Source organism: Rhinopithecus roxellana, chromosome 3, assembly GCF_007565055.1.
Source record: "Rhinopithecus roxellana isolate Shanxi Qingling chromosome 3, ASM756505v1, whole genome shotgun sequence".
Classification (NCBI taxonomy): domain Eukaryota; kingdom Metazoa; phylum Chordata; class Mammalia; order Primates; family Cercopithecidae; genus Rhinopithecus; species Rhinopithecus roxellana.
In genome coordinates, this window is record NC_044551.1 from 173,119,714 (window position 1) to 173,228,769 (window position 109,056).

At 42.9% G+C, this 109,056-nt stretch overlaps 2 protein-coding genes and 1 non-coding gene across 4 annotated transcripts; 2 read left to right on the forward strand and 1 right to left on the reverse strand.

The window, feature by feature from the left end:
- The first annotated feature begins 14,161 nt into the window (after positions 1 to 14,161).
- Positions 14,162 to 89,642, forward strand: UBTD2 (ubiquitin domain containing 2). 2 transcript variants are annotated; one of them, XM_010373318.2, is made up of 3 exons: positions 14,162 to 14,645; positions 65,222 to 65,458; positions 87,080 to 89,642. In XM_010373318.2, the coding sequence occupies exons 1-3, from the start codon at positions 14,576 to 14,578 to the stop codon at positions 87,475 to 87,477; spliced, it is 705 nt and encodes a 234-aa protein (XP_010371620.1). In that variant the 5' UTR covers positions 14,162 to 14,575; the 3' UTR covers positions 87,478 to 89,642. The 2 variants fall into 2 exon arrangements, with proteins under 2 accessions (XP_010371620.1, XP_030783720.1); XM_030927860.1 differs by lacking the exon at positions 14,162 to 14,645 and adding an exon at positions 61,992 to 62,086.
- LOC115896685 lies at positions 43,981 to 44,125 on the forward strand. The gene has a single exon (XR_004056589.1). It is a non-coding gene; the product is annotated as a small nucleolar RNA SNORA57 (small nucleolar RNA).
- Positions 89,643 to 95,923: 6,281 nt separating the features above from the next.
- On the reverse strand, positions 95,924 to 105,402 carry EFCAB9 (EF-hand calcium binding domain 9). Its single transcript, XM_010373317.2, is given in 5 exon segments — positions 95,924 to 95,962; positions 95,964 to 96,074; positions 98,553 to 98,729; positions 99,711 to 99,859; positions 105,267 to 105,402. Coding segments are annotated over 5 exon segments (612 nt in total).
- Between the last annotated feature and the right edge of the window lie 3,654 nt (positions 105,403 to 109,056).

A 109,056-nucleotide genomic window follows, 5' to 3' on the forward strand; every position in this document is an offset into this window, starting at 1 on the left:
ATTAAATACCAAAGAAATGCTGTGGCAGATTTTCATGCCATGTCAGCCAGTACTGAAATGGTTAAGATAAGCAATTTGAATGAACTCCATAAGATTGATCCAAGTCAAATTACCTATAACCTATTTAATAGACAGTGCTATGCACTTGAATTGAAGAAATAAGATTGGTGTTTAAGAGGATGTAAATCCAGTGTGAAGCGTGGATCCATGAAAAGCCTGGATGGCTGCCTGGTACTTGTCCTTAAAGCTTCCATCATTAGGCCAGGAATGGTGGCTCACGCCTGTAATCCCTGCATTTTGGGAGGCTGAGGCAGGCAGATTGCTGGAGTCCAGGAGCTCAAGATCAGCCTGGACAACATGGCAAAACCCATCTCTACAAAAAATACAAAAAAAAAAAAAAAATTCTCAAGCCTGTAATCCCAGCACTTTGGGAGGCCGAGACGGGCGGATCACGAGGTCAGGAGATCGAGACCATCCTGGCTAACACGGTGAAACCCCGTCTCTACTAAAAATACAAAAAAAAAAAACTAGCCGGGCGAAGTGGCGGGCGCCTGTAGTCCCAGCTACTCGGGAGGCTGAGGCAGGAGAATGGCGTAAACTCGGAAGGCGGAGCTTGCAGTGAGCTGAGATCTGGCCACTGCACTCCAGTCCGGGCGACAGAGCGAGACTCCGCCTCAAAAAAAAAAAAAAAAAAAAAAATTATCTGGATCTGGTGGTACATGCCTGTAGTCCCAGCTACTTGGGGCTGAAGTGGAAGGATCACTTGAACCCAGGAGGTTGAAGCTGCAGTGAACTGAGATCATGCCACTGTACTCCAGCCTGAGTGACAGAGTGAGACTCTATCTCAAAACACGTTTCCACGTTTCCTTTTTTTTTTTTTTTTTTTTTTTTTGAGACAGCGTTTCACTCTTGTTGCCCCGGCTGGAGTGCAATGGTGCAATCTCCGCTCACTACAACCTCCGCCTCCTGGGTTCAAGAGATTCTCCTGCCTCAGCTTCCTGAGTAGCTGGGATTACAGGTGCCTGCCACCAGGCCCGGCTAATTTTTGTATTTTTAGTAGAAACAGGGTTTCACCACGTCGGTCAGGCTGGTCTCGAACTCCTGACCTCAGGTGATCCGCCTGCCTCAGCCTCCCAAAGGAGGGATTACAGGCATGAGCCACTGCACCCAGTCAAAAGTTTCCATTATTAAGTTATGCATGCCGGCCGGGCGCGGTGGCTCAAGCCTGTAATCCCAGCACTTTGGGAGGCCAAGCCGGGTGGATCACGAGGTCAGGAGATCGAGACCATCCTGGCTAACACGGTGAAACCCCGTCTCTACTAAAAAAATACAAAAAACTAGCCGGGCGAGGTGGCAGGCGCCTATAGTCCCAGCTACTCGGGAGGCTGAGGCAGGAGAATGGCGTGAACCTGGGAGGCGGAGCTTGCAGTGAGCTGAGATCCGGCCACTGCACTCCAGCCTGGGCGACAGAGCGAGACTCCGTCTCAAAAAAAAAAAAAAAAAAAAAAAAGACCATCCTGGCTAACATGGTGAAACCCCGTCTCTACTAAAAATACAAAATACTAGCCAGGCGTGGTGGCGGGCGCCTGTAGTCCCAGCTACTCGGAGGCTGAGGCGGGAGAATGGCGTGAACCCGGGAGGCGGAGCTTGCAGTGAGCCGAGATCGCGCCACTGCACTCCAGCCTGGGCGACACAGCGAGACTCTGTCTCAAAAAAAAAAAAAAAAAAGGACTTTCATGACCCACCAGCAGATGACAACTAGACCTCTCAGAGTCCAAAACTCAGCCACTGACTCTTTTGGAAATGACACCAGAGAAAGACTGTCCTTGAACTCTATTGGAAGTTCTTCTCTGCTGCAAAACTTCAGTGCTCTGAGACTTGGATCCACATCCCTCAGCTCAAAGGAGCCCCTCAAGGCTCCTGGAGCTGTATACCTGTGGGAGACTTTAAGGTAAAGTTGATGAGGGAACTTTGCCCTCCAGAAGCAGAAGGATTCTAGATGTGGACTCTTTCCCAAGATCATTGGTCAAGACTTCTTTGCATCATGCAAGCCTTAACCTCCCCTGACCCCCTCTTTCCTGCTGCCCTAATCCTTTCCTTTTCTCTCCAGGAAAATCCATGGGACCATAATTTGTGGATGGCTTTAGCTAAGGTTTGTGCTCCAGCAAAAAAACAGAGCAATTGTTGGGTATATGAAGACAAGCTAGTTTCCATTAAGGAACAGTTCCAATGGGGTTCTTGGGGGCTCACTCTTGATAATAGGGGAGTATTGTTAGTATGGAATTTGAAACTAATTCATAACTTGGGGAAAAATCTTGGACTTTTTGGCCACCACACCTGACTGACTTTTGGCCAGTCAGACCTCCCAGGGGTTCAGATGGGTAGAAGTCGCCCTCTGAAATGTAGATGACAACATACATGTTCAACAAAAGCACTTAATGGGGCTGGGTGCAGTGGCTCATACCTGTAATCCTAACACTTTGGGAAGCCGAGGTGGGTGAATCACTTGAGGTCAGGAGTTCAAGCCTAACCTGGACAATATGGTGAAACGCCATCTCTACTAAAAATACAAAACTTAGCCAAGCATGATGGCACGTGCCTGTAATCCCAGCTGCTGGGGAGGCTGAGGCAGAAGAATTTCTTGAACCCAGGAGTCTGAGGTTACAGTGAGCCAAGATCACGTTGCTGCACTCCAGCCTGGGTGAAAGAGTGAGATTCTGTCTCAAAAAAAAAAAAAAAAAAAAAAAAAAAAAAAAAAAAAAAAAGCCCTTAATGAAACATCAACAGCTTTAGTTCTTCTTTTTGCTCAGGGCTTCTGCATGTTACTAAACAAAACTGAATATTGTACCTATCTTTCCCCTGATTTTGCTACTACAGAAAGCTTAATTTAAAAGGTGTTTGATGGTAGCTAGGCATGATGGCACACACCTGTAGTCTCAACTATTCAGTAGGTTGAGGCAGAAGGATAGCTTTGAGCCCAGGAGTTCAAGTCTAGCATAGGCAACACAGCAGGACCCCATCTCTAAAAATAAATTTGCTGGGTTTTTTGTTTTGTATTGTTTTTTGAGACAGAGTCTTGCTCTGTCGCCCAGGCTAGAGTGCAGTGGCTCTATCTCAACTCACTGCGACTTCTGCCTCCCAGGTTTAAGCGATTCTCCTGCCTCAGCCTCCCGGGGATTACAGACAAGTGCCACCATGCCCAGCTAATTTTTGTATTTTTAGTAGAGATGGGATTCACCAGGTTGGCCAGGCTGGTCTCAAACTCCCGACCTCAGGTGATCTGCCTGCCTTGGCCTTCCAAAGTGCTGGGATTATAGGTTTGAGCCACCTTGCCCAGCTGATATTGCCACCAAATACATTAAGGAAATGTCTCAAGAAAAAGGAAACGTGTATTTACAGGAGCAAATAACAGTTGGCTTGCAGACATCCTAAATGGTGGATGGCAAGCTTGACTTTTCCAAGGTTTTCCAATCTTTATGTTCTTCTAGTGGGTCTTCAGGTTACTATGACTCGTGTTAATAGGCTAACAACAAAACTGGATACCTCTTTACATGAGACCACTCTACAGTGAATTATGGTCTTCAGTTGCCATTGTGCCCCAATAAGGAGTATGACCAAATGAGCTCAGATGCCTATACTGTATGAACTTTGACTTGTTTGATTTGGATGTTTGGTTCATAGGGGCTCCTATTGAAGAGTACTCTTCTGTCTTTTGGGATTATCCTCCTGACAGTCATCATAATAATCCCCCTAGTACACTATATCCTCTTGGGTTTTTGGTTGTTTGTTTGTTTTTGAGACAGAGTTTTGCTCTTGTTACCCAGGCTGGAGTGCAATGGCACGATCTCAGCTCACTGCAACCACCGCCTCCTGGGTTCAAGCGATTCTCCTGCCTTAGCCTCCCGAGTAGCTGGGACTACAGGCATGCACCACCACACCTGGCTAAATTTTGTATTTTTAGTAGAGACAGGGTTTCACCATGTTGGTCAGGCTGGTCTCAAACTGCTGACCTCAGGTGATCCACCCACCTCAGCCTCCCAAAGTGCTGAAATTACAGGCGTGAGCCACCACGCCCATCTTAAATGTCATCTTAAATGTCTGTATGAAGCCATCCATTGAGTGTCAATCTCTCAAAAATTGAGAGGCTGACCAAAATGGAGGAATTGTTAAATTAAATTTGGCTTGAGAATGCCTCTGTACTTGAGTCCTTATGGAACAAATTGTAACCTTAGTACATAAACTAACTACAAGCCTTAGGAGGATACTTTTGTAACAGTAGTGAGTCTCAGCCGGTCACACCAGCCAAGTGTCAGTCAATCACAGTTGGGCAACTGATCAGACCATATTCAAAAAAAGCAAATGCTGAGCTGTAATCACCTGAGGTGTTCATAAATGCTGCCCGCCCGCGTTGCAGGCTACAAATCTTTCAACCTGTTCTGGTTTTGAGGGTTACCTGATTCATGAATCATTCTTTGCTTAAATAAATTCTGCTTTAATATAATTTGTCTAAAAATTTTAACAGGGCTATGAGTTTTCTTTCGATATATGAGTTTTTCTTGGGATATGTGTTTACATATATCCCATAGGTTTGGATTTGTAACAGTTCTTTAATTTCTGTAATTCCCTATATCCAAGAGTTGTGAAGCATAGGTTTTATTTTATTTATTTATTTATTTATTTATTTATTTATTTATTTATGTATTTATTTTTGAGACAAAGTCTCGCTCTGTCGCCCGGGCTGGAGTGCAGTGGCCGGATCTCAGCTCACTTCAAGCTCCGCCTCCCGGGTTTACGCCATTCTCCTGCCTCAGCCTCCGGAGTAGCTGGGACTACAGGCGCCTGCCACCTCGCCCAGCTAGTTTTTTTTTTTTTTTTTTTTTTTTTTTGTATTTTTGGTAGAGACGGGGTTTCACCGTGTTAGCCAGGATGGTCTCGATCTCCTGACCTCGTGATCCGCCCGTCTCGGCCTCCCAAAGTGCTGGGATTACAGGCTTGAGCCACCGTGCCCGGCCGTGAAGCATAGGTTTTAAAGTTTTCAGGTAGAACATTATGCCAGTTATCAAATTGTTGAATTTCAGATACAAACTCAATCTTCATTGCCTTCTCTGTGAAAATGAATATGGGCCCTTTAAACATTGTTTCTTTGCCAGCTGGCACAATATTTAGCTTTGACAGTAGAGGGCACTGGAGAGACACTGCAGGAGGCTCACTCATTCAGTAGGTTTCCATGGCCTGGGTGGCTTCTCCAGTGCCAGGTTCCTGCGCCATGTGCAGCCTTTCTAAGTGGCTAGCTTTTGCGGCACAAACAAGCTTCTCTAGCGTAGCTCCTTCACCATGTTGCTCCAGCACCAGGCTCCTGTGGTGGTGGGCAGCTTCTTCAAGGCCCAGATCCTGCAATATGCAGAAGCCTACACCACCTAGCAACCAGCAATTTCTCCAGGTACTTCATAGTACCCGGTAGTTTCACAGCAGAATGGCTCTAAGTGGGGTACCTCCTATAATAAACAGTCTTTCAGCATTACAGGGCATATCACCAGCAGGTCCTAGAGAGGGGATTTCCAGCAACTTCCACTGGTGTGGTACAGGAGGAACTTCTCTGCCATTCACCAAACCAAGGCCATATCCCCTCCGGCAATGGGGCGCTGGCTCTCAGCCCTAGAGGGGCCTCTTCCTTAAGTGCACTGTCTCAGCCCTAGGTTTGCTGCTGCTTCTTATCTGCATTCCTCCGTTCTTTAGAATTCCTTTTACTCTTCCATAAAATCAAAATAATACCTGATATGAAAAGTGGACAAAGATCTTTAAGGAAAAAAAGAACTGAGGCAGGAGAATTGCCTGAAACCGGGAGGCGGAGGTTGCAGTAAGCTGAGATCGTGCCACTGCACTCCAGCCTGGGTGACAGAGTGAGACTCTCTGTCTTACAAAAACAAAAAAACAAACAAACAAAAAAAACAAATTAGCCAGGCGCGGTGGCACATGCCTGTAATCCTAGCTACTTGGGAGGCTGAGACAGGAGAATCGCTTGAACCTGGGAGGTGGTTCAAGCAACAAGAGCGAAACTACGTTTAAAAGAAAAAAAAAAAGAACTATAGACAAATATTCATAAACAGAGATGCAATAATTTAGAACAAAATGTTATAAGGGCTAAATGATAAGAACTTATGAACATACAGAAGGAAACAAAAGAAGGAAACAGGCCAGGCGCGGTGGCTCAGCCTGTAATCCCAACACTTTGGGAGGCCAAGGTGGGCGGATCACCTGAGGTCAGGAGTTTGAGACCAGCCTGGCCAACATGTAGAAACTCCATCTCTACTAAAAATACAAAAATTAGCTGGGCATGATAGTGGGCACCTGTAATCCCAACTACTCAGGAGGCTGAGGCAGGAGAATCACTTGCACTTGGAAGGTGGAGGTTGCAGTGAGCTGAGACCATGCCACTGCACTCCAGGGGTGACAGAGCGAGACGCTGTCTCAAAAAAAGGAAGGAAACAAAAGAAGGAAACAACAGACACGGGTCTACTGGAGAAGGGAGAGGAGCAGAAAAGATAACTAGTGGGTCCTGGGCTTAATACCTGGGTGATGTAATAATATGTATAACAAACCCCTATGACACGTTTACCTATGTAACAAACCTTCACATGTACCCCCAAACCTAAAATAACAATTTTTGAAAATTGCTAAATATGCTACAAAAATCATTTTAATATAGAAATAAAAGAGCTGTTAATTACTCTGAAAAAAAGTTAGCAAATGGAATCCAACAGTATATAAAGAGCACAATACAACCTTGAATTTCCAACTTCAAAACTTATTGTAAAACTACAGTAATAAGACAGTGTAGTAGTACTCGCATAATCATGACATAAAAGATCAGTGAGATAAAACTGACAGAAATAAACACTAATATTTATGGTCAATTGATTTTTGACAAAGGTATCAAGACAATTCAATGGGGAAAGAATGGCCGGAGGCGGTGGCTCACACCTGTAATCCCAGCACTTTAGGAGGCCAAGGCAGGCGGATCACCTGGGATCAGGAGTTCGAGACCAGCCTGGCCAACATGGTGAAACCCTGTCTCTACTAAAAATACAAAATTAGCCGGGCATGGTGGCACATGCCTGTAATCCCAGCTACTTGGGAGGCTGAGGCAGAAGAATCACTCCAACCTGGGATGCAGAGGTTGCAGTGAGCCAAGATCGTGCCATTGCACTCCAGCCTGGGCAACAAGAGTGAAACTCCGTCTCAAAAAAAAAAAAAAGGTGGTGGGTGGGGGCGTATAGAATAATCTTTTCAACAAATGATGCTGGGACACTGGAAATCCACATGAAAAAGAATGACATTGGATCCCTACTTTAAACCATTTATAAATATTAAGTCAGGCTAGGTGCAGTAGCTCACACCTGTAATCCCAGAACTTTGCGAGGCCAAGGTGGGAGGATTGCTTGAGGCCGGAAGACCAGCTTAAGCAACATAGCAAAACCCCATCTTTGTTTCAAATAAATTTACAAAAAATAAAAATAAATAAGTTATTTCATGTTATATGTATTTTACCACAATAAAAATATTAATTCAAAATGAATCAAAGACCTAAATGTAAGTGCTAAAAGTATAAAACTCTTAGAGTGTAAATCTCCATGGTCTTAGACAGTGGTTTCTTTTTGTTTGTTTTTTCTTTTTCTTTTTTGGACATGGTATATTGGTTTGTCACCCAGGCTGGAGTGCAATGGCATGATCATGGCTCACTGAAGCTTCGACCTTCCATTCTCAAGTGATCCTCCCATCTCAGTCACCCAAGTAGCTGGGACAACAGGCACACAGCACCACGCCTAGCTAATTTTTTAAACTTTTTGTAGAGACGGGGGTCTCATTATGTTGTCTAGGCTGGTCTTGAACTCTGGGATTCAAGTCATTTTGCCTCCCAAAGTGCTGGGATTACAGACACGGGCCACGGCACCCAGCCAACAATGGTTTCTTAGATATTAGCCCCAAAGCACAAGCAACCAAAGAAAAAAATAGGTTAAATGGACTTCATTAAAATCAGCTGGTGCAGTGCTGCATGCCTGTGGTCCCAGTTCCTCAGGAGGCTGAGGTGGAAGTATGGCTTGGGTCCAGGAGTCAGAGTCTAGTCTGGGTAACATAGTGAGACCTCCATCTCTAAAAGAAAAAAAAGGAAACTACCTTTTGTGCTTCAAAAGACACTATCAAGAGGGTTAAGCAAGGAGCATTGGTTCATGCTTGTAATCCCAACATTTTGGGAGGCTGAGGCGGGAGGATCACTTGAGGCCAGATTTTAAGACCAGCCTGGGTAACATAGTGAGACCTTGTCTCTACAAAAAATAAACAAAATTAGCCAGGCATGGTGTCATGCAGTTGTAGTCTCAGCTACTAGAAAGGCTGAGGTGAGAAGATCACTTGATCCTGGAAAGTCAAGGCTGCAGCGAGCTGAGATCGTGACACTGCACTCCAGCCTGGGCAACAGAGCAAGATCCTGTCTCCAAAATTTAAAAAAAAAAAAAAAGAAAAAAGAAAAAGTTAAGCCAGGTGTGGTAGCTCACACCTGTAACCCCAGCACTTTGGGAGGCTGAGGCAGGAGGATCCCTTGATCTCAGGAGTTCAAGATGGGCAACATAACAATACCCTATCTCTACAAAAAACATTTTTTGTTTTTTGAAATGGACTTTCGCTCTTGTTGCCCAGGCTGGAGTACAATGGCGAGATCTTGGCTCACTGCAATCTCTGTCTTCCAAGTTCAAGCAATTCTCCTGCCTCAGTCTCCCAAGTAGCTGGGATTATAGGCATGTGCTACCACGTCCAGCTAATTTTGGATTTTTAGTAGAGATGGGGTTTCTTCATGTTGGTCAGGCTGGTCTCAAACTCCTGACCTCAGGCAATCCGCCCACGTCGGCCTCCCAAAGTGCTGGGATTACAGGTGTGAGTCACTGCGCCTGGCCCAAAAAGAAATTTTTTAAGTTAGCCAGGCATGGTGGTGTGCACCTGTAGACCCAGCTACTCGGTAGGCTGAAGTGGGAGGATTGCTTGAGCCAGGAGTGCAAGGCTGCAGTGAGCTATGATTGCATGACTGCACTTTAGCTTGGGCAACAGAGTGAGACTTCGTCTCAAAAAAAAAAAAAAAAAAAAAAAAAATTAGCAGGGCGTGGTGGCAGGTGCCTGGAGTCCCAGCTACTTGGGAGGCTGAGGTAGGAGAATCACTTGAACTCAGGAGACGGAGGTTGCAGTCAGCCAAAATCACGTCACTGCACTCCACCCTGGGTGACAGAGCAAGACTCCATCACACACACACACACACACACACACACACACACACACACACACACACACGTAAAAGACCTACAATAGGCTGGGCGTGGTGGTTCACACCTGTAATCCCAGCACTTTGGGAGGCTGAGGCGGCCAGATCACTTGAGGTCAGGAGTTCGAGACCAGCCTTGCCAACATGGTAAAACTCCATGTCTACTAAAAATACAAAAATTAGCCAGTCGTGGTGGTGTGCATCTGCAATCCCAGCTACTCGGGAGGCTGAGGCGGGAGGATCACTTGAACCTGGGAGGCAGAGGTTGCAGTGAGCCAAGATCACGTCACTGCACTCCAGCCCGGCCTACAGAGTGAGACTTCATCTCAAAAAAAAAAAAAAAAAAAAAAAAGCAAGTAGCTTGAATAGACATTTTTCCAAAATAGATACACAAGTGGCCTATAAGTACATAAAAAGATGCTCAACATTATTAGCCATTAGGAAAATCAAGTCAAAACCACTTTGGAAATAATTTGCCAATTCTTCAGAAAATTAAACAGGGTTACCATATGACCAAGCAATTCCATTCCTAGGTATAAATCCAAGACAATTAAAAACATATGGCTACACAAAAGCTTGTACAGGAACGTTCACAGCAGCTTTATTCCAACACCCAAAAAGTGGAAACAACCCAAATAACCACCAACTGCTGAAAGGATACACAAAATGTGGTGCATCCACACAACGGAATATTGTCCATTGCGAGGAATGAAGTTAGTCTCAGCTACTGGGTGTTGTGTGTATGTGGCGGGGCGGGAGGGGGTTGAGGTGGGAGGATTGCTTGAGCCTGGAAGGTTGAGTAACATGGGGAAACCCCGTCTCTATCAAAAATACAAAAAATTAGCTGGGCATGGTGGCGCACACCTGTAGTCCCAGCTACTCGGGAAGCTAAGGTAGGAGAATCAGTTGAACCTCGAGGTTGCAGTGAACTGAGATTGCACCACTGCACTCTAGCCTGGGTGACAGAGGGAGACTCTGTCTCAAAAAAAAAAAAAAAAAAGAAAAAAAGAAAAAAAAGAGAAAGGTTTGTGGTCGCTAGGGCTGGGGTGAGACAGGGGATGGAATGAAATGGGGAGTGACTGCTAATAGATACAGGGTTTCTTTTTAGGGTGACAAAAATGTTTTAAAATTCATTGACTATTGATATTTAGTAACTATACTAAAAACCATTGACTTGTACAATGTAAATTGGTGAAGGGGTGAGGGTGGATGGGGAAAAGGGAGATGTTGATTCCAGAGTACAAAGTTTCAGTTAGGTGGAATAGGCATTAGTGACCTACTGCTCAGAATGGTGACTGTAATAATGTACTGTACTTCCGAACTGTTAACAGAGTAGATCCTAAATGTTTTCACCACAAAAAAGATAAGCATGTGGGCCAGGCGTGGTGGCTCACGCCTATAATCCCAGCACTTTAGGAAGCCAAGGTTGGTGGATCATGAGGTCAGGAATTTGAGACTAGCCTGGCCAACATGGCAAAACCCCATCTCTACTAAAAATACAAAAATTAGCTGGGCGTGGTGGCGAGCGCCTGTGATCACAGTTACTTGGGAGGCTGAGGCAGGAGAATCGCTTGAACCCGGGAGGCGGAGGCTGCAGTGAGCTGAGATCGTGCCACTGCACTCCAGCCTGGGCGACAAGAACAAGACTATGTCTCAAAAAGAAAAAAAAAAGACAAATACGTGAGGTGATGGATTTGTTAATTAGCCTAATTTAGTCATTCCACATTGTAAACATGTATCTAAACATCATACTGTACCTCATAATACAGTTGTCAATTAAAACTAAATTGGTGAACTACATGGCATATGAATATCTTAATAAAGGTATTATAAAACAGTAGAAAAGCACATGCACACACACACAAAGAAGGAATTGTTTTGATAGAAAGTGCTATGCAGTAAATTGTTTTTTGTTTTGTTTGTTTGTTTTGTTTTTTTGAGACAGTCTCGCTCTATGGCCCAGGCTAGAGTGCAGTGGTGCTATCTCGGCTCACTGCAACCTCTGCCTCCCAGGTTCAAGTGATTCTCCTGCCTCAGCCTCCCGATTAGCTGGGACTACAGGCACATGCCACCACGCCCAGCTAATTTTTGAATTTTTAGTAGAGACGGTGTTTCACCATATTGGTCAACCTGGTCTCGAACTCCTGACCACAAGTGGTCTGCCCGCCTCAGCCTCCCAAAGTGTTGAGATTACAGGCCTAAGCCACCATGCCCGCCTGCAGTAAGTTTAGACAGATGATGCTAGACATGACATAAAAGAGTTGATGAAGAGCCCCACACAGTTTGGAGCATTCTTTTCAGCCCAATTTTACAGGCGAGGAAACTGAACTCCACATAAACTTTTTTTTTTTTTTTTTTCAGATGGAGTCTCACTTTATCGCCCAGGCTGGAGTGCAGTGGCAAGATCTTGGCTCACTGCAACTTCCGTCCTCCGGGTTCAAGTGATTCTTCTGCCTCAAACTCCCGAGTAGCTGGGACTACATGTGTGAGCCACCACGCCTGGCTAATTTTGGTATTTTTAATACAGATGGGATTTCACCATATTGGCCAGGCTAGTCTCCAACTCCTGACCTCTTGATCCACCCACCTCAGCCTCCCAAAGTGCTGGGATTACAGGCGTGAGCCACCATGCCTGGCCAAACTTTCTTTTTTCTTTTTTTGAGACCGGGTCTTGCTCTGTTGCCCACACTGGAGTGCAGTGGCGCGATCATAGCTCACTGCAGCCTCCACCTCTCTGAGTTCAGGTGATCTTCCCACCTCAGCCCCCTGAGTAGCTGGGACTACAGGCGCTCACCACTACGCCCCGCTAATGTTTTTGTAGAGACAGGGTCTCCCTGTGTTAAATTTTTTGTAGAGACAGGGTCTCCCTAACACCCAGGCTGGTCTGAAACTGCTGGGCTCAAGTGAGCTTCCCACCTCAGCCTCCCAAGATGCTGGGATCACAGGCGTGAGCCACCATGCCTGCCAGAAACTTCAGACCATATAGCTAGCACACGATGGAAGCCAGATTCCAATCCAGGAAGTTAATAGCCAAGCTGGGGCCCTGACTGCTACACTACACTGCCTCCTGGGAACATGCGTCTCTAAGATAAAGACAGGGTGGAGAACATCTATTGCTGAGAATCTCTCCCAGAGATTGCTCTCTCTTCCTAGTGCCAACTCCCCAGTGCTCATCGGAGAGTCCTCATCATTTGGGTGCCTACCATCTGTTTAATAGACATCATAGAAGTCTTGGTTTCTGCAATTTCTAGAGTGAAATTCAGGACAAAGCAATCTCCTTGCAAATATTCAGCATGCAGCTTCTCTTCAGGGAAGTGATGAAGTGATGTGTCTGCCAACGTGTATACTCAGTTGAAAATGATCAGATAGAAGGCTTTGTGACACAGCCCCTGATGTCAGAGCAACCTCTGAAAACTCATAAAAACATCGATTGCATAAACTCTTTTCGGAATGTTCAGGACCACAACTGAGGACGATACTAATTCTTCAGGGAGAGTTTAATGTAGCAGATTTCTACATCTCACGACATTTTTTGTGTTTTAACCTAAGTGTAGGTTTTGCTTGTTTGTCTAATGTCTGATTATCAAATGAATACGGAGATCTAAATCTTTGTATAATATCTGGGTCTAGTTCTGTGAGCTAGATTCCCAGATGTGGAATAATCCCGAGTCAAAGGATATGAACATTTTCAAGGCTCTTGATCTGCATTGCCAAATTGCTTTGCAAAAAAGATTGAACCAATTTACACTCCCACCAGCAGTGTATGAAGAATATATTTAAATGCAAATCCCAAGCTGCAGAACATCTCTTTCTTAGGTATTTCAACTTAAAAATTTTTTTTTTCGTGCTAAGCAAAAGCTGACCCAGGATGTTAAAAAAAGAAAGTCTGACATAAAAATGGAGCAGATAGTTAAAACAGCTTCTTAGGCAGAAATGAGCTTTAGAAAGGCCCAAGCAGGATGATAAAAATTTTAAGGCATCATAGCACGAAGCACAATTCTAAAGGGACCATTAACAGTTTGGCTGAGATTGGAAAAGTAACCGCCAATAATGCTGGGCGTGGTCAATGCCCCAAATTCTAGATTAGAAAACGCAGGGTGTTTCACTCATTTACACTTCACTTTCGCCTAAGGACGATTTAAGATACCCAAAGGCAGGATCTTGATAAGTAGTATTGTTTGAATCAGTAATCCCCTGAAAATGAAAGAAACCCACGCCCCCTGAACTAAGGTCAGCGTTTATCTCTTCTTTCCAGGCGTTCCATCAGGACGCCTCGCCTCTAATCTCAGTTCGGTTTGCCACAACTACTGCCTCCACCCCTAATAATGGGGTCCCATGATTTTAGGGAAGACACGGGTAGGCAGACAAGAGGAAGCCCAGATTCGGGGTACCAACCCACAGAGCGCCATACAAATCCAAAAAGTGCTGGGACCTCAACGTTCGGCCAGGACACCCTTCCCCGAGCCCCCGTTATTTGGGAAACCGCCCCGTCCCCGCCTGCGAGTCTTCCACGACTACTTCTCGGTTCCCCCGTGCTACCCGCTTCTACCAGCAAGAAGAAGCCGACGGCCGAGGAGCCAGGAACTCGATTTCGCCCCTTCCCACTCCTCTTTTGTCACTTTTGTTCGGCTTTTCCTGCTTTCCCTCCCTTCTCTCCTTTCTTCTTCCCGTCCTCCCTCTCTCCTCCTCCCCTCGCCGCCAGTCCTCCCCAACCGAGCCCCCTGAGTCCCCTCCCCCGCCTCACCCTCGCCCCTCTCCTCTCGCAGCCCCGCCCTCAGCCAATCAGAGCGCGGCCTCCGGTGGCCCCGCCCTTCCCCGGCGATTCCGGGCGGGCCGGGCCGAGCCCAGGCCGTGGGTGCGGAGGGCGGCGCCGCGGGGCGGGGGCCGATGGGTCCTGGCGGACGGGAGGCGCCGGCGCGGGGCTCGCCTGGACACGGGTGTGCGGGGCTGTGAGGGGGCGAGGCGGGCGCTGCGGCCCGCCCGGGATGGGCCAGCCCTGGCCTGGCGGGGCTGAGCCGAAGGCGAGGGCTGCGCGCGGGCCAGGCCTGCGGAGCGGGCGGCCCGGGGGCTGAGGTAGAAGTGGGCGCGGAGGAAGGGGCCGAGCCAAGGCGGTGGGTGGAGCGGCGAGGGGGGCGGAGGCTGGGCCGCGGCGGGCAAGCGGAGCGGCGCGCCTGTCCGGAGCTCGGCGGTGGCGCCGGAGGAGGCTGCGGCGGCGGCGGCGGCCCGGACGAGCGTCCGGAGGTGGCGGACGAGGCGCCGGGGGCCCCCATGGGCGGGTGTGTGGGCGCCCAGCACGACTCCTCGGGCAGCCTCAACGAGAACTCGGAGGGCACCGGAGGTAGGTGAGCGCCAGGGGGCAGCCTCGGCCCCCCATTGTTCCCGGCCAGGCCCGGCCACCTGTCCCGACCCCCGCGGGCCGCGCCGGGCCCCCGCGCCCCTTTGTCATCCCCTCTTCCACGTCATTCCCCGCGCTCCGCTTCCGGCTGCCCTGCCGGCCGCGGGGATCGCCACTTCCCGCCCCAGCTGCGAAGAAAAGTCCTCTGAGCGCCGGGGACGTAGCCCTCGGCCTCGCCGACCGGTCCGCTCAGCTCGGGGAAGTCGGACCCGAAGCTGCCCTTCTGGCCACCTCACTGTCTCTCCAGCCCGTTTAATTATTGAGGAACAGGATGGCGGCGCCGGGGTTGCGGAAAAGCGAATTGATGGCGGGGGGAGGGAGCTTGATGCGTTCCCTCCGACGGGCCCCGCCACATCTTTCCGCACCCTTCCTTGTTCAGTGGAGTTGGCTGGTCTCAGCTTTCCTGAGTTTCAGATGACAGCTGCCCCGGTTGGTTCCAAATTGGCCATTTAAACCCGCGAGTTTCAGGAGCTCGACTAGGGGAGACTCCAGGGGCCGCAGGCATTGTATTAAGGAGGGGAGGGGAAACGGTCTTCCCGGGTAAAACGTGGCTTCTTGCTAGAGCTTGGGGGTGTTAGGCCGGTGTGCTGTCGGGGTGGGCTAATCAAATTCCCATCTGTCTTACGTAGAAGGAAAATTATGTAGGATAAAAGTACAAATGCATTTGGACTCTGACTTACCCCAGTAAGATCAGTACTTTAAAAGTTTTCTAACACGGGAACGCACATCTACTTTATAGTAAAAGCGTGCTGAGGGTAGGTATTTTAATTCAATCAGTAGTAGTTATAGTATGGCAGTATAATAAAATTAGTTCTACTTTTATTTGACCTTTGGTTACGTCCATTCTGTAAATTATTTTAGTTTATAAACAGCCTTGGGGCAAAGATGATAGCGTTGGTTTGATTTTTGACCTAATGTTAGCTGCCTTAAAATGTGCATGTTTGTAAATTTTTAAATTGTTTGGGTATGGGAGGGTTTACAACTTTTTCTTAACATACTGACATTTAGACCAGTTGCTTGCCATGTCACTTAAGCTCTCTTCACAAACCATGTACACCTAAGTTTTTTGACTGATGGATTTCCTGGCTTCCACGATGGTTAGCCATGCCACTTTATTAAAATCTATGGGTATCCTGTATGACTAAATCCTGGGTAAATAACTTGAGAACTCAGTGACAGTTGTCTTGAAAAAGTCCATGAAAATGCTACTTTATAGTGTATTTTATGTCGTAGCATTATTACTGGCACATTGAGATCCTCAGTGACAATAAAGCAGGAAGATAAAAAGGGCAAGATTTAAAACAGCCTTGGGTTAAGGTCAGATTGGGGGTCAAAATGAATCTTCCTCTAATTGTGGTGATCATTAATGGTTCTGAAATATATTAGTATTTGTTATAGCTAGTGTTTGGTTTTAATTACTTTTTTTCACACTCATTTTAATATTGTCATAAGCATTTTGCTCTTCTCCGTAATGCATGTGGATTAATTTATTTAAGCCTTTTGGTAGTGTGACTTATGACCAGACAGGCATTATTAATATGGGCTTTAAAAAGCGTGAAATCTTAGCTTTGGGTAATTTATTACCAGTGGTATCCAGTTAGATAGCTATAGTATCAGGTTCTTTGAGGACTGAGTTCTCTGGACCATAAGCTGTGCTATACATAAAGTTTAGAAAAAGGAACATCAGCCACCAAACATCTTTATATTCTTTTGGAGAGAGGGCATGGGCCCTGATGTAACTGGGGTCGGGGAAGAGGCTCTTGGGCTAAAGGATTATTTCTGGAATTTGATTATGGACGCTTTTATTCTCCATTATCGTCGTGATAATTAAGAGTTAATTGTGGTTTAATGAAATTAACTCAGGTGTGTTGCAGGTTAACATATAAAAAAAAATTGCTTATTAAGTAGATTGTTGGGAAGGGAAAGACTTTTTCCTGAGGGTGTTGGCACAGATCCCTAGCTTTTCAAACATACTGTCGTAGTGAGTTAGGTTTGGGGGGGGGGTTGTGGGGAGCTTGGTTTGGTTTCTCCAGACAGGTTCTTGCTTTGTCGCCCAAGCTGGAGTGCAGTGGCACAAGCACAGCTCACTGCAGCCTTGACCTCCCTGGTACAAGTGATCCTTGTACTTCAGCCCCCTGAGTAACTGGGACCATGAGGTGCATTCCACCACAGCCGGCTCATTTTCTTAAAATTTTTAGTAGAGGTGGGTTTTTTCGTGCTTTTAATCTGAATGTATTTGGTTATGAAAATTGTTGTATCAACATGGAGTCTTCACATGCTTCTTATAACGGGTTTAAACTTTTCATGACAGATTTAATTACATTCACCAACCAGGTGGGGTGGCTCATGCCTGTAATCCCAGCACTTTGGGATGCTGAGGCGGGAGGATTGCTTGAGCCCAGGAGTTGGAGACCAGCCCAGGCAGCATAGTGAGACTCTGTCTTTAAAAAAATAAACAAAATAATTACATTCACAGGGTTGTGCAAACATCACCATTTTGGAATAGCCTGACCCTTTCTAAATATCAGCCAGCCTTAGTAAGAAAAAGATTTTTTAAAAAGTCTTTTGACCATTTGAAATACTATACTTTCCTTTTTCCCTCTGAATCCATCTCTTATATATGCAAGTAAGTATGTATATATCAATAAAAGCTTCCTCATTAGATGTATTACTTCTTTGAAGGAATTTGGGAGATTTTTATAAGAGACTGTAGAATATGGAAGTGGCTTAATTCACATTCTAGGCTTTGCATTATCTGTTGTTTTGGAATTAATTGTTGTATTTTCCTCTGGCATATACCTTGCCTAGAATTTAGTTCTTGAGCTCCAGCTACTTAGCCTTTTTTTAAATAAAAAAAAAAATTATTTTTATATTTTGTTGTTGAGATAGGGTCTTGCTCTGTCACCCAGGTTGAAGTACTGTGGCATGATTATAGATTACTGCAGCCTTGAACACTTGGGCACAGGCAGTCCTCTGGTCTCAGCCACTTGAGTAGTTAGGCTGCCTTTTTTTTTTTTTTTCCAGATGCAGTCTTGCTGTGTTGCCCAGGCTAGAGTGCAGTGGCACGGTCTCCGCTCACTGCAGCCTCTGCCTCCCAGGTTCAAGAGATTCTCCTACCTCAGCCTCAGGAGTAGCTGGGATTACAGGTGCCCACCACCACATCCAGCTACTTTTTTTGTATTTTTAGTAGAGACGGGGTTTCACCATGTTGGCCTGGCTGGTCTTGAACTCCTGATCTTTAATTAATCTGCCTGCCTATGCTTTCCAAAGTGTTGGGATTACAGGTGTGAGCCCCTGTGCCCAGCCTGCTTTTCTTTTTTTTTAATGCCTACTTTTAATCAAGGCAGGTATGTCATAGAAGTTATGTAAGATTATTTAACAGTTCTAAGCTTCCATGCTCCTAGAATTTCCCATTGGTTTGACTTTTTTTTTTTTTTTTTGAGATGTAGTTTCACTCTTGTTGCCCAGACCGGAGTGCAGTGGCGTGATCTTGGCTCACTGCAACCTCCACCTCCCTGGTTCAAGCAGTTCTGCCTCAGCCTCCCAAATAGCTGGCATTACAGGCGTGCACCACCATGCCTGGCTAGTTTCATATTTTTAGTGGAGACAGGGTTTCACCTTGTTGGTCGGGCTGGTCTTGAACTCCTGACCTCAAGTGATCCACCCTCCTCGGCCTCCCAAAGTGCTGGGATCACAGGCATGAGCCACCTTGCCCAGCCTGTTTTGACATTTTTAGACATTCTGTTTGGTTCTCCGTCTTACTATAATGACATTGTGATGCTGGAGTCCGCACTTAGGACCTCTAGACAAGCCTTTAGCCATGGCATTTGCTAAGGAATTAAATCCTTTATGATTTTTTAAAATAAATATGTGGGCAGAAAATCCAATAAACTTGTATTAATTGAAGACAGCTAACAAGCTTTTCTTTTTTTTTTTTTTTTTTTTTTTTTTGAGACGGAGTCTTGCTCTGTCGCCCGGGCTGGAGTGCAGTGGCCGGATCTCAGCTCACTGCAAGCTCCGCCTCCCGGGTTTACGCCATTCTCCTGCCTCAGCCTCCGGAGTAGCTGGGACTACAGGCGCCCGCCACCTCGCCCGGCTAGTTTTTTGCATTTAGTAGAGACGGGGTTTCACCGTGTTAGCCAGGATGGTCTCGATCTCCTGACCTCGTGATCCGCCCGTCTCGGCCTCCCAAAGTGCTGGGATTACAGGCTTGAGCCACCGCGCCCGGCCGCTTTTCTTTCTTTTACCTCTTGAATGAAAGTATAGTAATGTACAAAGTAACTTCTCACCTTCTGAGTGTGTCATTTATTTTGTACGTTTAGTGCTGTCCTAAGAGAACTGACCGTGGTGGTCACAAGTTTTCAGGTTTACAGAGAATAACTGAATGCTGGACATTCATTCCTTTAGTCTGTATTCCAGAATGTCTTGAGAACATCACGGAGTTCTTTCAGATACCTTATAGCAACCTTACAGACACCTACTCAATGAGCAACAATGGTTTTTGAATAGCATCTACCATTTATCCAGTATTTATTATGTGACAGGTCCTAACAACCCTATGAGGTGAATAGTATCTCTGTTTCACAGATAAAGATTGAAGCCTAGAGCTATTATTCGGTTAGAGCAAAAATGATTTTGTTCCTTGCCATTACTTTTAATGGCAAAAACCGCAATTACTTTTGCGCCAACCTTTAATAACTTGCTCATCATCACATAGCTTATAACTGGCAGTCAGAGCTTAAACCCAGAGCTGCTATAAAGAATGCTAGTTTTCTGTTTTTCTCTAGTTTACTTTTTTAAAATTGTGGCAAAATTGGCCAGGCCCAGTAGCTCACGCCTGTAATCCCACCACATTGGGAAGCCAATGCAGGCAGATCACTTGAGGTCAGGAGTTCAAGACCAGCCTGGCCAACATGGAGAAACCCCATCTCTACTGAAAATACAAAAATTAGCCAGGCGTGGTGGCAAGTGCCTGTAATCCCAGCTACTCAGGAGGCTAAGGCAGGAGAATTGCTTGAACATGGGAGGCAGAGGTTGCAGTGAGCCAGGATCATGCCATTGCACTCCAGCCTGGGTAACAGAGCGAGACTCCATCTCAAAATAAATAAAAATAAAATTGTGGCAAAACATATAACAGAATTACCATCTCAACCATTTTTGAATGTATAATTCAGTGACATTGATTATATTCACAAAGTTATATGGTGTAGAATCATATAATATTTGCTTTTGTTTGTGGTTTAATTACCATAATGTCTCCCGCGTTCATCCTGTGGTAGCATCTATCCTTTTTTTGGCTAAATAATATTCCATTGTATGTATATACCGCCTTTTTTTTTTCCCCCTCCGTAAGGCAGAGGCCCGCTCTGGCACCCAGGCTGGAATGCAATGGTGCAATTCCATTGCAGCTCACTGCAACCTCCACCTCCCAGGTTCAAGCGATTCTCCTGTCTCAGCCTTCCGAGTAGCTGGGATTACAGGCACGCACCACCACGCCTGGCTAATTGTTTTTTTTGTGTTTTTAGTAGAGACAGGGTTTCACCATGTTGCCCAGGCTGGTCTCGAACTCCTGCCCATGTATATACCACTTTTTTTTTTTTTTATCCATTCATCTGTTGATGGACATTTGGGCTGCTTCCGCATTTTGGTGTGAATGATGCAGCTCTGAACTTTGGTGTACAAGTATCTGTTTTCAGTCTCTGTTTCCGGTTCTTTCAGCTGTATAGGAGTGGAATTGATGGATCATATGGTAATTCTGTGTTTACCTTTTTGAGAAACTACTAGATTATTTTCTACCACTTATTCTTACCAGCAGTGTATGATGGTTCCAGTTTCTCTGTATTTTCACCATCACTTGTTATATTCCATTTTTTAAATTACAGCAATTCTGAAGTAGTATCTCGTAGTTTGGTTTGCATTTTCCTGATGAGTAGTGGTGTTGAGCGCCTCTTTTCATGTCCATTTATACATCATCCCTGGAAAAATATTTATTTATGCTCTTTGCTCATTTTTTGAGTTGTTTTGCTTTTTTTTTTTTTTTTTTGGAGTTGTAAGAGTTTTATGTATCTTGGATATTGAACCCTTATCAAGTATATGATTTGCAGATATTTTCCCCCATTCTGTGAGTTGTCTTTTCATTCTCTTGATGGTGTCTTTTCATGTACAAAGGTTTGTTGTTGTTGTTTTTTAATAGAGTCTCACTCTTATTACCTATGGTGGAGTGCAGTGGTGTAATCATGGCCTACTGCAGCCTTAACCTCCTGGGCTTAGCCAATCTTCCTGGTTCAGCCTCCTGAGTAACTGGGACCACAGGTGTGCACTACCACAGCTAGCTAATTTTAAAATTTTTTGTAGAGACAGGGTCTTCCTGTGTTGTTGAGGCTGGTCTCAAACTCCCAGACTTAAGTGATCCTCCCTCCTTGACCTCCCAAAATGCTGGGATTACAGGCGTGAGCCACCGTGCATCACCTGAAGTTTGTAATTTTAATGATGTCCGATTTATCTATTTTTTCTTCTGTTGCTTGTGCTTCTAGTTTCAGTTTTAAATATAAAGTAACCTTTCACTGATGTATATAGAATAGAGCTATAGCCAATAATTTGCAAATCTCACAGCTAACATTTGCTTTCTCGACAAGAAGTAGAAAACTTTTATTTCCTCTGTCTGATCTGATGGATCTGATGAAAGGTTATTAGCGGTGAAATGGTTCATAAAAGTCGACAATTCAGTTAACAGGGTAGCTAAAAAAGAAAAAAAGTTGACAAAAGTAATTCATGAATGTACTTTGTCTTTTTGTTCCCATTTTTGTTTGTTTGTTTGTTTGTTTGTTTTGAGACAGAATCTGCTCTGTCACCCAGGCTGGAGTACAGTGGCATTATCTTGGCTTACTGCAGTCTCCGCCTCCCAGGTTGAAGCGATTCTCCTGCCTCAGCCTCCCAAGTAGCTGGGATTACAAGTGCGCACTACCACGCCTGGCTAATTTTTGTATGTTTAGTAGAGACAGGGTTTCACTATGTTGGCTAGACTGATCTTGAACTCCTGACCTCAAGTGATCCCCCACCTCAGCCTCCCAAAGTGCTGGAATTACAGATGTGAGCCACTGTGTCCGGCCATTTGTTTCCTTTTTTTGTCTTCTCCCTTTCCTCCCTCCCTTCTCTCCCCCTTTCTCTTTCTTCCCTCTTTCCCTCCCTCCCTTTCTTTGTCTCTGCACCCAATAATGAACCTTAAAAATGAAAGCATCTGTCCTAAGAGAACATAATGCAACTGGCCCACATGTACGGGGTCAGAAGTCTTGGGGGACTGATCTTCGCCCCAGTTGATTATCTAGCTCAGTTTGTAAACTGATAGTACATGAGTCACATCCAGTCAACAAACATGCTTTATTTGGCCTGTATAATGTTTTTAAAAACATACCAGATAGAAGAATGATTATGAAGTAAAGCTTGGAAGTGGTTGTAAATAATACATGCGTGGGGTAATGGTTGATAAAGTGGCTGCTTTGGCTTGAGCAGTGTGTGTGAGAGAAAATGATGGAGAAACTGGGCAGGTATTGAGTAGGATGTTACTGTGGACTCCTGAAGAGAAGAGCTTATCATCTGATGAAAGGGGTGTACTGACTGCTAAATGTCATTCACTAAATATTAGTTGAACCACTGTTATGTACTGGTTACTGGGATTACAACAGAGGGAAAAAATCTCTGCCCTCAAAGGAATTTACAATTTAGTACTTTGCTGCTTAAAAAGTTTTGTCTCTGGATCAGCAATATTGGCATCACCTTGGCAGCATGTTAGACGTTCAGAGCCTCAAACTCCACCTTAGACCTACAGAATCTGCATTTTCACAAGATTCTCAAGTGATTTCCTATGTACATTAATGTTTGAGAAGCACTGGTATAGGATTGCCTAAAGTGGGAAGAGACTAGGGCGAGGAACCCATCAGGGAAAAAAATAGCATGAGTTGGTGATTTATTGGATGTAGGGATACAGAAGAGAAAAAGAGAAGTAAAATAATACGATGTTTGTGAACCTGAGTGACCAGGAATATTGAGGTAGCTTGGCAGATTTTGGGGAATAAGAAAGATAGCTGGGAGAAGCCCTGGTTTAGCATTTAGTATATGTTAAGGTATAGGTGACAGAAGAATATTTAATTGGAGTCACCATTTAGTGTGGCACGGAAATTTAGATAGGGAACTCCTAGATGCTTAGTGCTATGATTGTGGATTTTGGGATCAGCTGGGGTGAGTTGACTGAAGGTGTAAAAGTGAATGACTGCCAATAAGTAAGTGAAAGAGGAGAAGAATACTAAGAATTGAGTCATAAGAGTTTCATAAAGGGTGAAGCAATAAGAAAATCACCTCTAATCAGGCCTGACACATAGTAAGTAGGTATTTAGTATACTGAATTTTGTTGAATTGGGAAGTAGGGAAGCAGGTCTCTGCTTGTAAAACTAATCTGGTTGCATTTAGAACAGATCATTCTTGTAATTTCAGAAAATAATTTGGTTCAGTAACTTGGTTCTAGCCGTGGTGTGATATAGTTTGACTGTGTTCCCACCCAAATCTCATCCTGAATTGTAGTTTTCATAATCTCCACGTGTCATAGGAGAGACCCGGTGGGAGGTAATTGAATCATGGGGGTGGTTACCTCCATGCTGTTCTTGAGATAGTGAGTGAGTTCTCACAAGATCTGGTTTTTTAAGGGGCTTTTCCCCGTTTCGCTGGGCACTTCTTCCTCCTGCCATGTGAACAAGGACGTGTTTGCTGCCCCTTCTACTGTGATTGTAAGTTTCCTGAGGCCTCCCCAGCCCTGCGGAACTGTGAGTCAATTAAACCTCTTTCCTTTATAAATTACCCATTCTCAGGCAGTTCTTTATAGTAGCATGAGAACGGACTAATACATGATGTTTGCAAAAATTCTAACTGTAGTTTGTTACTCATATCCTAAAACAAGGTAGATTTCTTGGGTATGCAATTCCAGAATATACCAGTAGCCCTTTTGAGGTTGGTGTGGTTCAGGACAAACACATTCTCTGTAAGACTTTCTTCACCAAGAATGTCGTGTGTACTTCTTTCTTATGCATTTTCAGTGTCCATTATATTCTACACATCATCAAACTGGTTTATTGAATTTTCTTATGCTTCTGTTCTTTGAGTTGTGCCAATAGTAAAGAGTAAAACAGCCAGGTGCGGTGGCTGACACCTGTAATCCCAGCACTTTGGGAGGCTGAGGTTGGCAGATCATGAGGTCAGGAGATCAAGACCATCCTGGCCAACATAGTGAAACCTTGTCTCTACTAAAAATACAAAAATTAGCTAGGCGTGGTTGCACATGCCTATAGTCCTACCTACTCAGGAGGCTGAGGCAGGATAATCACTTGAACCTGGGAGGTGGAGGTTGCAGTTAGCTGAGATTGCGCCACTGTACTCCAAACCTGGCGACACAGTGAGACTCCATCTCAAAAAAAAAAAAGGTAAAGCAAAATTGAGCTTGAGGAGGACTGAAGATTTAGTCTCCTTTTACCCCTAGTGTGACAGTGGAAGTAAAAATCCTTCGTATTTTCTGGGTCGGTGAACTCCGGGGCTTTATGAGAGAGGTGCCTAAAATTTCATACCACTTTGGCAAGAGACTTTTAGAGTATTTACTTGATAGGAAGCAGAAGGCAGCAAATTTTACTAGGATAAGTGGAGTTGTGGGGAGGGGACCAAAAGGAAAATGGGCAGCAAGAAGACACAGGTTGAAAATACAGTGGTACTCTGGGTAAACAGGTCTGTCAGGTATGGGAACTTAATATATAGGTCAAGGAAGCTACAGTTGGAAAATATTGGACATGGGGAGAGCTGAATGCTCTTTGGGAAAAGTTTTAGCACTAGTGTTTACATTAAAAACTGACATGGGCCATTGTAGCTGCTCCCTGATCGTCTACCTTCCATTGGGCTAGTCCCACTCCATATTCAATTTTCTATCAATAAAGGATTGGAATTTATGTTGGAAGTTTTTTTTGTTTTGTTTTGTTTTTGAGAGGGAGTCTGTTGCCCAGGCTGGAGTGCAGTGGCAGGATCTTGGCTCACTGCAACCTCTGCCTCCCAGGTTCAAGCGATTCTCCTGCCTCAGCCTCTGAAATAGCTGGGATTACAGGCGCCCGCCACCATACCTGGCTAATTTTTGTATTTTTGGTAGAGATGGGGTTTTACCATGTTGGCCAGGCTGGTCTCGAATTCCTAACCTCAGGTGATCCGCCCGCCTCGGCCTCCCAAAGTGCTGGGATTACAGGCGTGAGCCACCGTGCCCAGCCAGAAGGCATTTTTAAAGAAGAATCTTGCAGTGGACATTATGTGAAGATTTTTTTCATCTCTAATTTAAATTTATTTAGGAATCAGTTATTAGTGCTGCATTTTATGGACAGAAACTTTAATCCATTAGACATGATAGCAATTTTTATTCTTCTGACTTTTGATAGCCCTAGTCTATAATGCCTCTTCTTTGGATAGATTTTAATAGATAGGTTTTATTTTTAAATCTGCCTGATTTTCTTACTGTATATGCAAAGCTGTGGCAGTACCTTGTTAGTACTAATTTACCCAGGTGAGTCCTCTAATGGGAATGATTATTGAGTATTAAATCACTAGAAACAAAATTTTGCCTTTACATTGATGCATTTATCTCTTGTGGCTTTTGACCAAAACACATTCTTACCTTGTTGCAGGAAAACATCAGGTTTATTTAGTTTAAGCAACATGATCAAATTAACTGGACATGATCAATTTGCCTATTTAATGATTCTCATTTTTTCCTTACTGCAGACCACCTGAGTGATTATCTTCATTTGGGGGGCCACTGCACCTGATTCTCCTCATGCCCCTCCTCATCCCTCGCATCTTTCCGCTTCTGCTTATCTGGCAGAACTAGGCTGCCAGCAAGCTTTTTCTTGAGTCACTGGTAGTTCAAGGACCATAGGATGAGACTTTACTAATTCATATGTACTTAAAGATGCATGTGTGTTGGCCAGGAATAATCAGCATGTATTTGTCTTGCATCAGCTACTTTGACATGCCATCAGCAAGAATCGAGTTTGGTTTTTAATATATCCGTATATTGAGCTGAGCGGTTAAATACTGCTGAGTGTACATTGGGTGTTGTGATGCCATATTTTTGCATGTTTGCAGTGAAACTTAGAAGTTTCCATTATTGCTCTGTTTTCTGAAGTGGAATTTCTGTTGAAGTTAGACATCTAAGAAAAATGAAATATTTACATGTGAAAATCATTCTAAATGAATTTTATTTGAGAGTGAGGTCATAATTATATTTACATTTGCTCAAAACTTGACTAAGTAATTAATTAGTGACTATTGGGCTTTTCTGATTGAGTTCTTACCCTCACAGTAAAACCTTTAATTTTTTTTTGCATTTATTGTAGTGGGCTTTTAGGTATAAGCAAGGTCAGACTATTTCTTTGCATTGGTTCGTAGTTTCCATGCTTGTGGGCTGTGTGACAATATCAAAGGAGTGGAGTAACAAATAGTTCAGTTCATTTAGTTATGAATATGCCTTCAACTTAGGGCAACCACTTTATTTCTTAAGTGAGTTAAGATGCTTCTTCCTGAAACTTTAAAAAATAGTCTCCATTATTCCAACTCCCAGCACTTGACCCTAGCTGTAATTAGAGATATAAATAAGGCCTACTGTGTGATATTAAGTACCTTATGGCCTACTGGTGGAATCATATATTTAGGTAGAACTTAGGTAAAGTTTAAAAAGTCTCTACAGCAATCAATATATTATATAAGTTCAAGGAGGAGTGGGGAGCAGGGTCAGAAACCGTCACTGAAACAGTAATACAAGAAGTTGGTCTTTTTTTTGTTTTTTGAAATGGAGTCTAGCTCTGTCGCCCAGGCTGGAGTGCAGTGACGCAATCTCAGCTCATTGCAAGCTCCGCCTCCCAGGGTTATGCCAGTCTCCTGCCTCAGCCTCCCGAGTAGCTGGGACTACAGGTGCCCACCACCACGCCTGGCTAATTTTTGTATTTTTAGTAGAGACAGGGTTTCACTGTGTTAGCCAGGATGGTCTTGATCTTCTGACCTTGTGATCCACCTGCCTCGGCCTCCCAAAGTGCTGGGATTACAGGTGTGAGCTACCTCGCCCAGCCCAAGAAGTTGGTCTTAAAAGAGGATTAGATGAAGAAAAGGCAGAGAAGGGCATCATTCTGTATGTAGAGGAAATTACTTGTACAGAGATAGCATTAAAAAAAAGTAGCATTTAGGCGGATTGCTAAGAAGCTTGTAGAGGAGATAGGTGAAGTGTGAAGTTATTAAGATATGTTATTAGATTTGGGAAGGCAGGATTGCCATAATCAGACCAAGTTGTGAGACTATATTATAGGTGATATTAGTTAAGTGGTTTAAAATTTTTGTTTTTTGTGCTTTTAACAGACAATTCCCATGTAATGCTGCATTTTGCAAGGTTATTTTATATAAAATTCTAATGTACTAGGTTATTATAGTCTAACAGATTTTTATTCTGTTACAATTTTAATGCTACAGGTTGGACACCCCTAATCCAAAATTAGAGGATTTCAGGTTTTCAGATTAGGGATACTCACTTACTATGTGTGCTGCAAGTATTCAAATCTGAAAAACTCTAAAATTCTAGGCTGGGCGCGGTGGCTCACGCCTGTAATCCCAGCACTTTGGGAGGCCGAAGTGGGCGGATCACGAGGTCAGGAGATCGAGACCATCCTGGTGAACATGGTGAAACCCCGTCTTTTACTAAAATACAAAAAAATTAGCCTGGCGTGGTGGTGGGCGCCTGTAGTCCCAGCTACTTGGGAGGTTGAGGCAAGGGAATCTCTTGAACCTGGGAGTCAGAGGTTGAAGAGTCGAGGTCACGTCATTGCACTCCAGCCTGGGCAACAAGAGCAAAACTCCATCTCAAAAAAAAAAAAAATCTAAAATACTCAGAACTTTTGAATAAGAGCTACTCAATCTGGGTTATCACAGATTAAGCATAAGAAATGTATTTAAATTAAAAATTAGGGCAGGTGGTGGCTGTGCCTGTAGTCCCAGCTACTTGTGAGGCTGAGGTGGGAGGATCTGTTTGAGCCCATGAGTTCAAGGCTGCAATGAGCCGTGATTGTGCCATTGCACTCCAGCCTGGGTGACAGAGCAAGACTCGGAGTCTTTTTTTTTTTTTTTTTTCAATTGAGACAGTCTTGCTCTGTCGCCCAGGCTGGAGTGCAATGACGCAATCTTGGCTCACTGCAACTTTCGCCTCCTGGGTTCAAGTGATTCTCCTGCCTCAGCCTCCTGAGTAGCTGGGATTACAGGCATGCACCACCACGCCCAGCTAATTTTTTGTATTTTTAGTAGAGACGGGGTTTCACCATGTTGGCCAGGCTGGTCTGGAACTCCTGACCTCGTGATCTGCCTGCCTTGGCCTCCCAAAGTGCTGGGATTACAGGGGTGAGCCACCGTGCCTGGCCTACCCTGACTCTTAAAAAAAAAAAATGTGTTTAACTTTTTTTTTTACATGCACTTGTATGTTTGTTACAGAATTAGTCTGTGTCTCTTAAGTCCCAATTTTCTGCCATATGGAAAGAGTTTGGTCTAAGATTCTTCAGAGCACTTGGGTTTTAATCTTGTTATGAAAAGAGGCCTCCATTAGCTGTGTTCGACTCAATTTCTTTCATTGTTGAAAGGAGTGGATGGATTAGACCATCTTTTTTTTTTTTTTTTTGAGGCGGAGTCTAGCTCTGTGGCCCAGACTGGAGTGCAGTGGCCAGATCTCAGCTCACTGCAAGCTCCGCCTCCCGGGTTTACGCCATTCTCCTGTCTCAGCCTCCGGAGTAGCTGGGACTACAGGTGCCCGCCACCTCGCCCGGCTAGTTTTTTTGTATTTTTAGTAGAGACGGGGTTTCACCGTGTTAGCCAGGATGGTCTCGATCTCCTGACCTCGTGATCCGCCCGTCTCGGCCTCCCAAAGTGCTGGGATTACAGGCTTGAGCCACCGCGCCCGGCTAGACCATCTTTACCAGGGTTACATCTAATTCTTTTTTACAAACTTTTAATTTTTTTTTTTTTTTTTTTTTTTACTCTTTTGAGACAGGGCCTCACTCTGTTGCCCAGACTGGAGCGCAGTGGTGCGATCTCGGCTCACTGCAACCTTAGCCTCCTGAGGAGCTAGGATTACAGGCGCACGCCACTACCACCCGGCTAATTTTTGTATTTTTCGTAGAAATGGGGTTTTACCATGTCAGCCAGGCTGGTCTCCAACTCCTAATCTCAAGTCATCTACCCGCCTTGGCCTCCCAAAGTGCTGGGATTACAGGCATGAGCCACCCCACCCCGCCCAAACTTTTTAAATGACAATTTTCAAACATACTGAAAAGTTGGAAGACTCTAGTACAGAAACACTTGAACGCCTGTCACCTATATTAAACAAATGATATTTTGTCATATTTATATATCTTTTTTGATATATATTCCTTTGTATATCTCTTTTTTTTGCACTTAACTGTTTGAAAGTATAGACATTATGACACTTCAACATGAGTCTCTTAAAAATAAAGCTGTTCTCCTACGTAACTACAGTACCATTATCACTGCTAAGAAGGATTAACTATTATATTTTCATGTCCTCTGAGATCGAGTCCATAGTCCAAATCCCTTAATTGTCCTCAAAATGTCTTTTATGGCCGGGTGCGGTGGCTCACGCCTGTAATCCCAGCACTTTGGGAGGCCGAGGCGGGCGGATCACAAGGTCAGGAGATCGAGACCATCCTGGCTAACACAGTGAAACCCCGTCTCTACTAAAAATACAAAAAATTAGCTGGGCGTGTTGGTGGATGCCTGTAGTCCCAGTTACTCGGGAGGCTGAGACAGGAGAATGGCATGAACCCGGGAGGCGGAGCTTGCAGTGAGCCGAGATCGCGTCACTGCACTCTAGCCTGGGAGACAGAGCAAGACTCCATCTCAAAAAAAAAAAAAAAAAAAAAATTCTTTTATAACTGGGATTTTTCCCCCAATCAGATCTTATCAGCATTTAGACATTGCATTTGTCACTTCAGTCTTTTAAAATCCAGAACTACTCCTCCTCTTCGTCCCTATGACATTTTCTTTTTTTAAGATGGGGTCTCACTGTGTTGCCCAGGCTGGAGTGCAGTGGCATGATCTCAGCTCACTGCAACCTCTGCCTCCCGGGTTCAAGCAATTCTTCTGCCTCATCCTCCCAAGTAGCTGGGGAATACAGGCGCACCACCATGCCCAGCTAATTTTTGTATTTTTTGGTGGAGACGGGATTTTACCATGTTGGTCAGGCTGGTCTTAAACTCCTGACCTCAAGTGATCTGCCGTGCCCGACTGACATTGATTTTTTGAAGAGTCTTGTAGAATGTACCACAATCTGGATTTGTTGAATGTGGCCTTGTATCATTTGATGTGTGCTCTAGCCTCTGTTTTCCCTGGAAATTAGGTAGATTTAATTCTACAGAGGATGGTTTAACTATTTTCCAGGCTGCAGTAGATCCACCCTCTTCCCACTTCTCTTTTTCTGTGTTCCAACTAGGATAATCTTTCATTATTGACCAACTCAGCCTTTTTCTCATTTTTCTACCCATAAATAATCGTGCCATTTTCTGAACTTCCGTAATACTATTCTTATAGTACTTATCCTCCCCACTCTATTAAAAAAAAAAAAAAATTCTATCATGGCTGTTTTTATACATTACTTATCTTCACACAATGTAAGCTGCATTGGACCTGGGGCAGAGTACTGGTTCTCTCATAATGCTTTAGGCTCAATTATCATTTGTAAGGAACACATCTTTGACTTTTTTTTTTTTTTTTTTTTTTTTTTTTTTTTTTTTGAGACGGAGTCTCACTCTGTTGCCCAGGCTGGAGTGCAGTGGCCGAATCTCAGCTCACTGCAAGCTCCGCCTCCTGGGTTTACGCCATTCTCCTGCCTCAGCCTCCTGAGTAGCTGGGACTACAGGCGCCTGCCACCTCGCCCGGCTAGTTTTTTTTTTTTGTATTTTTTAGTAGAGACGGGGTTTCACCGGGTTAGCCAGGATGGTCTCGATCTCCTGACCTCGTGATCTGCCTGCCTCGGCCTCCCAAAGTGCTGGGATTACAGGCTTGAGCCACCGTGCCCAGCCCATCTTTGACTTTTTAATGGCATTGGAAAGAAAATAATATGCCCTTAATAGAAGGCTTTCTTAGTTCTAGAACAGGAGCTTTGTTAAATCAGACCATATAGTACAATGAAAAGATCTGGGAGTCAGAAGAACCCTTGAATGCTAGTTCCACTCATCTTCCATTTCTTTATGACCTTAAACAAGTCAATTGACTTCCCAGCTTTCGTTTTTAAGTATGGTAGATGAAATCAGTAGATTCAGACGTTAGCATGGAATCTTTTTTTAAAATCTGACATTGAACACTAACATATCAGCCTCACTATTTGATTTCTTTATATTTTATTTTGATGGTATGGAATCAGTAAAGTCCTGGTACACAAAAAAATTTTTAAACCTGATTTAGAGTGTCATAAAGTTCTGTAGGAGATTTTAAGTTTGAATCACCAGCATCATCAGCTGTACTCAGAAGTTAAACACATCATGTCAAGCAGTGTTATGACTTAAGTTATATTTTCTCTTGAGTATTGTTTATTTACTTTATGTTGATGAGAGCATATACTTAGCAGATGCATCTGAGCTTGCTGTGACATTTAGTGGAACCTAGACATCCATGTACTGTGTTAATGGGCTCACTTGTACAGTTTTACACGACTGGATGTATACATGTCTTTCTTAACAAAAGACACCGTGCAGACCTGTGGTTTTCCCAGTCAGTAACACATTTGCAGGAAGTTTCCTAAATTTCATAATGCGTAAAGATGACAAGAGAAACTTCATTCCAGTGCCTTTACAATCATTTTGACCCGGTGGCATAAGCTAACGTGTCTCATGATGGTCTTCATATTAGAAACTTAACATTTGTGGAACTTTTTATTGTAGTTCTTAAAAATAGCAAAAATGTGTTTTACAGAGTAATCTCAGTTATGTTTATGGATCTCTGAAGCAAGTGTTTCTTTTGTTCTCTTGGGTTCTTTGGAACCAGTTTTTAAAGTCATATGGTAAGATCCTAGGGAAAATCTTTTTTTTAAAGAGAGGGTCTCACTCTGTTACCTAGTGGAGTACAGTGGTGTGATCAAAGTTCACTGCAGTCTCAAACTCCTGGGCGGTCAAGCAATCCTCCTGCCTCAGTCAGCCTCTAGGGTAGCTAGGATTATAGGCGCATACCACTGCACCTGGCTTTTTTCTAAAATTTCTAAATTTTTTTGTATAGATGGTATCTTGCTTTGTTGCCCAGGCTGATCTTGAGGTCCTAACTTCAAGTGATCTGCCCTGCCTGGGCCTCCCAAAGTGTTAGGATCACAGGCATGAGCTACTGCAGCCAGACAGCTTTTGGCTACTTGATGTACTGTAAGTGAAGTTGTTTGTTTATGATGTGAACCTTACCTCTTAGCCCATTTGAAGCTGGAAATGCAACTTAGCACTATTAGGCCTATTCTCCCTATCCCTCACCTGACATTACTTTTCTCCTTTCTCTCGTGGGCATAAAATATTACATCTCTTTGCCTCCATTTGGAGCAGACTTGTATTATGTTTAGCCATAGGAAATTCAGACAGGAAGTACTTCATGGAAAAGGGGCCAGTGGATGAGATGTATTTGATGGTTTGGCTGTGGCTTGTGAAGTAGGAACCAGAATAGATGGCATGCTAAGAAGGACCTGGTAGGTAATGTCTGGTGTCTGCTCTGCTGTTGTTTTAAAAATCTGACTGTTGCTTATGAAGAATGGATTAGATTCAGATGAAACAAGTGGGATGCCGATACAGTCTTTACATCTGGTGACTCACGCATAGCTTCTTCCCATTTTAGGGCTTTCATGCTGTTCCCTTTACTTGGAATCTAAATGTGTGGTGCTGGCTGGGCATGGTGGCTCACGCCTGTAATCCCAGCACTTTGGGAGGCTGAGGCGGGTGGATGACCTGAGGTCAGGAGTTCAAGACCAGCCTGGCTAACACGGTGAAACCCCATCTCTACTAAAAATAGAAAAATTAGTCGGGCATGGTGGTGCATGCCTGTGATCCCAGCTACTCAGGAGGCTGAGGCAGGAGAATCACTTGAACCCAGGAGACAGAGGTTGCAGAGCCGAGATCATGCCACTGCACTCCAGTCTGGGTGACAGAGCAAGACTCTATCTCAAAAAAAAAAAAAAAAAAGTAGTGTTTTTTGTTATAGTTCTTAAAACTAGCATGCCCCTCCCATTTGCTTTAAAAAATTGCTTTTAGAAATTATTTGTTTACTTGTATGCTTTCCCATCTTCTCCCAGAATATTGTAAGCACTGTGAGGGCAAGGATTTTGTCTAATTTGTTCTTTAATATATCCCTGGTATAGTGCCTTTAATATATCTGGTATAGTGCCTAGTACATCTGCAATAAATAGTAGTTGCTTGAGTAAATAAGTGAAATAATGAATAGACAGTTGTGGCTCTTTTATCATTTGGAGAATGAAAAGTTTACTACTTGGCTTTAATTATTTCATTTGGGTTTTGGGTGAAATTATTTTATTACTGACTGGTTCCTTAGTTGTACAGAAGCCTATTATCTTTAGAGACACTCTTCACAGTAATTAACTCAGATTCTTATTTGCCTGGTGAAAGGAGGCAGTGATCTAATTTGCTTGTTAACAGCTTCCTACTTATTTTGTGTTTGTGTGTTTTATTCTGTCATCCTTAGCAAACCTAGTGGTGACCTGACTTGCTTTGGAGGTGAACAGAGGGTTAATTGCATGTATAGCCTATTCAGCCCAGTGGAATTAGGTTGCCCTTGGGCTGATCTGTACTTATGTTGAATGAAGCAGAAATTCAGGCTTCATGTGCAGCCTATACTGAGTACTGTATAAATAGGAAATAATGACAACGACTTTTAAGAATTCTCTGAATTTTTTTTTTTTTTTTTTTTTTTTTGAGATGGGATCCCCCTCTATCTTCCAGGCTGGAGTGCAGTGGCACAACCACAACTGACTGCAACCTTGACCTCCTGGGCTCAAGTCATCTTCTCACCTTAGCCTTCTGAGTGGCTGGGACTATAGGCACATGCCACTATGCCTGGTTAATTTTTTTATTTTTTGTAGAAATGGGGGTCTCACCATGCCCAGGTTGGTTTCAAACTCCTGGGCTCAGGTGATCCTCTTGTCTTAGTCTCCCAAAGTGCTGGGATTACAGGCATGAGCCACCATGTGTGCCCAGCCCCTTGGGTTATTTTTTTAAATTTTTAATTTTTTTTCTTTTTTGAGACAGAGTCTTGCTCTGTCTCCCAGGCTGGAGTTCTGTGGCGCTCTCTTGGCTCACTGCAACCTCTGCTTCCTGGGTTCAAGTGATTCTCCTGCCTCGGCCTCCCAAGTAGCTGGGATTACAGGCGTGTGCCACCACACCTGGCTATTTTTTCATATTTTTAGTAGAGACGGGGTTTCACCATTAGCCAGGCTGGTCTTGAACTCCTGACCTCAAGTGATCCACCTGCCTCAGCCTCCCAAAGTGCTGGGATTACAGGTGTGAGCCACCGCGCCTGGCTGGGTTGCTTTATTTTAAGCAGATATTTTAGAGGATGTTGGAGGAGGAGGAGGAGAAGATTCTGAGGACGAGTTATTGCTGGTACTGATTTTTAGAATACTTGTCGAGGCTGCAGTGAGCTGTAATTGAGCCACTGCATTTCAGCCTAGGTGATGGTAAGACCCTGTTTCAAAAAAAAAACAAAAGTAAATAAAATACTAAAGACTAATTTCATTTCAGGGGTCAGACTTACTCATCCTTGGCTGGGTGCGGTGGCTCAAGCCTGTAATCCCAGCACTTCGGGAGGCTGAGGCAGGCGGGTCACGAGGTCAGGAGATCGAGACCATCCTGGCTAACATGGTGAAACCCCGTCTCTACTAAAAAATACAAAAAAACTAGCCGGGCGAGGTGGCGGGCGCCTGTAGTCCCAGCTTCTTGGGAGGCTGAGGCAGGAGAATGGCATAAACCCAGGAGGCGGAGCTTGCAGTGAGCTGAGACCCGGCCACTGCAGTCCAGCCTGGGCGACAGAGCGAGACTCTGTCTCAAAAAAAAAAAAATTATTCATCCTTTATCTTTTTATTTGAAACCACATTTCACCATATAAAAATTAGAGCCCAGGTGTGTTGTTGTACACCTGTAGTCTCAGCTACTCTGGAGGCTGAGGCGGGAGGAGTGCTTGAGTCCAACCTGGCAAGGTTCCATCTCAAAAAAATTACACACACACACGTGTGTGCATTGTATCTGGGGGAGAATTTCTCAAGTTTTTATAACTTTAGCGTACAATTTAAACTTTATAACATGTTTATGCCTTTATAATACATGCTTTGTATTATGAGATGTTTAGTAATACAGATATATTTCACAACTTTCGTCCTATTTTTACTTAAAAAAGTCTCCGTTCCCAACTCTTGTTATTTTCACAACAAATGTACCCTGAATACACCTAGAGACATACTTGAACTTGTATGTGAGTATCTCAACAGTGATTTAATAAGCAATGGGTACATAATAAAATACCAGTTGAGGCCAGGTACTGTGGCTCACACCTGTAATCCTAGCACTTTGAGAGGCCAAGGTAAGCAGATTGCTTGAGCTCAGGAGTTCAAGACCAGCCTGGGCAAGATGGCGAAACCCTGCCTGTACAAAAAAACTGGGTGTGGTGGTGTGCACCTGTAGTCTCAGCTACTTGGGGGGCTGAGGTGGGAGGATCGCTCGAGCCTGGAGGTCGTGGTTGCAGTGAGCCACCAAGATCGTACTACTGCATTCCACCCTAGGCAACAGAGACCCTGTCTCAAAAAGAAAAAAAACCAGTTGAATTCATACGAGTGTATCTTATTGAAGTTATTAATAGCTTTTCATTTGTTTAAGTTTCACAAGTACAATTAATAGACATGAAAAGAACTGTGATTGTTAACGACACTTTTTTTTGAAATGGAGTCTCGCCCTGTCACATGGGTTGGAGTGCAGTGGCGTGATCTTGGCCTACTGCAACCGCTGCCTCCTGGGTTCAAGCGATTTTCCTACCTCAGCCTCCCAAGTAGCTGGGACTACAGGTGCATGCCACCACGCCCAGCTAATCTTTTTTGTATTTTTAGTAGAGATGGGGTTTCGCCTTGTTGGTCAGGCTGGTCTAGAACGCCTGACCTCAAATGATCCGTCCACCTCAACCTCCCAAAGTGCCAGGATTATAGACATGAGCCACCATGCCTGGCTGTTAATGATAGATTTTATTGTACATTTTTATTTTTGAAGAATCTTCATATACATTTTCTTGATTTTTCTTTTCTTTTTTGAGATGGATCTCTCTCTGTCACCCAAGCTGGAATGCAGTCGCACAATCTTGGCTTGCTGCAACCTCTGCCTCCTGGGTTTAAGTGATTCTTCTCTCTCAGCTGCCCAAGTAGGTGGGATTACAGGCGTGTGCCACCATGACCAGCTAATTTTTTGCCTTTTTAGTAGAGATGGGGTTTCACCATGTTGGCCAGGCTGGTTTCGAACTCCTCACCTCACATGATCCACCTGCCTCAGCCTCCCAAAGTGCTGGGATTATAGGTGTGAGCTACCACTCCCGGCCACATTTTTTTGATTCTTAAAAAGACCCACTGACTTTGATGAAGACTGATATTAATATTGACATCTTATAGTGGAGGAAACTGAAGCACAGGGCCTCAGTTCTGATTTTGATCTGAAAGAGAAAAAAGAGTAGCCAAAACTGTAAGCTTTGTCTCTGTTGTCTGGTTCAGTATTCTCTCCACAGATAGTGGGGGTTTTTGGTTGGCTTTTCTTTCCTTGCAGTAGAAGTGTATGTGAGGCCGGGTGTGGTGGTTCATGCTTGTAATTCCAGCACTCTGGGAGGCAGAAACAGGCGGATCACTGGAGGCCAGGAGTTTGAGACCAGACTGGCCAACATGGCGAAACCCATCTCTGTTAAAAATACAAAAATTAGCTGGATGTGGAGGCACATGCCTGTAATCCCAGCTACTAAGGAGGCTAAGGCATGAGAATCACTTGAATCTGGAAGGCGGAGCTTGCAGTGAGCTGAGATTGTGCCATTGCACTCCAGCCTGGGCAACAGAGTGAGACTCTGTCTCAAAAAAAAAAAAAAAAAAAGTGTGTGTGAGTGTTTTCCTTCATGACAGTAAACACAGTTATCTAACTGGATCAAGTAGAAAAAAGGCATAATCCTTGTGCCCCTTTACTTGGTTGTATTCTTTCTCGTTATCTTTGCCTTTTATCCCAGGCTGAATGTTTTCAGCTTAAAACTCCATTCAAACTTGACTTGAATTTAGCAGTTGAACTGTGTGGGGAAAGAAGTTTCCTTGAGCTCCTTGAGGTACAAGAAAGGAAGGCATTGTTTAATCTGTAGAAAGATTAATAAAAATTTTCTAGGCCTGTGCTCTTCAATCACTTAGTGGAGTATTGGAAAATCTATCTCAGTTATAAAGTGGTGCTTGTTCCAAGGGGTAAGTTGAAGGAGATTACATGAAAGTGTTCTCTCTGCACTTAGAATATCAGCATATGGTCATTTGGGGTCACCTTCTGGTTTTATAGTTGATAAAGGCAGCAGAGACGTTCTTGCTTCCTAAAGTATCTTACTTAGAAGTGGATGAGGGGGAACCTACAGTGGTCCTGTAATACAGAGTTTCGTTATCATAGCTTGTGCTTTTTCTGATAGTCACCCATTTTTGTATTGGGCAGTTACCTGGATAATCATTTAAACTTGATGGTGATTCAAGAGCTTTTAAGGCTTTGATCATTGTTGTATTGCTAAACATTAACACATAGGGCCTGTTGAACAGACCCTGGCTTTCACTGCTCTGGGTTTGTGATGGCTGCATCATGTCACAGAGATGCTCTTCCTAAATGAATCAGACTAGTTCATATTCTCTTTAAATTCTCATAATTTTGAAGTTGAAAGTTGAGATGTGCCACAACATATAACAAGTGGGACACAGTGAAAAGGAACTTTAGAAACAATGAAATGATACCCAGTACTTCTGGAATGAACATTGAGTGAGACACTTAATCTGTAACAAGAGCTCTGAGAATGGGAAGAATTGCTTATCTGTTATTGAGTGAAATGACATGTAATAGTCTTGGAAGCAAGGAGACCATCTTTCTGCATTATATCAGTTGTAGGGTAGGAGTAGGTTATTGTGGGTGTTTGTATTTTTGTTTTTTGTATTTTAATATTAAATTTGCTGACTAGAACTTATGATATACCCTGCATAAGACAAGCACGCCGGGCGTGGTGGCTCAAGCCTGTAATCCCAGCACTTTGGGAGGCCAAGACGGGCGGATCACGAGGTCAGGAGATCGAGACCATCCTGGCTAACACTGTGAAACCCCGTCTCTACTAAAAAATACAAAAAAAAAAAACTAGCCGGGCGAGGTGGCGGGCGCCTGTAGTCCCAGCTACTTGGGAGGCTGAGGCAGGAGAATGGCGTGAACCCGGGAGGCGGAGCTTGCAGTGAGCTGAGATCCGGCCACTGCACCCCAGCCCGGGTGACAGAGTAAGACTCCGTCTCAAAAAAAAAATAATAATAACCTTTTTTCTATAACAAGCAATCCTTAAGCATTTTAAGAAGGGAATAATGAGTAGGAACAGAACTTATGCTTCAGTGGTAAAGACAGGTTTTTCAGTGGGGACAAGGATGAATACTAAAAGTCTTATCCGTAGGAAGTTTCACAATTGCTGGAAGAGGGAGGAAAGAAGTTTTCAGATAAAACATTAAGAGAGAATAAAGAAAATTAAGATGTATTAATAGAATAAAATTCAGTTTCCACCAAGAAATAGTTCTGATTTAATAATAAGTAGGAAGTATAAAATGCATTGGCAGGTTATTGTTGCAGCAGAATCTCAGGGAAATATTATAAAATTTTAATGAATAATGATGATTAATGATCATTATTCGTCTTTGCATTTACTCTTTTTTTTTTTTTGTGAGGGGACGGGAGCGGGAGGCGGGGCAGACAGAGCCTTATAGTCATTTTTAAAGCTCTCAACAGGGCCGGGCACGATGGCTCACTCCTGTAATCCCAGCACTTTGGGAGGCTGAGGCGAGCAGATCATGAGATCAGGAGTTCAAGACCAGCCTGGCCAAAATAGTGAAACCCTGTCTCTACTGAAAATACAAAAATTCGCCAGGTGTGGTGGTGGGCACCTGTAGTCCCAGCTACTGAGGAGGCTGAGGCAGGAGAGTCACTTGAACCCAGGAGGCAGAGGTTGCAGTGAGCCGAGATGGCACCACTGCACTCCAGCCTGGGTGACATAACGGCCACTTTTAGAAACTTTTTGTGAAAAAAAATCAGAAATATCAAAAAGTATATTTACCAGCCTGGACAACATAGCAAAACCACATCTCTACTAAAAAAAAAAAAAAAAAAAAAAAAATTTGCTGGGCATGGTGGCATGCACCTGTAGTCCCAGCTACTTGGATAGGACTATCACTTGAGACTGCAGTGAGCCCTGATGGTGCCACTGAATTCCAGCCTAGGCAACAGAAGTCCCCCTGTCTCCAAAAAAAATAAAAAATAAAAAAGGTGTAAAAAGTGTAAGAAAAAATAAACCACATTTATCCTTCCTCCTAACGTAAACATTTTTGTGTGTACCCTTTCAGACTCAAGGTGTGTGTGTGTGTTGGGGGTGGATATTGGGCGTACATGTTCAGAGAAATGTAAAGTGCTTATTGAGGTTATCACAGCTATGACTAGAGTGGCTTTTACCGGTGTTCTGGTTTGGGAATGTAACAGGAACGTCATTGTTAGCTTTTCATTATAGGATGGATTCTCAGTATTTTTTTGACCTTGCTATCCTTTTCTTTTTTTTCCTCTTTTGAGACAGAGTTTCGCTTTTATTGCCCAGGCTGGAGTGCAGTGGTGCAATCTTGGCTCACTGTAACCTTCGCCTCCTGTGTTTGAGCGATTCTCCTGCCTTAGCCTCCCAAGTAGCTGGGATTACAGGCACCCGCCACCAGCCCGGCTAATTTTTGTATTTTCAGTAGAGATGGGATTCACCATGTTGGCCAGGCTGGTGTCAAACTCCTGACATCAGGTAATCCGTCCGCCTCGGCCTCCCAAAGTGGTGTGATTGCAGGCATGAGCCACTGCACCCAGCTCCTTGCTATCTATCTAAAGAATTCAACCCTGACCCTCCTACCCTGGATCCCAGCCTCTACTTACCCCTCCATCCCCGGGAGACTTGCAGAGTGAGCAGCGAGGCTTGCAGGGTGAGCAGCGCTGGCATCACGTGACTGCCTGGAGTTGGTGAAAGGAGCCAGAGGGGAGCCGCGGGTAGCCAGGCCCAAGCCGGAGCGCAGGGAGAGCGCCCGCTGCACACCTGCCCGTCCTTGTCCCCTACCGCTGCCACCAAAGCCACCTGGACTGGAGCCGTGACATTACTGCGCTTGGGGGGCTCCAGGCAGCCCGGATCTGGGCCTTTATTTCTTGTCGGCGGCGTCCCTGGCTGCACCTCTCAAAGCCAAACACCAGGGCACCCTAGAAGGTTTAAAAGAATGCTCATGTTTGACCCAGTTCCTCTTAAGAGGCCCATGGACCCTGTCCAGTGTCTTACTCATCTAATTACATGGAATTCATAAAGCCCAAAAGTATGGGGTCATCTACTCCACACAATTGCCTGATAAGTTCTTTCAGACCCTCGAAGGCCTGTCGCACGGAATACAGATGGAATCAGTGGACCTCACTGTGAGCAAGTGGGGTTCACTTCTTTTGGCTGGGAATTCGCACTCCTCTCTGAAGTTCCCATCCTCACACCAGGGAGCGTCGCCTGGGTTGAGCATGCCTTCTTCCAGCCCACCGATGATTCCCATCCTCACACCAGGGAGCGTCGCCTGGGTTGAGCATGCCTTCTTCCAGCCCACCGATGAAAAAATACTCACCCCCTTCTCCAGACTGGCAACCCTTCGACATGCCACTGTCCATGCTGCGGGTGATGGCAGCTACCCTCTCGTGGCACAGAATATGGAGCCCAGGATCCTGCTGGTCATCCAGCCCGTGGTGGTGCAGCCCATCCCCTTTATGTACACGAGTCACCTCCAGCAGCCTTTCGTGGCCTCATGATCTCCTTGAGGAGGAGTAGGAAGAGGTCTTTTTTTTTTTTTGAGACGGAGTCTTGCTCTGTTGCCCAGGCTGGAGTGCAGTGGCCGGATCTCAGCCCACTGCAAGCTCCGCCTCCCGGGTTCACGCCATTCTCCTGCCTCAGCCTCCCAAGTAGCTGGGACTACAGGCGCCCGCCACCTCGTGCGGCTAGTTTTTTATGTTTTTTAGTAGAGGCAGGGTTTCACTGTGTTAGCCATGAAGGTCTCGATCTCCTGACCTCGTGATCCGCCCGTCTCGGCCTCCCAAAGTGCTAGGATTACAGGCTTGAGCCACCGTGCCCAGCCGAAAGAGGTCTTCTATGGAGGAGACGGAAAATTCCAGTAGTAGCCTACCTGTAATTGAATCATAAGAAAATCCTGTATCACAGAAAAAAAATTAAAATAGAACCTGGGATCGAACCACAGAGAACAGATTATCCTGAAGAAATGTCAACCCCCCTTAATGAACTCAGTGTCCCCCTGTAAGCATTGTCGCAAGAAAATCACCCTTTGGTCATCGTGCAACCTGGGAAGAGACCTGTACCTGTGGAATCCCTGGATACGCAAAGGAAGTGGAGGATACGCAGATGTGATTACAATGGATGCAATAAAATGTACACTGAAAGCTCCCACTTGAAAGCACACAGAAGACCACACACAGAAAAACTCTACAAATGTACATGGGAAGGATGCACATGGACGTTTGCTCCATCTGATGAACTAAAAAGATATTTAGGAAAACATATTGGAATCAAACCTTTACAGTGTCCAGACTGTAACCTCAGCTTTTCCTGATCCAACCATCTTGCCTTCCATAGGAAATGCCACATGGAGGCAGTGGCTCACGCCTGTAATCCCAACACTTTGGAAGGCCGAGGCTGGCGGATCAGAGGTCAGGAGTTTGATACCAGCCTGACCAACATGGTGAAACCCTGTCTCTACTAAAAATACAAAAATTAACTGGGTGTGGTGGTGCTCGCCGGTAATCCCAGCTACTTGGGAGGCTGAGGCAGGAGAATCTCTTGAACCCGGGAGGCGGAGGTTGCAGTGAGCCAAGATTGCGCCACTGCACTCCAGCCTGGGCGACAGAGTGGGACTCCGTCTCAAAAGAAGAAGAAAAAGAAGGAAACGCCACATGCTAGTTTGAATGCCTCTCTGTCCTGCCTCCCATTATCTAAAACATTTTAATTTGATTCAGCTGGTCTGAATCTCTGACTTTATAACATCCAAAACTTCCATATGGTCAGTAAATGTTCTCTAATCCTCCCTCTCCTTACCATGGGTCGCCCTAAAGAATGTGAATGCTTCCCCCCGCCAGGGCTGCTGAGCGAACCCTTCTTATAGATACATCTGATGTAATAAGAACAAGGGAACATGTAAACTAACATAACCAATTGTCAGTTCTCCATGTGTTCCTCAAAAGAATGTCAGAGTAAATTTATTAGAAATAATAATAAAAAAAGTTAAGAATTCATATGGTTGGGGCTATGTGCAGTGTCTCACGCCTGTAATCCCAGCACTTTGGGAGGCTGAGACAGGCGGATCATGAGGTCAAGAGATCGTGGCCAAAAAGGTGAAACCTCATCTCTACTAAAAATACAAAAATTAGCCGGGCGTGGTGGTGCGTACCTGTAATCCCAGCTACTTGGGAGGCTGAGGCAGGAGAATTGCTTGAACTCGGGAGGTGGAGGTTGCAGTGAGCGGGGATAACACCACCGCACTCCAGCCTGGCAACAGAGTGAGACTCCATCTCAAAAAAAAGAAAAAGAAGAAGGCTGGGCACGGTGGCTCACGCTTGTAATCCCAGCATTTTGGGATTTACAAATGGGAATCCACCTTTGGGAGGCCAAGGTGGGCGGATCACGAGGTCAGGAGATCGAGACCAGGATCCTGGCTAACACAGTGAAACCCCTTCTCTACTAAAAATACAAAAAATTAGCTGGGCGTGGACACGGGCATCTGTAGTCCCAGCTACTCGGGAGGCTGAGGCAGGAGAATGGTGTGAACCCGGGAGGCAGAGCTTCCAGTGAGCTGAGATTGCGCCACTGCACTCCAGCCTGGGTGACAGAACGAGACTCTGTCTCAAAAAAAAAAAAAAAAATGGAATTCATAGGGTTGATACTGACAATATCAATTTTGTCAATTGATTTGAGAGATTTATATCTCAGGACTTAATTTGAGGAAATACAGTATTAGAGCAAAAGGAATACCCAGCTAGTAATGGGCAAGTTTCTCAAAGCTTTTATGAGCATAGTTTGCAAGAATATAGTACTTCTTATTCTTTCTGAACATTGCACTTAAGTAAGCTAAAAATAAAGCTTAGAATTTTGTAGTGATGGTAGTCATAGATAAAATTTAAAAATAGTAAATGGCCAGGCACAGTGGCTCACACCTGTAATCCCAGCACTTTGGGATCCTGAGGTAGGAGGGTCACTTGAGCCGAGGAGTTTGAGGCTGCACTGAGCTCTGGTGGTGCCACTGCACTCCAGCCTGGGTGATAGAATGAGACCTTATCTTGAAAAACAAAACAGAAGAGGATTAAGTGACATCTGAGATATTTCTGTCTTAACCCATGAATCTAACCCCAAGAGAATAGTTTCTAGTAGTTTTTCTCTGTTTGCGTCAAAATATTTTTCTTTATAACTGGATAGAATTTAACATTTTTAGTCTCAGTTCTGCTTTATTGATTTCATAGCAAAATCTTGCACAAGCTAACATACCAATATGTCTTATGGTCCTGTTGAACCTACTTTTTGATTCTTGTCCATTCTTTAAAGCAAGAGGGCTTTGACTGCAAAAACCCATTGAAGGAGAAGGACTTGACAAATGAGTGCAACTTAAAGTATGTTTATACACATTTTTGCCAGACTTTTAACATTAGAATTTTTCAAGCAAAGGAAACTTCAGGTTGAAGAGGGAGACCACCTTGAAGAAAGAGTCCTTTGTACTCCTAGTGTATTTCTTAGGAAACAGCCCTTCCCTTGGCTGTGGTCTCAGGACAGGCAGCAATATGCTTCTGATAATTGATGTATGCTGCCTAGGAATTATTTTGTTGTTTGAACAACTAAAGGTCAATGCCACCCTCCCTTTCTTGGCAGGGACCAGGTATGTACGTTCCCTATCATGTCTGGAGGCAGAGGGAAAGCGCTCCAGTTCCCTGGACATCATGTCTTTGGTGCTGGTGGCTTCCTGTCTGCCATTTCTAACCTCAGGCACCAGGACGCAGAGGGGGGGGAAAAAAAGGACCAACTTGCTGTGCCATCCTAAGCATGGGTTCACATCTTTGAAATCTTATGGAGTCTTAAGACCTCTCAGATGGGTTGATAATGCGGTTTCACTCTGGGAGGGTAGGTGAAAAATCCAGATTCGTATTAAACATTTTTTCAAGTAACTCCTAAAGCCAGGAGGCAGAATAGTCCTACTGGTTAAGAACGTGAACTTTGGAGTCAGTGTTGGTTTGAATCCCTGTTACACTGTTTAGTTCTGTGATCTTTGAGAGTTACTTCTTCTAATTCAGTGTACATTTGTGTGTTGTTTTCTTTGTGACAGGCACCGTTCTCATTGTTTGAGAAATATTACCTCATTAAGTCTTTGTAACAGTCCTATGAAACATTATTGTCATCTCCCTCATCTTCCTCTCCATCCCACCTTTACCCCAGGTAATTGACCTCTTTATTTCCAAAGTCAAATATACCCTATACTTCAGAGACCATCTGTATTCTGAATTTTACTCTATTTACTTTCACCAGTCAGTTTTATACTTTGAGATGTTTTGTGTTTCTCATTAACATCCTTTCTTTCAGCTTAAAGAATTACCTTTAGCATTTCTTGTAAGACAGGTCTGGTAATGAAGAACTCACTCAGCTTTTGTATGGGAAACCCTTTTATCTTTCCTTCATTCTGAAGAACAGCTTTGCTTGATATGGTATTCTTGGTTGCCATTTTTTTTTTCCATTCGGCACTTTGAACCTATCATCCCACTGTCTCTGGGCGTGAAGGTTTCTGCTGATATATCTGCTGCTAGCCATATTGGAAGTCCCTTATATGTTGTTTGCTTCTTTTCTCTTGCTGCTTTCAGGATCTTCTCTTTGTCTCTGATTTTTTTTTTTTTTTTTTTTTTTTTTTTTTTTTGACAGTTTGATGATAATGTGTTGGGGCAGTGTTTGGATTGAATATGATTGGACACTGTAGATTTTTCTCTGTGGAACTGTTTGATTATATTTCTGGCAGGAACCCTTCTTACCTCTAAATACTTTAGTGGCTATTTTCTTTTTTCTTTTTTTTTTTTTTTGAGACAGAGTCTCGCGCTGTCGCCCAGGCTGGAATGCAGTGGCCGGATCTCAGCTCACTGCAAGCTCCGCCTCCCGGGTTTACGCCATTCTCCTGCCTCAGCCTCCGGGTAGCTGGGACTACAGGCGCCCGCCACCGCGCCCGGCTAGTTTTTTGTATTTTTTTTTAGTAGAGACGGGGTTTCACCGTGTTAGCCAGGATGGTCTCGATCTCCTGACCTCGTGATCCGCCCGTCTCGGCCTCCCAAAGTGCTGGGATTACAGGCTTGAGCCACCGCGCCCGGCCTTTAGTGGCTACTTTATCTGTTCCTTCCTTCCTTCCTTCCTTCCTTTTTTCTTTCTTTCTCTCTCTCTTTCTTTCTCTCTTTATTTCTTTCTTTTCTTTTTTTTTGAGACAGAGTCTCGCTCTGTCGTCCAGGCTGGAATGCAGTGGTACGATCACAGCTCACTGCAGCCTCGACCTCCCTGAGCTCAGGTGATCCTCCCACCTCAGCCTCCTGAGTAGCTGGTACTACAGGTGCATGCCACCGTGCCTGGCTAATTTTTTATTTTTTGTAGAGACAGAGTTTTACCATGTTGCCCAGGCTGGAAGGACGTTATCTTTCATAAGCACAATATAATTATCAAAATCAGGAAGGTGGGTATTGACATAATACTAATATCTACCTATACAGGCCTTATTCACAATTCACTATTGTCTCCATTAATAGTCAGAGTTATCCAGGATCATGCATTGTTTAGTTATGTCCCCTTAGTTTGCTTTGCTCTGGAACAGTTCCTGAGACTTTTTTGTCTTCTCATGATGTTGGCATTTTGAGGACAGGCCAATTATTTTATACACGTCTATAAATTTGAATGTTTAGATTCCTCATTATTACACAGGAATATTACAGAAGTAAATTGTGTCCTTAGTGCAGCATATCAGGAGTCACAAAATGTCTGTTTTCCCATTGTTGTGGATGTTAACTTTGATCACATAGGGCGACTGCCAAGTTTCTTCACTGTAAAGTTAACTGTTTTTCCTAATGCAAATGATAAGCATTTTATGGGAAAATTTGAGTTTATGTAATTTTTTTTTTTTTTTTTTTTGAGATGGAGTTTCACTCTTATTGCCCAGGCTGGAGTGCAGTGGCGCGATCTCAGCTCACTGCTACCTCCGCCTACCAGGTTCAAGCAATTCTTCTGCCTCAGCCTCCCAAGTAGCTGGCATTACAGGTGCCCACCACCACGCCCAGCTAATGTTTGTATTTTTGGTAGAGACGAGGTTTCACCACATTGGCCAGGCTGGTCTCAAACTTCTGAGGTGATCCACCGACCTCGGTCTCCCAAAGTGCTGGGATTACAGGTGAGAGCCACTGTGCCTGGCCTTGTTATGTATTTTGAGGCTCAAATTGTGCTATGTTAGTTAGAGGGACCCCCTCCAAGCTGACCCCTGTAATATTTTGACATGCCTTCATTATTTGAACACTTACTTGCTTTCTGCCATAACAAATATCCCAAACTCATCTAATATTTTACTTGTCCATGACCTGAACTCAGCCAGGGATCTTTGGTTTCTTTTAATGGAGAAGAATATTTTAAATCCATGATCTAGACTCTAAGTGATGTGCTCGGTACTACTGAAGTGTCATTGCCTCTAGGTTCTCTCAGTTGTAAGAGCTAGGACACGCGCACACACACACATGTATAACACATATCTACATATGTTTATATATTAAGAACAGTGGATTTCGGCGTGGTGGCTTATGCCTTTAATCCCAGCACTTTGGGAAGCCAAGATCACTTGGGGTTGAATCACTTGGAGTTTGAGACCAGCCTGGCCAACATGGTGAAACCCTGTCTCTACTAAAAATACAAAAATTATGACTGGACGTCATGCCTCACGCCTGTAATCCCAGCACTTTGGGAGGCCGAGGTGGGCAGATCACTTGAGGTGAGAGTTCAAGACCAGCCTGGCCAACATGGTGAAACCTCGTCTCTACTAAAAATATTAAAATTAGCTGGGTGTGGTGGTGCATGTCTGTAATCCCAGCTACTTGGGAGGCTGAGGCAGGAGAATCATTTGAACCCAGGAGGTGGAGGTTGTAGTGAGCCAAGATCGTGCCACTGCACTGCAGCTTGGACAACAGAGCAAGACTCTGTCTCAAAAAAAAGAGAAAACACAGTGGATTTCATACTAATATATCTAATTACAGCTTTACATGCTTCTTTCTAACATTCTTTTGTCGTTTTTATAACTCTTCCCTAGTAAAAACCTGGCTCCTGATTTCCACAGCATATTTACTTAGATGTTCAACCCAAGAATACACACAGTTTTGGAACTGCTAATTCGTATCATTGTGAAAAACAAAACTGTATCAAGTTCAATCCTTGTTTATAGTTCTTTTTTTCCTTGGACTGGGAGTAAAATAACTTGAAAATTTGAGTTAGGTCCATGCCCTTTCAGTGTAGTTACAGTATTCACTTGAAATACAGTTAGGTTCATTTATTTCTATTTGTATTCCATTTTAGTTTCTCCCTCTTGGTAAATTTGTTTTTTATTTGTGTGAAATGTTAATAAACTTCTGTTTATTCCTGGGACTTAGGATGCCTCATCAACCTTTACCTACTCAGGATATATCTGTATAAATATATAGTGATTATACATAATTAGTTTTAGATGTAGCATTTGTTATACAGTCTCATTACTTTATAGTTATACTGTCATGCACAATGACAAACTATGCTCTAAGATTTTGAATGTCTCAGAACTCCTGCTTTGAGGTGAGGCTAGTTATTTGCATTGTAGATAGTGCGTTTCTATATTGATGTATATTTTTTTTATGTATTTAATTGATGTTTTTGTATATTATGTAGTTCTAACATGTCTAAAATGTTTTGAGTTCTCAAAGAATAGTAACTTTTTTTTTCTTTCTTTCTTTCTTTTTTAAGACGGAGTTTCACTGTTGTTGCCCAGGCTGGAGTGCAGTGGCGTGATCTCAGCTCACTGCAACCTCTGCCTCCCAAGTTCAAGTGATTTTCCTGCCTCAGCCTCCTGAGTAGCTAGGATTACAGGCACATGCCCCCACGCCTAGCTAATTTTTATATTTTAGTAGAGACGGGGGTTTCACCATGTTGTCCAGGCTGGTTTTGAACTCCTGACTTCAGGTGATCCACCCACCTCGGCCTCCCAAAGTGCTGGGATTACAGGCATGAGCCACTGCGCCCGGCCAACATTTTTTTTTTTCTTTGCTTAATTGTGCAGTGAAGCATACATTTTGGCCCGGGCTGGTGGCTCAACGCCTGTAATCTCAGCATTTTGGGAAGCCAAGATGGGCAGATGGCTTGCGGTCAAAACCAGCCTGGGCAACATGGCAAAACCCCATCTCTCCAAAAAGTAGGAAAACTACTAGCTGGGCTTGGTGGTACATACCTGTAATCCCAGCTAAAGAATATACACTTTGGCCGGGCGCGGTGGCTCAAGCCTGTAATCCCAGCACTTTGGGAGGCCGAGGCGGGCGGATCACGAGGTCAGGAGATCGAGACCATCCTGGCTAACACGGTGAAACCCCGTCTCTACTAAAAAAATACAAAAAACTAGCCAGGCGCGGTGGCGGGCGCCTGTAGTCCCAGCTACTCGGGAGGCTGAGGCAGGAGAATGGCGTAAACCCAGCAGGCGGAGCTTGCAGTGAGCTGAGATCTGGCCACTGCACTCCAGCCTAGGCGACAGAGCGAGACTCCGTCTCAAAAAAAAAAAAAAAAAGAATATACACTTTAATTATGAAATTACTGCTTATAGGCCAGGCACTTCTGTTATGGATTTCTACCTTTATTCCATGTAATCATAGAAGATAACTTTGTATGATTTCAGTCTTTTAAAGTTTATTGAGACTTGTTTTGTGGTCTAACATATAGTCTATCCTAGAGAATTTCTATATTTTTTAAGAAGAATGTGTATTCTGCTCCTTTTGGGTAGAATGTTCTTTATGTCAGTTAAGTCTAGTTGGTTTATAGTGTTCAAATCTCCTGTTTCCTTATCGCTATTCTGTCTAGATGTTTCATACATTATTGAAAGTAGGATATTGAGGTTTCCAAGTATTGTTTGTAGAACTGTATCTCCCTTCAATCCTGTGCTTGCTTCAAATATTCTGGGGTTTTGTTGTGTATATTTGTTATGCCTTTCTGATGAATTGATTCTTTAATTATAAAACATCTCTTTTTATCTTTAGTAAAAATGTTTGTCTTAAAGTCTATTTTATTGTTTATAAATATAGCCACTGTAGTCCTCTTGTTTTTGGTGGTGGTGGTTGTTTTTTATTTGAGAAAGTGTTGCTCAAGTTGGATGCAGTGGTGTGATCATAGTTTTACTTTGACCTCCCGAGCTCAAGAGATCTTCCCACCTCGGCCTCCCAGAGTGCTGGGATTACAGGTGTGAGCCAGTGTACCCGTCATATTTCTTCTGTAATTCTTCCAGTTTTTGCTTGATGTCTGTTATTAGGTACATACTTAATATCGCCATGTCTTCTTGGTGAATTGACTTTTGCTGTTATCATTTATTTCTGGAGCTGTTCCTAGGTTCAGAAGATTACTTTGTCTGGTGCAGTATAGCCACTTCAACTTTCTTTTGATTAGTATTTGCATGATGCTATTTATCATCCTGTAATGCTAGTCATCATCCTTTTACTTCTACCTTCTCTATGTTAACATACTTACAGGGATTTCTTGTGGATAGCATGTAGTTGAATCTTTAAAAATGCAATCTCGGGCTGGATGCGGTGGCTCATGCCTGTAATCCCAGCACTTTGGGAGGCCGAGGCACGCGGATCATGGGGTCAGAAGTTTGAGACCAGCCTGACCAACATGGTGAAACCCCGTCTCTACTAAAAATACAAAAATTAGTAGGGTATGGTGGCACAATCCCAGCTACTCGGAAGGCTGAGACAGGAAAATGGCTTGAACCTGGAAGGCAGACGTTGCAGTGAGCCAAGATCGAGCCATTGCACTCCAGCCTGGGCGACAGAGCAAGACTGTCTCAAAAAAAAGCAATCTCGGCTGGGCGTGGTGGCTCACACCTGTAATCCCAGCACTTTAGGAGGCCCAGGAGGGCAGATCACTTAAGGACAGGAGTTCGAGACCAGCCTGGCCAACATGGGGAAACCCTGACTCTACTAAAAATACAAAAATTAGCCAGGCATGGTAGCATGCGCCTGTAGTCCCAGCTTTTGGGAGGCTGAGGCAGGAGAACTGCTTGAACCTGGGAGGCGGAGGCTGCAGTGAGCCAAGATTGCACCACTGCACTGCAGCCTGGGCAACGGAGTGAACTCCATCTCAAAAAAAAAACGGGAATCTCACAATGTGTTTCTTTTTAAAATTGGTTTGTTTAGACCATATAGTGACTGATATGATTGGATTTAGGTCTGACGTTGTGTTATGTGTTTTCTGTTTGTTCCCTCCAGTTTTTGTTCCTTTGCTTTCTGTTTTCTGCCTTCATTTTGGATTGTTTAAATGTTTCTATTTTTTATTTTATTTATTGAGAAATAGAAAATAGATTTTCTATTTTTCATTTATAAAATTTATATTTAGCTCTTGATTAGCGTTTCAGTTTCTCTGCTAAAAACGTTCATTTGTTTCAAGAGAGTTCCCTTTCCTCTCCCACCCCACCATGGAACATGGTTATAATAACTGCTTTGAAGTCTTTGATAATTTCAACATCTGGATCATCTCAGATTTTCCATTTGCTGATTGTCTTTTCCTTTGAAAATTGGTCACATATTTCTGGCTCTTTGTGTGTTGAGTAATTTTGGATTACATCCTGGACATTTTGAATATTATGTGAGAATCTGTTTCCTTATAAAAATCTGGAGAACTTTGATTTTGTTTTGTTTTAGCAGGCAATCAACCCTGCTAGGTTCAGCCGGCATGTTCTGCCTCTGCTTTTGTTGCTAGTGGTTCTGATGTCAGTTCACTTTTCAAAGACTTTGCTTTGTGCATAGCCCATGCACCATTTAGGTTACTGTGGGGCTAGAGTGGTGGTTTATATCAGAATTCATTTCTTTTTCTTTTTCTGTTTTTTTGAGTCAGTGTCTTTTACTGTGTCACCCAGGCTAGAGTGCAGTGGTGTGATCTCTGCCCACTGCAGCCTCCGCCTCCAGGGTTCAAACGATTCTCTTGCCTCAGCTACCCAAGTAGCTGGGATTGCAGGCATGCGCCACCAGGCCCAGCCAGTTTTTGTATTTTTAGTAGAGACGAGGTTTCACCATGTTGCCCAGGCTGGTCTCGAACTCCAGAGCTCAAGCAGTCCACCCATCTTGGCCTCCCAAATAGAATTTATTTCTCAGAGAGCCATGGCTGTATTGTTTTGGTACTGTTCCATGCATGTACAGGTTAGAGGTGAACGTAGAACTTGGGTCAGTTCAAACACAGAATTTTAGGGTATTCTCTTCTTTAGCTGTCTGCTCTGCAGTTTCCCCCATGATCTCCATTACCAAGGAGATCTTTTATCTGCCTTATGGCTAGAAAGACAAGCTCCTCTCAAGAGTTGTTACTGCCAGCACTGCCAGGTAGTTCCATGTGACCGGAACTGCCTTTGGGGTAAAGTGGCAGTAATAAAGTGGTAAAATGCAAAGGGAGAAAAAAATACTTTCCTTATATTCCACAGTACCCTTTCTCTTGGTTTGTCTAGAATATATTTTCTTTTTTTTTTTTTTTTTTTTTTTTTTTTTTTTTTTTTTTTTTTTTTTTTTTTTTTTTTTTTTTTTGAGACGGAGTCTCGCTCTGTTGCCCGGGCTGGAGTGCAGTGGCCAGATCTCAGCTCACTGCAAGCTCCGCCTCCCGGGTTTACGCCATTCTCCTGCCTCAGCCTCCCGAGTAGCTGGGACTACAGGCGCCCGCCACCTCGCCCGGCTAGGTTTTTTGTATTTTTTAGTAGAGACGGGGTTTCACCGTGTTAGCCAGGATGGTCTCGATCTCCTGACCTCGTGATCCGCCCGTCTCGGCCTCCCAAAGTGCTGGGATTACAGGCTTGAGCCACCGCGCCCGGCCTAGAATATATTTTCTTATTGAGTTTTATGTGTCCTCCCTACCACCACTATTGCTAGGAACTTTTAAAAGACTACAAAACAGGCTGGGCCTGGTGGCTCATACCTGTAATCCCAGCACTTTGGGAGGCCGAGGCAGGCGGATCACCTGAGGTCAGGAGTTCGTAGACCAGCCTGGCCAACATGGTGAAACCCCATCTTTACTAAAAACACAAAAATTAGCCAGGCGTGGTGGTAGGTGCCTGTAATCCCAGCTACTTAGGAGGCTGAGGCAGGAGAATTGTTTGAACCTGGGAGGTGGAGGTTGCAGTGAGCCAAGATTGTGCCATTACATTCCATCCTGGGGCAATAGAGCAAGACTTCGTCTCAAAAAAAAAACAAACAAAAAAACAGATTTTCTTCCCTCACTTCCCAAGTTTTTGGGCTTAATCAGTGAGGGAGATAGGCTCTAGTGGGCTTGTAACATCTTGACCTGCACCAAGTGTCCAGGACATTTTAACACCAAAAACTGGGAGGGGCTGGCCACGGTGGCTCACACCTGTAATCCCTGTACTTTGGGAGGCTAAAGTGGGCAGATCACCTGAGGTTGGGAATTCAAGACCAGCCTGACCAACATGCAGAAACCCCATCTCTACTAAAAATACAAAAAATTAGCTGGGTGTGGTGGCACATGCCTGTAATCCCAGCTGCTCAGGAGGCTGAGGCAGGAGAATTGCTTGAACCCGGGAGGCAAAGGTTGCAGTGAGACAAGATTATGCCACTGTACTCCACCCTGGGCAACAAGAGTGAAACTCTGTCTCAAAAAAAAAGGGGGCCGGGCGCGGTGGCTCAAGCCTGTAATCCCAGCACTTTGGGAGGCCGAGGCGGGCGGATCACGAGGTCAGGAGATCGAGACCATCCTGGCTAACATGGTGAAACCCCGTCTCTACTAAAAAATACAAAAAACTAGCCGGGCGAGGTGGCGGGCGCCTGTAGTCCCAGCTACTCGGGAGACTGAGGCCGGAGAATGGCGTGAACCCGGGAGGCAGAGCTTGCAGTGAGCTGAGATCCGGCCACTGCACTCCCGTCCGGGCCACAGAGCAAGACTCCATCTCAAAAAAAAAAAGAAAAGAAAAAAAAAGGATGGGGGGGAGGAAAAAGGAAACAGTCTTGCTATAAATTGATTTATCAAATAAAATTTAGCATTCTTTTAAAATAACTGTTGCTGACTTAACAGGTTTTTGTTCCAAATAAGCGCTACCCCATAGATGAGGATATTTTTTCCATATATCCATTCAGTCGTTGAAGTCTGACTATAGAATGCATGTTCAGGGAGCCCAAGAATATGTAGGAAGATTAGGCATGGGCCTAAGTAGAATGTTGCAACTCGATCAATGTTTCCTTCATGCTGAAACCCAAGATGATGGTCTCCCTTTTTGAAACCAAGGAGGCAGCACTGTTGATCTCTGATTTGCCTTCAGAGTCATTCTTCCCATGTTTTGAAAAATAGTGCACATTCTCAGCCGTATAACTCTGTGGTCCTATCCTGTAAAAAAAGAAGTTTGTCAACCTGTCTTCTTTTTGACCCATCTGCGTCCGTTCCACGTCACATTCCCAATGTTCCGTCTGGGGTTGGTCAATAAATCCATGATTCACACCCACACTAATCACCTTATCAAACGGTTGGTCTGCCACACCCTGGGTGTACTCTTCCAAATGCTTTTTTCTTTCTTTTTTTTTTTTTTTTTTATTATATGGACAGGCTGAGAATTTCCCAAATCCATGTTCTGGTTCCTTTTTCCTTAGCATTTCTGCCTTTATTTCTCTCTTATTGCATTTTACTATATGCAATCAGGAGGAGCCAAGCTGCTCCTTCAACACTTGGCATAGAAATGAACTCAACTGAATAGTTTTGTTTTACCCTCCACAAAACACTAAGACATGAACAATTGAAAGACACAAACATGAACAACTTGGCTGAATTGTTCAGCCAAGTTCTTTGCCACTTTGTAACAAAGATGACCTTTCCTCCAGTTTCCAATAACATATTCCTTATTTCCATCTGAGACCTCATCAGAATGGCCTTTACCATTCATATTTTATCAGTATTCTGTTCGTGTATTCTTCATAGGGAATACACACATGATTATGCGTATATTCTCTAAGAAGATTGAGGCTTTCTCTCCAGCTTTCATGTTTTCCTTCAGAGCCCTCACCAGAATTGCCTTTAAGAAGTCCCTTTATGGTGTTACTGGCTTTTTCTAGCCTGTACCTTAAAACTCTTCCAGTCTTCATGCGTTAAGCAGACACTTCCACATTTTTAGGTATTTGTTACATCAGCACCCTACTTCTTGGTACCAATATCTGCTTTAGCTTAGGCTGCCTAACAGAATTCCATTATCTGGGTGACTTAAACAATGCAAATTCTTTGGGAGGCCAAGGCGGGTAGATCACCTGAGGTCTGGAGTTCCAGACCAGCCTGGCCAACATAGTGAAACCCCGTCTCTACTAAAAATACGAAAATTAGCCGGGCATGTTGGCGGGCGTTTGTAATCCCAGCTACTCAGGAGGCTAAGGCAGGAGAATCACTTGAACCCTGGAGGCAGAGGTTGCAGTGAGCTGAGATCACACCATTGTACTCCAGCCTTGGCGACAAGAGCAAAACTCCCTCTCAAAAAAATAAATAAATAAATAAATAAAAATTAAAAAATTGTTTCTAACAATTCTCGAGGCTGGAAAGTTTGAGTCATGGTGCCAGCTGATTTGGTATCTGGTGGGGGCCTCCATCTGCCTGGTTTACATACAATTATCTTCTTGCTGTGTCTTCACGTGGCAAGGAAAAATCATGTCTCCTCTCTAGTCTTAATTCAGTGCCCCACCTCCAAATACTATCACATTGAGTATTAGATCTTCAGCACACAAGTTTTGTGAGGAGGACACACATGCAGTCTGTAGCCGTGTTGTGGAACTTCAATTGTATAAACTATTGGTAAGTGATATCAGGGTCAGAACTGGAGTACCTTATTGTATTTTATGTCTTATTCTTTACAGGATTTGATGATTTTTCCCCAAAAAAAGTTTTATTGGCAAAGTATTCAAAAAAAAAAAGAGGCCAGGCATGGTGGCTCACACCTGTAATCCCAGCACTTTGGGAGGCCGAGGAGGGGAGGCTCACTTGAGCCTGGGACAGGAGTTTGAGACCAGATTCAGTAACATAGCGAGACCCTGTCTCTACAGAAAAGCAATTTGAAGGAGACAATGTGGGTCAATTTTGGAGCATGCATAGTGACTGAAATTTATTTTACTGTATCAACTAAATAAAAGTTCATGACTCCTTACTACTAAAAAGGGAATGAGGGAAGACCTTTTTCTTACCAAAGAATGCCAGTATTAAAGGATGAAAAGAATGACATACTTAGAAGAATCACCCTTTTACAATCCTATAGCTGTTTCAGGTAAGGATCATCAGTAGATACACTAAAGCATCATGGGTAACAGGATATTCAAGATGTCACAGATCACCCCATGTACTGGTAATTGCCAAGGACAAATTATAGGCTTGACATTCAGTTGCCTTAACCAAGTAGCCAAACTTCGCCTCCTCATGTGTGGCAACATAAAGAGTATGAGACATATTTGAGGAATTCTTACTCAAAATGTTTTACTTGACTCTAATAAAGCTTCTAAACCTAACTTCCTATTTGTAGATTAATACAGAGGGTAAAGGAACAAGTTAAAATGTCATCACACATTGCCATATCCCCTGGAGGGCAAAACTGTCCCCAGCTGAGAACCATTGGCCTACATCAAATGACAACACATAAGCCTTGATTGGAACTTGGTATGAAAAACATTTTGGGACAGTTGGATAAATCTAAATAAGACTTTGTGATAGATGATATAAATTTTTTAAAAATTTTTCTTAGGTATGACAACAATATTATAGTGTGTTAATCTGACTGTTTGCCTTGCCATAAAGGAATACCTGAGACTGGGTAATTTATAAAGAGTTTTATTTGGCTCATGGTTCTACAGGCTGTACAGGAAGCATGGCACTGGCCTCTGTTCCTGTTGGCCTCAGGGAGCTTACAATCATGGCGGAAGGCAAAGGGGGAACCGTTGTATCACATAGCAAGAGAAAAAAAGGGGAGGAAGTGCTGTATTCTTTTAAACAACCAGATCTCATGGGAGGGGCACCAAGCCATTCATGAGGGTCTTCCTCTGTTGCCCAGGCTAGAGTGCAGTAGCACGATCACAGCTCACTGCAGCCTTGACCTCCCAGGCTCAAGTGATCCTCCCACCTCAGTCTCCAAGTAGCTGGGACTACAGGTATACACAACTACACCCGGCTAATTTTTGTATTTTTCGTAGAGACGAGGTTTTGCCATGGTAGCCAGGTTGGCTGGTTTCAAACTCCTGGGCTCAGGTGATCTTTGCATCTTGGCCTCCCAAAATGCTGGGATTAGAGGTATGAGCCAGCACACCCAGCCAGCCTTATACTTCTTTTCAAAAAGACTTTTTTATTTACCATAGTGAGAACAAGCGTCAGAAAAGCCTTATACTTTCAATTATAGAGGTTTTATAATACCTGGCCCTACCAGATATCAAACTATATTATACCATCTGCAATTATATATGTAATCTAATTATATCTAATTGCAGATTTGATGTGTTATCTGCAACTAATATATTATCTGCAACTAGAGCTAGTTTTATTTATTTCTGGTCCTTAAACTTCTAGTTGTTTTATTCTGTCTCATTTTGCATCTAACACTGTTTCCAAATAGTGTTAAAAGTGGAGATAGTGGGCTTTTTTTTTTTTTTTTGAGCAGAGTTTCGTTCTTGTCACCCAAGCTGGAGTGCAATGGCGTGATCTCAGCTCACTGCAACCTCCGCCTCTGGGGTTCAAGCGATTCTCCTGCCTCAGCCTCCTGAGTAGCTGGGATTACAGATGCGCACCACCACGCCTGGCTAATTTTGTATTTTTTTTTTTTTTTTTTTTGAGACGGAGTCTCGCTCTGTCGCCCAGGCTGGAGTGTAGTGGCCGGATCTCAGCTCACTGCAAGCTCCGCCTCCCGGGATCACGCCATTCTCCTGCCTCAGCCTCCCGAGTAGCTGGGACTACAGGCGCCCGCCACCTCACCCGGCTAGTTTTTTGTATTTTTTAGTGGAGACGGGGTTTCACCGTGTTAGCCAGGATGGTCTCGATCTGCTGACCTCGTGATCCACCCGTCTCGGCCTCCCAGAGTGCTGGGATTACAGGCTTGAGCCACCGTGCCCAGCCTAATTTTGTATTTTTAGTAGAGACAGGGTTTTGCCATGTTGGCCAGGCTTGTCTCAAACTCCTGACCTCAGGTGATCCACCCACGTCGGCCTCCCAAAGTGCTGAGATTACAGGTGTGAGCCACCGTGCCCAGCCAACATCCTTGATTTATGTGTGTTCCTTTTTTCTCTTGAATTGAAAGGAAAAAAAGGTCTCTACAGTCCAAAAAAAAAATGTAACTCATGATAAAGCCATTGCCCCCAACCAGTAAAGTAAACCATCTTAGAGTTTATATACTACTTAAAAGTTGCAGTGGTCTCATGTTAGGTGATCATATTCTTTCATATATATATGAATCTAAGAGTTAGATTTTTATATAGAGAGAGTTACATATATTTCTAGATATATAGATTTATATATATAAATCTAAATATATAAATATATATATGTATTTATGATAGAGTGAGGGTCTCAGTATGCTGCCCAGGCTGATCTTGAACTCCTTGGCTCCAGTGATCTGTCTACCTTGGCCTTCCAAAGTGCTGGGATTACAAGCGTGAGCTACCACACCCAACTGCCTAGGCGACAATATTCTTAGTCCCAATTTCATATACTATCTTTCTCAATAAAGTTGTTTTGTGGGGTGGGGAGGACTTAATTGTGTGCTTTCATAATACTTTTAATAAGACTCACCCATTAAGAAAAGTCTTGGCCGGGTGCTGTGGCTCACGCCTGTAATCCCAGCTCTTTGGGAGGCTGAGGTGGGCGGATCACAAGGTCAGGAGATCGAGACCATCCTGGCTAACATGGTGAAACCCCGTCTCTACTAAAAGTACAAAAAATTAGCCGGGCGTGGTGGTGGGCGCCTGTAGTCCCAGCTACTTGGGAGGCTGAAGCAGGAGAATGTCGTGAACCTGGGAGGCGGAGCTTGCAGTGAGCCACTGCACTCCAGCCTAGGGGACAGAGCAAGACTCTGTCTCAAAAAAAAAGAAAAAAGAAAAGAAAGTCTTGTAAAATCTGAGAACTATAGTTAAAAAAAAAAGTGGGGGGAAAAGTCTTAGAACATACAACGTTGCAGTAGGCTTTACAAAATGTTGCCTATTTGTATGCTCAGATCTTTGGTAAGGGGACTACACTCTTGAGGATCAGGGCCAGGAAGTCATTATGAAGTTATGTTGATTTTTTTTTTCCCCCAATAAAGCTACTTCAAAAACATTGAAATTATATAAATGCCTTTAAAATTATTATGCTTCAGTTGGTAAGATTTAGGATATAAGCATGGCAGAAGTTCATTTTTATTTCATTTTTAATAAAATTATAGCACTGAAGATGGTATCTAACTTGTCTAGGCAGATATTCCCACATGTGATCCTTAGTCTCTAATTTGTTATAGATGCTAAGTACTTGTAAGTTGAAAGTGATAGACTGTAAAACCACATCACCGCTTCTTTACTGTAGGATTCCTCTTTAGTGATCATGCTCTCTCTACAACATGGATTAAGTGGTAGATTAGATAGGGCTAGGGAGCTGCTGCTTCTCCTTTGTTAGCTTTTCCTTTGTCCGGTCATAACCATTCCGTTGGCCATAGTGAAGCCCATGGATGGATCATTTCTGTAGAAAAACACTTCAGCATATGCTTTATTTAGAGTGAATCTTTGTTCTTGGTTTGCTGTGTAAAAACAAGTAGCCCAGTAAGACATGGAGTGCTATAATGGAAAGAGAGATCTGGATTTCGTTGTTACTGTGTTTTGTTTTGTTTTGTTTTGTTTTGTTTTGAGACGGAGTCTTGCTCTTGTCGCCAAGGCTGGAGTACAATGGTGTGATCTCAGCTCACTGCAACCTCTGCCTCCCAGGTTCAAGTGATTCTCCTGCCTCAGCCTGCTGAGTAGCTGGGATTCCAGGTGCCTACCACACGCCTGGCTAATTTTTGTATTTTTGGTAGAGATGGGGTTTCACCAGGCCGGGCACGGTGGCTCATGCCTGTAATCCCAGCGCTTTGGGAGGCCAAGGCTGGTGGATCACCTGAGGTCAGGAGTTCGAGACCAGCCTGACCAACATGGTGAAACCTTGTCTCTACTAAAAATACAAAAATCAGCCAGGTGTGGTGGCAGGTGCCTGTAATCCCAGCTACTCAGGAGGCTGAGGCAGGAGAATCACATGAACCCGGGAGGCAGAGGTTGCAGTGAACCGGGATCATGCTGTTGCACTCCAGCGACAAGAGTGAAACTCCATCTCCAAAAAAAAAAAAAGGGGGTTTCACCATGTTAGCCAGGCTGGTCTCGAACTCCTGGCTTCAAGTGATCCTCCTGCCTCAGCCCCCCAAAGTGCTGGGATGTGAGCCACCGCGCCCAGTGAGATTTCGACTTTGAATCTGGGCATGTGCGTTCTAGTACGGGCTCATTATTTTAAGCCATCCTTGTTGCATCTTAGTTTCCTATCTGTCAGTAAGGTTGGATTGTACAATCTAAGGTCTCTTCTCCCTTTAAATTCTCAAACAGGGCCGGGCGCGGTGGCTCAAGCCTGTAATCCCAGCACTTTGGGAGGCCGAGACGGGCGGATCACGAGGTCAGGAGATCGAGACCATCCTGGCGAACACGGTGAAACCCCGTCTCTACTAAAAAATATAAAAAACTAGCCGGCCGAGGTGGCGGGCGCCTGTAGTCCCAGCTACTTGGGAGGCTGAGGCAGGAGAATGGCGTAAACCCGGGAGGCGGATCTTGCAGTGAGCTGAGATCCGGCCACTGCACTCCAGCCTGGGCGACAGAGCGAGACTCCGCCTCAAAAAAAAAAAAAAAAAAAAAATTCTCAAACAGTAGAGAAGATTTGGATATCATATTGATGTTGGCATTTTAGGCATTTTAATTCCTATATCCCTATTTTTATTTTGGCAGTTAGTTGCTTTAGATAAAGGGAATATATGTATTATGCATGTATGTATATATGTGTATATATAATGCATTCTAAATTTACGTGAAAATATTTGCAAGTGTCCTTTCAGTTTAGCACCGTCTATTATGGAAGAGTTCTAATATTCCATTTTTTCCCTCGTGCTGTTGTCTTATGGAAACTGATGCTTCCAGTTTTCAACCTGTTAAAAGCTGTTGCTTGAGTCATCTTGATATTTTTACCTTATCCATGCATTATGGCCTCTTCTTTCTTCATTTGAAGAGTTCCATCATTAAATCAAGGTTTTTCAAAGAGGAACCCAAAATAGGAAAATAATTATAATCATACTTAACTTCAAAATTGATTGTTTTTTTACCAATGTGAAAATGAGTTTTTGGTAGAATACTTTAAATTATGTAGTAAAAATATTTAAAGTTATGTGTTACTTAGATCTGAGAAACAAGCCTTACTTGGGTTTTCTGTGTGTTAGATCTATTTATTTGTTACAGAGTGGGAAGAAGTGTTTAAAGATTACAAGGAAAGATAAAGAGTGGGTGAATATGATTAAGAGGCTTCTGAGAAAAAGATGACTTTTGGACACGTGTTGAAAGAAATGGTAAATGTGGATTGAAGGGGGAAAGGATATTTTCTAAAATAGATTGTGTAGTTGTTTAACATTAGATGGCTTTATTAATTTTTTATATCTCACATGTTAATTCATAGAGAACTAAAGATGGTTGGTTACCTGCAATTGAAGGATAGAGAAGCAGAAATTTAGGGAATAAAAGATGTTTCCTGTCTTTAAATTCTTCACTGTTAGAGCATGGTACCTAGTCCTATATGCTATGAATGATACCAAGCATCTCTCTTTTGGTATCAGCAGTCAGAGGATGTGTGAAGCAGATAAAACGGAAAGTTTCAGAGCATAAAATGAAATCCAGTTGAGTATATATATATTCCACATCTTACAAAAATGTTGGCTTGGTGCAAACATGAGGTACTTAGCTGCCAGGCTGATAATCTATGTCCAAGTACTGCATTTTCAGAAATACAGGTTTGTGGCACCACCTGAACTCAGAGGATAAGATTTGGTGAACAAATGCCTATAAAGTGTACTCTGATAAGGCACAAGGAAGTGCATGGCAATCATAGGACATTTATTTAACATTTAAGGAAGGGATTTGGAAATTATGAAAAGAAAGCCTGTATATTTTTGCCAAAGGACTTACAGGTGTTATTTCATACAGTACCACCAAGTTCATTTTTACTTATTTAGCAAATATTTATTTGCAGTTTTTATGAGTGGTTTATGAATATGAACTTAAGTCCTCTTAACAACCCTAATATTTTCATGTTTTCACGAGAGGATAGTTCAAATGCTTTTGCCAAATGCTAATTTTTTTTCTCAGTTACTTATTTAACAAGGGTTAATCATTTAGTTTAACATGAAGCTTGAAACCTCAGATTTTGTAGTGAAAATTCTGCACTGCTCTGTGGTTTGACTAAAGTAATTATGTTACAAAGATTTAATCATTTTAGTAGTGGATATTCTATAGACAGATATTCTATATTACTTATGTTTATGATACAGGCAGAAATAGGCAAACAAAAGTAATCTTCCTTGTCATAAACATTTATTTTGTCTTTTGCAGGATTATTACTATGAAACTTTTGACAGCATGTAGATTTGAAAATGCATTTGGGGCCTGTCGCGGTGGCTCATGCCTGTAATTCCAGCACTTTGGGAGGCTGAGGTGGGCAGATCATGAAGTCAAGAGATTGAAACCATCCTGGTCAACATGGTGAAACCCTGTCTCTACTAAAAATACAAAAATTAGCTGGGCGTGGTCGCATGGGTCTGTAGTCCCAGCTACTCGGGAGGCTGAGGCAGGAGAATCACTTGAACCCAGGAGGCGGAGGTTGCAGTAAGTCGAGTCGTACCAGTGCACTCCAGCCTGGGTGACAGAGCAAGACTCTGTCTCAAATAAATAAAATTTAAAAATTAAAGATAAAGAAAATGCATTTGGAATGATTTTCCTTGAGCAACATAAATGCATCATCTGTTCTTTTTTTGGGACTTTGTTCTTCTATGCTTAGTACAAGTGGAGAGAGGTGAAATGAACCTACCTCACATTTGTAAGGAAGGTGTTTTACAATTTTTCCAAGGTACTTTGTTTTTCTGTTGGCTTCCTCTTTTCAAAGGCCTCTTCCTTTCATTTACTTTAGTTTTAGGCCCTGAGATTCTTCTGTAGAGGTTTTGTTGTTTCTTGTCCGTGCTCTGTAATTCTCTCAGAGTGACAGGAAAGATTATACTGAGTTATGTCTTGTGCATTTAATACATATTAGGCCAGATAATTCTGTAGAAATACTCAGACAAAAACTTTATTCAGGTAAATATCTTACTGAGCCTACCTACTTACTATGCCATCTACCACTTCCTGGTCAGTAAGCTGAGTGTTGTCTGTAAACTGTCTCTAACTCATCTAAATGATAATGTAGCAGAAAATAAAGTCTATAGATAATTCTGTAGAAATACTCAGGTAGACAAAAACTTTATTCAGATAAATATCTTACTGAGTCTACCTACTTACTGTGCCATCTTCCACTTCCTGGTCAATAAGCTGAGTGTTGTCCGTAAACTGTCTCTAACTCATCTAAATGATAATGTAGCAGAAAATAAAGTCTACCTTGCATTCCATCATGTTGGTGCAATCAGTGGGTTGTGGTTATCAGACCAGATTCTGAACATCTTCTAGAGAATTATGCTCTAGCTGCATTATCTGTATTATTTGGAAGAAGTAGGGAAAAATCATTAGCATAGACTGTGTTTCTCACATTTGAATTAAATAGGCGCATCTGTAGTGTTACGCCCAGTAGACACTCAGTACATATTTGTTGATTAAATAAAGAGACTTGGATTCTGTTTCCAGCTCTGCTACTTAATGGATGGGTTTCCTGTTCTGCTTCCTCACGTTTGCAGAACTCACCTGTTTTGCATTTCACTAGGACAAGTTAGAGGGCAAAAAGTATTTGAGTTAATGCTGAATGTTTTAAGTGGAAAACAGCTAGTCCTTTGGTGTGCCACCCTGAGGGGAGAGGACAGAAGAGACCTGACATGGCAGTCTCTATTGATCTTATCATCTGAGAGTATAGCCTGGAGAGTAGAGATAGCCCAGGGTCTGGAGTCATTTTATTTTCTGTTTTGCGTAACCCAAATTTCATCTGGCCCTGGGCCAATGAGGGAGTAGTCAATTTCGTGGATGCTTTAGAACCAATTTGAGAGTAATTTCTTTAAAATTGGTATTCTTTCTGCAATTAAATATAGAACATTGAATTTTGACACACACCCTCTCTCCTTCCCACCCGCTCTGTCATTTCCCACCTACTCTTTTCCAACACTCTTATCTTTTCATCCAGCTTCAATTTTCTTTTTATCTTCTATCCCATCTATCAAACTATTTCCTATCAATGGCACTGTATAATCTTACAGAGCCATAAATAAGAATGGCTCTGTAGGTCAGTATGACCCATGGAAATAGATCACAGATAATACACCAGATAGGTGTCTGGGTGCAAGGATGCTGCATCAGACTTGTTTCAGCACTACTACTACGTAACATTCTCTAAGGGGAGATGCTGCCACTTGCCCTCTGTTTTCTTCTTCTCTTGGGTTGAAACTAGGGTACGGTATTGTAGTTCTTCTGCTCCTTGTGGTTCGGACCTAATCACTTGGCCTAGCATCAAAGATTATCTCTTTTATTCCCAGTTCCTCAAAAAAACTAAAGTACTGATTCTACCCTTTGTAAATTAGTTCCTGTTTGAGTTCCAGAGAAAGGTACTTACAGTTCCTTGACTAAAGTCCAGACAGTAGAATGCTAGAGGAAGCATTCCTCTAATCAGTTTGTTGATGATTCTGGTGGTTTGGCTCTTCTTTCTCTGGAAACTGAAAAGCAGTCTTTTGCCTCTTTGGATTTTCTCAGTTCCTACTTCCTGGTTTCATGTGTCCAAGCTACTATTGTCATTTGGCTTCCCCAGTGTATCTTGCCTCTCTTTTATGGTGTCTCTTGACACTCATATCCTGCTCTTACAGTCTGATGAAACACTTATCTTCTAGGCAGTTCTTTTAAAATGAACAAAACAAAACTTTCATTGTATTTTAAAAAAAATTTTTAGAGCAGTTTTAGATTCATAACAGAATTGAGAGGAAGGTACAGAGATTTCCCATGTACCCCCAGTGCCTACACATACATAGCCTCCTTTCCCTGATTATCAACATCCTCCACCAGAGTGGTACATCCGTTACAACTATAATTCTCTGGGGGTTTTTTGTTTTGTTTTGTTTTATTGGAGATGAGGTCTCACTCTTGCCCCGGCTGAAATGCAGTGGTGTGGTCATGGCTCACTGCAAACACAACCTCCCAGGCTCAAGTTATCCCCCCACCTCAGCCTCCCAAGTAGCTGGGACCACAGGCACATGCCAACATGCCAGACTAATTTTTGTGTATTTTGTAGAGATGGGATCTCACCATGTTGCCCAGGCTAGTCTTGAACTCCTGGATTAGAGCAATCTTTCCACCTCAGCATCCCAAAGTGCTGGGATTACAGGTGTGATCTACTGCACTCAGCCTGTAATTCTTTTAGTGATCCTGTGGAGAGGGTGTACTGAGTGGAAAAGAGCTACCAATTTGTTTTGCATAGAGCAATCTAATGTCTCTATTCACTTTTGTAGTTCCAAAATGTGTTAGAGGAATTTCAGAATGCACAAATTAGAAGGCAAATTTCTGGCTGCAATTTTGATGAAATAATCCAGAAGAGGAATGACCAGATAACTTTTGATACATATTTTATAAAATTTGGTTTTGATCTCAGTCTTTTATTTTTCTTCTCAGTTGCTCTAGGTCGTAACCAGCCTTTGAAAAAAGAGAAACCAAAATGGAAAAGCGATTATCCTATGACAGATGGACAACTACGCAGCAAGAGGGATGAATTTTGGGATACTGCACCAGCTTTTGAAGGCCGGAAAGAGATATGGGATGCCTTGAAGGCTGCTGCACATGCTTTTGAGAGCAATGATCATGAACTTGCACAAGCAATCATTGATGGTGCAAACATAACATTACCACATGGTAGGTTTGGTGTTCCTCAAAGACAGAGGGAACATAATCAGCTTTGTTTCTGATAGCAGGAAACCAAATGGGAGAGTTTTTTTTCCTTTGCTATGAATTATTCTTTTTTTTTTTAATGTAGCAAGGAATAGCATTCCTCTTTTTTTCTTGTACATCTTTCAGGTGGAGGCAGGTTTTACTTTGTGTGTTTATATATATATATATATTTTTTAATATATCTTAATTTCAGAAAAGAACTCTTGATCATCTAAAAAGTTTCCGTATAACCTAGTTCTCCATGAAGACCTCTTCTCTCCACCCTCCCACCCCCACCTCACCAGCCTTATCCCCCTGCCAATCTATTGGAGCTTCCACTTCACTGGTTTCCTACTAGCAGCGCTAGAGATAGAGTCTCAGTTTAGATTTTGTGAGCTGTAGAGACCCAGAGGATGCTCCTTTTAGTCATTATACTTTCTTGTCAAGCCTATTTTTGGCATAATAAGCAAACCCAAACTTAGAAGTGAGTCCCGCATGTTTTTAAGGACAATTTTCCATGATTGTAGCCCTGAGCATTATTAGGAACTTCTCTCTTTGGCGTAGGAATGTGACTCTTTTAAGGATAACCATAAGCTTTGAGTATTTCCAGGGATGCACATATGCTGGTGCCATGTACATACTCTTGTTTGTTCTCCTTGATGAGAAACATATGAAAATTTTTCATGCTACATTGAGATTTAGGTGTTAATTTTATATTTACATTTTTTATCTGTATTAATATTCTCAGTATTCTCTTTAGTTTTTCAAGTTAATATTTTCAAGGTTGTCTTTTCAGATCTATGTGATAACCACCTTGCATTGATTTATATTCATATTGATACCGTCATTGTTTTAATCCCCAGTATCTCCCTTTATCTATATTCTTAGAGGACCAGTGACTTTCATTGTTTAACCATCTGCTTTATGTCCTTTAACTCTATGTCAAATGACAGACTTTTATTTTATTTTATTCTTTTCTTTCTCTCTCTCTCTTTTGAGACAGAGTCTTGCTCTGTCGCCCAGCAGGCTGGAGTGCAGTGGTGCACTCCGCTCACTGCAACCTCTGCCTCCCAGGTTCAAGTGATTCTCATGCCTCAGCTTCCCCACCATGCCTGGCTAAGTTTTATATTTTTAGTAGAGATGGGGTTTCTCCATGTTAGCCAGGATGGTCTCGATCTCCTAACCTCGTGATCCACCTGCCTCAGCCTCCCAAAGTGCTGGGATTACAGGCGTGAGCCACCGTGCCTGGCCCCAAAGTCCCTTTTTTTAAGAGACAGGTCTCACTCTGTCATCCAGGCTGGAGTGCACTGGCATGATCATGGTTCATTGCAACCTCGACCTCCCAGACTCAAGAGATCCTCCCACCTCAGCCTCCCAAGTACCTGGGACTGCAGGCGTGCATCACCATGCTTGGCTACATTTTGCTTTTTGTTTTTTGTTTTGTTTTGTTTTGTTTTGTTTTTTGGAGAGGCATGGTCTCACTGTGTTGCCCAGGATGGTCTCGAACTCCTGGATTCAAGCAGTCCTCTTCTTCCCTTGGCCTTCCAAAGTGCTGAGGTTATAAGCATAAGCTGCTGTGCCTGGCCAAAAGATACTTAACTTACTATATCCTTGCCAGATTCCAAATCACCAACATTAATTCCAAATTAATTTTCTGATTAATTGTGCTTCCAAGAAACATTCCTTTTTTTATGGCTGCCTGTTCTTTATTATGAAAGTTTGTTAGCATAGTCTTTTGTTACTAATGTTATTGAGCACACACGGATCACTTTTTCTATACATGTGTAAAAGTGATCCCTCCTACATTTGGAGAATTTATGATAGAATGCCATTTTCAGTATGACTCTTTTTTTTTATGACCGTGAGTCTTTTTTGTTTGTTTGTTTGTTTGGAACTTTATTTTTTTGAGACAGCGTCTCACTCTGTTGCCCAGGCTGGAGTGCAGTGGCATGGTCTTGGCTCACTATAACCTCCACCTCCCAGGTTCAAGCAATTCTCATGCCTCAGCCTCCCAAGTAGCTGGGATTACAGGCATGCGCCATCACGCCCAGCTAATTTTTGTATTTTTTTGGTAGAGACGGGGTTTCACCATGTTGGCCAAGCTGGTCTTGAACTCCTGGCCTCAAGCTATCTGCCTGCCTTGACCCCCCAAAGTGCTGGGATTACAGGCGTGAACCACTGCACCTGGCCTCAGTATGACTCTTTAGTCCCAGTTTTCATGGGTAGTCTCTAAATTCTTTACCTTTATGTGATTGTGAGTTGGGAGGTGCTGGGCATCATCTTAGTCCATTTACCTTTTTCAGTTTTGTAATTATCGTCTTCATCTACTACCTTTATATAATATAAAGGGAAGGGGTCTTCCTTTACAAATAGTTTTATCATCCTCTTTTTGATGTCTATATCTTCTATTTTTTGAGGAGAATATATGTTATATAGACCTACACGTGGGTGGAAGAAGAGTCATGTATGTGTGATTGCGTGAGATCCAGAATGTTGGAACTTTTAATTTCTTATTTTGTACTTATAGTTACCTGCTGGAATACCTGGTTGCATTCTGTATATTGTACCCTCGTTTAAAAGTTCATGGAGGCAAAATAACTCTGTTGCACATAAGGCCGGGGCTTATGCATAGCCTATCGGATGTGGGCTCAGATCACTAAAGACCGAAGTCCCTTATTTCTGCTTATCTATGTAAACTGCCAAGAAAATGTTCCCGGCAGCCCTACCTACCAACAGATCAGGGAGAATTACTCACAGAAATTAGAGAATTATTAGATGCCCCTCTGTTCCCCTTCTATGTTTAAGGAATATTTTCTGCTTAAGCGTGGAATAATCAAGCCAATGTCTGAGTTTTTCTCTTTCAGAACTCTGTGATAACTTTCTGGGTATTAATATTGTCATTGGTACCCTTGATTGAATTATTTTGTTCATATCTGAATCTTGTCAATATTTCTTGGACCTTATAATTTTGTTTTGTCGTACACTCTAGCTCACCATCAGCTTATAACTAGGCTATTGCATGCTTTTACCTAGACTGGCTTAGTGGTATTGCTGAAATTCTTTCCATCCTTTTTGTGTAATTACATGTTTGAAATTTTACTTTGGGTCAGGTGTGGTGGCTTACGCCTGTAATCTCAGCACTTTAGGGGGCCAAGGCTGGTGGATCATGAGGTCAGGAGATCGAGACCATCCTGGCTAACACAGTGACACCCCATCTCTACTAAAAATAGAAAAAATTAGCCAGGTGTTGTGGCAGGCGTCTATAGTCCCAGCTATTCGGGAGGCTGAGGCAGGAGAGTGTCATGAACCTAGGAGGCGGAGCTTACAGTGAGCCAAGATCGCGTCACTGCACTCCAGCCTGGGCGACAGAGCGAGACTCTGTCTCAAAAAAAAAGAAGAAAAAAAGAAATTTTACTTTGGGCACATTGCGTTGTGCTACCCAAAGCACTTTGTATTTTAAGTTTAAGTTACTGCATAGACTTGACTATTATTTAGTTCAGGTTTTGATATCAGATCTCATCTTCTGTCCCTACTGTATTACTTGCAACTGTGGGACTTTGGGCAAATCACATCGTCTGTAAGCTTCAATTCTCTCATCTGTAAAATATGGATAAGAACTGTCTACCTCTTGGGATGGTTATGTTGATTAAATGTAGTAGTAATACATGTAAGTTGCTGATCAGAGTGCTGGGTATTCAAAAAGCACTTAATAAATAGTAATGCTGATGATCTTATTTCTTGAACTCTGAAATTAACAAGTAAATTCCTAGTTCCCTGCACCAAAATTCTGAATTTATAGATTTTGATCATTTTCTAAATTATCTTTTTTTTGACACAGAGTTTCACTTTTGTCACCCAGGCTGGAGAACAAAATAACATTACACTTTTTAATTATCTTCCTCTGTTAATAACGATAAGTCTTCAGTTTATTCTCAAGTGGCAATGGGGAGAGTAAGAGGGAACTTGTCATAACTACCTGTTAATGTTATATTTACACATACGGTATATTTTCATTCTGGAAATTGACTCATATTGAGAATGGTATGAACATATATTGTGGAAAAAGCTCCCCATGTGATTTTGATACCTGGTACCCCTTTCACAGTTTTCCTGTCCTATATGAGCTTTATTGTTCATGATTTGCACAGCATGTTGTTACTCCTTGTCTTACATTTCTTAAAGAGCTTATTTCCTTTTTCTCATTGATTGCTATTTTGCCATTACCTAGAAATCCTAAAAACATTCTTAATATAGTAGTTTACCAGTGAAACCAGGTTATAGGTTAGCGATTTGCCAAATTAGCATAAACAGGGTAAGAAAAAACAAGTAGTATTTACACTTCTCACACATTTGCTGTGTAGTGAATAGTATACTATTTAGTAATTTTCAGTGAAAGCTTATTCAGAAACTGTATCTAGTAAAGATGAACACTTAATGCTTTTTGTAATTATAATATAGAAGATTTAAAAAGATTTTAGGAATTGCCTACTCCCTTCCTCTACCTCCTGGTTTTCTAGAAAGGTAGTTGTTGATTTGTTTAGCATCTACAATTATCTCATAATTCTTAGTGAGAGTATTTTTTTCTAACGTGTTTTCCATATCCCAGCGATTGAAATGTAAAAGCTGTCCTCTTACCCTCCTTGAATAGATGGAGTAGCTGGCTGCTCCCTGTTACTCAAACATGCTTTTCTACTGGGAAACAGAAATTTAACCCAGATTTTATTCATACTTCCTATAGCTAAATGTCGCCAATTCTTCAGTTAGGCTTTCAGTTTTCAGTTTTCTTTTGTCCTTAACCCTTAAGGGGTATGGGAGGTAGAAAAACTTAATTCTTAGAAGACTTAACACTTTTTATTTCTCTTTTCACAAAGTTTGTTACATGGGTGGAAAAGGAGTTCCCCAGAATGTTTTTTTCTTTATCTCAAAATATATTAAATGTGCGTTATGTATAATAAAATTTAATTTTTTAAACAACAAAGGCACTTACAAATAGTATAAAGACCATGTTATGTGTAAGGAACCAACATATGAAAAGAACACTGGACTGAGAATCAGTAATAAAATACTCGAAACTCATGTTGTGTGTATGTATGTATGTATGTGTGTATTCTTTTATTTTTATTTTTTTGGAGATGGAGTCTGGCTCTGTCACCCACGCAGGAGTGCAGTGACGCGATCTTAGCTCACTGCAACCTCTGCCTCCTGGGTTCAAGCAATTCTCATGCCTCAGCCTCCCGAGTAGCTGAGATTATAGGTGTGCACCAGCACGCCCATCTAATTTTTGTATTTTTAGTTGAGACCGGGTTTCACCATGTTGGCCAGGATGATCTCAATCTCCTGACCTCAAGTGATCCACCTGACTTGGCCTCCCCAAGTGCTGGGATTACAAGCATGAGCCACTGTGCCCAGCCTCATGTTTTGAATTAACATTTAATTCTTATGCCTGTAATAATCACCTACAACAATCCCCATTTTGCACAGATCAGAAAACTGAAGCACAGAGAGAGGTTGCATCATTCTTCCAAAGTATAAGTCATGAAATTGGCATTTGAACTCAAGTTTTGGATCTCACAGTAACTAACGCAATTCAATGCTCTGGACAAGTCATTTCATCTCCCTGTTCTGTAAAGTGATTGCACAAGTAATCTTCAGTATTTGGTCTATGTCTAATGTTTTAGTTCCCTTGCACACTATGTAGAATACTTTAAAATGGTAAACTGTTAATATTAAAAGGAAAAAAGCCGATTCTCTGAAGACATAAACAGGAAATCCATGTGTGTAAGTCTTGTTTCTATTTTCCTTAGGTGTTTCAGATGCCCATTAAGAAGCAGACCATGAATTTTGGTGTGGACTTTAAAGGTTCATATAAGAATTTTTCAGGCCTGGCGCGGTGGCTCTTGCCTGTAATTCCAACACTTTGGGAGGTCGAGGTGGGTGGGTCATGGGGTCAGGAGTTCGAGACCAGCCTGGCCAACGTGATGAAACCCTGTCTCTACTAAAAATACAAAAATTAGCTGGACATGGTGGTGGATGCCTGTAATCCCAGCTACTCAGGAGGCTGAGGCAGGAGAATTGCTTGAACCCGGGAGGCAGAGGTTCTCAAGAGTGTGCCATTGCTCTCCAACCTGGGCAACAAGAGCCAGACTGTCTCAAAAAAAAGAATTTTTCATTTGGCCAGGCACAGTCGCTCATGCCTCTAATCCCAACACTTTGGGAGGCCGAGGCAGGAAGATCACGAGGTCAGGAGATGGAGACCATCCTGGCTAATAGGGTAAAACCCCATCTCTACTAAAAAAAAAAAAAGAATTTGTCATTTAACAAAGTTAATTGATAATTCATAAACATAAAGCGTAGGAATGAAGGCATGAAGATATACAGGAGATGGAATTTTTGCTGGACTGTTGTAGGGTTTAGAAATGAAAAAGACCTCCTTTTTATGCCATTCTGGGTAGTGGAGGTAGAGGAACACAGGGTTTCTATTTCTAACATGGTCCCAGGGAGTATGTTATACTGACTTCTACTTTTGTAAAGCCAGATCAGCTTTACACAGACCACTGTGTTCAGGTGCTTCTAGTCTGCTCCGTTGCCCCTTTTAGAGCATTGAAAATTAAAGATCAGTGTCCCCCTTAAAACTATGGTGAAGTGTTACACAAGCTCTTAATCATGATTTGACTGTCATATGACATCAACAATACGTATACAGGTTAAGCCACTTTTCACTTATGTTTACTACAAGAGATGATAGACTTAGTTTTCTGAATGCCACAGTCTTGATGGCTGATTTGGTAGTTTGAGATAGCTAGACCTCCTGCTTCTAAAGCCTGATTGCCAAATATAAACTTGATATGTGTAATTCCTAGCAAAATGTTTGCATGAGAGAGCCTGTAATTTGTTAGCATCCCTACAATCCTGAAAAACTGCACCTAATATCTGGGTGGAGGATGATTTTGATGGCCCTTTGGACATTAGTGTGATTCAGGTTTGTGGAAATCACCGTGAAACATGAAGCCATAGACTCAAATTTTATGAAACCTTGATCCTTTGTGACATTGCTGTTGGTGAGTGTTCCCCTGTAAGTCTGATTCTGAGATTTAAAACTTGTGAGAAGAGAGCCAACATTATTGTGTATTTTCTATGGATTTGTTATATGTACTAGGCAATTTTTCACGTGCATATTATTTAATCTTTACAACAACCTCATAAGGGAGGTACTATAATTCTTGAGGAAATAGACTCACTATGTCCAAAATCAGGGTCTAAATTCAAATAGTATGACTGACTCCAAAGCCATTGCTCCTGTCACATCTCAGTGCTTCTCCTGGAATCTTATGTCCCTCTATCAGGCTTGAGTGTACTGCCTGAACCCCACTGTTTCATTCCTTTACATTCATTCTGTCATTTAAGTGTTCTCATTCTTTCTAGCAATTTCCAACTCAAATGTTAAGGCTTTCCTTTGCCATAGCAGGGCATGGTTGCTAAGAAGTAGAAGAGTTTATAAAACAAAAATTAGCCAGGGTTGGTGGCACGCGCCTGGGGTCCCAGCTACTTGGGGAGGCTAAGGCAGGAGAATTGCTTGAGCCCAGGAGGCAGAGGTTGCAGTGAGACGAGATCATGCCACTGTCCTCCAGCATGGGCGACAGAGCAAGATTCCATCTCAAAAAAATAAATAAATAAAAAATAAGCCTTCTGAGTCAGAAAAGAGAAGTCAGGAGCAAAGACATTTATTCCTACAGGCTTTGGAAGAGACCCATAGTGCTACAAAAACCTTGGTGTTCTAGAACATTGCTCTCTTCTTTCATTTTGAGAGGATGGTTTTCTATACCAGATTGCCAATGTGATCTAAATATTAAATTTGTTAACTTCATCAAGGTATATTGAAGTACACTAAACAGCATGTTTAAAGTGGACAATCTGATGAGCTTTGACATGTATATACTTGTAAAACTCCCCACAATCAAGATAACAAACATTTCCACACCCTTGCCAACATTGATTTTTAACTTTTACAAACCTGGTCATGTAGTGATGCAAGTCTCACGTGGTAAGAACTTTTCACACTGAGCTACAGTCTTAAGGGAGTGAGAGCACAGAGGGATAAACAGGCCTTTAAATGCTGAAAAATACATCTTTCTAACCTGAAAGATTGCTTGAAAAAGAGTATAAAGCATTAGACCTAATGACATTTAGTAAAGGTATTATTTGTCATCTAATTTAGTTTTATCTTTCTAATTTTCTAGTGGAATATTTTGAGGCATAATTTAAAATAATCATGGAAGAAAACAGTTGACCAAGGAAAATAGAAACATCTGAGCCAATCATCTAGATAGAAGCAACTTCAGAAAATTATGTATGAAATCAGAACAGAAGGTGAAGACTTGGCAGCTTTCTTCCTACCATGGGGAGCTTTCAGGGCTTCCTGGCCTGGGGAAGTGATGCCCTGGCACTTATTTAGCCTGGTGGCCATCTGTCTCTGCTAGGACATGAAGCCTACAATAGGTTTGTGAGAAGAAAACAAAAAACAAAAAAAACTGTCCTTCCACAGAGGATGTTAGGTGAGCAATCTGAGCAATCCTGATTAGAACTTTGTTAAAACTAGTGATTGCTAAATGAACTGCACCCTTGGTGGCCAGTGGGTGGTAATTAAAACCTTTTGTAAAATATTTTGTAAATGTAGCTAAAAGTGATTTTGGAAAAATAGAAAAATCCCTGTGTTGTCAACTTTTAGATGTTCCCTTTTGTGTTTAAATATGCTGGGTTTCTTTAAGCAAACCTCTCTGTATTAGTCCATTTTCACAGTGCTTTAAAGAACTTCCGGAGACTAGGTAATTCACAGAGAAAAGAGGTTTAATTGACTCACAGTTCCACAGGGCTGGGGAGGCCTTAGGAAACTTAGAATCACGATGGAAGGCAAAGAGGAAGCCGGGCCTTCACATGGCAGCAGGAGAGAGAAGAGTGAGGAGCAAAAGGGGAAGAGTCCCTTATAAAACCATCAGATCTTGGCCGGGCACAGTGGCTCACGTCTAATCCCAGCCCTTTGAGAGGCAGAGACAGGCAGATCACTTGAAGTCAGGAGTTTGAGACTAGCCTGGCCAACATGGTGAAATCCTAGCTCTACTAAAAATACAAAAATTAGCCAGGTATGGTGGTGCACGCCTGTAATCTCAGGAGGCTGAGGCTGAGGCACGAAAATTGCTTGAACCTGGGAGGCGGAGGTTTCAGTGAGCCGAGATTGCACCCCCTCACTCCAGCCTGGGCCACAGCGTGAGATTCTGTCTCAAAAAAAAAAAAAAAAGAAATGAAAAACATCGGATCTCGTGAGAACTCATTATTATGAGAACAACTTGGGGGAAGCCACCCCCATGATCCAGTCACCTCCCACCAGTCCTCTCCCTAGGCACGTGGGGTTTATGGGGGTTACAATTCAAGATGAGATTTGGGTGGGAACAGCCAAACCATGTCACTGTCTGTCTTCTGCTGCCTCATTTTTTTCACACACTCCTCTCAAATACTGTAGATGAGACAGCCTCATACCACTGAAACTTCTCTCAGTCACCACCATTTCCTCTGGACCAACTTGGGCTCATCTTCCATTTTCTTTTAACTGTCGTAGGCATCATTAGCAAATACGTTGTTGGGCTCCACTGGGCACTGTTGGTTTCTTGCTCCTTGTGATTCATTTCTTGACTTTTTATCCCTTGTATTTGTCCTCTGCCTTTTGTTCTAAGTACATTTTCTCCCTCTCATTAACTAAGAACCAATCCCTGTACCTCTTATACATTATACACTTGACTACTTGTTCTGTGACCCTGGACACAAGTTACTTGATTCTACTTCAATTTTTCCATCAGTAAAATGGGTAGAATAGACTTAGCTTATAGTGCTTTTGTGAGGATTAAATGTTAATATATGTAAAGTGCTTAGACAGGGTTAGCAGTAGTAAACACTCCTAAGTGTTTGCTTTTTTTTTTTTTTTTTTTTTTTTTTTTTTGACTCCGTTGCCCAGGCTGGAGTGCAGTGGCGTGATCTCAGCTCACTGCAACCTCTGCCTCCCAGGTTCAAGCGATTCTCCTCCCTCAGCCTCCTGAGTAGCTGGGATTACAGGAGCACACCACCGCAACCGGCTAATTTTTGTATTTTTAGTAGAGACAGGGTTTCACCATGTTAGTCAGGCTGGTCTCGAACTCCTGACCACGTGAGCCACTGTGCCCAGCCAAGTGTTTGCTTTTTTATGTTAAATCTTGTATATTGGAAATTATTACTCTCCAAACTTCTTTTACCCTGACTTTTCCCAATCTGCTTTAGTTGCTTGTAGCTAATTCAACTGAAGCATCTTATGGAACCTGGAGCAATTAAAAGCTAAGCAAAGAATCTTGTAACCCTAAATGATTTTTTTATGTCATTCTAGTTTCCAGTTACATTATTCTTTCCTTTTGGTTTTCCATCAAATCTAACCCATCATTTGGTTCTGCCAGTTACCTTCGAATCTCTCAGTTTGATTTTTTTTCCATTTCTGTAGTCAGGCAGTCATGATTCCAGTCAGTCTTTCTCTCTTCACGTAGATGATAAAACAGTCAGCAGGCTTTGTCTTGTTCAACAACACAACCTTAGCACCTAGAATATGCAGTAGCATATAAAAGGCGGTGAATGTTGAATGTCTAATTTACCTATTTTAGCCACCTCTGGTAATTTCCTGTAGTATTAAGCCTAAACTCCTGAACCCTACTATCAGGTTTCACTGTTACTGCCTATTTAGTACTTTTACATCATTGATTCTGTATTCTACTTCAACAAGGTCCCATAATATTCTGTTTACCTTGTAATTATTATTTCCATATCATTTCTATTTCTTGGGATGCCCTTCACTGCTATTCCCTGTCTTTAAAATCATGCCCAGGACACACCATTTCTACAGAATTTCTCCATGTTGGCTCTACCAACTCTAGTCACTTTTCTGTTCTGCGATGTCTCAGCACCTGTGTTTGATTTTCATTGTATCCGTTTGTACTAAAATCTGTGATGGGTATACTGTATCTGCTCATGAGTATATGCTCCTGGAGATCAGGGACAGCTTTGGTTCTCTTACAACCTTCTCAGTGTCAGTGACATGCCCTACACACTTCAAGATGATCAGTAAATGTCTATGCAGTGACTCTAGAATGTAAGAGTTGTTTCCTATTGATCCTTGTTAGGTCCTAAAGAGGTTGTGTGGTAGAAACCGCTACTATCAGTGCAGTTTGTCTTTAGTAGAGATTTGGGGCCATTAAATAATGGAGGGTTAGGATTATGTTGTTCAAGAGTCTAGGCCACAAAGGAGCCAGTCTGCTCTGAATAGGTAATTCTGCAGTGATAGTTATGGACTACAATGTAAAATATTACTTTTATTGATATTTTGTGATCCCAGATATTTAATTCGGGAAGAGGGTAACCCATAAACCTATAGACTTAAAATGAAATCAAATCATATTTGAGTAAATGTTATGGATTTTGCCCTTATTTATTTTAGAGTGGTTTTAAGTTCACATTAAAATTAAGTGGAAGAAACAGAGATTTCCCATGTACCCCCTACTCCCACACATGCATAGCCTCCCCCAATATCAACATTCACCGTTAGAGTAGTTCATTTGTTAAAATAAATGAACCTACATCGAAACGTCATTATCAATCAGAAGTCCATAGTTTAGGGTTCACTCCTTTTTTTTTTTGAGACGGAGTCTCGCTCTGTCGCCCAGGCTGGAGTGTAGTGGCGTGATCTCAGCTCACCGCAAGCTCCGCCTCCCGGGTTTACACCATTCTCCTGCCTCAGCCTCCTGAGTAGCTGGGACTGCAGGCGCCCGCCACCTCGCCTGGCTAGTTTTTTATATATATATATTTTTAGTAGAGACGGGGTTTCACCGTATTAGCCAGGTTGGTCTCGATCTTCTGACCTCGTGATCCACCAGTCTCGGCCTCCCAAAGTGCTAGTAGGGTTCACTCTTGGTGTTGTACATTCTGTGAGTTTGGACAACTTTATATTGACATGTATCCATCATTAATAGTATCATCCAGAGTTGTTTCACTGTCCTGAAAAATCCTCTGTGTTCTACCTATTCATCCCTCTCTCCCTCCTAACCCCATGGCAACCATTGAACTTTTTTATTGTCTTCGTAGTTTTGCCTTTCACTTAACTAATATGCATTTAAGTTTTCGCTATGTGTTTTCATGACTTAGTAGCTCACTTATTTATTTTATTATTTATTTATAGATAGTCTTACTCTGTCACCAAGGCTGGAGTACGGTGGCCCAGATATAGCTCACTGCAGCCTCAAACTTCTGGGCTCAAGCAAATCCTTCCTCAGTCTTCCAAGTAGCTGGGACTATGGGCAGGCACCACCATGCCTGGCTAATTTTTTATTTCTTTCTTAGAGATGGGGCATTGCTCTGTTACCCAGGCTGGTTTTAAACTCTTAGCCTCAACCCATCCTCCCACCATAGCCTCCCTAAGCACTGGGATTGCAGGCATGAACCAGTGTGCCCAACCTCCTGGGATTTTGATTGGGATTTGCATCAGATCTATAGACTAAGCTGGGAAGAACTGATGTCTTGACAGTATTAAGTCTTCCTGTCTATGAACATGTACGCTCTCTCTATTTAGTAATTATTTTGTCAAGGTTTTTTTGGTCGTTGTTTCCTTTCTTATACATACTTTGTTAGACTTATACCTGTTTTCTTTTTGAGGTGCTAATGTAAATTGTGTTTTAAATTTTAGATTCTACTTGCTCATTGCTGATGTATAGGGGAGCGGTTGACTTTTGTATATTAACTTTGTATCTTGCAACCTTGCTATAATTGCTTATTAGGTCCAGTAGCTTTTATGTTGATTCTTTGTATTTCTTACATAGACAGTATATCATTTGCAAACAAAGGCAGTTTTATACCTTTTCTTGTCTTGCCTTGTTTTATTGCATTAGCTAGGATTTCCAGTACAGTGTTAAAAAGTGGTGATGAGAGGGGACATCCTCGTCTTTTTCCCAGTCTTAGTAGGAAAGCTTTGAGTTTCTCACCATTAAGTATGTCTTAGCTATAAGGTTTTTGTTGTTTTTGTTTTTTAAACGGAGTCTCACTTTGTGGCCCAGGCTGAGGTGCAGTGGCTCTATCTCAGCTCCCTGCAAGCTCCGCCTCCTGGGTTCAGGCATTCTCCTGCCTCAGCCTCTCAAGTAGTTGGGACTACAGGCACCTACCACCGTGCCTGGCTAATTTTTTTGTATTTTTTAGTAGAGATGGGGTTTCACTGTGTTAGCCTGGATGGTCTCGATCTCCTGACCTCATGATCCGCCCGCCTTGGCCTCCCAAAGTGCTGGGGTTACAGGCGTGAGTCTTTTTTTTTTTTTTTTTAATGGAGTTTTGCTCTTCTTGCCCAGGCTGGAGTGCAGTGGTACAATCTTGGCTCACCACAGCCTCCACATCCCGGATTCAAGTGATTCTCCTGCCTCAGCCTCCTGAATAGCTGGGGATTACATGCGTGTGCCACCACGCTCGGCTAATTTTGTATTTTTAGTAGAGATGGGGTGTCTCCATGTTGGCCATTCTGGTCTTGAACTCCCTACCTTAGGTGATCTGCCCACCTCAGCCACCCAAAGTGCTGGGATTACAGGCGTGAACCACCGTGCCTGGCCAGCTATAGCGTTTTTGTAGATATTCTTTATCAAGTTAAGGAAGTTCCCTTTTATTCCTATTGCTGATAATGAGTGTTGGGTTTTGTTATATGCTTTTTCATATATATTGATATGATCATGTGATTTTTCTTCTTTAGCCTATTGATATTATGGATTATATTTATTAATTGATTTTCAAATGTCGAACCAGTCTTGAATACTTGAGACTAAAGCCCACTTGGTCGTGGTATATAATTATTTATACAATGTTGAATTTGATTCATTAATATTTTGTTGAGGATTTCTCAGTCTATGTTCATGAAGGATATTGGTCTGTAGTTTTCTTTGCTTGTAATGTTTGGTTTTGGTATTAGGGTAATGTTGGCCTCATAGATTAATTAGGAAGTACAGTGGTCCCCCATTATCCATGGGGGGATATGGTCTTGGAATGTTCCAGAACCCCCAGTGGATGCTTGAAACTGTGGATAGTACTGAACCTTAATGCTGTCAATTGGAACACAATTCTTTTCTTGTCTTCCACCCACAAATGTAATGCCTTTTTCATCTGAACTAATTACGTGTCATTCACTGTGTTTTAACTATTGCGGTTTGAAGTGCTACTGCAAAACTAGCATGAATTTTTTTCCTTATTTACAACTTCACAAATAAATTTGTTCTTATCTTAGATCTTAGCAACATCAACATTCAGATGTTTTTCTTTATTTGAGAACTTCCACATTTTCATTTAAAAAGAAGTACGTTGTGGCTTCTCTTTGGCATATCTAAATTGCCAGCACCACTACTCTTGTGTTTTAGGGCCATTATTAAAATAAGAGTAATTTTAACATAAGCACTGCAATAATGCAACTGTTGATTTGATAACCAAGATGGCTACTAAGTGATTAATGGTCAGGTGGTGTATACCACATGGATACTCTGGACAAAAGGTTGATTCATGTCCCAGGCCAGATGGAGCAGGATGGCAAGAGATTTTATCATGCTACTCAGAAAGTTAAACAATTTAAAACTTATGAATTATGTGATTCCGGATTTTTCAATTTAATATTTTTGGACCACAGTTGACCAAGAGAAATTGAAACTGCAGAAAGCAAAACTCTGAGTAAAGGGAGGAATGCTGTATTCCCTTTTCTGTCTGATGAGAAAGAGTGTAGAGAATTGTTATAATTTGTTTCTTAAATGTTTGATAGAATTTACCAGTGAATCCATCTGGAATTGGTGCTTTTCTGTTTTGGAAAGTTATTAATTATTGATTCAATTTCTTTAATAGATATAGGCCTATTCAGATTGTCTGTTTTGTATGAGTTTTGGCAGATCATGTCTTTCAAGGAATGGGTCCATTTTATGTAAGTTATCAAATGTGTAGGCATAGAGTTGTTCATAATATTCTTTTATTATCCTTTCAACATTGTGGGATCTGTAGTGATGTCTTCTCTTTCATTTCAGTAATTTGTGTCCTCTTTTTTTCTTGATTAGCCTGGGTAAGAGGTTTACCAATTTTATTGACCTTTTGGTCAATAAAACCTTTTAATCAGCTTTTGGTTTTGTTGATTTTTTTTTTTTTTCTTTTTTGTGACAAGGTCTCACTCTGTTGCCCAGGCTGGAGTGAGATCACAGCTCACTGCAGTCTCAAACTCCCAGGGGCAGGCAATCCTGTAAGTTTCCCAAGGTGGAAACTTACTGTTTGATTTTAGATATTTCTTCTTCTCTAATACAGGCATTATAAATTTCCCAGTGATCACTGCTTTTGCTGCATCCTAAAATTATAAGTTGTTTTCCTTTAATTAAAATATATTTTAATTTATCTTGATTTCTTCTTTGACCCCATGTGTTATTTAGAAATGTATTGTTTAATATCCATGTATTATGGATTTTCAACTACCTTTCTGGTATTGATTTCTAGTTTATTTCCATTATGGTGTAAGCAGACATTGTATGATTTCATTTTGTTATGGTATGTTTTATGTTTCAGAATGTGGTCTGTCTTGGTGAATGTTCCATGTGAACTTGAGAGAAAAATGTGTATTTTGCTGTTGTTGGATGAAGTACTTTAAACATATTCATTACATTAAATCGATTGATGGTATTGTTGCGTTCAAGTATGTCATTTCTGATTTTCTGCTTGTTAGATCTGTTCATTTCTGATTGGGGGGTGTTGAAGGCTTCAACTATAATAGTGGATTCATCTCTTTCTCTTTGTAGTTCTGTCCGTTTCTGCCTCACATACTTTGATGCTGTGCTGTTAGGTGCATACACATTAAACATTATTATTTCTTCTTGGGCCAGGCATGGTGGCTCATGCCTGTAAATCCAGCAAGCGAGGTAGGTTTGCATCCAGGAGTTTGAGACCAGCCTGGACAACATGAACATGGCAAAACCCTGCCCCTACAAAAAGATACAAAAATTACCTGGGCTTGGTGGAGTATACCTGTAGTTCCAGCTACTCATGAGACTAAGGCAGGAGGATAGCCTTGAGCCAAGGAGTTCAAGGCTGCAGTGAGCTATGATCACACCAGTGTGTTATAGTCTAGGTGACAGCAAGACCCTGTCTCTAAAAATAAATAAGAAGAAAAAAATGTTTTTAAAGGTTCTTATTTTACCTTCACTTATTTATTCTCCAGTGCTTTTCCTTTCTATCTGTAGATCTGATAATATTTCTTGCAAGGCAGGTCTGTGAGCAACACATTCACTCAATTTTTGTCTATCTGAGAAAGTCATTATTTCTCCTTCAGTGTTTTGTTTGGTTTGGTTTGGTTTGGTTTGGTTTTTTTGTTTGTTTGTTTGTTTGTTCGTTTTTGAAACGGAGTCTTGCGCTTGTCCCCCAGGCTGGCGTGCAATGGCGCAATCTCGGCTCACTACAACCTCCGCCTCCCGGGTTTGAGCAATTCTACTGCCTCAGCCTCCCGAGTAGCTGGGATTATAATCACCCACCACCAGGCCCGGCTAATTTTTTTTGTATTTTTACTAGATACAGGGTTTCACCATGTTGGCCAGGCTGGTCTCAAACTCCTGACCTCGGGTGATCCACCCGCCTCGGCCTCCCGAAGTGCTGGGATTATAGGCACGAGCCACCACGCTCGGCCTCTCCTTCGGTTTTGAAGGATAATTTAACAGCATACAGAATTGTAGGTTGGTGGGTTTTTCTATGCTTTAGATATTTAACTTCACTGTATATTTGCATCGTTCCTGAGAAGTTGAAGTTGGATATGTAATTCTGTTTTTGGGGTGTGTGTGTGTGTGTTTTGTTTTTGTTTTGAGGCAAGGTCTGTTTCTGTTGCTAAGGCTGGAGTGCAGTGACACAATCTCAGGTCCCTGCACCCTAGACCTCCCAGGCTCAAGCGATCCCCTCACCACAGCATCCGGAGTAGCTGGAACCACAGGGACACACCACCACACCCAACTAATTTTTGTATTTTTTGTAGAAACAGGGTTTCACTATGTTGCTCAGGATGATTTTGAACTCCTCAGCTCAGGCTGTCTCAAGCTATTTGCCCATCAGAGCCTCCCAAAGTGCTGGATTACAGGCATGAGCCACCGTGCCCAGCCATTTAATTCTTTTCTTTGCTCCTCTGTGGGCAAACTGTTTTTTTCCCCTCTGGCTTTTTGTTTTTGGTAGAGATTGGGTTTCCCTATGTTGCCCAAGCTGGCCTCAAACTCCTGGGCTCAGGCTACCCTCCTGGCTTAGCCTCTCAAAATGCTGGAGTTACAGGCATGAATCACTATGTTTGACCAGGAGGTTGTTTTGGTTTTGGTTTTGGTTTTGGTTTTTTTTTCATATTTGATTTCCTGAAGTTTGAAAATGATATGCCTAGATGTGTGTAGTTTTTCTGATATTAACTCTGGAAAATTCTCAGTCATAATTGTTTCAAATATTTTTCCTGTGTCTCTTGTTCTTCTCTGCTATTCCCATTATGTGTATGTTACAGTTTGGTTTGTCCCACAGTTTCTGGATACTCTGTTTTGTGGTGGGGTTTTTTGTTTTTGGGTTTCATGGGGTTTTTTGCGTTTTTTGTTGTTGTTGTTTGTTTTTCTTTGTTTTGTTTTGTTTTTGTTTTTGAGACAGTCTCACTCTTGTCGCCCAGGCTGGAATGCAGTGGCGCAATCTCGGCTCACTGCACCTCTGCCTCCCAGATTCAAGCAGTTCCTCCTGCCTCTGCCTCCCGAGTAGCAGGTGCCCACCACCACGCTCGGCTAATTTTTGTACTTTTAGTAGAGACGTGGTTTCGCTATGTTGGCCAGGCTAGTCTCAAACTCCTGACCTGAAGTGATACCCCCACCTGGACCTCCCAAGGTTTTTTGGTCTTTTTTGTCTTTGCTTTTCAGTTTTAGAGATTTTTACTGAGATATCGTCAAACTCAGATATTCCTTCCTCATTCATGTTCAGTTACCAGTAAGCCCATCAAAGGCGTTCTTTATTTCTGTTACAGTGGTTTTGTTCTCTAGCATTTCTTTTGGTTCTTTTTTAGGATTTCCATCTCTTATTACATTCCCATTTGTTCTTATATGCTGTCTGCTTCATCCATTAGAGCCATTAGCATATTAATCATGTTTTAAATTCCCAGTCTGATCATTCTAACACCTCTGCCATATCTGAGTCTAGTTTTGTGCTTGCTCTAAAAAACTGTTTTTTTGCCTTTTGGTACATCTTGTAATTTTTTGGGAAAGGTGGATGTAATATACGGGAGCTGTGTGAAATGGGCCTTCAGTAATGTGGAGGTTTTAGTCTTTTTGTGAGCCTCTGCCTCACAAAAAGACTATGACTTGACCAGTGCTGCTCAGTCATAGTCTCTACCTTAGGTGGGACAAGATGGTTAGAAGGGGCTAGAGCTGGGTATTTCTCTTCTCTCAAATTAGTTAGGCTCCATAAAACCCCAGCAGGATAGACTCTAGTTAGTTTCTTCTGAGGGCAGAACGCTCCAGCATATTTAAAAATGGTTCCTTTTGCACCCTCCTCCAACCCAGGGAATTATTCTGGCTGTCACTACGAGGAAGTTGTAGAGGTCCAGAAGGTAAAACTCAGGAAAGTATCACTCTCCCCAGACACCCTTCACCAAGTCCCCATGGAGTTTTCTCTCTAAGACTTGCCCACACTGAGCCTTTAGCAATTCACTTAGTTACATTTGAGGTTTCCCTATCCTGCACTGGTTCTGCAGAGATTTCAGCTCCTGGGCGTCTGCTCTGGTAAATGGTGATTCTCTGTATTAGCCTGCCTGTGTCTCCTGTTTTGGGGTCAGTGGTTTGCCCTGTGACCTTACTTCTCCCACAGATCTAAGAATATCTGTTGATTTTTCAGTTTGCTCAGCCTTTTACTTGTTAGGATGGAGTGGTGACTTCTACGTTTTTTGCATGCCAGACTAGAAACAGGAAGTGTGATTTTTAGTTTAATGTAAAACTAGAGCATATTTACAACTCAGATTATAATTTTGTAGAAAGAAGTGCCAGAAAGAATAAATAAACTAGAAAATTCCATATTAAATAAAAACAAATTACCATTTCTAAAAGTACTGAAATATGGGAGCTTCTGTAATTGTCTAAATAGCTTACTTCCAGCATTATGGATTGAGCGCTGGCAGAGCGTGATTAAGAAGATATACACCAGCCAGCTTTAACTCTTCATGGAGTTTTTCTTTCTTGCCTTCTAGAGATTTGAAAACTAAACCCTGACTCACTGGGATGAAGGGCAGAAGGGAAAAGGGCAGTGTGAAGTTACTGGTATAGGGACTGCTAGTGATCACAACTGTGCTTGAAGTAGATCCATTTCTACAATGGTATTAGTGAATACACAGAGGCTAAACACAGAAGAGGGAAGATTCGTGTGTGTTCTGCTTTCCAACTAAGCTGTCACCCCAGCACATCTTATGTAACTTAGGCAGACCAGATTGAACCTGTGGTGGGTTGGTGACCATTCCAGACTCATTTGACATATTTCATCTCATTCTTTATATTTTCATCCTATTGACATTAAACACAAATACCGGTTCATTAACTCATTTGTTCATTGATAACCATTTCTCAGTGTTCTGGATCTGGTAGACATTTCAGTTTTTTTATCCAAATTGATAATAAGCTGATATCATATTCTAGTTTGAGGAAAGGATATGTTATGTATAACTTTAAAACGTTCATTAAGTTATGCTTTTGGCCGGGCCTGGTGGCTCACGCCTGTAATCCTGGCACTTTGGGAGGTCAAAGTGAGCAGATCACCTAGGTCAGGAGTTCAAGACCAGCCTACCAACATGGAGAAAACCCGTCTCTACTAAAAATACAAAATTAGCCGGGCATGGTGGTGCATGGCTGTAATCCCAGCCACTCGGGAGGCTGAGGCAGGAGAATCGCTTGAACCCGGGAGGCAGCGGTTGTGGTGAGCTGATATCGCGCCATTGCACTCCAGCCTGGGCAACAAGAGCGAAACTCCATCTCAAAAAAAAAAAAAGTTATGCTTTCAAGTTCCCCCAAGGAAGTCCTGGTAACTATAATGTAGTTTACACACCTAGTCTCAGCTACTCAGGAGGTGGAGGCAGGAGGATTGCTTGAGCCCAGGAGTTTTGAGTCCAGCCTGGGCAACATATGATTTGTAAGGAAATTAACCATTAATACATTTTTTTAAAACCATGAGTGCTTTTTCCCTTCCCTGAGCTAGCTCGTTATGTCATAGCCCTTTTGTTTTTCCTTTTTAATCCATAGCTTCTCTGTACTAGATAGACTAATTGGGATTAAATAAAACACCTCAGTCATTTCTGTGGTGATTTTACTAATGAGACTCATAGATAAGCAATGAATCTGTGGCAGCTGCTAAGGTATCATCTCTAATTTGTGATCTCTCTGGACTAAGGACTTCTTGCCAAGTGCTTCAATTTAGGAAGTCCAGGCACTGGGCTGGGCATAGTGACTCACGCCTGTAATCTCAACACTTTGGGTGGCTGAGGCAGGTGGATCATTTGAGGTCAGGAGTTTTGAGACAGCCTGGCCAACATGGTGAGGCCCTGTCTCTCCCAAAAATACAAAAATTACCCAGGCGTGGTGGTGTGTGCCTATAATCCCAGCTACTCAGGAGGCTAAGGCAGGAGAATTGCTTGAACCTGGGAAACGGAGGTTGCAGTGAACCGAGATCACATCCCTGCACACCAGCCTGGGCAACAGAGCGAGACTGTGTCTCAAAAAGAAAAAAAGAAGTCCAGGCACTAAGAAAACTGCTCTAGGGCCAGGCACGGTGGTTCACTCCTGTAATCCTAGCACTTGGGGAGGCTGAGGTGGGTGGATCACCTGAGGTCAGGAGTTGGAGACCAGCCTGGCCAACATGGTGAAACTCCATCTATACTGAAAATACAAAAAATTAGCCGGGTGTGGTAGCAGGCGCCTGTAATCCCAGCTACTTGGGAGGCTGAGGCAGGAGAATCACTGGAACCCAGGAGGCGGAGGTTGCAGTGAGCCAAGATGGCGCCACTGCACTCCAGTCTGGGCAACAGAGCGAGACTCCGTATCAATAAAAAGAAAAAATAAAAGAAAACTGATGTAGAGCACTTGTGGTGAGTTAAGCTTAGAAATTCATTTTTTTTTATTTGCTTGCTTGTTTAAGGTAGCGGATTCATTTCTGTAAAAGATATCCTAATTTAAATGTTATCTAAGTCTTGTGTAAGCATTAATAATATTAGTAGTACGTTCGAGTTGTATGTGCTTTCACTTCTGTTTTAATGAAATTGTGAAATGGATATGAAATGACTTAGAAGAGTGTGGGGTAAGGATCAGCAATCTGGTTAATATAAAATTAAATACTCAAATAATTGGGCATGGGATTTGATAATCATCATTGATGATCAGCTGACAGTGATTGGCATTGTTTTATGTTTTTTTCTCTACAGTGCCATGCTAGCAAGAGAAGCTTAAGCATTTTGTAAGGTATAAACAAAAATGCATTCATTGAGGATTAAGTTCTTATTCATATCTTCTCTTTCTGAAGGTGCACTTACAGAGTGCTATGATGAACTGGGGAACAGATATCAGCTTCCAGTGTATTGCTTGGCACCACCAATCAACATGATAGAGGAAAAGAGCGACATAGAGACTCTGGATATTCCTGAGCCACCACCCAATTCTGGATATGAATGTCAGCTTCGTTTGCGCCTTTCCACAGGCAAAGACCTCAAGCTTGTGGTTCGCAGCACAGACACAGTATTCCACATGAAGAGACGGTTGCATGCAGCAGAGGGAGTGGAACCAGGTAGTCAGCGGTGGTTCTTTTCTGGCAGACCTCTCACTGACAAAATGAAGTTTGAAGAGCTGAAGATCCCAAAGGACTATGTTGTACAGGTTATAGTGAGCCAACCTGTGCAGAACCCAACACCAGTGGAGAACTGAACTGAGCCCTGTTGGCTGCCTCCCACATCCGTCTGCTCCTTTTTATTGCTATTGTTGTCATTTCCTACTCTACGGCGTGAAATTTATTTCACTGCTCTAAATTCCCTATGGATGGATTTAGTTCTGAGGAATTACCAGTGAAAAATTCCATCTGTGATGGAGACCAACAAAAATAATAAAACACAAAGAGCCAGGCTTTGAGACTCATGTAATTACAATATCTAATTTGAAAGGCAGTTAAGAAATAGATAACCATTTATTTTAAAACACTCAACAACTATGTAATGGCTGTATTTCAGTGACTTGGACTGTAAATGAAACATTGCATCCATGAAGGACAGCACCAAGCACCTTTTTGAATACAGAATTTTTTAAGAAAAATATATCAAATTATATAATTTCCAGAAACCATAAACAATGGATATAAAACTTAAGTTTTCTTTCTTTTTTTTTTTTTTTTTTGTTAATGGAAACTGAAAAGAGCAGTATTTGAGGTTGCTTCTGTTCTGGTTTTTTATTCTTAGCTCAATTAATATTTAGCCATAAATGAAAAGAGACTGACAAATTGTGCTTTAGTGTTGCTTCCTCAGCCCACATGTCGAGCTCCTTATTTACATTCACACTAACGTTTGGTGCCTTCCAGCACATTAGTGGCAGGCACCTTTCCGGAACACTAGGCAATAATTTCGTCAATACAGTCAGGTCTCTGATTTTCAACGGATACTCAGTTGAAAGGTCGCTGTCATCTTGCTGCATAAGTATTTTGAAAGGTCTATGTAATGAAGCCGTTTTTATATCCAGGCTTAGAAGTTCACTACTATATAGTACCTTCATTGATCTATCTATTCTGCTTGGAACTCTTCATAGCTAAGTATAACCCCCAAATGCATGGTTCCTGGGCCAGGAAACACCAGAATCAAGTATAGCTGTTCCCACTACAATTTAATAAAGTAAATGATCTCCTCCACTTTGCATGGAGGAGTGTAAGGAAAGCCTATTCTATCTGTGCCTGGGAGAACTGTGCCTATTTTCAATCTTTTAGGGGAAATTTCAACTCAAAATTTCTTAAGTGTGAAAAGTTTACTGGTGTCACATAAACATTAGCAGTGAGACCAAATAATGAAACATTGCTTTATACCTTAGTGCTTTCCAGTTCACTGTTACCTCTAGTCATGGTAGATGACAATTTTCCTCCCTCATCTTTTGTAGCAAAGAAGCAAATTAAGAGTCTTTTGCAAGTTAGATTAGGGGACTGAAAAATCCAGGGAGATAACCTGATTCTTCTCTACTATGACTGGAGTAAAGCTGCCAAGAGTTAGGTTTAATTTGGAGCCTTTTAAAAGTTGGTTCCATAAGTGAGAAAGGGGGGCTGACATGTGACCACTGAGCCCCTGAGAATCCATGAGATGGAAAAGTACAGGCAAGAAGGCACTTAACGCTGTTCTCAGTCAGAAAATGTCAGCCCTCCACACCTATTTGGATGTGAAGTGCATTATTAATTTTAATGACAAAATGAAACTGCTAATTAGTTTAAATGTAATGTTTAAATGGTATTGAATTTCCTATAGCCTGATTAAATCTGTAATTGTAACATCACGTTTCTGAGAGCTTTAACTACTTCCTTATTTTTATGTAATCATTTTAAAGATTGTGGCTATATCTAATTTAAATTTGCTGATGATTGAATCTAAATTCAAGCAAAGACCACAGCATTAATCCCAAAGGAGAATTTTTTTTGTGTTTAGAGGTGGAGATATTAGGGTAATTCAGTGTACTGCTCCTGTCTTCAAAGTTTTTGTTCATTTGTGTGCCACATCGAATAGCAGCACTTCTCAAAGTTTGTCAACTGGAAAAGAAAAAATGTTTAAAACTATTTTTTCTTAAGCAAATTTGGTGATGTCATCATTATTTATGATATCGATTGGTAAAAGGTCTTTGTTGAGGGTTTGAGCTCTCTTTTTTAAGAGTTTATTTTATTTTAAAGGAACATATACTTTGAATAACAATTCTCTGGGCATGTTTAACTAACCTAGATGGGAAAACCATGGTGCTGTTTAATTGTAAATAGATTGCTATAAGATTGGACCAGTACTTGATGTGTATAATTTTAGTACGTAGGGTTTATGTGCTTTTTTTTAAAAAAAAAAAAAAAAGTTCAATTTTTCTCTTTGTCTTTGCCTTTATAATTGGTTTCTAATTGTTTTTACTCTCTATGTAAGGGTAATTGCCTCATTCTAAGTGAGAATTGTGAAGGTTTTCCTCCTTTTTAAAACCTTTGCTCAATAAATAACAGGTTCATTATCACCAAACTTAGGCTCTGCTATGCCAAGTCATACATGGTCATTTATAAATGTGCTTCATCTTCTGCATTGAAATCTTGGTCTAAAATAGGTTGTGCTTTTCTTTTTCTTTTTGTTTTTTAAGAATCATGCTGGCCGGGTGCCGTGGCTCATGCCTGTAATCCCAGCACTTGGGGAGGCTAAGACGCGAGGACTGCTTGGGCTCAGGAGTTCAAGACCCAGCCTGGGCAATATAGAGGAGACCCCATCTCTACTAAAAATTAAAAAATTGGCCAGGCGTGACAGAGCACGCCTGTAGTCCCAGCTATTTTGGAGGCGGAGTTGGGAGGATCGCTTGAGCTGGGATGTCAAGGCTGCAGTGACCCATGATCATGCCATTTTACTCCAGCCCGGGTACATTTCATGGAAAGTAGGTGATGCTTCATAGTTTTATGAAGTAAGCAATACACACCCATGGAAAAAGAATCCAGATATATCAAGGTGAAAAGAGTCTTTGACTCCTGTCGCTCTTGTTTCTCCTCCCCAGAGGTAACAACTTTGACCATTTTCTGGGTATCTTTAAACTTGAGCATGCATCAGAATCACGTGGAAGCTTATTAAAACAGGTTGCTTGACACTTCAGACGTTCTGAGTCAGTAGATCTGGGTGTTGGCCTATAACTTGCATGCTTGAAAGTTCCCGGTTGTGCTGCTGCTGCTGCTGCTGATCTGGCAGGCGCACTCGAGAGCCACCCTTCTAGTGTATATGGCTATATTCGTTCCACCTCATTTTTTTCCATAAATACATATACTATTCTGCACTCTGTTTTTTTCTAAAATGGTAAACCTCAGAGATCATTCAGCATACACAGATCTAGATCTGCATAATTCCTCTTAATAGGTGCAGTGGTACTCCATGGTCTGGGCATACCATAGTTACATCAGTGTCTATTCTGGTAGGCTTTGCTGTTCCAATTTTTTTGCTACTGTGAACCGTGCTGCAGTGAGTTTCCTTTGTTATAGGTAAGATCTTTGTCTGTGTATACATAGGTATAGGAATTGCATTCTATAGATTTATGTGACTTGTCCTCCAAAGCGATTTTACCAGTTAATCCTTATACTACAGCAATATGACTGCTCTAATTTTTCTACACCCTGACCACCTTTCTGATCTTTGACAATCTGATAAGAACTTTGTCCTGTGGTTTTGCTTTGTATTTTCCTTATGAGTGAAGTTTAACATTTTACTATATTTTAAGGCCACTTTTTTTTCCTTTTTTTTTTTTTTTTTTTTTTCTGTGAATGTTCTGTTTGCCCATATTCCTATTGCATTTTGGTCTTGACTCAAGACTTATGAGTACCCATTCTGTATTCAGGGAATTAGTTCTTTTCTATCATGTGTTGCCACGTCTTTTGTTTGTGTGGAATTTACCTTGTGCGAATTTTAAGTTTTTCATGGTCAGATCTGTCAGTCTCTTATTTTACAGCTTCTGGGTTTTCTTCTTAACCTCAAAAGATCTTCCCCAATCTGAGGTTATAAAAATGTTTCCCCAATCCAAGGTTAAAAAATATTTCTCATGTGTTTCCTTTTTGGTTTCATTGTTATGTGAAATTTATTTTGGTGAAAGAAGTAGGGTAGCAATCCACATGTATTTTTTCAAATAGCTGCCTTACTTTTCTGGGTAATACTTACTGAATAACTTGTATCTATCTTTTCCCCATTAATGTGAAAAAAATCCTCATTTTATGACAAATTTTTAAGACACTATAGTGTTTTAATGGTCTTATTAATTGGACAAATTAGCAGATATACATTGTGTCCACCTCCAACTCTCAAATACTGTAATTTAGTGTTTTCACTTATGGAGAGGAAAGAATGAAGCTGATAACCTCCCTTGCTATAGCCAATCTTCTGTGATGTCTGTTTGGGCCTCTTGTGGCTCGTCTGATCCTCTTGATTCTGTAGGCTGCGAAGGTGGGTAACTGTCCCACTCAGCGGATGTCAGCATAGTGCATTTGTCTCTTTCTAATCATTGTCTTTAGTATGAGGCTTAAGATGATGAGACATGAACTCTAAGGACTGGTGGAAGATGTCGGGTTGATGCAAAGGGGATTGCGGTTTTGTCATTGCGTTTAATGCTTTTATTGCCAGTGGCAAAAACTGCAGTTCCCTTTGCACCAACCTAATAAATAATCTCACTTTATTTATGGTTAGCTTCCTCCAAATGTCTTCCCTCTTTGTAGTGGATGTAGATTGTGGAGGAACCAGTCTGTTGGCCTGGGCTGAAACTGTAGCTGGGTAAGCCCTCCCTCCCATTAGGCCTGCATTCCTCTACCTCTGCAGGTGCTGCTCTCGCCCCAAGGCTGAGGCCACCTGAACACACTTGGTTGACCAAAACGTTTCAGTGCAACTGTGACATAGTAATAATACAGAGTGTTGGTACCATCCAAAAACATACCTAAATATACATTGTCTAGTAAACTCTACCCTTAAAAGCATAATCTGATGGGCTAATTCACTGTGGAAATAGTGAAACTTACATTGAAGCATCTAACACATACCTACAAACACATTTAAAATTTTTTATCATAAAATGTAATTATGAAAAAGTCCTAAAGTGGCTGGGCGCGGTGGCTCATGCCTGTAATTCCAGCACTTTGGGAGGCCGAGGCAGGCAAATCACGAGGTCAGGAGATCGAGACTATCCTGGCTAACACGGTGAAACCCCGTCTCTACTAAAAATATGAAAAAATTAGCTGGGTGTGATTGCAGGCGCCTGTAGTCCCAGCTACTCGGGAGGCTGAGTCAGGAGAATGGCCTGAACCTGGGAGGTGGAGCTTGCAGTGAACCAAGATGGCACCACTGCACTCCAGCCTGGGCGACAGAGCGAGACTCTCAAAAAAAAAAAAAAAAATCCTAAAGTGCACATTAGTAGATTGTTTTATAAATCGTACTACTAAGTCCCAAAAGAATATCACAGAAATTGTGCATTTGAATTTTCGTTTTGACATTAAGTTTCAGTGTGAGCAATTCAGAGAGATGCTCAGTTTACTGATACCATTCTAGAAGCATCCAGTTTAGGAAGATGCTCTTAAAAGGAAGAACATTTTAAAAATCTGCTAGTTGGGCTGGGCACGGTGACTCACCTGTAATCCCAGCACTTTGGGAGGCTGAGGCAGGCAGATCACCTGAGGTCAGGAGTTCAAGACTAGCCTGACCAACATGGTGAAACCCCGTCTCTACTAAAATACAAACATTAGCTGGTCGCGGTGGCGGGCACATGTGATCCCAGCTGCTCAGGAGGCTGAAGCAGGAGAATCACTTGAACTGGGAGGTGAAGGTTGCAGTGAGCTGAGATTGCATCATTGCACTCTAGCAAGAGCGAAACTTCATCTCAAAAAAAAAAAAAAAAACCAAAAAACTGATAGTTGATTAATTATACCTTTTATAGCCACCCTAATGGTTTCCAGAGTGGAGGGGAAAACTTACAAAACTGCTCATTCCTGAAACTTCAGTCATTTGATGTGGTTTTAAATTACCCTAAATCAGTACCTATATGTACCTATTATCTTTGGCCATCTTTTCTCCCTGCCCCCATCCTGAAACAATAAAGAGTATAGTATTTTCATTGCTTGAGAGACCATGTCTGAAAAAATACATATCCATGGTTACCCTTTTGTTTTGTTTTTAATAGAGACAGGGCCTCACCATGTTGCCCAGGCTAGTCTCGAACTCCTGAGCTCAAGTGATCCACCTACCTCAGCCTCCCAAAGTGGCGGGGTTACAGGCTTGAGCCACTACACCCAGCCATGGTTACCCTTTATATATCTCAGGACCCCTCTGGAAGATAGGAGAGAGAAGCCTTCCTGAAACCTCACTGAAATTTCTTCTCCCAAAACCATGCCTAGATCCCAAGGCTATCTGGTGGCAAAAGCCATTGAGGCTGCCACAAGAAGCAGAAACAGTTTATACCAAGATGAGCTTAGAGGGGCACTTTGGAACTATGGCTAATCTGTAGCTGCCATTTTCTGACCAGATAGTGCTCATCTTTCAGTACAGTGGGTAGATGTAGTAGTGTCCATACTTGCTTGCCAGAGAGTTTCTCCTTGGAGAATAATTGCAAACTCTACCAAATCAAAGGAAGGGAAGAGCACTGTTGTGAGATGACTTGCATCTTTTTGTTTTTCACAATTTCATGAGATACATACCATTATCCCTATATCAGAGGTCAAGTGTCTTGAGTTGTGTTTGTTTTTCTGGTACCATTGTGGGGAAGAGAAGTTTTGGCTGCTAAGTACGTTTGTCACACTTGAAAGCATGAAATCAAAATCCCATGTCTATTAAATATAGAGAGATAGTAATTATTTGCTGTTATTTACAAGTTTAACTTATGAATGACAATCTTAGATAAGCAGTATTCTGGTCTGTTGCACATTGACAAAGTGTAATTAAATTCTATTTTTGATGTTAAGTACTTTGGAACTCATGGAACTCCTTAAGGCCAGTTATATTATTTAATGTATCCTTAAGAAATCCTTGGTTTATAGTAAATGAGCTGTATTTATTTTTTGAGCTGTATTTAACTTCTTTCTTGAGAAATTTGTGGTAGCAGGAGATGTGGTGATTGATAACATTGTGCAAAATAGATTTCCAAGCCAATGAAATCCCAGCTTAAAACTTGAATCTGCTGAAACTAAAATGAGCTACTCAGATACTGGCTCTAAGCACAGGCATCTAATTGACCTTGAATTTGAATCCTGGTCCTCCCTCTTGCGAGCTATATGTAAGGTCCTTAATCTTTCTAGGTCTCAATTTTCTCATCTGCACATTGAGGATAATAATACCTAATTCATAGGGCCATAAGAATAAATCATGCATTTAAAGAACTACCTAACCCATAGCAAGCACATGATAATATGGTAGCTGTCATCAATAACATTACAGTACAGTTGGGTAGAGAGGGTCATAAGTCCCATCCCAAAAAATATTTTTAAATTATTCAAGGCATCAAAAAATTAAAATTATGCAAGGGCATGTAATAATTATTTTACCGGGCCAGGCACGATGGCTCACGCCTGTAATCCCAGCACTTTGGAAGGCCAAGGCAGGTGAGTCACGAGGTCAGGAGTTTGAGACCAACCTGGCTAATATGGTAAAACCCCGTCTCTACTGAAAATACGAAAATTAGCCGAGCATGGTGGCGTGTACCTGTAGTCCCAGCTACTCGGGAGGCTGAGGCAGGGAGAATCACTTGAGCCTGGGAGGCAGAGGTTGCAGCGAGCCGAGATTGCGCCACTGCACTCCAGCCTGGGTGACAGAGCGAGACTTGGTCTCAAAAAATAATTATTATTATTTTACCCTAGTAAATTTGGTACACTTGTTTAAGTACTTAACTCAGAATCATTAAGATTCTAAGAAGAACATAGCCTCCATATCCTTAAATGTCAACTACTGTGTGGTTGGAGCACTTCACCATTGGCTAATTTGAAATCTCAGTCACCTACGTGGCCTTAGCCTAGGAAGTAGGAGACTATTGGACCACTAATGACCAGGAAAGCTGCACCTTTTTTCACCTACCTGGCTCCAGTATGTTGTGTTAGCAATTAGTTGAATACAGAGGAAGCTATTGATCAGGGTTGATCTGAAAAGCAGCAGCAGAATTGAGACATGTCAACAAAATGAAAGTGGTTATTCCACATTACATTATTGTGAGTTCTGTGTGAGGTCAAGAGGTTATTAAAATTCAGAACTTGGCTGGGCACAGTGCTCACACCTGTAATCCCAGCACTTTGGGAGGCTAAGGTGGGTGGATAACTTGAGGTCAGGAATTTGAGACCAGCCTGGGCAACATGGTGAAACCCCATCTCTACTAAAAATACAAAAAATTAGCTGGGTATGGTGGTAATCCCAGCTACTCGGGAGACTGAGACATGAGAATCACTTGAACCCAGGAGGCAGAGGTTGCAGTGAGCCCAGATCATGCCACTGCACTATAACCTGGGCGATACAGCAAGACTGTGTCTCAAAAAAAAAAAAAAAAAAACATTATAAAGATACCCACTTTGATGCTCTGAATTTATTTTTAGACATGTTAACAGTCTTCATCAATGTTCATGTTCTGTACTTTCAGATCCCATGTTTTTCCAAGAGATTCTTTCGGCTTACATCTACTTGATGTGACATTTTCTTTTTGAGTAGAGACTTCTCGTTCTCTCTCCTTTTTCTGTCTCCTTTTTCTTTCTCCTCTGTTTTCTGCCTCCTCTGTAATTTGTCAATGTAGATGATTGTATACAACTTAAATTCCTGATAATTAAGAAGCTTTGGGTTGGGGGGGGGGAAGAAAAATTATTTCAGGAAAAACTTGATACTTTGTTTCAGATGATAGCAGGATTGTATTCATTTTTATTTTTAAAACTTGGAAAATTAAAGACACTTGGTAATTGGGACATAATTGTAGTCTGATTGTAGTCGAGTACCCAGGAATAGTCTATTGTAGATGCTAAAGGAACAAGGGTCACCTTTTTTTTTGAGACGGAATCTCTCTCTGTCGCCCAGGTTGGAGTGCAGTGGTGCTCTCTCGGCTCACTGCAACCTCCGCCTCCCAGGTTCAAGCGATTCCCCTGCCTCAGCCTCCTGAGTAGCTGGGATTACAGATGCACACCACCACACCTGGCTAATTTTTGTATTTTTAGTAGAGATGGGGTTTCACCATGTTGGTCAGGCTGGTCTCGAACTCCTGACCTCATGACCCGCCCGCCTCAGCCTCCCAAAGTGCTCGGATTACAGGCGTAAACCACTGCACCCGGCCTCTTTTTTTTTTTTTTTTTTTTGAGACGGGGTCTCACTTGGTCACCCAAGCTGGAGTGCAGTGGTGTGATCTTAGTTCACTGCAACCTCCGCCTCCCTGGTTCAAGCAATTCTCCCATCTCAGCCTCCTGAGTAACTGGGCTTACAAGCATGTGCCACTATGCCTGGCTAATTACGTTTTTAGTAGAGACAGGGTTTCACCATGTTGGCCAGGCTGATCTCGAACTCCTGGCCTCAAGTGATCCGCCCACCCCAGCCTCCCAAAGTGTTGGGATTACAGTCATGAGCCATGGTGCCCAGCACAAAGGTCACTTTCTTCTATTAGGTTGGTACAAAAGGCAAAAGTAATTGCGGCTTTTGCCATTACTTTTCTTTTCTTTTTTTTTTTGACACGGAGTCTTGCTCTGACGCCCAGGCTGGAGTGCAGTGGTGCCATCTCGGCTCACTGCAAGCTCTGCCTTCCAGGTTCACACCATTCTCCTGCCTCAGCCTCCCGAGAAGCTGGGACTACAGGCGCCCGCCACCATGCCCAGTTAATTTTTTTGTATTTTTAGTAGAGACGGAGTTTCACCATGTTAGCCAGGATGGTCTCGATTTCCTGACCTCGTGATCCACCGGCCTCGGCCTCCCAAAGTGCTGGGATTACAGGCGTGAGCCACCACGCCCGGCCCCAGCCTGCCAGCTTTCAATGGCAAAAACCGCAATTACTTTTTTCACCGACCTTTACCATGTCAAGTCCAGAGGTTTCAGGCTGGCATCTAATGTTGTTCACAGTGTGATCATTGTTTTCAACCTTAGCTGCCACTTGTTTCCCCAATGTGGATTTCCTCTTTAAATAGGCAGAATTAACTCTCTTCACCATAGCTTTCTCTTAGGATTTCTTTTTTTGAGACAGGATCTCATTATGCTGCCCAGGCTGGCCTGGAACTCCTGGGCTCAGGCGATCCTCCCTTCTCAGCCTCCCAAGGAGCTGTGACTACAGGTGTACACCACAGTACCCAGCCCTTAGGATTATGCTCAGCTGCTCTCATTCATCATATAATCTCTTCCTGTTTAATTCAAATCTACAAACTCTTCCCCCAACACCAAACGACTACCATGTTATTAAATTTCCTCTAAAGTATAATTTTGTATCCATATTATATGATGTAGCATTTTTTGTTTGTTTGTTTGTTTGTTTGTTGAGACGGAGTCTCCCTGTGTCCCCCAGGCTAGAGTGCAGTGATGTGATCACGACTCACTGCAACCTCCACCTCCCAGATTCAAGCGATTCTTCTGCCTCAGCCTCCCGAGTAGCTGGGATTACAGGCGCCTGCCACCACGCCGGGCTAATTTTTGTTGTTGTTGTTGTTTTTAAGTCGGAGTTTCCCTCTTGTTGCCCAGGCTGGAGTACAATGCAATGGCATGATCTTGGCTCACCGCAACCTCCACCTCCCGGGTTCAAGCGATTCTCCTGCCTCAGCCTCCTAAGTATCTGGGATTACAGGCATGTGCCACCACACCCAGCTAATTTTGTATTTTTAGTAGGGATGGGGTTTCTCCCTATTGGTCAGGCTGGTCTCAAACTCCTGGCCTCAGGTGATCCGCCCACCTCAGCCTCCCAATTCTGGGATTAGAGGCGTAAGCCACCGCGCCCAGCCAATTTTTGTATTTTTGTGTTTTTAGTAGAGACAGGGTTTCACAATGTTGGCCAGGCTAGTCTCAAACTCCTGTCCTCAGGTGATCTTCCCGCTTCCGCCTCCCAAAGTCCTGGGATTATAGGCTGAGCCCCTGAGCCTGGCCATGATAGAGCAGTTAGTCCACCCTTTCTCTTCAAGGGCCCATAAGTCTCTTAAGTTTTTTTCTGATCCTAGTGCCAAGCAATATGCTTATTTGACTAGGTTTTTCCCGCCCTCCTCCTCTCCCATCTGTATGTAGTAAGACATTTTTCTCTGCTTATGGAAGGAAAGAGGCTGCCACACAGATGCCACATTTTGGATCTGTACTTACATTGTCACCTGTAACGTCAAAGTCATGGAAGAGATCTTTGAGTTCCTGTTTGTGAATATTGAAGAGAAATCTGTACATTCCAAAGTTTTTTGCACCAATTCTCAGATCCCCTTTCAGGTCAAGCAAGTCAAAGACAGGCCGGGAATGACGATACATAAACTGCCCTTCCAAATGGTTCTATTGCGAGAGAAATAGGTGAGATGAGCAACAGGGTTGTCGATGCTGCTTTCTAAACTTGTTTCCTCAAGACGTATCTTCACCAGCCCCTTCCCTAGAGAGCTAAAAGCAAAAGAGAAAATCAGAAGCTCAGGGCTGAAAGGGTTCTATCATCGATGCAGGAAGTCTCACTTCAGCGTCTGCATTCGAAAGGAACTTGAATTCTGCCACCTGTAATGATCAATTCTGCTAGACAGAAGTCGGGTTACCATAATGCATTTCCTTACGTTCAGTGAAAGTCTTGTAAAACATCATGGCATGGGTGATAAAATGATGACCTCCTTCCCTCAAAAAAACGGGAACTGAGGCCGGGTGCGGTGGCTCACACCTATAATCCCAGCACTTCAGGAGGCTCGAGGCGGGCAGATCACTTGAGGTCAGGACTTTGAGACCAGCCTGGCCAACATGGTGAAACCCCATCTCTACTAAAAATACAAAAAATTAGCCAGGTGTGGGGGTGTGCACCTGTAGTCCCAGCTACTTGATCTATTGAACCCAGATGGTGGAGGTTGCAGTGAGCCGAGATCGCGCCACTGAACTCCAGCCTGGGCCAGATCGAGACTCAGTCTCAAAAAAAAAGGAACTGGGTAAGTACATACTGGAAATGTATATATGGTAAGAAAAGACCTCCGAAGGAGTGAGGCATTCAAGCTAGCTGGTGATTCTCTGAAAATCACCAGCTAGAGCGAGTGAGGAAAGGAATGCCAAGAAGGGATGCGATGGGCCACATCTGTCCTCTATGAGGAGGGGCAGAGTAGGAGGGCGGCCAAGAGGCTGGGGCTGCAGCAGGGAGAGGCTGTTGAAAAACCTGAATCATTCGGGAACCAAAACTCATTTTCCCCACCACCCATCTTCCTCTTTTTAGTGAAAGGAAGAAAACATGTACTCCTAATTCAGTGTTCCCATTAGCAAGAGGGTGGCAGCAGCTGTGCGGTTACTTGCCTGGTGGGCCAGCAGCATACACACCAGCATGTAGAACTGCTCAAAGCCGATCTCGCCCATAGCGTTCCAGTCCAGCATGTCAAACACAATGTTGATCTGTGCCTTTTTCAAGTCAGTCACATGATGAAGGAAGTGATAGAACAGCACATCTGTTAAGGTGGACAGGTGAGGAGATGTGTTATTTGAATATAGCTCCAAAATGCTAAACAGCTAGAAGCCACATAAACGGTAGTGATGTTGGAAGCTTGTTGATCTAGGAAGAATGATGGTAACATTTTGTTTCTGGCTTTGCCACTGTACTTTCTACAATTCCTCAAACCTTCATTGCCCTTGAGCTTGTGGAAAAGCACTGGACCTGGAGTTGTGGAGAATGAGATCGTGGACAGGGCTTGGCTCCTGCCCGCAGCTCACACTGCATGGAGCAGACAGATGTGCACACAGCACTAATAAAAGGCAAAGTGCTAACATACAAAACGGGCACAGAGTGCTCCTCATGTATGAAAGGGAGAGCTTAATTCTCACTGGGGACTGAGAACACTTTCTTGGAGATGCTGACATTTTTCCTGAGCCTTTCCCTTGAGGAATAAAAAAATCATTCCCCCTCAGCCAGGCGCGGTGGCTCATGCCTGTAATCCCAGCACTTTGGGAGGCCAAGGCAGGTGAATCACGAGGTCAGGAGTTCGAGACCAGCCTAGCCAATATGGGGAAACCCTGTCTCCATTAAAAATACAAAAATTAGCCAGGCGTGGTAGCACGCACCTGTAGTACCAGCTACTCAGAAGGCTGAGGCAGAAGAATTGCTTGAACCCAGGAGGCAGAGGTTGCAGTGAGCCGAGATTGTGCTACCGCACTCCAGTCTGGGCAACAGAGCAAGACTCTGTCTCAAAAACAACAATAAAAGTCATTCCCCATCTATAAACGCCTTGATATGCCTCATGCTTGTATAAAGCAAATGCATTTGGCTGTAGGGGGAAGAGAACAAACCTTATTTACCACCTTATGTGTTAGGCACTTTATTTATTTTTTATTTATTTTTTGGCTGGAGTGCAATGGCACATTCATAGCTCACTGCAGCCTCATCCTCCCAGGCTCAAATGATCCTCCCACCCCAGCCTCCCAAGTAGCTGGGACCACAGGTGCATGCCACCATGTCCAGGTAATTTTTTAATTTTTTGTAGACATGGGGTCTCCTTATGTTGCCCAGACTGGTCTCGAACTCCTGGGCTCAAGCAATCCACCTGCCTCTGCCTCCCAAACTGCTAAGATTATATTTATATAAAATAATATATATATAAAATAATATATATGTGTGTGTGTAAGCCAGTGCACCCAGCCATGTTAGGCACTTTAAATGCCACATTTCACTAAATCCTGATAACCCTACAGAGAAAGTGGCATCATACTGAGAGGTGAAGCCAACTGGACTTCCTGAGTTGAGTGGGGGACTTGGAGAACTTTTCTGTCTTACAAGAGGATTGTAAAAACACACCAATCAGCACTCTGTGTCTAGCTAAAGGATTGTAAATGCACCAATCAACATTGGGTAAAAAAACAACAATGAGCGCTGTATGTCTAGCTAAAGGATTGTAAATACACCAATCAGCACTCTGTAAAAATGCACCAATCAGCACTCTGTGTCTAGCTAAAGGATTGTAAATGCACCAATCAACACTCTGTAAAATGGACAAATCAGCACTCCGTAAAATGGACCAATCAGCACTCTGTAAAATGGACCAATCAGAACTGTAAAATGGACCAATCAGCAGGATGTGGGCAGGGACAAATAACAGAATAAAAACTGGCCACCCCAGCCAGCAGTGGCAACCCACTTGGGTCCCCTTCCACGCTATGGGAGCTTTGTTCTTTTGCTCTTCACAATAAATCTTGCTGCTGCTTACTCTTTGGGTCTGTGCCACCTTTGAGAGCTGTAACATTCACTGCGAGCATCTGCAGCTTCATTCTTGAAGTCAGGGAGACCACTTGCACCCACCAGAAGGAACCAACTCCAGACACAATACCCTTTATAGTAAGTCTCAAATATCAATTAGTGTGTATTAGCATTTCTCATACTGTAATGGGGATACACTTGGGGGATATTGTAAAACTACAGATTCTGATTGAATAAATCTGGCATGGAACTTGAGACTGCCCATTTCTCCAAGCTCCTAGGTGATGTGGCTGCGGCTAATGTGAGGACCACACATTGAGCAGCAAAGGTGTGCCTCATGCTGGGCGCAGTGGCTCCTGCCTGCAATCCTAGCACTTTGGAAGGCTGAGGCGGGCGGATTACCTGAGGTCGGGAGGAGATCAGCCTGACCTCATGGAGAAAACCCGTCTCTACTAAAAATACAAAATTACCCAGGCATGGTGGCGCATGCCTGTAATCCCAGCTACTCGGGAGGCTGAGGCAGGAGAATTGTTTGAACCCGGGAGGCAGAAGTTGTGGTGAGCCAAGGTTGTGCCATTGCACTCCAGCCTAGACGACAAAAGTGAAACTTTGTTTCCAAGGAAAAAAAAAAAAAGTTATGCTTCACGTAGTAAGTGGCAGAGCTGGGATTCGAGTGTGGATTTGCCTGACCGTGGTGTTTTTCCCATGGTGAAGCTCTTTCTGCATTAGTTAATGCATATTTAATCATACATTCAGAAGAAAAAATACTGAAAAACTCTTTAAAAACTGGAAAGTTTTTTGTTTTCTTTTTTGTTGTTTTCATTTACAAGATCTTGTTGCATTACCAAGTACATAGAAGTTTTTTGCCTGCCATTCTACTCATTAATCATGAATAAAAGATGAAAAAAACAAACATGGCAATACACTTAAACAGTGGTGTGTGGCTGTCTACAGTTGTATGTACAAATTACAGTAACAAGGGATTTTTACATTTATCTGCATGTGTTTCCCCTTACTCACTAATTACAGAAACTATCTCCTGCATAAGAAATGGCTCCATTGGCCAGGCGCGGTGGCTCACACCTGTAATCCCAACACTTTGGGAGGCCGAGGCAGGAGGATCACCTGAGGTCAGGAGTTTGAGACCAGCCTGACCAACATGGAGAAACCCCATCTCTACTAAAAATACAAAATTAGCCAGATGTGGTGCCACATGCCTGTAATCCCAGCTACTCAGGAGGCTGAGGCAGGAGAATCGCTGGAACCCAAGAGGCAGAGGTTGCAGTGAGCCAAGAGCGCGCCATCGCACCCCAACCTGAGCAACAAGAGTGAAACTCCATCTCAAAAAAAAAAAAAGGCCAGGCACGGTGGCTCACGCCTGTAATCCCACCACTTTGGGAGGCCAAGGCAGGTGGATCACGAGGTCAGAAGATCGAGACCATCCTGGCTAACACGGTGAAACCCCGTCCCTACTAAAAATGCAAAAAATTAGCCCGGCATGGTGGCGGTCGCCTGTAGTCCCAGCTACTCAGAGGCTGAGGCAGGAGAATGGTGGGAACCCGGGGGGCGGAGCTTGCAGTAAGCCAAGATCACGCCTAGGCGACAGAGCGAGACTGGGTCTCAAAAAAAAAAAAAAAAGTCTCCACTGAATACGTAAAACATATCTGTGTAATGTGGAGTCCCAACTGCAGCCAGCTAAAGGCAGAGCAAATCAGGAGTCACAATACAATGTCATGATTTGGGGGCTTCTGACCGCCTCTTGATGTTCCTTCTCCACACCTCCCTGGATATGAGCACCTGGAAACAACACACCACATGTATACACAGTGATGTTTGTGTAGTTGCTCCTTGAGAAATGTTTCCAGGTGCAACTTAGTGACTACTTAACAAAGAGTGATTTGAGGCTCACGCCTGTAATCCCAGCACTTTGGGTGGCTGCAGTGGGCGGATCACTTGAGGTCAAGAGTTCAAGACTAGCCTGGCCAACATAGTGAAACCCCGCCCGTCTTTACTAAAAATACAGAAATTAGCTGGAGTGGTGGTGCACAGCTGTAGTCCCAGCTACTCAGGAAGCTGAGGCAGGAGAATCGTTTGAACCTGGGAGGTGGAGGCTGCAATGAGCCAAGATTGGGCCAGTGCACTCCATCCTGGGTGACAGAGCAAGACTCCATCCCAAATAAATAAATAAATAAAGACTGTTTTGAAACCGGCGGACTCTGGCTCACCCAAGTCTCCAAGGCCTTAAGTCATTCTCCCACAGGAAGGCAAACATTAAGGCTGTGCCTTCCCCCTTCCAGGTCACTCTCCAGTCCCTCTGTGACCAGAAGACATGAGCATGGCGTTACCTCCTGGGTGTTGTATCAGCAGGGAGTGATCTGGTTACCAGGGAGCTTAGACTCCTCAAGTATCCCAGCAAGACTCAGCGTGGGCTTTGCAGGCAGAGAGCCCAGCATTTCCATCTCAGCCTTTTATTTACAGTTAGGTCCCCTGCAGCTGCCTTATCTAGGGCAGGGTTATTGCGAAGATTTGGCAACGCACTGTATGTAGATCTCTATGTAAAGAGAAAAAGAAGGTGTCCTCTTTTTATTGTTTTTAAAAATTGAATGAGCTCCTTAAAATCATGACTGAGGAACCCCTTACTCACAAATGACATTTCTCTCTCTGAGGTCAGAACGAGTGAATGGATAGGATACCTTATTTATACTCAGTCCTAAAAATAACCTAAAGTGTTTTAATTGGACGTCTATTAGTGTGTGAACTCAACAAGCACGGCTGAGATCTGCAGTTTTTTTTTTTTTTGTTTTTTTTTTTTTTTTTGGTCATTCACAAGTACCAGTGAGTAGAAGGGACCCTGCAGCTCATCAGATTCAAACGTCACCATGACAGATAAGAAGAGTCTTGCTGAGGGGTCTCCAGAGTTAGTGCCTGAGCGGGGCTCAGCTCCCAAGAATAATAATTAGAATAATAACAAACACTTATTAAGTCCTTACGATGCATCAGACACTGTGCTAAGCATTTGCCATACATTATCTCATTATCTTTTTTTTTTTCCAACTATGAGATGGACTCCATTATGAGAAGCCTCACCTCTAGATGAGGAAAATGAGACTTAGAGAGGGTGATGTTGTATTATCCACATCACCAAGGAATAATGGGTGTGGAGCCAGGATTCCACCAGAGTCTGCAATTTTCTCCTCCCAGCTGAACTGTCCCCAATGTCAATTCTGAGTTGGCAACTTCTCTCTGTGCTTCAACTAGAAGATAAAATATTTACTAACAGGCCAGGTGCAGTAGCTCACACCTGTAATCCCAGCACTTAGGGAGGCCGAGGCAGGAGGATCTCCTGATGTCAGGAGTTCGAGACCAGCCTGGCCAACATGGTGAAACCCCGTCTCTACTAAAAATACGAAAAATTAGCCGGCCGTGGTGGCAGACACCTGTAATTCCAGCTACTCAGGAGGCTGAGGCAGGAGAATCGCTTGAACCCTGGAGTCGGAGATTGCAGTGAGCCGAGATTGCGCCACTGCACTCCAGCCTAGGTAACAGAGCAAGACTCCATCTCAAAAAAAAAAAGTACTAACAAAATAGTTTCTGGCTCTGCAAGTTTTCCTGCACATTAGCTAAAACCCAGGTAAGGACCCAGAGGAGACATGTCTGAAAGTACTGACCATTCAAGGTGTTCTTGCCGTGCACATCCAGAATGTGAAAATATTCCGCCAAAGCCTTCACGTTTCTCACGGATAATAAACAGTATATTTTGTCCAGATAGAGGTACCACAGAAACGATCCTTGCTTCAGTCTCATCTTCGGACTCTGTAAACTGAAGGCTCTGGCAACCAGAAATAGAATACAGAATCCTGCCTCAGAAGTAGAATGTTGGATAGGGTGTGTGAGATCTGGCAGCAGTAAAGGTAAACACGTCAGAGGAAACAGTCAAAAATTAAAATTGCTGCTGCTTAATTTTTCCAGCTATGCTATAGATAGATATCTGTTGTCCGAAACCTCTTGGTAATGTGATTATCCTCGTGTCACTAAAATACAATCAGTTCTGAAAGAGATCCACAGGCTGTTCAGAAACGAATGAGAGAATGTGCTGCATAGGAAAACTGCTACACAGCCCAAGTGGTTTTCAGAACATTTATAGCCTAAATCATTTATTAGAAACAAGAAAACTTGAAAAACACATGGAAAAGTACTAAAAGAGCCTAGAATAACTACAGTATAACAATGCCAAACAGAAAAAGTTTTCTTTCTTTTTTTTTTTTTTTTTTTTTGAGACGGAGTCTTGCTCTGTCACCCAGGCTAGAGTGCAATGGCACAATCTCAGCTCACTGCAAGTTCCGCCTCCCGGGTTCACACCATTCTCCTGCCTCAGCCTCCCGAGTATGTGGGACTACAGGTGACAGGCACCCACCAACACGCCCAGCTAATTTTATGTATTTTTAGTAGAGACAGGGTTTCATCATGTTGGCCAGGATGGTCTCGATCTCCTGACCTTGTGATCCCCCTGTCTTGGCCTCCCAAAGTGCTGGGATTCCAGGCATGAGCCACCGCACCCTGCCTCTTTTTTGTTTTTTTCTTTTTTTTGAAACAGGGTTTCACTCTTATCACCTAGGCTGGAGTGCAATGGCACAATCTCAACTCACCGCAACCTCTGCCTTCCAGGTTCAAATGATTCTCCTGCCTCAGCCTCCCGAGTAGCTGGGATTACAGGCATGTGCCACCACGCCCAGCTACATTTGTGTTTTTAGTAGAGATGGGATTTCTCCATATTGGTCAGGCTGGTCTCGAACTCCCAACCTCAGATTATCCGCCTGCCTCAGCCTCCTGAAGTGCTGGGATTACAGGTGTGAGCCCTGTGCCCAGCCCTTTTCTTTTTGAGACAGGGTCTCACCCTGTCACCCAGGCTGGAGTACATTGGGACGATCACTGCTCACTACAGCCTCCACCGCCCAGGCTCAAGCAATCTTCCCACCTCAACCCCCGAAGTAGCTGGAACCACAGACATGTGCCACCACACCCAGCTAATTTTTGCACTCTTTGTAGACATGAGGTTTTGCCATATTGCACAAGCTGGTCTCAAATGTCTGGGCTCAAGCAATCCACCCTCTTTGGCATCCCAGAGTGCTGGATTTACAGGCGTGAGCCACCGTGCCCGGTCATCACATTTTTAAAAAGCAAAAATGATCAAATAAAATTGAATTTAATAACATTTTATCTAACCCAATATATCCAAAATATTATTTCAATTTCAACATTTTTTTAAAAAATTAAAATCCAGTGTGTATTTTACATATGTCACATCGCAATTTGGACTAGTTACATTCCAAGTGCTTAATAGTCTCATATGGTTAGTGGCTATCACACTGGACAGCACAGATACAGATACATAGAATAGGGCCGAGTGCGGTGGCTCACACCTGTAATCTCGGCACTTTGGGAGGCCGATGCAGGTAGGTCACTTGAGGTCAGGAGTTCAAGACCAGCTTGGCCAATATGGTGAAACCCTCATCTCTACTAAAAATACAAAAATGTGGTGGGCACCTGTATCCCAGCTACTCAGGAGACTGAAGCAGGAGAATTGCTTGAACCTGGGAGGCAGAGGTTGCAGTGAGGTGAGATTGTGACACTACACTCCAGCCTGGGTGACAGAGCGAGACTCCATCTAAAAAAAAAAATAGAGGCCGGACATGGTGGCTCACGCCTGTAATCCCAGCGCTTTGGGAGGCCGAGGTGGGTGGATCATGAGGTCAGGAGTTTGAGACCAGCCTGACCAACATGGTGAAAACCTATCTCTACTAAAAAGACAAAAGTTAGCCGTGCACGTGACACGTGTCTGTGGTTCCAGCTGCTTTGGGGGTTGAGGTGGGAGAATTGCTTGAGCCTGTGAGGTGGAGGCTGCGGTGAGCCAAGATCCTGCCACTGCACTCTAGCCTGGGCCACAGAGCAAGACTCCGTCTCAAAAAAAAAAAAAAGATATAGAGATATAGAGAATAATTTTTCTAGAAAAACTGACTTATGAAGGAATTTAAAACTTTAATCAACCAATAACCATAAGAGTAACTAAAAACCAGTAATGAGGCTGGGCACAGTGGGTCATGCCTGTAATCCCAGCACTTTGGGAGCAGAAGCAGGTAGATTACCTGAGGTCAGGAGTTCCAGACCAGCCTGGCCAACATGGTGAAACCCCATTTCTACTAAAAATACGAAAATTAGCTGGGCATGGTGGCACGTGCCTGTAATCCCAGGCACTCAGGAGGCTTAGGCAGGAGGATCACTTAAACCTGGGAGGTGGAGGTTGCAGTTAGCTGAGATTGTGCCACTGCACTCCAGCCTGGGTGATAGAGCGAGACCCCGTCTCAAAAAATAGGAGGCCGGGCGCGGTGGCTCATGCCTGTAATCCCAGCACTTTGGGAGGCCAAGGCGGGCGGATCACCAGGTCAGGAGATCGCGACCATCCTGGCTAACACAGTGAAACCCCGTCTCTACTAAAAATACAAAAACTTTAGCCAGCGTGGTGGCGGGTACCTGTAGTCCCAGATAATTGGGAGGCTGAGGCAAGAGAATGGCGTGAATCCGGGAGGCAGAGCTTGCAGTGAGCTGAGATCAAGCCACTGCACTCCAGCCTGGGCGACAGAACAAGACTCTGTCCCCCAGAAAATAAATGAAAATAAAAAAATAGGCTGGGCACAGTGGCTCACACCTGTAATCCCAGCACTTTGGGAGGCCAAATGGGTGGATCACCTGAGGTCAGGAGTTTGAGACCACCCTGGCCAACATGGTGAAATCCCGTCTCTACTGAAATACAAAAATTAGCCGAGCATGGTGGTATGCGCCTACAGTGCCAGCTACTTGGGAGGCTGAGGCAGGAGAATTGCTTGAGCCTGAGAGGCGGAGGTTGCAGTGAGCCGAGATCACACCACTGCACTCCAGCCTGAGTGACAGGGCGAGACTCCATCTCCACAAAATAAATAAATGTATAAATAAATATTAATTAAATTAAATTAAGCTAAAGGCTAGGCACAGTGGTTCACACCTGTAATCCCAGCACTATGGGAGGCCGAGGCCAGAGGATCACCTGAGGTCACGAGTTCAAGACCAGCCTGGCCAACATGGTGAAACCCCATCTCTACTAAAAATACAAAAATTAGGCTGGGTGTGGTGGCTCACGCTTGTAATCCCAGCACTGTGGGAGGCTGAGGTGGGCAGATCATGAGGTCAAGAGATCAAGACTATCCTGGCCAACATGGGGTAACCCCATCTCTACTGAAAATACAAAAATTAGCTAGGCATAGTGGTGGGTGCCTGTAGTCCTAGCTACTCAGGAGGCCGAGGCAGGAGAATCACTTGAACCCTGGAGGCGGAGGTTGCAGTGAGCTGAGATTATGCCATTGCACTCCAGCCTGTGTGATAAGAGGGAAACTCCATCTCAAAAACAAAACAAAACAAATAAACCTA

Bases quoted from the DNA above. Each gene is read 5' to 3' on its own strand.
- UBTD2 (XM_010373318.2), top strand. From the start codon at position 14,576: ATGGGCGGGTGTGTGGGCGCCCAGCACGACTCCTCGGGCAGCCTCAAC. The intron at 14,646-65,221 runs GTAGGTGAGCGC...TTTTCTTCTCAG, and splicing joins GAACTCGGAGGGCACCGGAG to TTGCTCTAGGTCGTAACCAG. The intron at 65,459-87,079 runs GTAGGTTTGGTG...CTCTTTCTGAAG, and splicing joins AAACATAACATTACCACATG to GTGCACTTACAGAGTGCTAT.